General features: G+C 39.7%; 3 protein-coding genes across 7 annotated transcripts; all 3 read left to right on the plus strand.

Annotated features, from left to right (window-relative positions):
* Positions 1-6798: 6798 nt before the first annotated feature.
* On the plus strand, positions 6799-100746 carry VDR (vitamin D receptor). Of its 5 annotated transcripts, none has more exons than XM_039347746.1 (11): positions 6799-6872; positions 15846-15921; positions 40472-40543; positions 43860-44010; positions 53765-53895; positions 82489-82673; positions 84711-84822; positions 87199-87352; positions 88481-88632; positions 91289-91405; positions 97222-100746. In XM_039347746.1, the coding sequence occupies exons 3-11, from the start codon at positions 40480-40482 to the stop codon at positions 97479-97481; spliced, it is 1326 nt and encodes a 441-aa protein (XP_039203680.1). In that variant the 5' UTR covers positions 6799-6872; positions 15846-15921; positions 40472-40479; the 3' UTR covers positions 97482-100746. The 5 variants fall into 5 exon arrangements, with proteins under 5 accessions (XP_039203680.1, XP_039203682.1, XP_039203679.1 ...); XM_039347745.1 differs by having other exon boundaries at positions 6852-6991; XM_039347748.1 differs by lacking the exon at positions 15846-15921 and having other exon boundaries at positions 6803-6872.
* A 2611-nt stretch (positions 100747-103357) lies between these two features.
* MYG1 (MYG1 exonuclease) lies at positions 103358-111941 on the plus strand. Its single transcript, XM_039347750.1, has 7 exons — positions 103358-103535; positions 106355-106467; positions 107281-107440; positions 107915-108064; positions 108777-108899; positions 109750-109931; positions 111305-111941. The coding sequence occupies exons 1-7, from the start codon at positions 103374-103376 to the stop codon at positions 111477-111479; spliced, it is 1065 nt and encodes a 354-aa protein (XP_039203684.1). The 5' UTR covers positions 103358-103373; the 3' UTR covers positions 111480-111941.
* A 2310-nt stretch (positions 111942-114251) lies between these two features.
* LOC120309958 (leucine-rich repeat-containing protein 3-like) lies at positions 114252-118492 on the plus strand. The gene is made up of 2 exons (XM_039347725.1): positions 114252-114315; positions 116555-118492. Exon 2 carries the CDS (start codon positions 116610-116612, stop codon positions 117369-117371), a length of 762 nt encoding a protein of 253 aa, XP_039203659.1. The 5' UTR covers positions 114252-114315; positions 116555-116609; the 3' UTR covers positions 117372-118492.
* Positions 118493-122481: the final 3989 nt, after the last annotated feature.

Consider the following 122481-nt stretch of genomic DNA (forward strand, 5'->3'; position numbering starts at 1 on the left):
GGAGCAAGATTTGATAGGTAACAACAGCAGAATGATAGGATTGAAACCAGCAACCCCTCACCCAAAAAAACAACACAGGACATAGCCATCAGCCCCAGCCACAGGGAAGCAGGACATGACCTTTAGGACATAATAGGATTAACCCACCACCATCAGAATACCAAAAAGACACACTCAAAAGCTCAGGTTAAAGTCCATGCCACAACAGGAACAACTCCAAACACAAACGCCCAAGAAGGTATAAAAACCCACCATTCCCAGCCCCATTTTGTCAGCCACCCCAGAAACACATGCCATGTCACTGAAGGTTCTGGCAACTCAATAAACTGGACCTTCTTTCCTAAAGCAGTCTCCATTTTGTTTATTCCCGGCTTGGACTGGACCCTGATGATTTTTCTTTCAATTTGGGATTTGTGAAGGAAATGAAATTGACATTTTTTTAAGGGTGTGCTTCCTTTTGCTAAAAATCCTAAATATCTATCACAAAAAGAGACTGAAAGGTGTTAGGAATGTAATATTTTAACAGCCATCTTGATAATTATTCAAAAATTTTGGATATATTAACTAATCTTATTCATATATTTCCACTGATGATATTCATCAATAAAACATTTAAAAAATCCCAATTGCCAAATGCATTAGGATAATGCATAATTCAGAAATGGATTAATAATACGACAAGTTAATAATTTTTTCTTTGTGGAACTGTCATGGACTGATTGCCCAATTCTTATAAATCAGGGAAGTGTGTATGTGTGCGTGTTTCTATGTGTGTTTCTGTGTGTCTATAGGTGTGAAAAGTCAAGATGGTGACCAAGAAGTGTAGAGATGTTATCTACCTGACTCAGCCTTATATAATTGCACTCTAGGTTCCTGGACTGGTGATTTTTTTTTTTATGGTTTCTCTCTCACGTAAAGGAGCCAAGAGATTCTGTTTGTTATTGACAGTACAATACAGTCTAAGGAACTTGACATGATTGTGTAATTTATTTGCGACTAGCAGGTTGCTAGTGATGATGTAAAAAGCAGGACTGGTATAAAAACAACTGATGAAACAAATGGGAGGGTTGTGTGGGAAGTCGAGTATTGATAAGTTCACATCTAAATGAATGCTTCCTTCTTAAATGGCAGGAGATGCACGGTTTATGAGAGAAGCTGAAAGTCCTGACTCTGTTTGTTCTTAAACAATTTAATTAGAAAAAATAAATAAAGGGTTTTATGGTCCCCAGACAGCTCAGAGTGGGATGGGGCAAAGCAGGAGGTTCCTTTTAGCCAACACTGCTATATGCACAGCCTGCCCACGTAGGGGCTGGCATGCCACACTGGGAATCTATGGGACCTTCCAGGTGGCGTGTTGTCAGCTGTATTGGCAGGACACAAACAGGGGTGATGTCCTGAATTGTCCCACTTTGAGCAGCCCTGACACCCTGTTGCAACCAGCCAATCGGCTAATGGTGGGTCTGTGCAGTATAGCATGCCAGTGCCAATGCGAGCGAGTCACTCATAGTGGTAATGCCAGCAGAAGGAGTGATTTCCTTGGATCAGCCCTGCACCTGATGCAGCCAGCACTGCCATTTGAGTCACCTGCTGATATAGCTGTTGGTAGCTCCTCTCCCAGATCCTCATGAGGGTCTTGGGAAAGGAGAATGTGACTTCTAAGGTTCATCCTCTTCCTGTCTCAGCAACTTCCCCACCAACCATTATCTACTACAAGTGACTAAGTAACTGAAGGGGAAAGAGAATGTTTGTACCAGACAAAGCTGGCTTATAGAAGTTGGGTGAGACTCATCCTCTGTTGCATTATCAGCCCAATCTATATATTCTGTGCTTTTTTTCTTAAAAAAAAAAAAAGGTGCCTGAACTCACACACGTCATACAACCTGCCTTGCCTACCCTACAAGGTTCCACCCAAAAAAGGTGCCGGAACTCCGTTCTGGGCATTTTATGAGAAAAAAAGCCCTGTATATACTACTAAGACTTTCATTGTTTGTCTGTTTGTACCCTTCAGTTAGCCCAAATTTTGCATCATATTGCAACAACTTTTGAATCAAGCTGCCTCAAATGTGCTAACTATAATAATAATAATAATAATAATAATAATAATAATATACACAGCTGGAATAGTGGACTGGACTCAAGCAGAATTAAAAGCAATGGATAGGAAGACCAGAAAGATAATGACAATGAATCATGCCCTTCATCCACGCAGTGACATTGACAGACTCTATCTACCAAGGCAAATAGGTGGGCATGGAATGCTGCAAGTACATCAGATGGTTGAAGAAGAAGAATTGGCTTTGGAAGAATATCTGAAGGATAATGATGAAGATGCATTGAAATTAGTATATCAGGAAGGCTTACTGACTACTGGAGAGACCAAACTGGTCTACAAGAAAGACCAAATGAAGAACAAAATAGAGGCATGGGAAGACAAAGCACTACATGGCCACTACATTAAAACAATAGCTGGGAAAGCAGATAATAACAAGACCTGGCAATGGCTAAGAGCAGGAAAATTGAAGAAAGAGACTGAGGGACTAATTCTGGCTGCACAAGACCAAGCCTTAAGGACAAATGCATAAAAAATCAAAATTGAGAAGACAGCAACAGACAGTACAGTAAGTGCTGCCTACGAAAAGAAGCTGAAGAAACAGTGGGCCACCTGGTAAGCTTCTGCAAGAAGATCGCACAGTGACTACAAGCAGCGGCATGACAAAGTAGCAACAATGGTGCATTGGAAGATCTGCAAAAAATATCATTTGCCTGTAACAAAAACTGGTGGGATCATAAAATAGAGAAAGTCATAGAAAATGATAAAATTAAACTGCTCTGGGACTTCAGAATTCAAACAGACAAGCACCTGCAACATAACATCCCAGACTTAACAATTGTCAATAAGAAAGACAAAAAAGTCTGGATAGTGGACGTGGCAGTGCCTGGAGACAGCAGAATAGACGAGAAATAACTGGAGAAGATAACAAAATACAAAGACCTACAAATAGAAATAGAAAGACTGTGGCAAAGGCAAGCAAGGGTAGCACCAATAGTCATAGGCGCCTTGGGTGCAATCCCAAAACAAGTGGAGCACCACTTGAACACCATTGGCATTGACAAATTCACCATTAGTCAATTGCAAAAGGCAGCCTTACTAGGAACTACTTCCATCCTGCGACGATATCTGTAATACCATCAAATATCTGCCGATCCCAGGTCCTTGGGAAGGACTCGATAAGTAGACAAAAATGCCAAATCCAGTCTGAACATCTGGCTGACTGTGCGATGATCAACAACAATAAGAACAACAATAACAATAATAATACAGGACTTATTACTCCCTTGGGATTGAAATTTCAATGACCTTCAACCACTTTTATTCATAAACGTGTTGCTGCTGCAGCATCCCTATAGGCATGTGATTGTGACTGTGATTTGATGCTTCCTGCCAGTTTCCCACAAGCAGATTCAGTGGGGAGGCTGGTAGGAAGGTGAAAGTCACTCTTATTCCCACTGCTTTTTTGACCGCCCATGGTCATTCTGTTTCTCTGTTTAGATATTATAAATATTGATTTATTATTGACATTTGCTTGCCACTACAATTATTTTTCTATTTATGATACCTACTTTTCTGAGATGACCATGGGATTGTTCAACATTGGGATAAAAAAAAAAAATACGGTCAGCTTAAAATGGCCACATGAAACTGTACATTTCTTGCAATGGGTGATAAATTGTCTAATCGCTGCCAAAGCACCAGGAGATGCAAATAAATATGCCATGCAATTAGCAGTGCTTGTGTTAGAAGATGGGAAACTCCACTTCAGCTTGGGTTAATCAAAACATGACAGATGGCTGCATCATATGAAGATATCCTTGAAGAATGGTAATCAGGCACCCTCAAGCTGAAAGCAGAGGGAAGTGTAGCTGTATCCTTAGTAAAACTATGATACAAATAATCCTCAAATTATGACCACCATTGAGCCCAAAAGTTCTGTTACTAAGTGAGTCAGTTAAATAACTTTTCCCCCATTTCATGATCTTTCTTTCCATAGCTGTTAAGTGATTCACTGCAGTTGTTAAGTTAGTGACATGACTGTTAAGAGAATCTGCTTCCCGATTGACTTTGCTTGTCAGATGGTGGCAAAAGGAGATCACATGACCCTGGGACACCGCAACCATCATAAATAAATGCCATTTCCAAGCGTCTAAATTTTGTTCATATCAACGTGGGAATGCTGCAACGATTGTAAGTGTGATAAACAGTTATAAGTCACTTTTTTTAGTGCAACTGTAACTTTGAATGGTTACTAAATGAATTGTTGTAAATCAAGGATTACCTGTATCTGCCTTGTTCAAGGAATTTTATAAACAGCCCAGATTACTATCTCCTCCATTAGAATTCTTCCATCTTTTCCCAACTTCTTCCATTATCTGGAAGTTGAGTCACAGCAACCAGACTTATTATTTTTTGTTGATTTGAAACATTTCACTGCTTATCCAAGTAGATTCTTCAGTCTGAGAAAGTTGGTTAGAGGGAATCTGAATAGGCATAGAGTTGTTGCTCAGACTGAAGAAGCTACTTGGATAAGCAGCGAAATGTTTCAAACCAACAAAAAATAATAAATCCAGTTGCCATGTCTCAACTTCACTCTGCAGGGGTAGGCAGCCTTTTATGACTCGTGAACTTCAACTCAGGAATTCTGGGAGTCGAAGTCCACAAGTCATAAAAGAGTCAAGGTTGCCTACCCCTGGTCTATACCTGGATGACTTGGACTCTTCCATCAACATTCTTCCATTATCATTTCCCCCCCCCCCAAATGGTATTTAATGAAATAAATAGCGGCATGTTGTTTTTTTATTGATAACACTACAGGTCTTCCGTCTGGAAGACCCTAAATGTAGAACTTCACTGCTCCAGAGTGCTTCATTGTCACGCTAGAATGGAATGATCCTGTGTTTTGCTTGGAGTTTCTCCATTTCATTGCTATTGACAAAGAATACCAATATTTTACAGTGATCATTTTCAGGTCTGTCTGATGCTGTTCATGGATGTGGCTTGTCACTACTCACTATGCCCCATACTTTTTAGCCACCCCAGAGCAGTACAGAAGTATTCCTGTTTCTGTTTTCCAAAACATGTGGGGTTGAGTAGCTGTTGTTAAAGAACACATGGTGCCATAGCGTATGTAAAGCCTCTCTCAAGTTGAGTTTGACTCTTGGTAGACACTTAGATACCTCAATGGCTTTTCTATGCAGTAATACAAAAATGGCATCCCATTACAGATTTCCCAGATTTTTTTTAATTCTTAGTCTAATTTACAATCAGTGTTTTCGTGATCATTTCCCAGCCAAGTACCAGCCAAATCTGATGAATCTTAGCTTTTCCAAGATCACCCAGGTTAACTGTTATCTGCTTTGACTTTCTAAACCTGAGAATCCCAAATCTTCCTGTAGCAAACATTAAGTAAGTTGTGATGGGCACTAACTAATTTTGCCATCTAAAACTATGTTATATAATTTTATAATTTGGCAAAGATTTCTTTCCTCTTTTCCAGGAAGCAAATGCCACTGTTGCTGGAGAAAAAGAAGTAATACAGGTAATCCTCAACTTATGACCACAATAGAGCCCAAAATTTCTGTTGCTCAGTGAAACGTTTGTTAAATATGTTTTGCTCCATTTGACAACCTTTCTGCCACAATTGTTAAGCAAATCACTTCAGTTGTTAATTTAGTAACACAGTTGTTAAATGAATCTGGCTTCTCCATTGATTTTGCTTGTTAATATGTCACAAAAGGCGATCACATGACCCTGGGACAACCGTCATAAATATGAATCAGTTGCCAAACATCTGAATTTTGATCACATGACTACAGGGATGCTGTAATGTTGTAAGTGTGAAAAATGGTCATAAATCCTTTTTTAAGTACCATTGTAGCTTCAAACGGTCACTAAATGAACTATTGTAGGTCGAAGATTACCTATCCAGCATTTGGAATTTCTTTTGGTTCTGTAATCGTATCCATTTCTTCCAACTTTTGGGAACTGACTCGCCAATGTCTATAATAATTGTGAGACACTGGAAGTCTAACCCATCTGGAGACATATGGTTGGAAATGCTTATGCACGGTAATCTGCTATTATTCTCAAGAAAAATAGCCTTCACCAGCTACGAGTTACAGTGGTTATCCCGCATACCAGGAGCTGTGCCGGGCTAAATGCATTATGTATATCACATACATGTACTCATAATGCCGTTAACCATGCAAATTGAATTAAAACCTGCAAATTAATTAGCCGTGTAAATCTTCCAGTGGGATTTATTTTGAAGGACGCAGCTACAGGCAGTTACCGGAGCAGAGGTACAGTACTTCGTTTAGGGCAGCTAAGAGGGTTATTATTAAGAGATTATTATCACTATTGTTATTATTATTACTATTGTTGTTATTATTATTACTATTAATTATCGCTCCTTTTAGCAGGAGAGACTGAGGGGAAGTTTAGCAGAAACCAGTTGGAAAATCCGGCTTAATTTCCCTTTCCCCGCCCTTCACGCGTCACCTTGCACTCTGACGTGCAGGCTGGGAGCAGGCGGAGCTCGACGAGAGGTCACTGAGAGAGAGAGAGAGAGAGAGAGAGAGAGAGAGAGAGAGAGAGAGAGAGAGTCATGAAGAGGCGGGGTTAGAACTAGGTACCGCGACAGCGATTGGTGAGGCAGAGAGGAGCGCCGGCCCCTTATTGGGCGTGTTTAGGGAAATTTGGAGAGAAGGCGGCGGGGCGGAGTCGAGTAGACGGTGGTTTCCAGTTAATAGGCGGGTTACGGGATGGGGTGGCGGGAGGCGACGGCTAGTTCCGAGAACCGGGACGGGGAACTGAGGTACTGGGCTAAGTGGGCTCCTCCATTCTCGCGGGGCAGAGCGCTCGGCGTGAGGAGGAGTGGCGGGTTGTGTGCGAGGGGAGAGCCCGCGAGCTTCGTGGTCTTGTGAACGTGTGACGGTATGGGCATTACCTTATAGGGAGGCTGGCTTTTCATGGGACTGGGCATTAAAATGCGATGCCCTGTAGCGATAAAAAGTAGAACGTAAAAAAAAAAAAGGGTCGTGCATGTTGTTGAGAAGGGAAAACGTGAATCTTCCTATTGCACCGTCCCTTACAGGGTGTCCAAAATGGACTTGGGAGAAAGGAGAAGGAAGAACTGAGATATGAAAGATGTGAGGGTGTTTCAGGCTTTTAAAAAATGTTTTCTAGGTCCTGCTCATTCTCATTGCCATATGTTTCCCACAGCTCACTAAACAATTTTACTGAATTACTGTATCACAGTTAGTTGGCATGAACGTATTTTTCATTAAGTTGATGCTTTCATTTTCTAAGGAAATGGTAAACAGAGGGGAAAAAGGATTGCAGGAGGGGATTTTTATATTCTCCCATCTAAGAAGACTTAGTTTCTTCTGGTCCCTGAAGGGTTTTTTCTTCCCTCATTCTTGTCTACCTTAACTGCCGAAAAAAGAAAAGTTGCAGCTTCTTCAGAGGACAAGGGGGAATATAATTTTACATCAGGAAGTTAATATTCCCTAACTAGAACTAAATGGTAGTGACAGGTTTTTCTGAAGATTCATCATGTTTCTATGTGACTTACACAAAAAGGGCAAATGGATATGAGGAGTTACTCTTTACACGAAGGCCATTGGGGCTTACATCCATAAGCTTTAATTTTTTATGAAAGTATGTGAAATTTTTAGAGTCCAGGATTTAGTTTTCACCATTTACTGTCTTATGTCAGCCTTACATGTGTATAGTTGGATGTTTCATGGACAGTAATGTTGCTTTGGCCTGTTACAGTTGGTGGGATCACAGTATCAACATGTTTAAATATCTTCCTTTCTTTCTCAAAAGTTATGATATTATATATGGAGCAGAAATAATGCTGTTTCTCACTAATCATTTATATGCCTTCTCCCTGTTGCTGAGATGGATTCTCTGCCCATCCTAGAGTTGGCAGAACACTATTTTTATTTCTTTGTTTATTATTTTTACAAATAACTCAAGGTGGCAAACATATCCAACACACCTTCCTCCTCATGTTTTCCCCACAACAACCCTGTGAAGTTGGGCTGAGAGTGAGTGACTGGCCCATAGTCATTCAGCTGTTTTTCATGGCTATAGTGGTATATTTATTACCAATGTCTGTCCTACCTCTGTTATTTATCTTCCCAGCCGCTATAATCACCTGATTTCCTTCTAAGGTAATGGGTGACAAAACCTAAATAAATTTTACACACCTTATGACTGACTTTGAATAGTGCTGAATATGGGGAAACATTTTTAGACCCTTATACAGTTAAGAATAATGTAAGCTTATATCTGAACAGAGATAAGATGATGGTAATGTTACAGTCAGAGAGCTAGTATGGTGTGGAGGTCAAGGCACCAGGCTAGAAACGTGGAGATTGTGAATTCTAATTCTGCTTTAGACCTGGAAGCCAGCTGGGTGACCTTGGACCAGTCACTGCTCTCAGCCCTAGGAAGCAGGCAAGGGCGTTTTGAAAAATGTTGCCAAGAAAACAGCAGGGATTTGTCTTAAGCAGTTGCCAGAAGTCAAAAAACAACTCAAAGATACACCTGCCCCTATGATGGCATGGAAGAAAAAAATATTATCTGTGCTGTGCATATGTGGAAGAAGGGAAAAGCTTATGGCACAATGCATAAGAATGAGGACAGGCTTTATAGCAACTCAGATAGCCCAGTGATTCCAGAACATGCTATAAAGGACTCACAAGGAAATGGCTTGAGAATAACGTGACATTTTGTATGATTGCCACCACCTTGCTAGAGTTAATAGCTGGTGCATGTCCTGATCCCTCCCCCAAATATCCTGGGATAATTTCTAAATATCCCCAGTGTCACATGGATTCAAAGCACTGTGCAGAATTTAAATGGTTCCTAATCTCAGGCATAGTTGATTGTTGCCACCAGCAAATAACTCTGATGAGTCAAAAAGAAGAAAGATCCCTTTTGACATATGATTATAGACCATGAATCTGGCTTTTATTATGTGTACTGATCCTATCCTGCTGCACTCCCTAGCCTAGTGAATGTAAGGTGTAAACAAGAAATCTAGACTGAACTCCCCCCCTCTCCCCAGAACCAGAATTGAATTAAAGTAGAGATAATTATTAATTATCCTCCCTTTGTTGTTTTCTTCAGCCTTTTGAAAATGGCTGGCTGGCTGCCTCTTTCTAAAGCAGCAACAACTAGTAAGATGTCATTTGCTGATTTTTAAAAAAAACAATTGCAAAGAAAAATAACTTGAAATATTTATTTAGTGCAAGATACATTTTAAGTGTATAAGATATGGAATGGTGCATACGCTGGTTCTGTTACTACATCTCTGATGCAGCCTGCCTTGCAATCTTGTGAATGTGGATGTGGTGGTGGTCTTATTACTGGAAATATTCAACTACTAGCTAGAAGCAGGGAGGCCAGTAATTTGGATTTCTATCCCCAGCAGAAGGTTAGACTTGATAGTCTGCATGTCTGCCTTCCAACTCTGTGGTCCTAGAACAGTGTTTCTCAACCTTGACAATTTTAAGGCATGTGGACTTCAACTCCCAAAATTCCACAGCCAGCATTGCTGTCCTAGAATCTTATAAAAAAAAATTACGAGATTTGAACGATACATAATTTTTAAAAGCAGTGTAAATGATTTAAAATGAGATAAAAAGGACCTCGATTTGTGCAGCTTTCTATAGTTGTCCTTTTTCCTTCCCTTTCCTGCTCTTTTAAATAAGTTCAGAATACCATATATACCGTGGAATTACATCCTTAGCCTAGACTGGGAGCAATTTGTTGACTCAGGATCATTTAGCTGAGTAAACTTTAAGGCTGAAGGTAAAATTCAAGTCTAGATTTTTCCAACTTAGATTCATCATAAGACGGGCTAGTTATCTTATATTGCATCATGTATTCCAAAACTGAGCCTCCACTAATCTTGTTTCAGATTAAACAATGGGTTTGAGGTGCTAGTATAATTGACATCACACACAATGCGAACAGTATTTCATTAATACTTCTTAACTGGCTTTTCTTTTCCCTTAGTCATTCCTTATTTTATTCGGTTCTCTTCTGGCTTACTCTCCTGGCTTATTATCATGAATTGTCACTCTTCATAATAATTAGGCTTGATTCTGTGGTTGTATATCACCTTGATGTACATGGTATGGGAGAACTACACTAAAAGTATCTCTCTTGCTTCAACAAGTGGAGTTTCTAGATGCATGTTTGTAAAAGAATGTGAAGTTTTTCTTTCAACCGTCCTCATTCCAGTCCAATTTTTTTTCTCCCCTGACATCTGTTTGCCAGCTAACAGTACTGCAAAGGCTGCAGACATCTAAAAAATGAGAGGCACTATAAAGCTTTCCTAAATGCTGTCTTTCCTCATAGTTGTTGTTCTCTTCAGATATTTTTGCTTGAAGCAAACCTGGTTTGTACGCTGAACCTGGTTAATGGAACAGGGGAGGATTTAGCTATTTCCTTTCCCCTCAGTGATTAATTTCTCAGATACCTCAGTTGTAGAGGTCTTGGTGCTCTCTGAGCTTGGCTGTTTGCTTGCAGACAGTTTGTTTCTTATCTACCTAACGTCAACAATGCCCATTCTGATATTAGAGCTATACAACAAACAAGGTGTTACAAATTCAGAGTTAGCTGCCTTGTGAGTTCTACCCGGGACTACTTTTCTAGGTTTCTTTTTTTTTTTCTTGTAAAATACTTCATATTTTTTCCAGATGCATACATGCAAAACATGTTGTCATCATTTGTTTATACTTTGTTGTGGCTGTCTAATAAAAGTTCTGAAAACTAGTTAAATCTAGCGAAAGTCAAATTATCACTCTTCCTATTAATTTCTCGGTTGGCCTTAGATCTTTCCAGTTCTGCTCATATTTAAAACTTCCCCACAGAGTGTTCATATGGATAAGCAAACTTAAGTATTTTACATATTACTTTTTGTACGTCATTTGCTGTGTTTAGAAATGATAATTAAGCCTTTAAAAATTGGAACAGGCAGTATTAGTTTATTGGCCAAATTTTAATAGACTTTTTAATGCACACGCCAAGAGGTGCCCACACACGACATGTCTGTTTTTCCAAGAAGTGCCTCTCCCTTGCATATTATTATCATTTACTTTTGTAACTCTTCTCTCTTTCGTTGCACTTCCAAGGAAATGTTGGCAGATGAAAATCCACCCATATTTTAGTCAAATGCTTTGGACCAAGATCCTTTTTAAAAACTATTTTGCTCCACTTATTAAAAGGCTCAACAGGAAGGCCAAAGCCCAGCCCTAATTTCTGTTCAAGAATAGCACTGAAAACGATCTTAGTTTTCAGCAAGACTTCTTTGGTGAGCTAATATTGCAGTTTGGTTGAATGAGGGTAAGAAAAGACCAATTAATGACAAGTAGCAAGCAGTCTTGGCTAGATAACATTAGTTCTTAAATATGCACAATTCATTTTTACTTTTGTTCTGGTAGGTTAGGTAAATACCACATAAGTTCTTTAAAGGGACTTGAGGTCTATTTGTTTTTGGCTTTGGGCCCATTTGGTGTTTGTGTCTGTCTATATCTCTATCTCTATGTATAAATAGGGATCCAAAGATTGACACCAAAGGCTAACGCTTATTCAGATAAGAACAACTGCTTGGCCACAAATGGAAAAAATGGAATCTATGGAAAATTTCATGAATGGATTGAAGATTGAAAGCTGCTTAGGGATAAAATAGTAGACCAAGGAATGCTACCTTGTTTCTTACCCTTTCAGTAACTTGACCCATTTTCACACTTATAATCATTGCAACATCCCCACATGATCAAAATTCGGGCACTGGGCAACTGACATGTACTTACGGCAGTTGCACTGTCCCAAGGGTCATGTGATCACCATTTGTAACCTTTCCACTCGGCTTCCGACAAGCAAAGTCAATGGGGAAGCCAGATTTGCTTAATGACCTCATGATTCACTTAACAACTGTAACAAAAAAGGTCACGAAAGGGGGCAAAACTCATTTAACTGCCTCACCAACAATGTTGGGCTGAGTTGGGGATCATAAGTCAAGGACTCCCTGTATTTTGTCAAAAATCTGATTATTTAAGCTTTGTAGAAATTATCTTTTAGACAGAGTTGTTTTAAGACTGTTCTGTGTCATACTGTCCTCCCACACTGAATATTGGGTAGTGACTCATCTTCCTTTAAAGGATAGGTTGTTGTAGCATTAATTAGTTTTATTTCTGAAATAAATTTTTGGAGACTTTTCAAACTTCTGGGAAGTTACTGCCCACAGAGCACATGGGATCATCACTAAATTTTATGTATGTACTTAGCCTCTGGATTTGAACTTCAGGGAAACAAAAATCAACAGTCCCTCTGCTAGACTTTTAAAAAAATTTATTGGCACCTTGTAATTTTCTACTTTTTCCAAATCTGTATAGATTTAACTTTTTGTCAATCTAGATTTTTTTTTGTTTGCTAGTTTTGCCTATCTCTGATTCTTCATCCATTTTTACTCAATACAATCTATAATTTGTTCTGGTTCTGAATCATATTTCACCAGCAAGTTAGAGAGCATTCCAAATTTTGTTTTTGAAAGTTTTTAAGGTTTTAAAAATTCAGCCAAAAGTTTCGAGACTTTGCCCTTATTTTGGTAATTCCTTTGAAACAATAGTGCTTATTTGAACTTCTTAGAACCAATCCAATTGTTCTATTGCAAAAAGAGAGTTTTAAAGAATTTTAAAATTGTCTTATTGACAGTTAAATCTTGTTGTCTTTGTAATTTATTATATTTGTAGTCAGTCTCCTTACTGTTGGGGGTCTGGGTCTTTGTTGCTTGACAACTTATAACATGATTAAATGAGTAAGGAAGTTCCAGTTCTGTTAGTGTGCACACAATTGTGTCAGTGCTACGTACCCTCCTTTTATCCTTTTTATGCGTTTGCTACACTCATTTTGTATATAAATATAATGTGAAATGAGCAAGGCCAACGTCTAGTAATCTTTTCAAGCACTGTAAGCTATATAAAAAAGAAAAAAGCCGGCGTGGTCAGGATTAGTCATATTCAACTGCAAGAGCACTGAAAAAAGTGAGTTTACAGGTGATATTCGCACTTATAACCAGTGCTTTTTTTGTAAAAAAAAAAAAAAAGGTGCCGGAACTCACACACATCATACAACCCGCCTTGCCTACCCTACAAGGTTCCATCCAAAAAAGGTGCCGGAACTCCGTTCTGGGCATTCTATGAGAGAGAAAAAAGCCCTGCTTATAACTGTCACACCATCCCCATGATCACATGATCAAAATTTATTGAGCTGGCAGTTGGGTTTATTTATGATGACTGCAGCCTCCTTGGATTGCATGATTGCCCTTTGTGATTTTCCTAGCCGACTTCCAACAAGCAAAGTCAGTGGGAGAAGTAGATTACTTAACAACCGTACTATTATCTTAACAACTGCAACTGGTTTGCTTAACAACCATGCCAAAAAAGAGCCATAAAATTGGGTTTGACTCAACAATTTAACAACTGCCTTGCTCAATTCTAGTCTCAATTGTGGTTGTAATTTTAGGACTACCGTATTCAGGTGTGAAATACATGCATATAATTTAGGCACCCACTTATTTGCTTTATGGAGAAAAACAATGATTATCATTTTTTCTACTTTATGAGCATTCTTGTAGTGAACAGGCTGTTCATTAGGTCAGGAACTTTATGCACTTTTAGGAATGGAAAAAGGAATAGTTTGTTTGGATTCTAAGGAATATAAATGGCAAGATAAGCAGGAACAAAAGTCCAGCCTGATAAGACAGGGCAAAGGCTGGTAAAGATGTTAAATTTACTTTGATACATGGCTTTCTGAAATGGCTTTTTGACATGCACGGTGATTTGAAATATAAATTTGGCTTGTAAATTAATCATCTTGGAAAATTCTGGGATCAGTTTTGGAGAATACTCTACAATGCATAGTATTCTGCAATGCCAAGTACAATCACATAGGGAACCTAATAGTTGGGGAGGCAAATGGCAAGAAGTGATTTAAGTTGTGTCATATTAGCTGTAAGCAAAACAACCCACCCACCCCACCCCCGCCATAATTATGACAATTATGTCTTATCCTAAGTTACTTAATTGAGTCTGGTGACTTGGGGAATTGATAGTTAGAAAAAAAATCAATCTGTAAATAATGGAATACATTTTCTGTTCTAATTATATTGTTTCTTTAAAAACGAGTCTATCCCATTTTTAATCTCTATAAACTGAGATTTTTGTTTAAATCAGACTATCAGCCACTTTCTAGCAGTCTTACCAACTTCTAATTTTAGTTAAAAAAATAATATTGTAGAAATAAAGGAATTTGGGGGAAAAATCAGGAAGAAGGAGCCTTCTATAGTGTAAAACTTATAAAGTTACATTTATTTTATTTATTAAATGTATAGTCCACTTTGTTGGGTCAATGGGCATGTCTATGTTGCTTGTAAATGTACATGTGCCTACATAACAGTGTGCTTGAGAATATATACTTCTAGACTGCATGGTTTTGACTGAAGAATAATGTTTAGATGGTATAAAAACTGGATGAGTTTGTCATCTTTTCCCTTAAAATAATGCCTTAATGTTACCAAGGCATTCCAAAATGGTAATTAATTTGGAATTGAAATTTTAAATGTCAGGTACAGGCAGTCCTCTACTTACTTTGTTTAGTGACCGTTTAAAGTTACAACAGCACTGAAAAAAGTATTTATGACCATTTTTCAGTTACAACATTTGCAGCATCCCCATGGCCACGTGATCAACATTCAGATGCTTGGCAACTGGTTCTCATTTATGACGGTTGCTGTGTCCCAGGGTCATGTGACCATCTTTTGTAACCTTCTGACAAATAATGGGGAACCAGATTCATTTAACAACCGGATTAGTAAACAATTGCAGTGATTCACTTAACAACTATGGCGAGGAATGTCTTAAAATGCAGCAAAACACACTTAACAAATGTTTCACTCAACAACATAAATTTTGGGCTCCATTGTGGTCGAGGACTACCTGTTTTTAATATGTGTGCCTTTAAAAATCCAAGGACACTAAGCTTTCTGTGTGCTTTCATACAGATTCAATTTAAAATTTAGGGAGTTTAATGCACTACTTTTTTCGACTGCAGAGTTCCTATATATTTGGCACTTTTTATTTTCATGCAAGTAGTCCTCAACTTATGACCAATTGTGTAATGACCATTTGAAGTTACGACGGGCTTTTAAAAAGCTACTTATGATCTGTCCCCAAAGTTACACTCCTGTACCACCACACCCTCTGTGACCACATGATTGTATTTTGGGCATTTGTCAATTGGCTCACATTGACAATTGGTTGCATCATCCCAAGGTCACATGACCACAATAGGTAACTTTGAAAATGCTACTAGAAAATGGCAAAAATCACTGATTGGATATGCTAGATTAGAATCGGTTAACAACCACATAGTTCAATTAACAACCACATGATTTGCTTAATGACCGCTGTGACTTGCTTTACAACCATTGTAAAAACAGAAAATAAGTCCAGTCATGTGATAGCTTGACTTACAAACACAGTGATTTACAACCAAAATTCTGGGCTCCATTGTGATCGAGAACTACCTGTAGAATATATAAGTAAAACATGTAAGGGATGCATTTTAAATTGGACAGCTCCTATCCCTGTTTTTATTTTATTTTTTAATTAAGTACTGCTTACTCAGCTGAACTTTCTGTTCCAGCTTAACATTGTGTGAAAAACTCTGGTGAAATGCATGTCTGATTTATATTTTATGGTTTCAGAATTTGCCTCCTTGGATAACACTAGATTAGCTTGGCACGTGGCTTACTACATCTCCAAAGCTTCAAAATAACATTGGTAAGAATGCATTTAATTATGATTTATATTGTTATTCTGGTTAACTTTTAAATGATCTTTGTTTTTATTTTTTTGGCACACCTGTAAAAAAAATAGGGCAACTTATTTACTTGTGTTCTACTTTGGTATTTTCTATATAGTTCTCTAAACAAACTCTAACAGGATACATGAAGGAACGTGAGGGCGTGCTTGTGTAATTTGGCTCTGACCTTTGGGTACAGATGGATTTGAGTGAGATAAAGAATCTGTGTTCTTTGGCAAATATATGTTTTATTTAGAGGTGTATTGTATTTGTTGGACAGCTGATTTGCCGTTTTATTTTATTCTGTACTTTTATTTCTTTAAAATATTTATACTCTTTCAGGAGTGAGCTTTGGAGAAGCTTACATTTAAAATTAAACAATAAAAATTCAAATGCCATCAGCATATTTTTTAACAAAATTATGGAAGTGCTTGCAGATTTCTTCTAACTGTGATCATTATTTTTAGGTTTAATTAATTCTGGTACTGATGCATTGATGAATTCTCATCACTTCCTAGCAGCCATCTGTAAAGACAGAGATTTATTAGAATTGATCAGATTTTATCCTGTTTCTTTCATTCAAAGAACCTCGAAGATATGTGATTAGTTTACTATTATATTAAGCTCAGAGACTGAAACTCAACAGTACATGTATTAACATTTGAACTAAGAATGAGGTCCAAAACAATAACAGATGGTTGCAGAATTTGAGGGCACAAGAGCAAAGTATTCTTTTAAACACATCAACCCTCTCACAGATATGTCAATTATTCAAATAGATCAGTGGTTCTCAACCTGTGGGTCGGGACCCCATTTGGGGTCGAACGACCATTTCATGGGGGTCGCCAAACAAGGCTGTCCGCCATTTTTTCCCCTTTTCTTTGGCCATGCCCTGGCACCCGATGATGTATAAGTGGTTGGGGGTCACCACAACATGGGGAACTGTATTATGGGGTCACGGCATTAGAAAGATTGAGAACCACTGAAATAGATGAACTAGTCAGATATTTGTTTAGTGGCATAGTTGGCTTTGATGTTCCTCCCTAACATAAGATTACTCATGTGTTGGTTCAAGCTAGAAGCATCTCGTGTCCAGCATTTTGTTTCTCACACTGGCCAACCAAGTCTCTCTATGGTGTTTGCACCAATAAGTGGAGATATATTCCTGTCCTTACAGGGTTCTACTGCAGCTGATAATTTGGACACTGCATATTGTTCTTAACCCTTAAATAACGTAAATCTCAAGAATAATAACATGTGGTATACATATCATCTTTATCCATTCCCTTTTTAGAATCCTCCAAGTTAGTAGCCATCATCACCTCTTGGGGGTAATAAATCCCATAATTATGCTTTCTTTTGTTTGTTCTCAGTCTCCTTCCAGCTGGCTTGATTGGGTGACCCCCAAACTGAGTATTTTGAGAGAGGAAGCAACCCTATTCTTCTGCCTCCAAGTTGTAAATAATTTTATACATGATAGGCAGGGATTCATCATGTTTCCCCTCATTTTCCTTTTTTTCAAAGGTAGAGTTCCCAATTTTCTGGTTTTCTCATATAAAAGGTTTCTGAGCCATTTCATTACTTGTATCCCCTGCTGTCTTCTCTTTTTCCAGTTCTTTTATTCTTTTTCAAATGTGACCAGAAAAGTATATAGTATTTCATATACAGATATATCATAGATTTGCATAATGGGATGAACATATAGGCAGTTGTATTTTTAACCTTTTTTCTAATAAGGCCCAGCATGGACTTTGGCTTTTTCACATCTACCATATATTGAGTCAATATCTTTAAAGTGAACTATTCACTATGACTAATAACTCATTATATTCACGTTTTTAATAAATCACATTTTCAAGATTGCCTTATTCCTCATGGCTCTAGCTCAGGGGTGTCAATCTCTCCACGTCACATGACATGTTGCGACGTATCACAGCTTTTTTCTCCTTGCCAGAGCTGGGGTGGGCGCGGCTTCCGCGTGACGCATGTGGCCCTTGGCCAGCAGTTTGGCACCCCTGCTCTAGCTGGTAAACTATAATAAAAATAGAGTATAGAAAACAATTAAAGATGTAACAGTGCTTCACTTAGAGGGAACAATGTGTAATTTATCTAGCACACATACCTATCCCAAGGAACCTTCCACTGAATAAAGGGTTCACTTTGTTTATATTGCCTTATAGTAGTTCAAAAAGTGATATTAAGACAAAAATAATAAGAAACTACTTCAGCATCAACTACATAAATAGTTTGTAGCTTGTAAAGACAAAACAGCTTAATATTTTTAAAAGCATTAGGATATAAAGAAAGTGCTTTGCCTATTGACAGAACTTTTTTCCCGGGAAGAAAATCTAATAATACAGCTCTATTGCTAAATCAGTCATCTCTCTGCCTAATATTTGCCTCACATCACTTGGAAAAGAATCTTAGCTGCTGATTTACTGATTAAGATAATTAAAATAGTCTCTGTGATACTGAGATTTTTTTCGCCAGATGTTTATATCCTGTCTTATCAAGGAGGGCTTTGATAGAGAACCTACCTATCGTATTAAACCTATCTGCTTAATCCTTTCTATGTGGTGCCTTAACCATGAATAGGATTCTCATCTGTTCTAATTAACATTATCCAGAATTTGAAGCCGACAGGTAAACTATAATATTGAATTCCAGGTTAACCTAAAGTAGCAGCTGCTTCTCATCCACATGATGCACCTAACTGTAGAAGCAATCACTACCAAGATTAAGGAGCTATAAAGGTTTGGATTAAAAAGGTGGCATTTGTGTGTTCAGTTCTACCAGCCAGGTTTAATGTGTCATGCAAAGCTGTCAGCTTAGCTTGGGAAGTTATCAGAATTCAGCAGTTTTTAACATCTGAAAGTTCTTTGAAGATTTGTGAGAGATACTCCCAATAGTCAGTGTTGATTAAGCACTGACATTTATGCTCAAACACACACATAAGCATAGTATGTGTCATTAGAATAACTGTAGTCAGTTACCTCTTTCTAGGATGAATGACAGTAACTGGGACGTCAATCTTAATTATTGTTTGTGCCTCTGTTGCAGTATAGGAACTTCTAGTAATAAAGGAAAACACCCACAAGGTCAGAAGTAGATCTTTTCTGGGAGTGCTCTCCCATCCTAAATAGGGAGTTATCTGAGATGAATATGTATTCCTTGGAAGTTGATAAACACTGTAGTGTAGCGTTATAGTGGGTATAGAATGCTTAGAATCTAAAGATTTTGTTTGCATATTTCTTCATTGTGATTCTTTATCCATAGAATAGAATTGCTGCTTTTCTTGACTTTGGACTATATGGTAAAGAATTTGTGTATAACTGTTAAGTGGTAAAAATAAGAACAGTGGATTGGACTGTAATTATTCCAGTCTTCAATTGTTTCTTATGGGAAAAGATTTAACATTATAAACTGATGATGGGTGCTTCTAGATGAAGTTAATATTGCATAATAGTTCTACTTTATTCGAAAATTTTGTAAAGGGCCTGGATTATATCATCTTCCATTTGTTTCTAGTAACTCTTGTCAACTCACAAAAAAGCAACTCAGTGCTTTTAATATTTCTGTTTTTTCCAAACAATTATATATTGGCAACATATACAGGCAAATTCCTCGGTACGGTAGGCTCTGGTTTGAGATAGTCATGACTTTCCATTCTGTTGGTGGAAGATTTCCAAAAATTACATGAAAATAAAATTAGTTATTTAGTGATCCCACTACAACCATACACAAAAAGGATCAGTAAATGGGTTTTGTATTTAAAAATGGAAATAAAGATCAGAGGGGAAAGGAGTGCAAGGCAAAGAGAAAAGGAAAGGAGAAAAAAGTGACTTCCAACTTTTTTCAATTCAATGAAATACAAAGTACAGTTACAGCCTCACCTTTTTGCTTTACATTTCTTAGTAGATGCATGCCATTTCCATAACGGCAAAATTAATCAGGTAATCAAAACCTAAGATCAAAGTTTCATTTTTTTTTCTGTTTTGAGCATGAAGTCCAGAAGCTGTTTCTAAGAGGAAATTAATTTCATATTTACATAAAGATGTAGAACGTATTACTTAGGCCATCTGACTGATTTTATTTTCATCGATTCAAAGATAAATTGGGGTTATGCTAATTACTTCCCCAATTTTTAATTCCCCCCTTTTTAAAATCAATCTGAATGTATGCTAGGTTTGGAATGCTAGTCCGTTGATCAAATAAGTATTCATTAATCAAAATATTTTCAAATTTTTATTTTCACGCATCATGAAAATAAAATGATGCTTCCGTTGCATCATGAATAGGCTTACATGCCAATATGCATTTTAACTTGCTCAGGAGTCAGCATTGCACATTCCCTCACATCCAGTTCCAAAGAGCTTGGAACCCCCTTGGAGGAGGTTCCTGAATCTTTCTCTTTGTGAAGAGAAAATAATATTTGGGTAAACTTTCATACTCATTAGTGCTGTGAACATCATTGTTTTTAATGCTGGCTTTGAATTTAAAAGAAGAAATACAATGGCATAGAGACGCTTTTAAAAGAAAAGGAAAAATGCATTTTTGTAACAAAAGATACCTTGAGGCAAGCATGTGTCACCATGGTAAATGCAATGATCAATAGTGTCTGTAGCATAAACTGATTAAACTGAATGTATTGGTGTTCCTGTATAAAGCAATTTGAAGCCGTCTGTGTTTGCTTTCCCAGTTTGCGTGCTGTGAGCATTGTTGTGTGTTTCCATGTGCAAGTTTAGGATTCTCAGAAGACACCATAAGCCAGTCAGTTAGTGTTTATCATCTGTCCCTCCAGCTTACCAACAGGAGCATACAAAGAATCTTCCAGCAGCTCCCTTTTGACTACTTCTGGAGTAATAAAAAAAAAAAAGCAAACTAAAACCATTAGTGCTGCCTCCCTTTCTACCTTATCCATGTTTTTTTCTGGATTTATCTCAATGTGCATTTACCTGTTGTTGTTGTTTTTTAAAGGAATCTGAAAGGTTGCTTTAGACTAGAGGAAGTTGTGTAGAAAAAAGACATTTTAAATGACCCCCCTTCCCTTCCCACATTCTTCGTGCTCATCTAGAACATAGTTAACTGTTGTTTTAAGAAGCCTCTGCCGTTGGTAGTATGTCAGCAGCATTACAATCGGGAGCTTTTTCAGGCACTGCGACAAAGAGGCTGGATCCAGCGATACGCTCTGAGCAATCCGTACTGGAAGAGAGAAATCCCAAGAAACAAGGTGCGGACCAAGGGAGCAGGGAGAGAGGCGTTATTTCATTGCGGCTGCTGAAATGGTTAACTTGAGCCCAGAAGCCAGGAGGTGGGATAGGACAAGAAATCTTTCCAATGAGAAAAGTAGCCTGCTCTTCTTGGAAACTTTGTCATTCTAAGGAAAAATGTTCTCGAAACTGGCTTTGTTGTTGTTTCCAATGAACCGAAGGTCAGAAATTAATTGATTCAGTTCCCTAAAAAAGAACAAAAACCTAACAACATTTAAATTATTGGAAAAAATCAGGGTTCTGTTTTCTCTAACCCAGGAAGGAGCACTTTCTACAGAGGTGAATAGCTCACAGTGTTCCATACCTGCTTTATGTAATTTGGAGTAGTAATCAGTCCTAGAGCAGCTAAAGAGATTTTAAAAAAACCCCAAAACTGTGAGATTTTCTGTGAGATGGACAGAATCCCTGTCCTTAATTAAGGGACTAGGAAGAATATTGCTTTGAAACAAACTGTCACTGCTGAAATGGAAGGCGGAATTTCGCTGCGTGTGTCTGCATTTAGCATTTATATACAATGTTTAGCCATGGCTAGAGAGGCAGAAAGAATGTGCAGAGAATTCTGATTTTATTATTATAGTATCTATCATTAATCTTTTTTTTCTCTCGTAAACAAATGATATCAAGTTCAAACTTTGGGATCTGTTAGATTTGCAGCACACACCAGGAATTTGATATGGAATATAATTGTTGCTCTTAAAGAAGCTGGTATATGAAAAAGTGTATGTATATTGATAAGAGCCTTGCATTGCAAGATATACTTGTTGAAACGGGTTATAATATGGCTTGCAATTTTAATGAATGACTAATGCGTTTAGCATTCTTGTAAAATGTTGCAAAATGCTAACAGATGTGATCTATTGAAGTGTTTATGGCAGAACTTTGCCCCCCCCCTTATTTGATGAGAAATTCCTGGCACTGAACAGAGACAAAACTTCAGAAGTAATTTGATTTATTTGGAAGTTTCACAGAATCTAATAGCAATTGCTCTGAAATTTCTTTGCCATCTTCAAAGACAATGCTAGCCAAAAGGCATGGCAACTTTTAATCGTGGATAAAAGACATTTTTTTTCGTATGATCACTGGTGCTGATAACATTCATTTGGGAATTCTGTATATGTGCTTTTTCAGAAGTAAGCCCATTTAAATCGGGAGAAACCTAGAAAAATTACAGTAAAGAATGCACACGTGTATTTGTGAAACTCTCCTCCACCCCCCAAACGAGCATCTGTATTTTGTACACTAATGATGTTTATGGAGTGGATGAAGAAAAGCCCAGGGATTCTTATCTCAAATGCAACCTGAACATAAAAGAACAAGATTAATAGTCTCAAAAGCAACTCTAGAATGGAAATTAGCTATTGGAAGCTGGTGCTTTTCGCCATGCCTCCGAGTCACGTGACAGTCACTCTAACAGAACATAAATTGCCTGTTCAGTGGGATCAAGCAGTCACTCACTGACTGTGCAGTTCAAAGGAGGTGTGGCTAAGTCCCATGCGGGTAAGTTTTTAATCTTGTTTCTACCTTAAAAGAAAGCAGCTTCCAATATAAATCTTTAGCATTTTAATTTATGCACAAAGCTCTGTTTGGCATTGTGTGATCAGGTATTTAAATCCTGGCACAAGCAATACAATCCACATGCAACCCTTCAGAAAGGAGGTACATTTAAATGTTTCTCAGATGATTGTAGCATAATAGTTGTGGCAATTAATTTTCTCACTGAATGTTAATTAACATCTGAAAATAGAGATAAACATAATTTTTACCATACTTTTTCTTCTTAAGAGTTTGCTTCTTCTGGTCTAGTAGGGCACGCTGTTTCTGTGTACCTTCATGTCAGTTTTTAATTCCTGGAGACTACAATGGACAAGTCCCCGCAGTTTTTTTAGGAAGGCTTTTCCAACATGGTTTGCCCTTGCCTCCTTCCCAGGGCTGAGAGACAGTGACTGGCCCAAAGTCACCCAACTGGCTTCATGCCAGGGCAGGATTAGAACTCATGTTTTTTGTGTTTCTAGTCTGATGCCTTAAACGCTACACCGTACTGTCTAATAGGACAAACTAGTATCAAGAAAATAAACATTCTTGGCAAAAAGTGAAGAATGCCTACAGCTGTGACCGAGTGCACAGAGTTCAACATTATTGTTAACTTGCTGTTTTGTTCTGTTTCTGAGAGAAAAAGGCAGTACTTTAAATGTTTAAATTAAGAAGGCAGTGTCCATTACCTGTGTTCCTGAGCGATGTAGGAAGAACAATCTTAGATATGAGGTAATCTTTTTAAGAAATTCTGAGCAGATATGGGGTCTTTGTCTTTATATGCAGGTCAGGAATCTGTTGGAGAGGACTGACATGGCAAGTTCTTAGTTCAAAATGCACAAATTTTGCATGTTTTCCTCCAAATAGGTTACATTGGGAATTGACGCACGCATGAAAATTTAATTTTAATATTCCTTCAAAAAGGATTTTTTAAGCAAAATAACTTACTAGAATTTGTAATGCAACAGTGAAATAAATTTTAAATAAGAATATTGCAACATCATTAAATTGATGCATGCTCCAAAGGTAAAATTTGAACCATGATTGTACATTATTCCAAAAGTGAATATAATAAACATAGTGTAAATGCAAAAGTTTCAGAGGATAACTTGCGATTAGTAAAAGTGTCTACGTTTTAAATGTAACAAAGCTTCTTGAAAAGACTTTCCATTAAATAGTAGCCTATGTGATACATGTGGCAGCTGGAAATATTTGTAGTGACACTGGTTTGAAGAAAGGCTTCTGGATTGAAATATTTTGTAACAAAAAGAGTTCACTTATATAGTAAGATCTAAATGTGGACGGCATGTGTAACTATAGAAGAGTGTTCTGGGGCATAGGAACTGAAGTCCAAGTTTGATTTAGTCCTTTTCCATACTGCTAAAGTAAAGCGCTGAATTACATGTAAATAGAGATCCAGCTGAAAATGAGCACCTGATATTGATTGATTCAGCAGAGCATTTTGATTCTATCTAAGGCACACTTTTGGAAAAAAAAATAGTTTTATAAACCTTAGGTTCTTCTGTTCTTCCCATTTCATTTCTTTGTCATATTACACTAGAAGCCTGCTGGGCCTGTTTTATGTTTGAAAAGATACTTTCTGTCTCAGACCTTTGGCTCAGCTGAATGTTTTTGCTTCAGATTGTTATTTTTTTCTGTTGTTGTAATGTTCTTTTTTTCTTCTTTTAACTTCGTGATTTCTGGATGCATTATAGAGCATTATATAAATGTGATAAATTGCACAGATAAAATAATACACATAATAAAATAATAAATAATGTACTGTATTCATTGCATAATACATTTTTATATATGAGCCTCCTCTGGTTTTCAGTCCAAAGAGCATTAGTTGCATGTGGTTGTTCAACACAGATACCTCCGTAAGATATGAAAATATATAAGGTTATAGATATTCTTTGTTTAGCAACTGCCTCATTTAGCAACCATTTGCAGGTACAAAGGTTTTGAAAAAGTAATTTTACAAGAAATATTTGTATTTACAATCTTCGCAGTTAGTAAGGCAGAGAAAAGCTATAGTAAAATAAGCACCGTTGTAGTTTCGCTTAAGAACAGGTTCATTTAATGACCAAGTTGGCAGTCCCAGTTATGGTCACTAAACCATGACTACTTGTAGTGCATTTTTGTTTTGCTTTATGACAGGCATGTCAAACTGCTGGCCCATGGGCCGGATGCGTCATGCCAAAACCACGCCCACCCCATTGCCGACAATGAGGAAAAAGTCATGATATGCCGTGCGACGTCACGTGACGTCGCGAGTTTGACATGCCTGCTCTGTGACAACATTTTGTTTTACCTATTTGAGGATCTTCTGGACAAATTGACAGCAAAGAACTTGGAAAATGAGATTTATCACACACACAAAAAGGGAAAATGACCATTAAATAGGATTTTGGAAGAAAATGCTGGCATAGTAAGAACAATCATATAAAGATGAAAATTAAAGTGAGGAGCTCAGAAGGCTGCAGGCAGGCAGGCAGGGAGATAATCATATGATAAACTTCTGTATTTTGACTGAGAAAGAGAGGAACAAAAATTACACTGCATTCTATTTCCCCTTGAGAAGTGCACAAGGTGTATTTCCTATAAACGGGATGTCTATATTGGTTGGAACAAGTAGATAGGAGTGTCACTGCATATTCCAAGCAAAATGTTGATGTTGTAGGCTTTGAAAGCTTAAAATCAATTGCCTTATTAACTCTTTCCAAGATTAGTTTTAATTATGCTTCTTAGTGTTCTAATTATATATGTATTTTTTTCATTTTAATAGCTGACTTCACATATCATGCCAAGCCAAAACTTGATTTATTTGATTTAAAGCAATATATTAATTACTATTGTAATTGATAAACATTGAAGTTTAAAGTTTATCATAACTGGCTCATTACTGCACACTTCGTTTGGGAAAGCCAGCGATGTAAGCACTTTATATTTTTAATGTTTTGTCTGAAAATAAGATGTAATAATTTGAAACTAATACTATATTTTCCCCCAGAACTTCTGTGTGTGCCTTCTATTATGCAAGTTCCTTTTCTACTTTCTAAATGTACTTGTGTGTGTAAACAGGGCTACATTTTTAATTTGGGTTCATTAGTCTTCTTAGTTTTTGTATTCCAGTACACATTAGAATTGCAGCTACATGTAAAATATTCATTGTTATGGGATGGGGTGGGGGGAGAGTCCTTGATTGCATGATGCTTTACTAGGTGACATTGTGCAAAAACATACATAACATTTAGTTATACTCTCACTGCACTCTTGGGAACAACATAGTAAAGATTAAATCCTAGCCCTGAGTATTAAACTAGGCAGAATTACTGCCTACTGTGAGGACATCTGGGAATTAAAGACTTAAAAATGCGAGCAAGGACCATTCAGTTTTATATTGAAAAAATGAGTGATATTGTACTTCAAGAAGAGCTGAGAGCAATTTTGTTGTATTGAGTCATCGGTGGAAGAAATAATAGTAATAATAATAACAAGAATAACAATAATTATTATTATTACTAGAACTGCTTCCATCCTGCGACGATATCTGTAATACCATCAAACATCCACATCTGCCTATCCCAGGTCCTTGGGAAGGACTTGATAGGGAAACAAAAATGCCAAATCCAGTCTGAACATCTGGCTGACTGTGTGATTATTATTAATAATAATAATAATAATAATAATAATAATAATAATAATAATAATAATAAAGTTGGAAGGGACGTTGGGGGTCATCTAGTCCAACCTCCTGCTCAGGCAGAAAAACCTATACCATTTCAGACAAATGGCTGTCCAGTCTCTTCTTAAAAACTTCCAGTGTTGGAGCATTCACCGCTTCTGGAGGCAGGCTGTTCCACTGATTAATTGTTCTCACTGTCAGGAAGTTTCTCCTTAGTTCTAGTTTGCTTCTCTCCTTGATTAGTTTCCATCCATTGCTTCTTGTCCTGCCTTCAGGTGCTTTGGAGAATAGCTTGACTCCCTCTTCTTTGTGGTTTTCTTTAAATGACCTCCTCATCCTAAAAGTCTTACCTCTTTTGGATTTAAGGAGTTTAAATATTTGAGGAGCACTGCAGTGCTCTTTAACAGCAACTGAGTTAGTTTCATTAATTTTCAGAGCAATTGGATCTGGTAAAACAATCTTGAAAGACTGGGAGGTAACTTGGAAATGATTTAGGTAAATTGGAAATTTGGGAGCACTGTTGCTGTACAGAAGAGTGCATTAAACATATTATACCATTTTATACCTTCTACCTTGTTCAGAAGCATATGCAAGTAAAAAAACCCCAGACACATCTCTCCTATATTTTTTTATTCAATAAATGAAGGCAGTGAACATATTTAATTCTTCTTTCTCCTCCTACTTTCCCTTCAACACAACCCTTCATATGGGTTGGGCTGAGAGAGTGTGACTGGGCCAGCCGGCTTTCATGCCTAAGGCAGGACTAGAACTCACAGTCTGATGGTCTCTAACCTGGTGCCTTAACCACTACAAGAAATTAGTCAGTTTCATTTTTTTAATCCCCAAATCTCCATTTCTATGACTTCTATCCAGATTGGCATGAATAGGAGCAGAATTTCTTACGCATTTGGATATTCTTACAAGCAAGATTTCTGATTCTATGGAGAATTCCACTGGGAGGTCTTTGGTGTTCTCTGAGCTTGGATGTTTTCTTGCAGACGTTTCATTACCCAAATTAGGTAACATCAATGCTAATTCATTATCTCTAACTCTGATGATGTTACCTAGTTGGGTAATGAAATGTCTGCAAGAAAATATCCAAGCTCAGAGAGCACCTTTGTTAATTCTACTGGGCAATAAAAACGCCCCATTCCCTGGTTCATACTTTGAATTTAATTCATCAAGAGTAGGGACAAGGAGGCTGGGCTACAGTTGCTGTAGGAGCATCGGGGCTGTTGAGGATAGTGTCACGCTCCTAACATACACTGGATTCTCAGTTCAGACATGGTATCAGTTCTTGAAATTATTTTCAATATAAGGAAAAGTATTTTGATCAGTCAGGATATTAATGCAGCTTACTGATAGCGCACACAGTAAGTACACAGGCGTCATATATCACTTCTAGCTACAAAAGTGCCAGTAATGGATCATACAGATGATTAATTGGTCAAATTATGGGATACAGTTACAAAGAAGTCTGTCAATAGCTATGTGGTTACAGAAGGCTGCTGCACAGGTCTTGCAGCTCAAATTTAGCTAATTTCTGGGGGAAAAAAGTCTTTCTTGGGCTACTGATCTGTGGACAGCCATCTGAATGCTGAATGCTTTAAAAAAAAAAAAAATAGAGAGAGTGGAAACAAACTTTTTTCCAGGGGTCAAAAACTTTAATTTTTGCCCCTGAAGTTTACAAGTGTCCTGTGATATCAGTGGGAGGCTCACCTTTATCTTATTTTTTTTTGTGTTTGTGTGATGAATGCATTAAATTTACTTGCTTGAAGGGCTTATTTAAAACAAAGAGCAAGAGTACCACCGAGAAGGTTGATTTGCACCAAATTCAATGGTATAGTCTTAGTGGCTTCGGAAAATTCACAGAAACGAGTTTGAGGGAATCACACAGATTGCTCATTCCAGCAGGAGAAGCAACCAAAAGGAGAGGAACATTTTGTTAATTTAAAATTTTGATAACTTTCCTAATAGTTTCTTTGCTGGATATTTCTTGCTTAGATCATCTCACTGTATCTCTTTTCTATTTTACTATTTCTATAGCACTTGTTAAGTATTTGGTATAACTGGAAAAAAGAAAAACCAGTATCAGCATTAGATTAAAAGTCCTTTGTGTATTTCTGCCTTATCATGTCTCATCAGCTATTAACCAGCATGCCACTTTATATCCCTCCTGTTTTTACATTAATTTGTAGATATATGTGAAATAATGAATCATAGTTCTCCCGCTTCTGTTGAATCTGAAAAATCTCCGAAGGATTCTTTGGACAAATGTATAGACCTCAAGTTATATTGATCTGCAGTAGTGGATCCTAATGAGTCAGGAGATGTGCTTTCTAATACAGTACATAGACTGAAACTTGGGGCATGTATGCCCATTCAGCTGAGACTTTGAAGAGATATAAAACCTTTCATTGAATTTAACTGTCCTGTGTTTACTTTCAGCTTTATTAACTGAAGGCTAATATAGCATAGCTACTCATCAAAGTTATAAGAGGGCAGTGACTCAGTATGGAAATTATATTGGCTGAGGGAAAAAGCACTGCTTTTCCAGAGAGGGCCAAAAAGCAGCCGGCAAAAATAATGCATTCAGTGATTAGAAATCAATTTTTTTATTTTTTGGGTTGCTGTTGAAATTACTTCTTTTTCTTTGCCTATTTGTCCTAGAATTCTAAAACATTTACATATATTTTAATGCCTGGAACTATTAAAGGTCAAAGAAGGCAGGATGATCTATGTTACATTTCAGTCTGAAAACAAATTTGCCTATTTTAATATTCTCCTGAAAATCCGTATCTTCATGCAGCAATTTGTTCTTTTGGATTTCAAGGGAGAACACAGTATTCGCGCTGTCTGTAGTCTCAAGGAGACTATTCATACCTCTGCCCTATATTGAGGGTAAATAGAGGGATTTGCCAGATTGTTCCTCCGAGTTTGTTTATTTGCTGTCAGCTTTGATTCTTTAAACTTTGGCTGCTGGTAGCTGTTTTGAAGAGAGCATCCAATTGAGAGCAACTGTAGCTCATAATATGCTGCCACATTGGCTGCATAAATCCGGGGGAGGGGGAGCTTTTATTTGCCTTTCAGATAAAATCCATATGTAATAAAATCATAGGAGGTATTTGGGGCCCTCGTTAATTATAACTGTAGTTTTGTGCAACAGTTCCAAGCCAAGTTCTTTATTTGTGGATGCAACTAAATGTGTGTTGGGTGGATGCAACCTAAGGCGTATTTAGTGCATGGTGAAGGGGATGCAACCTTGACAAGAAAAAGAAAAGAGGAAGGAACCATGTGCAACAAGGATTGGAAAAGCAACTGAAGTGAGAAAAATGGGAATAAAAATAACATGCAAATTCAAATTAGTGCCTGAGTTGGGGAATAAACAGCCAAGGGAAAGAAGGCATGAAGATTAGATCATCTCTGTTGTCAAACATTCTTTCTTTGCCCTAAAAATGTCCTTTATCGAAGGAAGAATAGTCACGTGGGATCTGCGATACATCTAGTATAGAAATCTTGCTGCACTGTGTATGACAGGGTCAAGCTTGAGATTTGTAAGATATTAATTATGCATGCAATGATTAATATCTAATTAATATTAACTTCTAATTAGCATTGATATTTATTACATCTGCTTTGTTGTATAAAGAGCGGAAATCTTTCATTTTATAGCTGTTTATCTCCCTATATTTTCAGTGTGTGAAAATATGTGTAATCAACACTGTACCTTTCCCAATCACAGTCCTTGAACTGGCAACTTCTGTCTGTCAGTGGGTATATGTTTACAGCGTCATCTAGGTAGCAGGTTAAAAATAGGAAATTACTTTGCACTACACATATTTTGTAACTAAGGCTAGAACGGAAGGCACTACATGCCTCTATGGCTGGATCTGTCTGTTTAACAGAACATACTATTCCCAAGATCTGTTCTGTCTTCTTCACTCGACACCCTAACCATGTTCTTTATAAAAGATACAGTTACTGCTGCATGCTCCTTTCGTTGGGCATCTGTCTTCATTGCCCTCCATTTGTAGCTGTTTTTTTAGCATGGATTTGCAGGCCAACAAATGAGAGGGCAGTTAATCATTCATGCAAAGAGCTGTAACATGAAGCGCCTGTTCCCATCTCTGTTTTGGTGTCACTCCTTGCGATAGTACCATAGTAATCATACTATGTTTTCAGCTCTTTTAGCCTCAATATTAATGGTACTGAAGACCCTGCTTTTTATTGTTGTTGTTAATTAATGTTGCTGTCATCTACCTGATCTATGCTATCCCCATCCTCCATTTGTTGGATATTGGCTTAGTTCCAGGAATTAATTTCTCTATTTGAGACTCCTGGTAAACCAGAAATTGCCAAATGGATTTGGGCATCAAGTATTTCGCCCAATTTAGCATCTTTTTCTCCAAAATGCTTTCCATCTCATATCTTCCTTATCAGTATTGGCTCAGAATTGAGCATGAAAGAGACTTGGCCATATTTTCAAACCTTTATGTATAATCAGCATTCTGGTTCTTGATTTTCCCCTTCTATCAGAAAATCTTTTTATTTCAGGTACATCGTGATAATGATGCTGCAAAAGGAATTTCTTTCTTGTGAATGGTGAAGCAGTCATGAATAGTACCTTTCACTGTTCTTGTACATCACCGTTAACTGTAGCCTGATTCCCAGGATGTCTGAGCTAATGGAGTCACTTATGTAGACAAAGGCAACGCATATACTGTAGGTAACATCCACCGCAGGGAGACTTCAGTACTAGAAATATATGTTTGTTGGTTTTCCTTTAAATATTCTTTAATAATTCCACTGTCACTCAGGTATCTCAGAGAAAGTTCACCTTTTACATTCATTAAAGGTGAAAGGGAAAAAAATTGGATATCACAGGCTATGCGTTTTTACCTTTTGGTCAGATACCTGTTCCACATTGCTATTTACTAAACATACATCGCTAAACATCTGTCTGTGCCTGATCTGTGCTGATTCTCCTTACCTGATCCTGCACCTCAGAGCTCAGTTTTTTTTTATTGTTCAAATCATAGTAAAGCTGCAATGTGGAACGTGCAATTCCATGAAAGTTATGCATTCATATAGTCTGATGAAGGATTGTATCAGAGATATGACATGCCTTTATGAAGTCTTCTATATGTGTCCAGATCCACAGATATGTTCAAGCCAATCTTAGCAAAGACATTTCTTCATTATGACTCTTCAGATTTCTGCCCTGTCTTGTGTAAATTTGTTTCTCTCTCACACGTTAGATTACAGGTAAACTACATAGAACAAGTTGCTTATTATAGGCCTTGGTAATGATTATTTTATACAGACACAGAATTTACCCCCTTCCACTGTGCAGAGCTAGCGTTATCCATATACACATGTGCATGTGCTCTCTCTTTAATTGCAATTAGGGCTTTGAATGGGAAGTCAGGAGGTGGACCTCCTTGAGCCTGTTAACTAAGAATTGCATGCCTGTAAAAAGCTATTTTTGCTGAGGTTCAATATGGCTACAGAGTTGAATCACAAATAAGCCATCTTTCCTCTGGTTAGTTTTGATTTCTTAGCCATGAATTCCTCTGTGAAGGATTTTCTCCTTTAAAAGGAATCCATCTTGGGATATTATCTTTACAAAATAAATCTGAAAGATTGAATTTGCTTTCTTAATGTTTGCCAGCGTCTCCGGAGTAAATATTTCTGTCACAAACCCCACTATAGATTTTGTGTGTGTGTGTGTGTGTGTGTGTGTGTGTGTGTGTGTGTATATATTCGTAGATTTTCATGGGTATAGGTATGCAGGTTTTGGTGTATTCGGGTCTTTTCCCGTGTAAGATTGAGAGTATCTTGGCGACGTTTCGACGAGGTCCCACTCGTCATCTTCAGGCTGGGGTCTTCGGCTTCGTGCTTGTGCGAATTTTATATATATATATAATTAGATATAAATTAGATACAGAGATGGACATTTCTTCTCTTAGGCTAGCCTTTACAGTAGCATTCTTTACATAAGTACAAGTACATGTATCTTGTTTCAAAATCTCAGAGATAACAGCAAAATACAGCACAATTTTTATCTAGATAGGTAGTCACTTCTTATATCAACCAAGAAACCACTGTAACTAATTTGGTAGGAGTAAGGTCAGAGGGATTTAGTAGTGATTTAAAATAGGACAGGTCCATTCAATATTTTCTGTACATATTGGGGGCAGCCTGTTTGCTCTTTTGCCATGACATCATCTACCTTCATGGGCAACATATGCAAAACAAGTCTAATTTGAGAACTATGAAGACCTCTACAGTGGTCTGGCTTGTGGGGATCAAACTCTCCCATTTTTCTTCACTGTCTGCAAAATTATTTGGGCAAAGTCTTATTCCCTTTCACTAAGTGCTCAATGAAAATAAGCTTCTGTGTCTTAAGTAATTTATTAAAATATTTGAGTTTTGTTTTTGGCTTACATCCATGTATCACACACAAAGGCAATTAAAAAGGTATTTTCCAGCTATTTTCGACAAATAATAGATAAAATCCTCCTATTAAATAATATCAAGAAAAATGCATGGATTTTCTCCCCCTTTTACATGTAGAGACAGCATTGTGGACACTGATATATATATATGTATGTATATATGTGTGTGTATGTATGTATGCGTGTGTGTGTATATCTTTTTGTATTCCAGTATTATTTCAAATTGCAAAATAATAAGTATTGGGAATTGTGCAACATAATTAAATAAGAATTTCCCAAATTATCTCCTGATTATCAGAAAAAGAAAGTATGACTTCATATTAGCAAAGCAAAATCACACTTTAATCAAAGAAAATGCATAGTGGAAAAATTGATTTCTGGGGTATATTCAGTGGTGGGATTCAGCCAGTTGCCCAGGCCCAGAATGGACTTCCGGAAGCGGCATCCACACAGAGAACCGGTTGTTCACATATTTGAATCCCACCACTGGGTATATTCCTTCAGCAGGTAGAGGTAAATTTGTTGGAGATCTACCAAAAGGCACTAATTATATTTCTGAATTTTGACATAACGCAAGTTGTATCATGTATAATCATTCCTTCATCAAAGGAATCCACATTCAGTTTGACAATTATGCAGATGAAACTCAAAATTCTACCATGCTCTGTAGCTCATCCTCAGCAGTAAACCAAAAACCACAATATCCAGGTTTAGCTGAGAAGAGTCCAGTATTATGGAAGAATTTAGTAAATGTAGCTTTGTCTCTTATCTAAGAATTATGCAGGTTACAGATAATAACAGCAGGATTGCATCATAGCTTGGTATAGACTGTAATTTGGGAAATTCCCCGTTCTCAAACCTTCCTTCAGTTGTGAATTTGCTGGTGCAGCCTTCATCAAATTAGTATCTCTTGCAGACATAGTGTGCAGCCTGTAATGCAGGTAGATTAATTCTAGCCTTATTATAGTTTTGCTGTAGGAGTTACCAAGAAAATTATGTGATACATTGTGAATGCTAAGAAACAATATTAAGGACCTATTTACCCAATGTTTTATCCTACTCAATGAATAACAGGCGAGTGAGACCACTTGACCTGTCGTTCCTCCAGGATTCAGCTATTGTATATTGTGAGGATGTTGAGCCTTTTCAAAAGCCATAGTGAATATGGTGGAGGTCTTCTAAACCTTTTAAAGAAATCTTGTGATATAAGTCAGCCAGAATAATGAAGCAACTTTAACAAGTTTCATTTTATTTAGCAATTTATATAGTCGCCCCTTTTAAGAAATCTAAGCTAATACAGTAATTCTAGATAAAACATTAAAAAAAACACCACAAAACAGACCAGTTTAAGAATAAGTGAACTATATACACTGCTGCATTCTGGATGGGCTGCAAGTCCTGAATGCTTGTCAAGGGCAGCCTTATCTAAAGTACATTGTAGTAGTCCAACTGAGTAATGACTCATGAGTGATTGGAAGCAAAAGCAGAGCCTTTCAAAACAAGACTAGAGGTACCTGGTGCAAAAGGCCTTTTGACTGTGGCTTCCTTGAGCAGGAGATACGAGTCCAAAAAGATCTTGAAGTTGCACACTAAATTTATCAAGAGAAGTGCTACCTGATTCAGAGTTAATGATGGAAAATCTTTGGATTAGTGTTGGGGGCTAAAAGTACAGCTACTTGATTTTATTAGGGTTGAGATGAAGTCTTCCCCTCCTGATCAAGGTCCTCACAGCCTTCAACTCAATAAAAGAACCTTGATGGCATCACATGAAAGGTTTGGAGCAAAGTTGTATAGTTCTGGACAACTTTTGCCTGGTCTCCAACCTTCTTTTCCTGGTGAAGGTTGTTGAGAAGACTTGCAGCTTTAAAGAATGAAATGGATTATCTACATCAGAGGTCCCCAACTTTTTGGGCACCAGGGACTGGTTCCGCGGAGAAAGGTTTTTCCATGGACCAGAGAGAATGGTTTTGTGTGCTGCCTGCATCCCACGGATGGGGCTTTGCTTGTTTGTGTGGACTGGTTGCTGGCATGCCATGGACCGGTACTGGACCACGGACCGGGGGTTGGGGACTCCTGATCTAAATTCTTTCCAATTGTTTCTTGGCTTATGAAAATGATGCCTGCCTGTCTGCCTGCCCTGATCTAGCTTAAATATCTTTCTCAATTTATGTAGTAGATTAAGTTTTTTGCACTCTTCCAGGATTTGAATTTTCTGAATCCTGGCTTTAGATTGCCAATTTTTGCATTACCATCAGCGTGAAGCTACTGTGAAGCAAAGGATGTCACACATTATGTGAAATGAGTAATAATGACAATATCTGAAAAAGTATGTCTGAAATCAGTTCTTCACAGCCATTGTTGTTGTTAATAATAATAATAATAATAATAATAATAATAATAATATTAATAATAAAGTTGGTAGTGATCTTGGTGGTCATCTAGTCCAGCCCCTGCTCAGGCAGGAAACCCTATACCATTTCAGACAAATGGCTGTCCAGTCTCTTTTTAAAAACTTCCAGTGTTGGAGCATTCACCGCTTCTGGAGGCAAGTTGTTCCACTGGTTAATTGTGCTTTAGGGTACATCCACCAAAGATAATAGTACATGCCTGGTTTTGCCTACATTTCCAACAATTGTTAGACATATTTTTAAACATTTTTGCTAGTCTGGCCGGTGATAGGTGCCATCTATAATATTTTCTTTATATGCAGTTGCCATTGTTATTTTATAGTTTCTTTCCCAAATATTTTGCCAATTTTCTAACTCTATATTGTGCCCAAAGTTTTTAGCCCATGTTATCATTGTTTCTTTTACCTGTTCATCTTCCATCTTTAAGCTTAACAAAAATGTATACAATTACTTAATCAAATTTTTGAAAAGCTAGATCAAAGTGCACAGATAGCAAAAAGAGATTATGTCTGGAAACTGATTAAGAATATCAAACACAGAGAAATATAAAATTATCCAGCTAATTTGATGTTAATGAACTTAAAACTCCCAAAGACTTCTAATTTTCATAATTACCATGTGATTGAAAATTAACCTTAGCTGCAAAGGCCTTGTCTCTACATGTCGAAGAACTATATGTACCCTTACCAGATCATCTTGCTCATTTTCCAACTCACTTTTAGACATCAGCAACTTCTGCTATTCTAAGCGTTGCAACTGAACTACAACTCCCAGCATTATTCCCCACTGGCAGTGCTTTCTGAAATGCTTGGAGTCACAGATCAGCAGTAACAGAAAGACTATACTGCTGTTTATCCCTGTCAAATTCTCTGGCCAGTTAGGTGTTCAGAAGGACACGTTGATTCTGTGAAATGCTTGGTTAAATTATAGTAGTTCTAGTTCCCCCAAACAATCAATTTGTGTTCTAAATTTACATTGCATGAAACGGTTCTGTTTTTAATTGCATCTATCTGCAAATGAAGTGTTGAACTTTCTTTGAATTCCGTACAGTTTGTAAACCATTTGCGTACCTATGACATCTTTGTTCCAAACTTGGGACATGCATAAATTTTTTGTCAAGGCAGAAAACAAAGAAGAAAAAGAGAATTCTGGTTGCATTTACTGAAAACCTTCCAGGTTCAGCCATAGTTTCATTCCATACAGCATTAACTTTGTGAACTCTCAAGCTTCCTCCTTCCGTTATATATTCAAGATGGACAGTATTTAATATTTATTTGCTATGTATATGTAAGTGTATGGGTCTATACATATGTTGTACATAGTATGTTTTAGGTGTGTGTTGTGTATGTGTTTCACTTTGAGAGTGGGCAACTAAATTTCATTTTTGATGTGTGCAATTGTGCCGTTGTGCCACAGTAAAAAGATGACAGTAAAGGTTATCTTATCTTAAAGTGCTTGAACATTTTTCCAGAAAATCTAAGTTGCAGATGGTGTTTGGAACATCTTTATGAATATCAGAAGATAACCTTGACAGTAAAATACTGCATGTTTTCTCTGGCTGTATTCTTTTTAAAATTTATAGTAACATTGCAGTTATTACATTAGTCTGTCATTTCACTTTACATTGAATAGTCTCTTAAATATACCCATGAGATAAATATAGGATGTATTTTGGCAGACTTATTCCGTTTACTTGTGAATGTTTTTTATTCTACGACCCCAATATGCTATCTTCAGTTCAGGGATCAATTCAAAATTAATGATTACATCTGAACCATAAAACGATCATTTCTCTTATTATAATTGAAAAATAAGTTTTAAAACCTGCAGGATCAGTATTAGGTGCCTCATAATATCAGGAAATAATGCATATTCTAAAATGTGTATTGGGTAATTTGTGTCAGTATTTAAATAGAGAGCTTCTATTATTATTTTTAAATCTATTTGTATTTTTATTAATAAAAATTAAGTGCCAGATTTAAATCTTGTGAAAAACTATAGGGAAGATGAAAAATATTGTGATAATCAGAAAATGGGTATTTTCCTGTTTAGGAAGATTTATATAGCCCTATTTATACATTTCATAAATATATCAATCTATACATGCAATAAATAGCTGTTTAGTCTTTCACTAGAAAATTACCCAACAAACGTTTTGGAGTCTGTTATTTCCTATGCAATAGGCTGGGGTGACCATGAGTGGCTGGCTTCAAGTCCCACAGTGAGCTTTCATTACTTAGTGTGGACTAGAACTCTGCTCTCTTCCTGATCCTAGCCCAAAATCTTAACCTCTTACACTATACTGGCTAGCTTATTTATTTGTAGCTATTTAAACCACAGTTTCGTTGTTAAAAACCAAATGCCAGACAGGGGAATTCCACAGACTTGTTACATGTTATTTCTTCAGTTAGCCAAAGAGCAATAAACTGTGAATACTGTAATGAAACTCGCAGGCCCTTTGCCATAGGGACAATTAGGAAGTAGCTGCTGAAGATTTGAGAATTTCATCTGAGATATGTGTTAGTCATTGTTTAATGATACATTCGTAATTGTGTTTAGAGAAAATTTTTCTGCCTCTTTAATATTTCACATGTGGATATGTAGCACAAGTACAAGTAGTCCTCGACTTACAACAGTTTGCTTAGTGACTGTTCGAAGTTACAATGGCACTGAAAAAAGTGCCCCCCAAGCCACAGCCGAGCAAGACACCTGCCTGCCCACCCGGTAGCCCTCCTGTCCGAGGTTTTCATTGTTGTGAGCATTTCTGTTGGGGATTGGCAGCGGGGGTGGGGTGGAGTGTGTGTGGTTTTTATTCCCCCATCTGCTGGGTGGTTGCAGCAGGTTTTGGTCATGACCCTGGGACACTGTGACCGTCATAAATATGAATCAGTTGCCAAGCATCTTAATGTTAATCACAAGACCCTGGAGATGTTGCAACATTCCAGCTGATCGGTGCTTCTTCAGGGCTCAGCAGAAGCACCAGGATCAGCACCGAGCTCCAGCTGGAGCCTGGCACTTGCACGGAGCCCTGACAGTCCCAAAGAAGTGCCGGTCAGCTGGAAAGCAGCACTGATCCTGGCGCTTCCGCTGAGCCCTGACAGCCCTGCAACTCCAGCCATCTCTCACTCAGACTTGTGTGGTGCTGCCACAGGTTCAGCTCATTTCCCTCCCCCGCTACCACTTTTCTAGAATGGTCGCGTACCACCTGCCAGGTGCCAATATACCACAGGTGGTACCCATACCACTGGTTGAAAAGGCCTGGGCTAGAAGATTTCTATTTTATTCCTCTCTGACTCTCATTCATGGATGGAAGTGGCTTGTAATCATCTTTACTAATTTAATTTCCTGCTAGCGTAAAGATCTGGAATTTGCAAAACCCAACCTTAAATTTGGTTATCTTATACCCAGTGAGTCGGTGTAATTCAACGTTTCAAAATGCTAATCTACTCAAGGGCCAGCCTCAGCACTGAATTTCGATATATCTGGTGGTATCTAAGAAGTCACTGTTCTAGTGAAATCTGAGGACTATGTTCATATTTTATAATTAGTCAGTAATTTGAAATTACCCAGTAACCAAAAGGATTAACTCCAAAAGTAGGAGACTGTAGCTTTGTGAATTTGGAGAAGTGCTGTGAGTGGGACCTGATGCTGCAAAATATTTTTTTAAAGAAGCAGTAATATAACCTTTCACAAAATATGCAGAAAGGTGGGATTTTTATTTTTCTGTGTATGATATGCTTACAAAGGATCAGTCTAATTCTTGAGAAGAATGATGAGTCATACTGAAATATATGTATGGCATAATACCATAAATTAGCTGTAGTCATCTTCTTTGCTTACCAAATCTGCCTTCCATGGACTGTATGGATCTTGTCTGTATAATAAATGATAGCCACCTCAGAATGGATTGTAGTGTGCTTAACTAATCTTCTGTACAATAGTCGGTTATTGTATTATACTGAATGATAGAACTAAATTCTAAAAACTACATTGAAAATTAAGAAGAGTTAGTTTATGCATTTTTCAAACAAATACCCACAACTTCAATAAATATAATTTAGAAAAAAAGTATTTGTTCAATTTTTTAAAGTGGCATTTAGAGGTCTGTGTTGTGCAGATTGTACTAGTGTACTATTCTATCTGTGGTGGACTAACAAAGTTTAACGATCAACAGTGCAAATTCATGAACCTGAACAATTCTTCAAATTCCTAAGTGCCAGTTTAAGTATTGTGGATAAATAAGCCTGTTGACAATGAGTTGGCTATGATAAATGAAATCTACCTCTGTTTCAGTCTAGAAAACAACTACATTTTACAGTCTTGTTTAGAAATATGTGTCAGATAAACCATGAAGATTTTTTTTCTTTTTACATTTTCATTTTCCTTCTGTTTAATTGTGTATTTTTTCTAGGAAAGAATAAACCCTCTGTGCTGAAGACCCCTCATGTAGCTAGTTTTTAATATCTTTGACACTTCTCAAATGTTCCTTTGTGTTGTTCAAAAAAAATATCTGATAGCACTTTTTCCATCTAACAAGTTTTATTAAAAGGCACACGCTTTTTGTAAACCGCAGTTCACTTCATCAGATGACAGACATGTGTCTTTTAATACAAATTTTCAGCTAGAAAAGGTGCTGTCTGATTCCTCCTTATCTTTGACTACCGTAGACTCACACAGTTCTCCTAGAGCAGTGGTTCTCAACCTGTGGGTCGGGACCCCATTTGGGGTCGAATGACCATTTCACAGGGGTCGCCAAACCACGCTGTCCGCCATTTTTTCCCCTTTTCCCTAGCTGTCCTACTCCCTCTTATTGGTGGCCACACCCACTTGGGGGTCACCACAACATGGGGAACTGTATTATGGGGTCACGGCATTAGAAAGGTTGAGAACCACTGTCCTAGAGTGACTGGAACTAGCATTATCTCTCACATTGCTAAGATGATGTTACAAGAAGGCGTACTAAAGTGACACCTTATTTTTTTGTGACTGGTGTTTAGGTGTGGTGAATTATGTGCCAAGTGCCACACCTCACTCTTTAAAGTAAGTTGCTTACGTCAGTAAGGTTTGAATTAAAAGGTAGAATAAATTCCCAAACTCAAAGCAGGAGGTAAGATTTGAATACTCTCTTGATAAGTCTTGAAGGTTAACTTTTTTATACTAATTTTGGATTGCAGGTGGATCCATGTCAGAGTTTCAGAGCTCTTGGGAATTATATCAACAGAGTATCCCAGATGACCTGGATGTCGGTAAAGTACCTCCTTTTTTTGCAAAAATGTTCCTGTGAAGTAAAATAAGATACTGTTTTTGCCAGAGAGGAAAAATATTATGTATTTGAAATTATGTTGTTTCAGCCATTCTGAAAAGCCTGCTCAATGATCCTTTTTGAACAGCCTAGTTTCTTGCATGTATTTTCTTGGTATTGGAATCTGCAGTTGATGTAGGGCTGGCTTTGAATGAAATGTGATTATCTTTCAACTGTGGCCAACTTTTTTTTAAAGTACAACTTTATTTTGGCAACTTTTCAATTACTTAAGTCAGGGGTGTCAAACTGCCAGCCTGTGGGCCGGATGCATCATGGCGAAGCCGCACCCACCCCATTGCCAGCAATGGAAAAAAAGTCACGCCATGTCACATGATGTTGCGAGTTTGACACCCCTGACAAGGGTGTGTGTGAGTCAAAGATAGAGTTCTGAATTAGGATAATAATTTCTGATCTCACCTCTGCTATAAGCTCACCAAGCTTATGGACCTCTCTTTTTTATGGTCAGTCTTTCACTTGCAAAATGAAGATAGTAGATGGTTTTCTGCTTCTTTGATCTGTTGTCTTATAATAGCAAAAATGCTTTTAAAACTCACTTATTTCTATTATAAAATACTAAGAAAGCATTATTGCTACATATGTCCACATACTGGATTGTTGTTGTTAATTGCGAAGTCGTGTCCGACCCATCGCGACCCCATGGACAACGTTCCTCCAGGTCTTCCCGTCCTCTACCATCTTCTGGAGTCCATTTAAGTTCACACCTACTGCTTCAGTGACTCCATCCAGCCATCTCATTCTCTGTCGTCCCATTCTTCTATTGCCCTCAATCTTTCCCAGCATTAGGCCCTTCTCCAGTGAATCCTTCCTTCTCATTAGGTGGCCAAAGTATTTGAGTTTCAACTTCAGAATCTGGCTTTCTAAAGAGCAGTCAGGGTTGATCTCTTCTAGGACTGACCGGTTTGAACGCCTTGCAGTCCAAGGGACTCGCAGGAGTCTTCTCCAGCACCATAGTTCAAAAGCCTCAATTCTTTTGCGCTCCACCTTTCTTATGGTCCAACTTTCACAGCCATACTGGATATTGTTAGCTATATTTTTCCTCTTGTACTTCATGACATTTGTGGTGGAACACAGTTTGGAATGTTAGAGTGTATGTGTGCTGATGCAATGCAACCATGGAAATGGGGGAAATTGAGAGGTTGATGGAGACAAGGGTTGTGAATCCTAGCTTCATCAACAGAAAATGCTTATTGATCATTTCTCTTTATCTCAGTGATGTGGTAAAGAAGATAGTCTTTCACCCAGAGCAAGATAATGAACCATAATTATGATTCTTTTTCCTCCACAGAAAGGATTGTTTTCAGCAGAGGATTCCTTAGTCTACTCATAATGTAGAATCATGAATTTTCAAGAGTCCTAACTTGCACCAAAGACTTTCCATGAAAAAAGAAGGCTGTCTTTTGCAGAGTCACTCTGCATATGGAGAGCAGTGGTAGAGAGGGCGGAGCTAACATCTCCTTTTGAATAAGAGCCTGTATATTTCTGAAGGTTTCAGCTAAAATGCAATGGCTACAGTGAATGTAGTAAAGTGGTTGCTTTCAGCTCTCCTTCATTTGGAATTCTTTAGTCCCAACAGATTTGTGGTATGCCAGGCTAACTAAGATAATCTGAGCCCTTGGGCTAGAATAAGCTGTAAAACATGGGTGTCCAGCCTTTTGGCTTGTTGTGGGCCGCATTGAGTGAAGAGGAATTGCCTTGGGCTGCATATAAAATATATAAAATAGTTGATATAAATCATATAATCATGTTAAAAGTTTACGATATTGCGGGGTCAAATTAGTAGCTGTCTAGGGCTGCATGCTATAAACCTTGCTATACAGAACAGCATTGAGTAGTGATTCTAGCATAGCCTAATGCATAGTGTATTGAAACCATGAACATTGGCTGGCTGATATCAGCTGAAATGATTAATTGTATTAAAGTAATAATTTTTCCCAAAGTTGTAGAGAATCAGTTATTCTTAATTTGCCTAATAGTCATCCATGGCTGTATTCAAGTTCTTTACAAACACGTTGAACCAAGGGAATGCCACTCATTCTTTATATATATTCTTTTCATAGATGTTATTCATTGCTCTCTAGACATAGTGCCTGTATAGTGTTAAGTGTTAAGAAAAATCCAGTCAAGACTGAGTTACTAAAAATATTAAATATTAACAGCACCTTACAATACTTCTGGGAAAGGTAGTTGAGAGGATAATTGCACAGCAGCTTCAGAGGACCTTGAATGAACCTGGGTTTGGTGAGAAACAGCATTGGTCCTGTTTTCAGATGATCTCTGTGAGAGTGGGATGCGGGTTGTGTACCCATCCTTGCCTGACTTGATCTCTCTACAGCTTTCAATACCATCAGTTATAGTATCTTTCCAGATGAGTTCAGGGATTGGGGGTGGGCACCACTGTTTTGTGCTAGTTCACTTCCTTTCTCCAAGGTTCATTCCAGTCAGTAGTGATTGAGGGGGAGAGATTCTGCCCCTGGCCCCTACTACGTGGGATGCCACAGTTTTCAATGCTCTCTCTGCTCCTATTCAACATCTATATGAGGCAATTGGGTGAGGTATTATCAATAGGCTGATGATACCCAATTATATATCTCTGCCCCAGGCAAATTATGCATCTTATCTTGGTGTCTGAAAGCTGTGAGGGTCTGGATGGGAAACCGCAGCTGAACCCTAGCAAAGGTCTCGTCTCACAGGAAGCTACGCTTTAGAGCTCAAGAAAGTGGCCTTCTCTGCCATAGTGCCCACCTTTCCTTGCAATTCTGTTTCCTTGCAATTCTGTTTATGTGAATGCTCACAGTATGAAAAAGAAATTATTTTCACTCTTTCTTTGTTTGAAACACCCTTTTCTCCCAAATTTGATAGGAATAGTGGAACTATAGCATGAGATCGTCTCTTGAAAAGGTATCTAGAAATGCCTTAGTTCTGCAACATTTTACTTCCTGTAATTCAGCCATTTATATGAAGATGAGCAGACAAAATAGAACTTGTTGAAGGATCTGTTTTTAGCACTCTGAAAGTCGAGAATGTGTTTGTCAAGACTTGTACATTTTGAATGAAACGTGTTACTATGCTTGGGGAAATATTCATAACCAGAGTGATAATGGGATGAGGGAACTTGTTGCTGGGTTTTATATATTCTATATGTACTCTTACTATATTACTCAGAGTGTATTTACTTTAAGTATTTTACCTCAGAAATTACTATGATGAAGTTAGTAACCTTTACATATTCTCTGTCATAGAAATGGAGCCGATGGTGCCGTGTCCAACCTTTACTGATACAGCCACCGACTTTGACAGGAACATTCCCCGGATCTGCGGTGTTTGTGGAGACAAAGCTACCGGCTTTCATTTTAACGCTATGACCTGTGAAGGCTGCAAAGGATTTTTTAGGTATGAGGTTCTTCACTTAAACTACTACACTTTGTCCGTGGTTTAGGTTTTATTGGACCAGCAGTTTCTTCTTGCCATCAAAAACTGGTCAAAAAAAATTATTTATCTTATTCTTTAAAAAAAAAAAGCATCTTTAAAGGAACCCAACTTATATATTTAGATGTAAGGAAGGAAAAGAGCATATTAATCGTTTTGCCTCCAATAGGGTGGCTAGATTTTAGGTAGTAAACTATTTGATTGGAACCTCAAACTGAGCTTACTGTATAATGTTTCATGGATATAAAATTTGCTATCACTGGACTAAGTTGGCACAGTGGGAATGTTTGAATCATGTTTTGAATTGAACAGAATGGAGAATATAAATTTCATTAGGCATCTGTAGAAATATGGAGGAGCAAAACAGGAAGTAGGAATTGGAATCTGTTTGGTTTAGGATAAACAGAATTGGAGAAACTTCCTGACAGAACAATTAACCAGTGGAACAACCTGCCTCCAGAGGCGGTGAATGCTCCAACACTGGAAGTTTTTAAGAAGAGATTGGACAGCCATTTGTCTGAAATGGTATAGGATTTCCTGCCTGAGCAGGGGGTTGGACTAGATGACCTCCAAGGTCCCTTCCAACTTTATTATTATTATTATTATTGGGATTGTTGCAAAAAGTGAAATTGTTCAGAGTTAAATAATTTAAACCAGAGGTCCCCAAACTTTTGGGCACTGAGGATCTGTTCTGTGAAGAGAGATTTTTCCACGGACTGGAAGGGGCGTGGTTTTGTGTGCTGCTTGCATCCCGCGGATGGGGCATTGTTTGTTTGTGCAGACCGGTTGCTGGCATGCCATGGCCCGGTACTGGTACACAGACCAGGGGGTTGGGGTCCCCTGATTTAAACCACTGTTTCTTCCTTTTGCAGAGTGTGGAAGTACAGTCTGTTTTTTTATTGAAATAGATAACTGGCCTCAACATGACTAACTGTTATTGGGGATGTTTTCATTTAGTTCATATAGGAACTAATATTTTTCTTGTTCCCAGGATTGTTTCCATCTCTATACAATAGTTTTCTTACTTGCTTGCAAATGCACTTTGTCAATAAATATATGTGCAGTCCTGGAAAGAGGAAATAAGAAAACAGTTAACTTTCACCATCTAATTTAACTCTGGTTAAGAGGAAAGTAGCATTGCATAAGCACTAGCCAAGAGTGTTCCAAAACATTCATCAGCTTAGCATATTTCATGCATGAAAAGCTTAGCTCACATAGAGTACCATACTTTTTCTATAATGACGACATTTGAGGTGGTACTGGGAAGCATTGGTTTAAGGTGGATGAGTAATAGCTATACATCAAAAGCCAAAACATGACTAATGAAGGGCAATCTGTATGTATTTTGACTACAACTGGAAGTTAGGAATGCTATCGATAAGGGATTTACATAAACATTAGGCTGGAATTCTAAAGGGCATTTTTTTTCTTAATGTGTGTGTGTTTCCCCCCCCCGCCCCGACATTTTTGTAGGAAACATATTAACTTTGCAAAATAGAGGATTAGATAAAATGTTCTGCGTACCATAGACATCATAGCCAGATTTCCAGTCAGGCTACAGTATACTTGGCTAACCAGAACTGCAACATATTCTTCAATTGCAGTTGCTTAAGAGAGTAATTTGTTTGTCAGAGTTGCATTTCTCAGATGGTGCCCTGGGCTAATCAATCATGCACTGTCTGTCCTAGACATAAAATATATTAGGTTAAGTTTTTCCTCCTGTTAATGACACATTAGCTGAGAGAACTGGTAGACATTTGGGAAGGCAATGAGTACTTCATTCCCTCTAGCCCAGTGGTTCTCAACTTTTTAATGTCACGACCCCCAACCGGTCGTAAGTCGAGGACTACTCAACTGGTGCAGCACCGTTTGCAGAATGGGACTTTTGGCGGGCTCAGCAGGGCAGAGACAGCCTGGACAATTCCTATTGGCTTTTGAAAGCCGATAGAATTAGACTCTATTCAAGAGAGTCTATTCTATTGGCTTTCAAAAGCCAATAGAATAAAAAGGAGTAGCACAGCTAAGGAAAAGGGGGGAAAAAATGGCGGACTGCGTTGTTTGGCGACCCCCGTGAAATGGTCGTTCGACCCCAAATGGGGTCCCGACCCACAGGTTGAGAACCACTGCTCTAGCATGTCAGAATGTAACTGAAACAATTCTTTAAGAGGTATTCTAGAAATCATAACTAATTATTTGATTAAGGAATACCTTTAAGTTTGTAACTCATTGTTTTCCCAAAGTGTGGCAGCTAAGAAACAGTGCCTTTCTAAAATAAAAACTGAAGATGTATCACTGGCAGTGTCTGGACCCCAAAAGAGGTAAACAAGATCCAAGCTGTTATATGCTGAATCCTTGGAGTGCTGAACAATGGACAGTTTTCTCTCCACTGCTCAGGAGTACTGTACCTTTGCCCAGCTTTGTCACCATACGTGTAATTGTTATCTCTCATAACTTTAAAGTTTTAAAAGCTTGTCATGGCAGTTTTACTTGTTTTCTTTACCTTACCATTATTCTACTTTGATCTAACGCAGTGGTTCTCAACCTGTGGGTCGGGACCCCATTTGGGGTCGAACGACCATTTCACGGGGGTCGCCAAACAACGCAGTCCGCCATTTTTTCCCCCTTTTCCTTAGCTGTGCTACTCCCTTTTATTCTATTGTCTTTTGAAAGCCAATAGAATAGACTCTCTTGAATAGAGTCTAATTCTATTGGCTTTCAAAAGCCAATAGGAATTGTCCAGGCTGTCTCTGCCCTGCTGAGCCTGCCAAAAGTCCCATTCTGCAAACAGTGCTGCACCAGTTGAGTAGTCCTCAACTTACGACTGGTTGAGTAGTCCTCGACTTACGACTGGTTGGGGGTCGCGGCATTAAAAAGGTTGAGAACCACTGATCTAACAGGCAAGGCACCAGGCTAGAAAGTGGGAGACCGCGAGTTCAAGTCCCTCCTTAGGACAAAGAATGTTGGATAGGTTTGCCATCTTGAGTTATTTGTTAAAATAATAAAGGTGGAATGCAAACAAACAACTAAACAATTCCTTTGGATTAATTATCTCTGATTTCCGCTATTACTATTATTCTGCATCAACTACTGTTTCTTATTGGTAATCCTGCACATATAAGGAATTCCTATAATGTTTTTTGCGGATTTTCTGAATTGTGATCCAGGCACTATAAGCATGGATGCCCCTGGCAAGCCAAGTAGCTAGTCTGTCTCCATTTCCCCAACTTGGGAGCTGGCCACGTGAAATATTGGTTTAGGCCGACGTTCCTGAAATGGATGATAGGAAATAAATGTATCTGATACTCACCACCTATAATGGGATGAATATTGTCCTCATACTATTAGGTGCCTAAGGTAAGCATGGCATGATATGAAAGAGGACGAAAGATTTTGAAAATAGATTATAAAAAAACTGAAGACAATGAGCAGAGCAGGTGAAAACAGCAATCAAAATAATGAATGAATGGAATATATAAAATGAAGTGAGAGAAAGCCTTAAATGTCTGAATAGCTGCGCTTGCAGATTTTGCTATATTTTAAAACGTTTAATCAGATATTAGGCGTGTTTTGAATTAGATAAATAATCTTAATTCCCAAGTTAGGAATAAAGATGGTGCTGCTAGACCTTATGTAGTCTACCTTCTTTTTTACCTGAGGGCTAGATAAAGTATATCTCCATTGAAACAAAATTATTGCTGAACATAGTGTTCTTTTAAAGAATTTTCTCTCTTCCCATTTAATAAATAGCATAATTCAAGCTACAATGTGATATTATTGGGACTAACATTTCTGTTAGCTGATGATTTGGGGAAGGGAGACTTCCAAATAATGCAATATTACAATTTTACAACTATTTGTTTAGTGACCATTCAAAGTTGCAATGGCACTGAAAAAAAGTTTTTCACACTTACAACCGTTGCAGCATCTCCCCGGTCATGTGACCAAAATTCAGACACTTGGCACCTGGCATGTATTTAGGATGATCGCCATATCTCAGGGTCATGTGACATCCCATCCCTTTGTGACTTTCTGACAGTGGAGAAGCCAGATTCACTTAACATCTGTGTTACTAACTTAACAACTGCAGTGATCCACTTAACAACTGTGGCTGGAAAGGTCATAAAATGAGGCAAAACTCACTGTCTTGCTTGGCAACAGAAATTTTGGGCTCAACTGTGGTCGCAAGCTGAGGATTACCTGAATAGTGGGGGGGTATCAGGAAGAGAGGAGAAGTAGTCATATAAGTGCTACACTATCTTGAAACTTTTAGTTCTGGCTCATAAACACGGCAAAGCAATGACAGCCATATTTCCAAAATTTATGCACTAAAGGAATGTACAAATTGCTGTGGCTGAGATAGTAATAGCTGCAGGAACATCAGCGGTACAAGTGATGGAAGCCTGAATATATCAGAAACAATAAGTGACCTTGAGGTAAAAGACTATTATCTTGATGGAAACTTGCAAGGCATATTTTGATGGAAACTTTCAATAGGCTGTTTCAAAGCAACAGTAATAATACCCTGATACTCAAAGAGGATGTTAAAAACAAGATGCCTGCCAAGGGCCTGCCTACCCTCTGGACATTTTCCTCTCCTCAGCACGGGTTTAAAAATGATAGCCAATTACCTTGCCCTTCATCCTATTTGTGAAGGACTATAAGAAATGCACATCTTAGCAAAGAAGACTAATGGCTGCTCAGGAATGTGAATTCTAAACTAGAACTTTGCTCCATAAACATCAGGCTCTTCCTAATAAATCTTTTAGATATCCTGTAAAACTGATGTTTAGGCAATTGTTTCTGTTCTATGGGAAAATAGTTAAAATCCTTTTAATCTTTGGGCAGGTTATATTAGATTCCCTCCTTCATTCTGATAACCCTTGACATCTCTTGTGATTGGCGATAGGGTCAGGGTACTGGGCGAACTTGTTTTTTTACATCAGATTGGTCTCATATAAAATCAACCACATTTTTTAAAAAAAATGGCAATGTGGGTGTAGCATTTCTGAGTTTAGAATTAAGTAGAAAATCTCCCTCTCGTTGCACTAATTTTGCTACGCTAGTGAAATGTTTTGCTGTGTTCTAAGTGTCTGGGGCAAATCTAGACAACATACTAAAAGGCAGAGACATCACCCTGCCAACAAAAGTACGTATAGTCAAGGCCATGGTTTTCCCAGTTGCAATGTATGGCTGTGAAAGTTGGACCATAAGAAAGGCTGAGCGCCAAAGAACTGAGGCCTTTGAACTATGGTGCTGGAGAAGAGTCCTGCAAGTCCCCGGGATTGCAAGGCGATCAAGCCGGTCAGTCCTAGAGGAGATCAACCCTGACTGCTCTTTAGAAGGCCAGATCCTGAAGCTGAAACTCAAGTACTTTGGCCACCTAATGAGAAGGAAGGACTCACTGGAGAAGAGCCTAATGCTGGGAAAGATTGAGGGCAATAGAAGAATGAGATGACAGAGAATGAAGTGGCTGGATAGAGTCACTGAAGCAGTAAGCGTGAGCTTAAATGGACTCCAGAAGATGGTAGAGGACAGGAAGGCCTGGAGGAACGTTGTCCATGGGGTCGCGATGGGTCGGACACGACTTTGCAACTAACAACAACAAAGTGTCTGGGTAGCTTGTCATTCTCAGGAAGAGAATTGTCTCTTTAGCTTCTCCTTTCCTAATCCAATGTTCAGCATTCTCTCTTTTGGTTCAGCATTCTCTCTTTTGTCAGAGGAAACGTATAAATGATCTAAGTTTTAAACAGTAGAGCCTAATGAAATACAGCTGAACGTTAAACAAAGCAAGACTTTCATTAAAGCAGAGAATATATAAAGGTGAAGTGAGGGTGATGTAAACTTATCTAAGGTCAAGGTGACATTAGACAAGGTGTTTTAAGGTAAGGCAGTAGTAGGAACTATGTGGCTGACTATGTGGTGACTCAGCTATCAGGAAAAGGAGGTGATTCGATAGGTGATAAAGAAAATTCTATTTATGATTCTGTAACTCTTAACAAAACATTGGATGCTAGATGAAGTTATTGATGTAAACCTTAAAGGGTGGGTAGTTTTAAATTTCTGGGCAGGACCTCTCATGGACTATGAAGGTTAACATGCTTGTGAAGAAGGCACAGAAGAGGCTGTACTTCCCGAGAATGCTCAGGAGGATAAATCTATCTCAGCATCTACTTCTGTCCTACTATCACAGCACCATTGAGAGTGTCCTGACATACGGCATTCTTGCATGGTATGGGAGCAGCTCTGTAGCGGACAAAAAAGCTCTACAGAGAATTATTAAAACTGCCCAGAATATTAATCGGACTTCAGCTACCAGCTCCTGGACAACATCTTCGAATCTCGCTGTTTGAGGAAGTTGCATAACATTCTCAGAGATTCTTCCCGTCCTGCTTACAATCTCTTTGGACTGTTGCCCTCTGGCAGAAGATATAGAACATTTAAAACTCGGACCACACGTTTTCTGAATAGTTTTTATCCCAGAGCTATAATTGCACTTAATAATGAACTAAAGGGCCATCATCAGTGAACTGTTGGACAGTATTACTTGGTCTGTTGGGTGGATGTTTGGGCGGTTTTAGGGGTGGGGAATTGTGGTGGGTGGGAGTGTGTTTGGGGATTATGTGTGTGGGACCTGGTCTTTGGGTGTCACGTAAATTTCGTTGTATGTATATACTGTGTATACACATACAATCACAATAAAGTTTATAAAGTATAAATATCTTAGCTATGTACTGCAATAAGAAGGCAGTAGTCATTGGAGAAGATCCTGATGTTTGGAAAATTGAAGTCAGTTGGAAAAGAAGCCAACATGAAACAAGATTGCAGAATACCATCACTAGTGACACAGGTATAAGTGTAGAGAAATTTGGAAAAAGTTATTGATAGAACCACCTTGTGAAATAATGTTTCTTGGTTCACAAAGCAGCCAGAAGCAGCAGAAGTATAGTAAATAGACAACAAGAGAAATAAGCTTTTAATTCCAGCACTCTGGTCATTGCCAAGTCATAAAGCTACAGAAAGTGGTGTAATACTTATAGAAATATGGGAAACCGGAGAGGAAGAATCGGCAAAGGTTCTAATTAAATTATGCTAACGAAGGTAGAGAACGACTTAGCAGGTACGTCAGTCCACATGGCATTACCAAAGAATGGAGATTTTAAATATGCAAAATAATAGGAATATTTTTAATGTCGTGTGCTGGCAAAATAATGGTTAAGATTACTGAATGCAGATTAAAGCAAAAGGTTTTAGAAAAGACCGAGAAGCAAGAAACTGGCTCTTGGTGAACAAAAGTGAGAAAGAAGGCTGTATACTCTCTCCCTATTTGCTCATTCTTCAATATGTATTGAGAGAGGCTGGAGTGGAAGACGATGGTGCGGTTTTAAAATTGGAGGAAGAAATATTAATACAGTAGTCTTCAAACAGTGACCATTTGCAGTTACAATAATGATGATGATGAAAAAATAACCTTGCAAACAGTCTTTGCATTTACGACCTTTGCAAACGTAAAGCAAAGGAAAGCTGAAATAAGTTTGTAAGCCCAGCTGCAATTTCACTTAGCAATTGCTTTGCTGAATAACTGAGTTGCTGGTCCTGATCATGGTTGCTAAACAAGGAGTACCTGTAACCTGTACTATGCTGATGACACTACTCTGACAACTGAAAGTGTGCCACAGACAAAAAATTTGCAGAAATTGCTCTCTCTCTCTCTCTCTCTCTCTCTCTCTCTCTCTCTCTCTCTCTCTCTCTCTCTCTCTCTCTCTCATTAGTTTCTTTAAAATACAAGATGTGGGGTTTTGAGAGAGGGAGGGAGGGAGGGAGACAGAGATAAAAATATATTTGTGGTGAATATGCCAGACAATTTATGTGCTCTTCTTGCGTAACAGTGGTGAGAATGTCTTCTTTGCCTGTACGAAACATGTAATTTTGTTGTCATTTTGTACCATGGGCTATAACATTTTTTTTGAAGATAGTCTCATAGGACACATTTAGGTTTCATTTCTGCTATGTACTGAAAAGCATTAAAACTGAATCAGCTTCATATGCCTATTGCTATTCACAAGTTGAATGGGCTGGCACACAGTTCCATCCTAGCACATTTTACATTGCCATTTGTCCATCACTGAACATACTCTTGCAAAGATGAAAAGAAACTTGTTCCAAAAGCAGGGAATGGTTTTGAGTGCCAACCCATTCAACTATGCTCTGGAGCCAAAGAGGCAAAAGGAAATTCAATAACAGTTGAGGTATGATGATTTCTTAAAACGGTGAAGGAGAATTTCAGGCTTCCAAGGTTGCATGGTGATTCACCATTGGGACTTAGGAAAAGTTTCTGATTCCTGTCAGGTGCTAGTCTGGTTGGTTTTCTGAATTTCTTTAGCCAGCAGATCTATGAGATCATTTCCAAATGATTTGGTTCAACAGAGTCTACCTGTCCTAGTCATTTAAATAAGATTAAACACTAGGCAGCTTCATTCCAACTGCAAACAACATTTACTTAGTTGTCCAGCTCTTTATAGAACACATTTTCTATGTACTTATTAATTTATTTTAGGAAAGAGACATGTTTGTATCATTCCCTTCCACACTAAATGCTATTAATATTGTCACCAACATTTAGGAGTGTAATATTGCCCTCTCTTCATACACTATATATTCATATACTCTATATTTGCCTGACAGATGTTGATAGGTTTTTTTTTTTAATCTTCTGACATGCCCATTCAGTTTGTTCAAATTTTCTACATGAGGCATAGACAACAGTGATTTTCAACAAAAGATAGTACTTATTTAATTATCTAAACCTTTAGATTAAAGCGTCATATTCTATATTGCCATTGCATCAAACATTTGCAGATGGTACATGAATGACAGCCTTTTAAGCACTGAGCTTAGTGAGTATATATTATTCACAGGATGTCTGATGGAGCAGGCAGCTTACTGTTAAACTCTGAATGAGTATATTGCCATGACAAGCTTTCAAAAATACAAATCAGGCATGATTCATGTTACCATTAACCTACTTCATTCTGCATTAATTGATGACAAGTTTAAAATCTAAGTGTTGTGATTGATATTTTCCAAACTATTGTATTTCTGTTTTGGTTTTGTGAACTGATAAACTCTCCAATGTACTTAAAGTTTCATTCTGAATCCATTTCATGGGTCTGAGAAAGCAAATTAAATGACTGAAAGCTTATAAGAAAAAAATATAGCATCACAAGTCATCATTGTGATTTGAGGTGGTTGATTTGAGGTGGAAGCCTTCTTTTATTGAGTTTCTAATCTAGTTAGTTTTCTATATTTAAACATGACTGTTTTAGCCATGTGAACTATGATTAATGTTTTCCTGATTATTGTACAGGCTGTTCCTCTTTGTCAGAAAACTGCTTTTCTGTATATAGTCTACAAAATATTAAATTGTTGGGGGGGGGGAACCATGAAAACATGCAAATTGTTAGTGTCTTCCAAGTATAATAACAGAGCAGATTTTAAAAATACCCATATTTCTTAGAAACAGAACTATAGTTATGTTTGAGATATGTCTCCTGTGTTTGGTGGTAAGCTATGCGTATTGCCTTTTAAGGGACAGCTCATTTTATATGCCAATCTTCCACACTATTTTCAGAACAGCATCTGCAGAAATATAAATTTACATCTTACCTTATCAAGGAGTAAACCAATTTGATGCATTTTCCGTTTATTTTATTTTTTTCAGGAGGAGCATGAAAAGAAAAGCAATGTTCACATGTCCATTCAATGGTGACTGTAAAATTACCAAAGATAACCGGAGGCACTGCCAAGCTTGCCGGCTGAAGCGTTGCGTTGACATAGGCATGATGAAGGAATGTGAGTAAATGTAGTCCCTTCACTTCTTTGCACAAGAGATTTGGGAAGAGTTAGGAGCTTGGGCTTCTTTATTTAAAAAATATAATGAAAATTCCAGATTCAGGTTTCCAGGCACTTGTTCACTCAATCTGTCTGGCTGTGTCTCTTTCTCTCATTTAATAGGATGCCTCACACTCTCCTTCTAATGTAGGTAAAATATCCTCACGTATTTTCTTTATAGAACCTATTATGCAGTTTATCAAAATTTTTGATAAACTGCGTAACAGGTTCTATAAGCCAAGAGTCAACAATATGGCACATGTGGGAACCATCACATGCTTGGCACCATTGGCATACCAAAATTATGGCTACTACCTGAAATCTTATATCAGTGGTGGCGAACCTATGGTACGCGTGCCAGAGGCGGCACTCAGAGCCCTATCTGTGGGCACGCGCGCCATGTCCCAGAGATGGCAACCGTCCCTCTTCAACCAGCCGCCTGCTAACTCGCCGAGGTCCCACACGGCCAGATGCAACCCAGCACCCATGCATTCACTGGCCTCTGTGTGCAGCGGCTGATGGTGTCAGGCAGCAGCAGCCCCTGCCTCACCTTGCCCTGTGACAATGGCACCCTCGCCTTGCCTCGCGTCACCCAGCAGGACGAGCTTCCTGCCCACCGCCCCACTTGCCAGAGATCCCCTGGATCTCCCCCAACCCTGCCTGGCCCCCACAGGCATCCCTCCCCACGAGCAACATCGAGGTGCTCACGCCCACCTTGGCCACACCCACCCAATCTGCCATGAACACCACAGCCACGCTTACCCAGTGGGCCACGCCCACCTGGCACCCGACGATAAATAAGCGGGTTTGGGGTTGCAGTTTGGGCACTCGGTCTCTAAAAGGTTTGCCATCACTGATTTGAGGTAATAAATACCCAACACCCTAAGATTTTAGGTGAGAACATCACAATCTTGCAAACTTGGGGCAAATTCATTTTTTTTTTTAATTTTTTTTTTTTGCTAATACTGGCATCCACATCAGAAACGTCTTGCAGTATTTGCTGAGACTGCCAGCAGCCGCTGAAACACAGGTTGCATATTCTAGTCCTACAGGAAAATGTGTTTTTGTAGCAATACTGATTTCAAACCTACATATGCATTCTTAACTTTTTAGCTTCATGATTAAGAAAGTTTTAGCTGAGGAGGAAAAAAATCAGTTTTATTCAGATGGAAGGGCTGTAATGAATCAATAGGCAGTTTAGAGTTTTGAAACGCTTCATTTGTAGTACTTTCAGTTACTTTGAGTGCGATGACATAGAGCAGGGGTAGGCAACCTTGGCTCTTTTATGACTCGTGGACTTCAACTCCCATGCTGGCTCAGGAATTTTGGGGGTTGAAGTCCACGAGTCATAAAAGAGCCAAGATTGCCTACCCCTAACATAGAGACAAGACAATATATTGTTGATCCCATTAGACAGCAGCAGAGAAATGCAATCTGGAGAAAGGAGGGCTGAGTCCAAAGCAGACTTCTTATTCATAAAGGCTATGTAGACTTCCTGGTTATGACTATGGTAAATATAGTTAGTAATGATTTTTTAAAAAATGCTTTAATTATGATTTCTAAAACACAAATATATATTGTTCCACTCAATGAAAGTAACATTCTATAAATTATTTCTAAATTACATTCGTATTTATTTCCTAAAATCTGCGCCATTTACTTACTGTGATTATTACCAATATTATTCTGGACAGTCTTGAGAATATACATTTTCATTGCTTTTCCCATCCTATATTCTTTTACCACTTGAAATCAGTTCCTCTACCTTGTTCTGTCTCAACTATAGATTTTTGGAGGAGAGATGATTCTTGGGCTCAAAATCAGAGCCTTGCTTCCTGAAGTTTGAGCATTGTTTTTCCAAAAGCTAGGGCTACCAGGTCTGCTCAGCAAATACTTGGACGGTATCCTATTTCTTTGGCAACACAGAAAAAAGGGCAAATATTGCTATGATACACTAGTTCCCTGTATTCCTATAGCCCAAGTCTGGTAGCTCTAAGGGAGCAGTAACTAACTTTCCTAAATTTGGAAATAAGAAAAATCAGAAGGAAAATCAGTGGTCTTGAGAAATAATAGTAGTAGTAGTAGTAGTAGTAAAGTTGGAAGGGACCTTGGAGGTCATCTAGTTCAACCCCCTGCTCAGGCAGGAAACCCTATACCATTTCAGACAAATGGCTGTCCAGTCTCTTCTTAAAAACTTCCAGTGTTGGAGCATTCATAGCTTCGGGAGGCAGGCTGTTCCACTGGTTAATTGTTCTCACTGTCAGGAAGTTTCTCCTTAGTTCTTGGTTGCTTCTCTCCTTGATTAGTTTTCATCCATTGCTTCTTGTCCTGCCTTCAGGCGCTTTGGAAAATAGCTTAACTCCCTTTTCTTTGTGGCAGCCCCTGAGATATTGGAACATAACTAGACATTCCCAATTCCAGCAACTGTTCCTTATATGTTTTAGCCTCCAGCCCTCTGATCATCTTTGTTGACCAGTAAAGGGTGTGTTACAAAAAGTTGGCAACAAATTGTTAATTTTAATAGGTTTAATGTAGAATATTAAGCAAGAGGAAGCGCTTTCATTTCACAGAATTTGGGTCATATGGCTCTGGAGACTGCACAGAAGTTTTAGTGGGGGTAAATACAGGTCCTATGACCTCCTATGCTGTAAGTTAGATCCATGAAGACTCCATATTTTTGAGGCCAAAGTTACATTAGACCGAGAACTTTTAATGGGCATGGGGAATGTTATGAGAATACCTCCTGAAAGACATAAACAAACTGCTGCTGATGTATTAGAAGTGTTCCACTCTGTAGGAAATTCATTTGTGAGTATAGTCTTCATCTAGCACAGTGGTTCTCAACCTTTTTAATGCCGCGACTACTCAACCGGTCGTAAGTCGAGGACTACTCAACCCGTGCAGCACCGTTTGCAGAATGGGACTTTTGGCGGGCTCAGCAGGGCAGAGACAGCCTGGACAATTCCTATTGGCTTTTGAAAGCCAATAGAATTAGACTCTATTCAAGAGAGTCTATTCTATTGGCTTTCAAAAGCCAATAGAATAAAAGGGAGTAGCACAGCTAAGGAAAAGGGGGGGAAAAATGGCGGACTGCGTTGTTTGGCGACCCCCGTGAAATGGTCGTTTGACCCCAAATGGGGTCCCGACCCACAGGTTGAGAACCACTGATCTAGCAGTTAAGGCACCAGGCTAGAAACCAGGAGATTGTGAGTTCTATTCCTGCCTTCGGCGTGAAAGCTGGCTGGGTTACTTTTGGCCAGTCATGCTCTCTTAGTCCATGACATCAGGTCGGTCAATTCTTGTGGCAACCAATGGATCTGAAAAAGGAGGACTCTGCACTTGCAGGAAAATGCTAGGAAGAAAAAGAAAATGAGCTCAAAACTGCCATGTAATATTTTAGCTCTTAAAACACTCGAAGGAGATGTGAGATATTAACGTACGGTTTGCTATGGTTCTATAATATTTAAAGGCAGTGTATGGTGTAAGGCCAGCGTGGAAGCAAAAATGATTTGCCAAGATAGAAAGGATACTGCGCGCTAGTTAGCAAAGCTTTTGCTTTGCGCATTGTCTGAAGCTCCCAGGCATTCTTGAGAAGCAGCCTGACATAGAGCACATTGCTCTGTCACAGGTAGACATAAAGGCAGGTAGACTCTTGGCAGGTTTGAGCAAGTGTATTTCCATTTATTTGTTCTTTACCAGGAACCTGGAAATCAAAGGACAATACTGGGCTATGGAGCAAGTGTAGACTGCAAACCTATTACAGTATTTTAGGGGAAGAATAAAATGCTTTTCAGAATAGATTGTAACTTACACACACACACACACACACACACACACACACACACACACACCAGTAGAAAAATTGAAGAAAATAATCTTCATCTTGTCCATATTATTTGATGCAGCCCTTCATTCAGAGGTATCTATTGGTTCTTTGCAATTGGGCGATACAAAAGAAGAAGACATCATTGAGCATCATTCCTTTACTTATGGCACTTTACTCCAAAACTCTAGATCAGGGCTTCCTAAATGGTTTGCCATCATGCTTCCCTTTAGTGCAGTGGTTCTCAGCCTTTTTAATGCCGCGACCCCCAACCGGTCGTAAGTTGAGGACTACTCAACCGGTCATAAGTCGAGGACTAAACCGGTCATAAGTTGAGGACTACCCAACTGGTCGTAAGTTGAGGACTTTCCCTGCCCGGGAGCACCGCGCATGTGCGGTGCCGCCCTCTGCGCCGGCCGAGGCGTAGCTGACAAGCAGCAGAGAAGGAGCAGGCCGACCACCGGCTGGGCCACCAGCTGGCCCAGCCCAAGGGAGGTAAGCCACCCGCCAGGCCCCATGCGTGCCAGCAACCCTCCCTGCGCCCGCCGACCTCCCACCCCTGGCCCTCTTTTACTTACATTTTTAGTAGTTGCTCAGCAGGGAGGGGTGGAAACTTCCAGACAGCTCGCCTTCGCTGCAGACAACTTGCAGCACTGTTTGCAGAATGGGACCTTTGGCGGGCTCAGCAGGGCAGAGACAGCCTGGACAATTCCTATTGGCTTTTGAAAGCCAATAGAATTAGACTCTATTCAAGAGAGTCTATTCTATTGGCTTTCACAAGCCAATAAAATAAAAGGGAGTAGCACAGCTAAGGAAAAGGGGAAAAAATGGCGGACTGCGTTGTTTGGCGACCCCCGTGAAATGGTCGTTCAACCCCAAATGGGGTCCCGACCCACAGGTTGAGAACCACTGCTTTAGTGTAATTTCAATGTATACACTTCTCCTAAAAATACAAACACCAAAATTAATACCAACGAACAATGAAAACAATACAATGAAATTTTGAGAAAGGTGAATGTATTGTGCCAATGTATAAGTAAAAGGTTCTTCACACCTCCCCTGGACTCTCTCTGCACCCACCCTGAGGGATGTATACCTCAGAGTTTGGGAAACCTACTCTAAATAGTATCTGCTACCATTTTATGCGCATATTAAACAACGAAAGGGAAACAGTACTCTGGGACATTCTTGTATAATGCAACAATAAGTACTTTCCTAATATAACAATGGTATAAGGAGGAATAAAATTATTGCAATATGCTACGGCAAGTAACCTGCCCAACCAGATAGTTCTGAAGAATGCCATAAATCAACAGAAGTTGCTAAAATATCCAAGAGAATTAATATGGATTTGCTCTATCCATCCATATCCAACTTTTGGTCATTTACCAAGAATGCTAAAGCAATTGAAGTCCCACATCCCACTGAACTTTTGACCGAAATATGTCCAGACAAAAGTATCCTCTGGTTTTTAGAGTTTTTAGAAATTTCTGGAATTTGTAACAGAAGGTGGTACTTCCTTCCCCAGTCCTTCTATGATTTTTTTGGTTTACGGTTTGCCACAATGTTCCTTCCTCTCTTGCTTTTTAACAACTTTACGAAACATTGGAGGCAGAATTATCTGAAGAATTGATCTGACGTATTGCCAAGATGTGGATGTTAGTTGACTCTGCTTTTCACAGACATTATGCATCTGCTTATTTTATTTATTAGATTTTTATGCTGCCTTTGTTACTTTGTAAGTAACTCAAGGCAGAGAACGTGTGTAAGACTTCTTCCTCCTCCTATTTTCCTCACAACAACAACTCTGTGAGGTGAGTTAGGCTGATAAGAGAGTGGCTGGCCCAAAGTCACTAGCCAGTTTTTGGGCCTAAGGCAGGACTAAACTCAGTCTTCTGGTTTCTAAGCCAACACCTTATCCACTACACCAAACTAGCTTATTGGGAATAGTATGATGAGCATGGCAGCAGAACCTTTCCTACAGTGATTCTTCTGTTACCTCTTACTGGTCTAATAAGGCTTCTTCCCTGTATGTATTGCCCATTTTCTCAGTTGCTTTGTCCTATATTGGTTGATTGGACAACTGAATGAAAATTATTTTAGCCATAACTGGTCTTGGATTTTACTACTATCCATTTTTTTGGGGTGTCTAATTTTTTTAAAATATCTATATTATTTTTTTAAAATATCTATATTAATGTGTTTTGGATTATTTAAATTTTTGCCTCTGAAATATTTTTTTTTTAAATGTATAGTTACCTAACCATTGCCTGCTTCACATCATAGCATTGATCAAACTCTCTGCCTTTCGTATAGGAATAGGAAAAGCTCATAGGACAATTTCTTGAATAAGCTGATTTTTATCCAGATGTGTTAAAGGTGGACCAAAGCAGGACATTGGTGTCACAGGACTGACTACTCTGCAAACGAGGCAGGGTTTTTTTAAGCCTCATTTGTAGAAAGTAGAGAAACCCTAGTTGAAATTTAGATTTCCTTTTTCAAAGCATGCCCTTTTGGAAACTGTGCATACTGTATGTACAGGGTCTGTCCTCTTTTCTTTGTACGCCTTGTTGCAAGTTAGATGATAAATATTGCCAGGAAAGGAAGAGGACGAGAGTCCTAGCAATGCACCATTTAATTGGAGGGTATTTTAGGTTTTTGTTTTTAAGAAGGAGGAAAAGCATAAATGACCTTATTCTACTTACCTCTAGAATTCCAGTTGTAATTCTGTTTTCAACCCCTTTCTCTTAAGAATTGTATGAAGTGGGATATCAATACATTAGAGGCAAGAATGGTTTGCAAGGATATAAATGTATGGAATGATACAGTGAACGGAGTTGGTTTAAACTAACATGATGGCTATGTATGAACGTATACATTCTCATCATTTATTTCTCATCCATGATGTCCTTCCTTCCCTGACATGTAGGCGAAACTTTCAGCTTAATCTTTCTCTTTGCTTTCATTGAATCTTTTCTTCCCTTTGAAGAAATGACTAAAGCACTTTTCTCAAAGTTTTTTAATACTTGATTGTATATGTCATAACATGGTTCAAAAAAACGTATTTGTGCATGGTCTTCGTTAACAAAACACCTTCTTGGGTTTATATTGACAGAATATTCAGGGGTTTTTCCTCCTCTGAGTAATGCAAAAGAACCTGTTTCCAAGAAATAAATTCATAGCATGAAGTAATGTGCTGACTTTGTGGATGAGATGTAAATGAAAAGAGACCTTGTGGTTTTGGTTTGAAAGGTATAGCAACAACCCCAAAACTGCATTTATTGGTGGCTTGATTACAATGTCGTAGAAAAAAAATATCAGGCAATAATAACCGATTCCTCGAGGGAGTAGAGTACTACTTTTGATCCAAAAATTAAACCTGTGTCATGCTTCAAAAAGATACAAAATAAATTAAAATAGTTAAGTGCCACCTGTGGTGATTTGCAAACAGATCAGGAGCAACAGTTTTCATTTATCTGTTTAAAATAATCCATGCTATAGGTAGTTCTTGACTTAACAGCCGTTCATTTAGTGACCTTTTGAAGTTACAACTTTGAAAAAGTGACTTATGATCATTTTTCATACTTAACGACCATTGCAGCATCCCTGGGGTCACATGATCAGAATTCGGATGTCTGTCAACTGGCTCATATTTATGACGGCTGCAGAGTCCCGGGGTCACGTGATCCCCTTTTGTGATCTTATGACAAGCAAAGTCAATGGGAAAGCCAGATTCTCTTAACAACCATGTTACTAACTTAACAACTACAGTGAACTGTAGCAAAAAAGGTTGTAAAATGGGGCAAAACTCACTTAACCCCTATCTCATTTAACAACAACAATGTTGGGCTCAATTGTGGTCATAAATCAAGGACTACCTGCACCTCTCTTATTTTGCTCCTCCTGTGCTGCTTTGGTCTGAATGACGAGCCTAGCAAAATGGAGCACATAAAGTAGGGAGAGCCATTTACTAGGCAGATTCCTTAGAATCATATTTGGGGGGTGGGAATGACAACCTGTTGAGAAGAAAAGGAAAAAGGCAGCCTACAGCAATGAAGTTTCTGCCTAAAACTCTATATGCCCACTGGGCAAAACCTACGCTCCTTCTAGTAGACGCGGCTCCACTAACATCAGTGAATTTTTCCGTCTTCTGCGTGTTTGCATCTGTACTAAAAGTGAGTTAAAGGTCAAGTTACTTTGGCCTTTCATATCTGCTTTAAGGCTATCAGGGCTTAAAAGAGCTTTGCATTTAAAGGCTATAGGAAATCAATGTAGCTACAATGGGAAGCACGCCTGAAGACTAAATTCTGTTCAACTGCTCCCCGAATCCAGTATTTTCACTGGGCTAACATTAAATCAGTTTTCATTGGAGAAACAATTGCCGGTTTGAGAAAGAAAGTTGGTTCAGATGACTTCCAAATCTACAAATCAGATGGTGATTTTCCTTTAACAGTGTTTCCCCCCACTCTTAATTATCTTGTGATCATTATACAGGCAGCATTTAAATGGAGTTGATGTTTTCCTGTTATAGAGATACTTTTGCATAACAAATTGAAGCCCCAGGAGTTTTGAGGACTTTGATTTTTCTGTAACCCTTAATTTGAGCAAAGGGCACTTTTCAGGGAAAGCTCATCCACTATGAATTAGGGAGGCCCAGTACCAGCATGGAGGCGGATGTTTCCTACAGTATGGGGGTCATGTACAGCGTAGCAGTCAACTTGTAAGTGATCCTTTTAGTGAAATAGTTACTTGATAAAGGAAACCTTAACAGATTGTAGCTAAAAATAGCTCTCCCATGCTGACCTCTGGTTAAATGAATGAGAACAGAATGTGCTTTGAAGACCTGTAGGCCAAATTACTAAAAGGGTTATGATCTCCGAACAGGACTTTTACAGCACTAGCTGTTTTTCTTTTTCCTGGAAACAAGTGTTGTGGTTCATAAAAAAATAAAAGATAGAATGGCATCGCCACCTTTCCATGAGTTGGATTGTCCAGTAGCTTTTGAGATGCTATTGCCAGCTGTTGTGTATGTAGTATAGGTAGTCCTCTACCTGAGACAATAATGAAGCCTGACCATTACAGTAGCATGTTCTAATGGCGGTTAAGCCTTGCTTAACAATATCCATCCACTGCTCTCCCTGACGTGGTCATTAAGCAGAGCAGGGATGCCTCAGATGGGAAAGAACATGGGAGGCGTAGTGAAGTCCCAGGCCTGCCTGTCCCAGGCCTCCTAAAGCCTCACCCCTCCCCAGAGACACACCATGCTCCATTTTTCAGATCTCAGAGTCCTTACAACCCTTGGGCCTTCTCCCCCCCCCCAAAAAAAAAATCAGGTCCCCTGAGCTTCCTCCACATCCCCTTTATTACACAGTGATCTTTTGAAGATCTGCAGAGTTCTGGACCTCACATTGGCGAAGGAGGGCAAGCCGCATCATCCCTCACTGTTCCTGGGCTATGGAACCACACTGCAGAACCAGGCCCTATTTCAGCATGGCCACAAGGAATTGGGGACGCTTGGAAAATGGCATCTGTTTCTGAGATTGCGCTATGTGGCCCAGCAACAAAGTGGCTTGCTAAGCTTCCCTAACCCAAGCTTCAGAGATCTTCGAAAAGTAAGTGACCGCAGGATGCTGCAACCCATTTTAAATGCAAGCCAGTTGCCAAGTGCCTGACTGGGTGGGAGACATTAGACCTCCTTCCCATTGCTATCCTCAGACGTTATTCCTGAAAACTGGAGGCTCTTATAATAATAATAATAAAGTTGGAAGGGACCTTGGAGGTCATCTAATCTCCTGCTCAGGCAGGAAACCTTATATCATTTCAGACAAATGGCTGTCCAGTCTCTTCTTAAACACTTTCCAGTGTTAGAGCATTCACAGCTTCTGGAGGCAGGTTGTTCCACTGTTAATTGTTCTAACTGTCAGGAAGTTTCTCCTTAGTTCTAGGTTGCTTCTCTCCTTGATTAGTTTCCATCCGTTGCTTCTTGTCCTGCCTTCAGGCGTTTTGGAGAATAGCTTGACTTCCTCTTCTTTGTGGCAGCCCCTGAGATATTGGAACACTGCTGTCATGTCCCCCCTCGTCCTTCTCTTCATTAAACTAGATACACCCAATTCCAGCAGCCATTCCTTATATGTTTTAGCTTCCAGTCCCCTGATCAACTTTGTTGCTCTTCTCTGTACTCTTTCTAGAGTCTCAACATCTTTTTTACATTGTGGTGACCAAAACTGGATGCAGTATTCCAAGTGTGGCCTTACCAAGGTGTTATAAAGTGGTATTAACACTTCACGTGATCTTGATTCTATCCCTCTGTTAATGCAGCCTAGCATTGTGTTTGCTTTTTTGGTAGCTGCAGTACACTGCTGGCTCATATTGAATTGATTGTCCACTAGGACTCCGAGATCCCTCTCACAGTTACTACTATTGAACAAGGTACCCCCTATACTGTACCTGGTCCATTTGGTTTTTCTTACCTAAATGTAAAACCTTACTTTTTTCACTATTGAATTTCATTTTGTTCTTCTGAAGAAGAACCGGTCATATAACATAATGCAAGCAAAATGGAAAGATGACAAAATAGCAACACATGGACATTCTACAGAGTACCTGAGACCTTGTTTTTATTTTTGTTGCAATAATTCTTGCGATAACTCTTTATCTTCTTTATCATACATACAGTACCTGCATGGCTTTGTGTGAACGGAAACTCAATTTTTCTGAAGGTAGCCTGTGTAAATTAGTGTAGAATATTCAGTATGGTGATAACGATATGAGTGGTGACAAATCACATTCCCATGGCTATTACTGATGACTGGGCTTCTCTGATTTAAATCCAGACTACTGTATCTTTACAAAAAAGATGTAGCTCTTGATGGTTTTTGAGAAAGCATAGTAAGTATCTGAACAGCTAGCAACTGAGCATAAAATAGGTAATTTGTTAGATCTGTATTTTCATTTAGAGCTCAGTGTGGCACATGTAGCACTCTCTTCCCCACAACAACTATCCCATGGAGAGAGCTGGGCTGCAAGAGAGTGACTGGCCCAAAGTCACCCGGGCAGTTTCTGTAGCAGACGGTGGATTAGAAATTGGGTCTCCCCATTACTAGTCCAACACTTAAACTACTACAACCCGCCAGTTCTTGCTTAATTCCATACTTCTACTGGCTTTCAAGCTTATTTTATTTAACCTTTCTCAAACTATACACCAAGAAGAGAAACAGTTATGATTTTTAAGGATTCTGATATCTGTCTTGGAGCTGGTTTAGTGTAGTGGTGCAAACAAGGAGACTATGAATTCTATGATAAAGCCGGATGGGTGACTTTGAGCCAGTCTCTCGCTCTTAGCCCTAGGAAGAAGTCAAGGGCAAACCACTTCTGAAAATCTTGCTAAAAAAAAAAAAAAAAAACCTACAGGGACTAGTTCAGGTAGTCACCAAGAATCAAAGACTGACTTGAAGGCTAAAAAAACAACTGTCGTTGCAACATATTTCTTCAAATGTAACCAAGGGCAGTTTCCATTAATGCTTCTGTACGTGATAATTAAGAATAAGGGTCTAAGTGCATTGTTTTACTCTTTGCTTGTTTCATGATTGGAAGAGCCATTCCACTTTTTCATATACCAGAAGGTCCCACTGAAAGCAGCGGGTTTAAGAAGCAGGGGATTTAACTCTGTGGTGAAGTTTAAGAAGTGAGGCCTCTGCCATTCTGTCCACGCTTAAGCTAAAGAAGCGAGCAACAGCTACTTCATTCACCAAGCAGAGTCTTATATAGTGTAAGAATGGAATCACATTCAAGTGATTTCTTGAAAGTGATTCCATTCTCATACTATAGAAGACTCTGCTTGGTGAATGAAGTGATTCAAGTGGTTTCTTGAATGTGGGGGGAATTGACCAGAGCTGCTGCTGCTGCTCTCTTCAGCACATTACAAAAGGAGCCCCTGGAACAGAGGATGTAGGAAACCCATGCCCTGCGTCCCCTGCCCTGCTCATTGAGCAAGCCATTCTTACCCGGGGGGGAGGAAGGGGGCAAGCTGGCCATCTTGTTAGCCAAGCTATCCAAGTGCCATTTCTTCCAGCCAAGCTACCCAAGTGCCATTCCATTGGATCACTCAATGTTGCTTTGTCTAGAAAGGGAAACATTGCCGATTCTGTACTTTGCTGGCACTGTATGGAGGCTACAACCTCAACAGCTGTATGCTATATCCCTGGGAATATTGTTTGTGGGACTCTGCACACAAATTCAGCTGCCTTCTTGAGCCGAATCACTTCCCAGCACTTAGCATTCAGATCTGGAGAAAGGGATGCCATGTCAAAAATATTATCCATCGCTCTAGTGGTTGGTGGGTGTTTTCCCCACAGTTGGCGATGTCCGGATGTTGGGTGGCAGCACAGCAAGTGTGTTGAACCAATTGTTTTGTTTAACATGCTCTGGAGGTGTCTAATCAGGACAGTATCATTCAGCAGTGAGTCGGAAGAGAGACTGTGGGATTCGTAAGTACATTCACGCCACTTGGTGTTTCTGCTGACTCAAGGATGGGTGGAGAGCCAGCAGTGGGGAAAGTCCCTTAGACAGGATATTACACTAAGAGAGGAAGCATCTAAAAAACCCGATAGTTTCATTGGAGTAGATTAAAATAAGTACTCTACAGTAATGTCTCCTTTGATTTCAACTCCTCGATCAGGACAAACCATAAAGTTGCAACTTGGTTGAATTGAAATGCTTCACTATAAGAATATATAAGTAGTCCTTGACTTACAACCACAATTAAGCCCAAAATTTCTGTTGCTAAACAAGGCAGTTGTTAAGCAGGTTTTGCCCTATTTTACGACCTTTCTTGCCACAGTTGTTAAATGAATCTGGTTTCCCCACTGACTTTGCTTTTTAGAAGGTCGCCAAAGGGGATCACATGACCCTGGGATAGTGCAACCGTCATAAGTACACGCCAGCTTCCAAGCGTCCCAATTTTGATCATGAGACCGTGGGGGTGCTACAATGGTCATAGGCGTGAAAAACGGTCATAAGTCACTTTTTCAAAGTTATAACTTCAAATGGTCACTAAACAAATGGTTGTAACTTGAGGACTACTTAATACATATGTTCAATGTTTAGGGATAGAAACAAAGTATTTTCTCAAAATCGAAGGCACTTAGGTATATGAAAGTATCCCTTATATGAAAATAGATAAACATAGCAAAAATGAACAATATAATCAGAATGATTTTTTTCCCCAAACTATTCTGTGCCTATTTTTGTTGTACAAATGCAGAGACGTTTATGTTGCAAAGTTCTGATATCTCCCAATCTACTCCAAGCTGTTCAGTTTCTTATCTTTTATGCTCTTTTAAACACATGATAAGTGGACAGAAACTGCAGGCAGACAGCAAATTATGGTGGTAGGCAGGAAAATCAGGCTATTTAAAAGAAGCGTTATTTTTTTTGCAGTGTCATCCGAAATATTGGTAAGGTTTCCAATTACGCTCAGCAAGATTTATTACCTCTGTAACTTCTACTTATTGCAGTATGATCTAATGAAGGCCAGAATGTCATGTGTGGGAATCCTTATGCATTTAGAGTGTGATAAATCCAGAAGGGGCAGGAAATTATTGTAGAGATTTAAGAAAGAACATCGTACAAGGAGCACCAGGAGAATCATTTTCGCCACCGGATGCAAGGTTTGAGAGGATAGAGAAAGAATGGGCCACCTATAACACTGAGCCCCTTTCTATAATCTTAGAAATCGCGCTGTTCAAAATCAGTGGTAAGCCACTGAGAAATAGGTGCAGTTTGACATAAACACTTGGTTTGATCATTTGCTTCTTTTTAGCAAACCATATTGGTACTATGGATTTCTGCTCTTGAGAAAAGAATTTCTTTGTGGCTGATGAATGGGAACAAAAAATTCTTTCAGGGTTTTGATAATGGCCCAGTCACAGATACATTTTTAGACATGGGGAATTGTTGGAAATTGCCCATGAGTCCAAATACATGTTGCCTTACAAGGCAAGAGAAGACAGTGCCCTCAATGCATTGGAAAAGCCACACGGAGTTTCTGAATTCTGGATGCTCTTCTTTTTCCCCCCAGGTTCCTTATCTCTTGATGCAAATTCCCTAAAAATGCTAATGGTTCCAGTAAAACACTTTAATGCAAGGGTCCCCAATCCCCGGTCCATGGACCAACACCGGGCCACAGCATGCCAGAAACCGGGCTGTGCAAACAAGTGAAGTCTCATCAGCGGGGTGCAGGCAGCACACAAAACCACGCCCCCTCAAAGTGGGGTGGGAGGGGGGAGGGGGTGGGTGGGTGTTCTGGGGGAGAGGGGGTTGGGGGTGGGTGGGTAAGTAGGTTAGACAATAGGATTAAAGTAAGATAATAGATGGGACAACTTATGAGAGAGATGTTGCTTGGGCATTTCCCTGGCACTGTATCCGAAGAGGGATGAGAGTGGAGGAGAAAGGTTAGGGAGGAAGTAGGATGGTGAGAGGAGAGGGGGAGGGGAGAGAGAGGTGAGGGGAGGTGAGAAAGAGGAGGGAAGTAAGGGAGAGTGTTAGAGAGGGCGGATGCAGTTTGGGGGGTGGGCAAGCAACACCTATGTGTATTTATTTTATTTTGTCAAATGTGAAATTTTTTCTTTTTTGTTTATGTAATTGATAAATGAAAAATAAAAACTTTTTTTTAAAAAAAGATTAATAATAATAAAAAAAACCACGCCCCCTCCAGTCCACGGAAAAAACCTCTCTCCACAGAACCGGTCCCTGGTGCCCAAAAAGTTGGGGACCACTAGTTTAGTGGGACTCTTATTTTGGCAGGAAATAGGAAAAATATATCACTTTGTACTATTTTTCTTTGAAGGAGCCCACTGTTTTCTGCCTTGTAACTTTGCAATCTACATAAGGTTTACATCAAGCTGCTGGCCATGTTCTGAACTGGGAACCCATCAGATTCTGCTTAAAAGATGGTGAAATCATTCTCGAATGAATTCTTGTAAGAACCTCCCCGCAAAAATTGCAACATCAAGCAGCACTTTCTTGGTAATTATTAATTTGCATTTGTGAAGGCTGCCTGGCCAAAACAAACTTGGAACATACACATTTTAAAATATGAAGAGGATTTGTTTATATTAATAGTATCTGGGAAGGGGAGAGCATTAATCATTTATCAGAATCCCAGATACAGATGGAGAATTTAATCCTTTCCTCTTTCTATTCAAGAAAATCTGTCACCAGAAGGTAATACAGTATTCATATCAAGAAGTCCTCACTGAGCACAGGGCTAAATTTCTCTTCCATCTCTGCTGTAAATAAAACCCCAATCAGTTGCTTCATATTATCAAATATCAGTGTTATGGTCATATATAGTTTGGACCATAACATTGCTCTCCAAATGATGTTAATGCATTGGGTTTAAATTTATGAAATTGGATCCTTAGATCAGGTTAGTATTAGATCTAAGGAAGCATTTTCATTCCCATTTCCATGGTGAATGTAGGAGAAGAACACCAGAGGACACTCACTCCTACGGCCATAAGGGCCTTATCATCCCAATGGAGAGATGAATCATTTCTTGTATAACTTTGCCTAGTTGAGTATGTTTCTATGCAGTTACTGCAGGTTCTTTCTTTCCAATACATTAGAGAATAATTCTGACTGACTTCATTATTTACTAAATTCAGAACACAGGCCTCATTGCCAAGATGTTAGCTTGGGAAAATGAAAGCCACATATATCTTACAACTTTTCCTTTTTCATGCAAAAATTTACTAGTATCTCCACCTTTTTATTTCACTTCATTCATTAGTTCTATAGACAGTGCTCAGAGTGTTTCTTCCTATGGTGTAAAGCATTCCTCTATCCCAGGGGTAGGCAACCTTGGCTCTTTTATGACTCGTGGACTTCAACTCCCAGAATTCCTGAGCCAGCCATGCTGAGGGAAAAGGGAGAGGTTTCCAAGCTGAGCCATGCTGGCTCAGGAATTCTGGGAGTTGAAGTCCACAAGTCATAAAAGGGCCAAGGTTGCCTACCCCTGCTCTATCCGTTATAGACAGACAGACACAAGGATACATACAATTCTTTGAGAGGACAATATATTTAAATATACATAGAATAGTCTTTGAGCTTCCTTCCTTGAATGAAAAATAACCACAAGTATTAAAAAAACTACCACTGTGTTATAACAATATAACTACTAATTAAATTTTAAAATACCACAGTATTTAGGGCCTATATAGGGTCACAGTCCTGCTCTGTGAATCTCTTCCATTGGTATAATTCAAAGATGTTTCCTAATGCTGCCAACTATTTTTTGGTAAACTAAAAGTAGAAATGCCCATTAACAATCCAGATTGCATGGATTGGCCTTGCTCTGTTATATATTTCTCATTGTGTCCCACCTGCACAGTGTTTGTGACACAGTGGGAGATGAGATATTTACAGTAAGCAAGTACAGTCTTCTTTCATTTCTTGACTTCTAATGATTACACCTTTTCCATCCTCTAACCAGGGGTGTCAAACTGCCGGCCCATGGGCCAGTTGCGTCATGTGGAGGCCGCGCCCACCCCAGCTCCGGCAATGTGTGATGCAGCGAGTTTGACACTTGTGCTCTAGACATTTGAAAGCAGATGGTTTTTGTTACTATGAAAATAACGTCTTTAGATGGGTAGAGTTCTCCAGAAATGCAGACCCAAGTATGTTCTATCTCATAATCTAAGCATGAATATTCTAAGCATACGGCAGTTTAATTTATGTGAGTTCAGTGAATGATTGTTATAGCTAATGTTGCCTGCAATAAATTAAAGCTCAAATCAAGCTCTGGTCCTGATGACTAAATGGAGGCAACCCCGTATTTATTCTTGGCAATAATAGGAAAGTGTTTTTTTGTTATCTTTGTTTGAAATAATTTTTGACTTCTTAGTTTAGGTTTCATCCCTGAAATTCTGTCATGGCCTGATCCTTCTTAGCTTCCGAGTCTAGACAAATTCCGACACTTGCTGAAACTTTCCTGTATAAATTAGTGTGAACATGCTTTCCTAATTTGTTGCTTTTGTTAAATATAGTATAGTACCGTATATTAACTGTATAGTATATTAAGGTAGTCATCAGTGGTTTATATCTTCTGAATATTTTGTTAAATTTTAGCAACTCTTTTACTGTCATAAAATTCTAGACAAGGAGAGTATGGAGGAATAGTGCCCATAATAAGTATTCATAAAACTACCGTAAAGAGAATGTGATATGTTAATAGGGGACAAATACTGTACAGTTCATGGGGAAATATTTCCGCTGCCTTTGCCTGTAAATATATTCTCTAGAAAGTTCTTAGAATTTTTATCTGATACATTAATTATTTCAAAATAATTATAGAAGAATTGTATGATGTAGCTTCCTTTCTGGAAAACCAAGCAATGATTGCATGAGAATACACTAAGAAAAATTGCACTCCTAGCGTGCCATATTCCGTGTTCTATTGGAAGAGATAGTGAGGAAACGCAAAGCACTTGTGGACCTGACGAAGCATCACTAGATTGCTCTAGCTACTTAGGCAATGTTTTCTGGCAGACAGCCACGAATAGTACTAGTCATGTCTGAAGAGAGCAGCAACTGCCTAACAAGCTACAGGTATCATAAAAGCCAGCCTCAGAGTTAGAAGATGGGAGTCTTCTAATCCAGGTGCCTAACTGTAATTGGTATTAGTGTCTGCATTAATCTGAAAGTATTTCCATGTCATTCTTTCTCAACACAGCACTGTATGGGAAGTGGCAGTGATTCATTTCCTACACTTGGTATTAGCACACAAGCTGTGGCAATTTTCTAGTGTTGTCCACAATATTTATCTATTTGCACACGTTTTAAAATGTGACTTTTTCTGAGGAAATAACATCACCCTCCCTATAAGTAAAGAGATGTGTGTGTGTGTGATGTACAGAAAAAAATGGAATTTTCGTCAATGGTACAGAAAAGTAAAAAAAAAAAAAAAAAAGGTCCTGTCACTCTGCTTAAATGTGCTCCACTGGCCAACTATGACTGGGAAGGGAAGCTTTCGAATTATTTCAAATAGACTTAAAAGTGTTAGTTTATTTCTATAAGTGTTGAGAGAATGCTGAAGTGTTCATTATAGTTACTGGAGCCTTGAGACCAGCTTAGAAGAAGTTAGCTTTATTTAAGCTTCAGGTATATTGACCAAAGGCATAAGATAGGCCTTACAGATACATCAATAAATGCTAGCTGATGAACAATTTAATTTTGATCTTTCATGGATCAATTCATTTGATTTTGCAGAATGCTTAATATAAGTTCTTCTGCAATGATCCTCATAAGGTTACATGTTGCTTCATACTTTGGTAAGGGCAGGGTGGACTGAATTCCCGAAGAAGAATAAAGATGGAACTATAAATTGGTCTATGTCACTCCTCCAGCTGAATCAAAATATCAAAACTCTTTTTTTATTTAGTTTGATGCAAGTAGGAATATTGAAACAAGGACAAATGTTTGCTAATTTGTTTTATTTCTTAGCTTTAATCAATCAATCAATCATAATATATATTTGAGCAGACCTACTATCCAACCTTAAAAAAATTCCAATATTTATCAGTGTTGTGCATGGCAGATTCAGTCTCTCAGGTTTAAAATATTTAAAATAAGTATAGGGTACGTATGTCACATACTCCATCATTTGATTTAATATTTTTTCTGCCTGTCTCTGCAATATTCTTTTATTTCTCCTGACACAAGTTCCCATGCTTCTTTTCTGACTACGGTAGCTTAGTAACTGGGTTTGTGCAGCCATGCACATGTGTAGCTTATATTTAGTGCATCTACATATTTAAAATAAAATGGAATTTTCCATTTCATATTTTATGCCTTTTTTAAAGATTAGAGATCTATGGAAACTCCCAAGGTCAAGAAGACTGTTTCAGCTGCCCCAGGGTTTTACATCTCATTATGTCCTGATGTTATTTGTTTATCTTTGATGAAGTATAGTAGATTGGCTGGGTTCACACAACAGATTAAATCTGTAATTTAACTATGATTTGTGATTACAGTTTATACAGCAAACTGAACAAAAAAATAGTGTGAAGATTGAATCCATCTCAAAGTAGCATAGCTTTAGCAGAGAAACAAAACAAACTATTTCGTCCAATCTAGAACTCCAGTTAAAGCAGGAGAATCTGCAATACAGATATTCTTCCAAAATTCATGTCCCAAAAGTATTAATTCCAATGTTCTTTTTTTTTAACTTTGCATTCTGATTCTAGCTTCACATTTGAGTTAGCCATAAACAATGAAATTTTTACACATCTGGATTTCCTAGTTTCCAGTCAACAAAACTGATTCTTAGGAAGTTCAGTTTTTGAGTAACATTCTAAATATAAATATGTCTACTGGAACTGCTGTTACTTTTCAATAGTTAAGAGAGTCCTTTTTTCCCCTTTCATAAACATTAAAAGCAATTCTGGTACTTATTATCCCCATGCGGCTTAGTTGGTTGATTTTGAAGGTAAGTCTTTTTTTAAAAAAAAAGCTTATATAGTAATATTATTCCATCCCCGAAAAAAATGTTGGCATTCAGGCCACCTCATAATCTGGAAAGACACAGTTAGATACTACCCTAATCTGTAGATCACTTTCAAGAATGTACAGAGTTGTGCAACTTTTGTATTGGAAAAACACTAGCAGCTAACTAACACTCGGCTGAAGTAGCTGCAGGCTGCAGAATGCTTGCATCACCCAGTTATGCCACAGCGACAAATGACCTGGCTTCTATTTCTTTCATACCAGGCCTCTCATTCCAAACTCCACCTTAACCATAAAATGTTCTTTCTGTCCAGTGTCTGGAAAAAAAAAAAAAACCAACAGCCCTTGGTCATTAGACGAATGTTTCCCTTGTGATTTGCTAATGTTTGGGTGTTTTTTTAAAGGTTACCAATGTTTTCACAAACAAAGCTTTATCAGCTAGGATTTCTTTTTCCAGGGTGTTAGTAATTTGTAACTGTGTTTTTTTTTAAAAAAATAAAAACAATAAAAAATAAAAGGTTTCCAAAATAACTTTTTTACAAGGGCTGGTAATGCAAAATCTATGGGGGGGGGGGGAAATCCTGTAGTGCGTATTTGATATACAGGTAGTCCTCAACCTACGACCACAGTTGAGCCCAAATTTTATGTTTCAGTGCACTTGTAACTTTGAACAATCACTAAATGAAGTGTGGTTAAGTCAAGGACTACCTGTACAAAGGTGCTTGTACTTTATTGTTTGCAGTACTGAACAGTTGCGAAAGTAACCATATAAACATTACAGTAGTAACCCTAAACAGACTCAAGTAGAGAGCAAAATTCACTGAACATAATATTTTGGAGTAAATATACATAGGATTCCCTTGTATACATGTTGAATATTCAGCAAACACCATTAATCTTCAGTACAACTCAAATTTCCTGTGTTAAATATTGAAGGGGACATTTGGCCATGGATTCTTCTTCTTCTTCTTCTTCTTCTTCTTCTTCTTCTTCTTCTTCTTCTTCTTCTTCTTCTTCTTCTTCTTCTTCTTCTTCTTCTTCTTCTTCTTCTTCTTCTTCTTCTTTCTTCTTCTTCTTCTTCTTCTTCTTCTTCTTCTTCTTCTTCTTCTTCTTCTTCTTCTTCTTCTCCTCCTCCTACTCCTCCTCCTCCTCCTCCTCCTCCTCCTCCTCCTCCTCCTCCTCCTCCTCCTCCTCCTCCTCCTCCTCCTTCTTCTTCTTCTTCTTCTTCTTCTTCTTCCCTTAATGAATTGGCATGTGGTAAGGAAATGCCATTATGAGGGAGGTCAATGCATTTAACAATCAAAGTTTTCTGTGAATGGAATATTTGAAGAATGCAAAGGGCTTCCTTCCACACCAGATTTTTAAAATTACAATTTTCAGGTGTGACTACAGACATTAAATTCTTAGGTACCCTATCCAGGGATGTCATCAGCAAGTCTCTTATTTTTCCATAGGCTGTGCTGAGCTCTAACCTAAAACCTTTCCATTTTACATTTAACCATGGCACACATTTACTCCGGCCCTGTCATTTTTCTGCCACATTGCCATGACATTATCCATTAACTATTGATGGGTTTTTTTCCTCTTTATTCTGACACCATCCATTGGAAGTCTCAAGGTAACTAAAAATCTATTAGACTTTTTTTGCCCGTTACCTTGGAGGGAAGTCAAGTGAGTTGCGTTTTTGGCGGACAGAAGAAATATGACAGGATAGAGCTGGACAACCGAGATGCCAAATTCTATGCCACTGTAGTTCTCAGCCAACTCAAGTACCTACTCCATGCTTCTGCTCAACGATGGGAAAAGGCCCTAAGATTCCAGATACAGGCTTTCAAAGAAATGTTATTTCCATAAGCAAAATGGGCAGACAAATGGATTGGAAATAATATTTACCAGTAAGTAGCATGCAATATATACTCTATAACTCTTGGTCATCATCTGACAGTGTGGTTTTGGTAGACCATGTAGCAATACCAATAGCACTTAGACTTATATATCGCTTCATAGTGCTTTACAGCCCTCTCTAAGCAGTTTATAATGGTAGCATGTTGCCCCCCAACAATCTGGGTCCTCATTTTACCGACCTCAGAAGGATGGAAGGCTGAATCAACCTTGAGCTGGTCAGGATCGAACTCTTGGAGTGTGTTAGCTGCAGTACTGCATTCTAAGCCCTGCTCGTTCAATCGTAACACATCAATCTGTTATTGAACTTTTATTAGAGGGTTCCCCTCCCCCGCTCCTTAAATTAGATGTGAATCTAAATCAGAAAAACTATTAATAGACAATGCATATGATCATTAAAAATAAAATAAAATAGGATGAGACCAGTGAAGCCAAGTGATTTTTGGCATGGTGAATATCCTTGTAAATGTAATCCCTCATTATCTGTCTAAACCTGGTTTGGTTTGGGAAATGGCAGGCCAGATTTCAGGATATATAAATATTCATGAGACAACTGGCTTTAGCTCATATTTAAAATGACAGCATCAGTTGGCTCCAAGATAAACTACTATTTCAGTCATTATAATAAACTTGCATTCTCTTCCAGTGTCGAAGATCGTATAAAATAAGCCTGAATTCTGCATACTCTCCCCATTTGTTACGGTTCCAAGCGTACTCCTTTCATGATGGGGGCTAAAAATAGTTTTCTTCTTTGCTGCCAAACTTACTCAACTCTTTGAGGGTTTCAGTCATAAGGAGCACTTTCAGGTAGTAATTTCTTAATCATCCCTCCTATCAGTCCAGAAATATTGGGTGTGAGCAAGCACTGATCAAAGTGAAACATTTTTTAAAATTACAATTAAAGCCACCACTAGGGAGCTGACCTGTGTTGGGGAGCATCTATCTGTTTTTCCCAGGGTGGGGATTGTGGGTGCGCCATTTCCCTACTCCATGACACCAAAACATCTGCAGAAGAAATGTTGTGCTCTTGCTACTCCTCCAGTTTTTGCTGGGATGCTGTATAGTTCATAAGGCTTGCTAGAACATTGCTTTCCCAGGATTTGCTGCTTAGCACAGAATTGCTGCTAAGAGGAAGAGAAAGCTGTGGAGGCTACCTGATAACATTTATTCATAGTATCCCAAACCAGCCTCCCCTTGCAACTAACCCCACAGCAGTCCCTACATGCCAACAAAATTTGTGTAGAGAGTGGGGAGGGTGCAGGTGTCCAGAATAATATTTTCTCATTGACTAGAAGGCAAATCGATGTTTTTTTGACAATATCCTCTGCAAAGGGCACATAGAAATGCAATAAAAAGATAAGTAAATAGATCAGCATGAATCAGAAAAAGTAAACATTTGCTGTCTTTCCACCCCCCTTATATAGCACTTCCACATGATCTGATTGTATTTGTTTAAACTCAAACTTCAAGCTGCGCTTGTTCTACAATTTACCTTATAGAGGGAATGCTAAGAAGGGCTTTATACAAAGTGGATAGATTTTTTTTTTCTTTTTTAAGTTTTCAATTCCATTTACAAAAAAAAAAGACCAAAATGATTTGACTATCTGACAGATCTTAGGAGGTGTGCAGAAAAACACTTGAGTTTAATGGGAAGAAATTGTGACGGTAGGGAATAGCCATCCGGATGTGGTATTGATTTCTCAGGCACCTAACGCTTCACATTCACTTCCTTTAGAAATGTTGGATGCACACGACAGTATTGTGCAAGTTTCCTGTAAATAATATTGTCTGTTTCAGAGAAAATGTCTCTTAAGGAGCTTCTTGGTAAACAGCCTGCTGACAAGAGAGTGGGTTGATCTTTTGCTCCTTGTGATCTGAAATAAATTCCAAATCAAGGAGCCAGACTAATGCCCTTTCACCCAGTGCTCTTTCTCTTATATACACATTACCACCCTAAGAGTAGAAGAAGTATGGATCTCTGGTCCAGAACTTATTGGACTTGTTTTGATGGTGCCATAAACTGGAAAAGAGAAGATAAGATGTGATAAGGATGGCATTGAATAGGTTTTTACACAAGAGTGCCAACGCAACAATTTCTCTATCCTGCGTTTTATGGGCCTGAGCTGACTCTGGAGGACAGCAGGGAAGGAGAGAAGACCAGACAGGATAAACAGTAGCCTGGTGACCCCTGCAGACTGAATCTTAAGGGCCTCCTTCAACTAGCCACCTCTGTTTCCACATTTCAAACATCCAGTTACAGAGGTTCTAAGAAAAAAGCTCAGGATAGTTTAAACCAGTGCTTTTTTTGTAAAAAAAAAAAAAAAAAAAAAGATTCCAGAACTCACATATGTCATATAACCCGCCTTGCCTATCCTACAAGGTTCCAATCTGAAGCAATAGTGGTAGGTTCTGAAATAAGAATGTCACATGGGCTCAGTTAAATCAAACTAAAGGTTCTTTTCCCACAGGGGCCAACCAAAAAAGAACCCAAGAGTAATTGCCCTCTCTAATTCACATCCCATCAAACTGCCCCGATGGTGGACAGTATAACCGTGAAAGCTCAAGATGTTGGAATGTATTTATTGTTTGCTTGGGCTTTTATGCCATAGAGAAATTTGGGATTGGGGCTCCATAAAAGGTTAATTAAGCAAGTAAACAAATAATACTTGGTCATTTGCGACACTGCACCATTCTTTATAGCAGTGGTTCAAAGTTTCCCCCAGAATTTTTCCAGAGAGTCTACAAAATTAAATAAGTGAATATTTTAAAACCTCTTGGTTTTTATGTCTAATACAGTACATATTCATAGATATAACCCACATAAATTAAAAGATGCTTGCTCCTGGGGAGGAAAGCTGTGGCAAATCTAGACAGCATACTAAAAAGCAGAGACATCACCCTGCCAACAAAAGTGCGTATAGTCCAGGCCATGGTTTTCCCAGTTGCAGTGTATGGCTGTGAAAATTGGACCATAAGAAAGGCTGAGCGCCAAAGAATTGAGGCCTTTGAACTATGGTGCTGGAGAAGACTCCTGCGAGTCCCTTGGACTGCAAGGCGTTCAAACCCGTCAGTTCTAGAAGAGATCAACCCCGACTGCTCTTTAGAAAGCCAGATCCTGAAGTTGAAACTCAAATACTTTGGCCACCTAATGAGAAGGAAGGGCTCACTGGAGAAGGGCCTAATGCTGGGAAAGATTGAGGGCAATAGAAGAAGGGGACGACAGAGAATGAGATGGCTGGATGGAGTCACTGAAGCAGTAGGTGTGAACTTAAATGGACTCCAGAAGATGGTAGAGGACGGGAAGACCTGGAGGAATGTTGTCCATGGGGTCGCGATGGGTCGGCCACTACTTCGCAATTAACAACAACAACAATTTGTGGTTATCAATCATCTTTAAGAATCTAAAGGATCCTGAGACCAAAATATATGAGAACTACTCTTTATAGTATGCCTTATGCTTAAACGAAGCAAACTAGAGTTGCAAGAATTCTCCCAGGATTAGGATCGTCATAGGAAGAGTAAAGTTGCAGTCAGACTCCTGTTCCTCAAAATAGTAGAGATCTTTCTCAACACCTCATTCTAAATGCCAAAATAAGTCTTGTAGGTATTGCATAAAAAGGGACTGATTTGTATTACAGCCTTGTGCTTGCTCAGCTCTGCCTATACATCCTAAATTGCAGGGTGACCTTTATACTGCTTTTAGCATTCAGGATGCTTTGTTATCTTTCTCATTATGTGTCATGGGTCTTTTTTTAAAAAAAATAAAAATATCCAGGTATTGAAACTGCTCAAAGCTATCAATAGGTAAATTGAAACAGAACGCACCCACCCCCAATTTCCAACGTTCGAAAACTAAGCTTTCCCATATGAAGCTACCATGTTGTATTTTTCCCTAACCATCTTTGAAAACTAGCTCATCTCTATCATTTAGTATACAAGATACAGTAATGTCCATGTGCTATTCTGATGATGGATGGATGGATGGATGGATGGATGAAAAAATAAATTATCCTGAAGTCTGATGCATGAAAGTCTAACCTTGCTAGATTTCTCTAAGAGCTATTTTACTGCAGTCCCAACTGACTGTTGGTGCCCATCTTGGATTTATTTTGGATTTTATCCTTGCTTTTTTTGTTTTGTTTTTTCTGTTGTCTTTTGTTTTTTATGACTATTTGGGATGATAACGGTGATGATTTTGCTTTGTTTGATGTATGCTGCCCAGAGTCTTTGGAACTGGGGAGGGTTATGAGTACTGATAAATGAATAAATCAGTGTTGGGGATGTAATTGTTTGTAAAAAAAAAAAAAGGAATGTAAAAGTGTTGGATGCTATTGGAGTACACGTGTAAGAGAAAAGTAGACAGAGCCTGGAGATATACTTAAGAGAGGACTCAGCCTAGAATCCTTAGGTGTCCACAAATGCTCCAAGACCCTTGAATTCCATTAACTAGCACCAATTTAGGGCTGACACCCTTAGTCGACCAGATTCTTGTGTATAGGCATGAGCACTTATTCAGCTTAACTGGAATTTAATGTGTGGTTCTGATCCTACACACCTGGTAACATGTTTCTCTACCTATGTTAATTGTATTTAGGGGAATCTGGTTTCTGTCTTTCATTTCCTGAAGTTGGCTTTTGTCTCTGTTTGCCAAACATACAGGCCTGGAAGCTTGTCAGTGCAATGCATCAGTGACCTTATATAAAAGCGATAATGTTTCTGCCAGCAACGTGTCTACTAACTATCCTATAGCATTGCCAGAATGAGCTGAAAACCTGTCAAAATATTCAGTTGCTTGCAGACTGTAATTTCTGGATTTTCAGCAATGAAGGCTTTTATCCACTGCTAAATTTTCTGCTCATCACAGTTCTTTCAGTTGACAGAAAACTGCACACCAGGATATTTATTGCCCTCATTGCCAGTCTCTATTGCAGGGGTAGTCAACCTTGGCTCTTTTATGACTCGTGGACTTCAACTCCCAGAATTCCTGAGCCAGCTAAGCTGGCTCAGGAATTCTGGGAGTTGAAGTCCACGAGTCATAAAAGAGCCAAGGTTGACTACCCCTGCTCTATTGTCTCTATTCCCAATAACAGCTCCTCACCTAAGTTCCCCCCAAGGTCTAAGAGACTCTACATACCTTGAGGCTTCCCTTATCTGGCAAAATAAGAAAGAAAACATATCTTTAACATTGGTCAATGTAAGCTTATTTCTGGGGACTAAGAGTAGGGAATGTCATGTGAGCATATTACTAGAGGCTGTTTGTGCCTTGATTAATTGTAAATAGGGAAAGTCCACAAAAGCAACCTGTATTGACATGTTGCACAGATAGCGTGGGGAGGATTGATGTCACAAAATGCATATAGGCAGCATTCCAAATAGCCTGCAAGTTGTTTTTGATCATGATTGAGTTGTACTGTTCCTCCAGTCCCCAAAATGACTGTGGGGCACAACCATGAAAAGAAAAGGCGTTGGCTGTGTATTTTTTAATAGCAGTAAGAATTATTAATGTGCATGAGGTCTTCTAAACCAGTGGTTCTTAACCTTTTTGAAAGAATCGCCCCCTTGAGCCAATGAGGAAGTTGTCATCGCCCCCCTCCCCCAACATAACCTCCCAATCACAACATAGGAAATAATTCTTCAACTTATGCAAACACTTTTTTTATTTTCTTTAAAATTGTCATCAGGACATATCGATGCAAATAATTTATTTCCAGTCTTTTTCCCATATCTCAACTGTTTGAAAAATTTTGGTGCCACCCCTCACTTTATTCCCAAACTTCGTGATACATGTATTTCATTATTATCTTATTTATTCAAGACACTTAAATGTAATGACCACTGAAAACAAAATTCAATTGCAAGAAAGTGAAATGCCCGAAAAGAAAAACAGTAACATTTAATGATTGAATTACAAGTGAAATTTAAGGTGCAAAAAGAAATATAAAAAGGGTAGAGGCTGCTGCGCAACGCGCATGAAGATAAGTGATGCGTATTCACATATGTACGGCGTTCTGTACTGAAGCTAGCTGGAGGAACATTTGAAAACACAGTTCAATCCACTAAGAGCGGGCGATCTGATGTTTTTGTATGACAGATATGCAGCTGTTCACTGTACGAAAAAGTCTCAAAAGCGTCCCCAAAACTTCTCTCTCCATCACCCCCATATCGCCCCCTTTTCGTTCCTTCGCCCCCATGTCGCCCCTTTTCATTCCATCGCCTCCTTGAAAAATGAAATCACTCCCTGGGGGGCAGTATCGCCCAGGTTAAGAACCACTGTTCTAAACAGTACCTCTGGCTTCATGTTCTTCTTGATTGAAGAAAGTCACTGTGAAGCCAAAAGAGTTCTTTAAAGGCAACTTCAAAATTAAAGTTTTTGAAGATCAGCAGCTGGACTGCAATCCAGCTGGAATGCCTTCGCCATGTCAAGTGTTCCTCTTTCTTCAAACATTTGTTGGCTGTTAAATCACTCTCGCCCCAATAAACAATAACCCTTAGGAAACGCGTGCTGTCATCTTCTCTCATTCTTCAGTTAAGCCTACCAGTTTACTCTTACCTATACTCTAATGCAGGGCTTTTCAACCCGTCGTACGGGTACCACCTGTGGTACATTGGCACCTGGCAGGTGGTACGCAGCCATCCTAGAACAGTGGTAGCGGGGGAGGGGAGTGACGGTGGCAGCATCGCACAAGCCTGAGCAAGAGATGGCTGGAGCTGCAGGGCTGTCAGGGCTCAGTGGAAATGCCAGGATCAGCGCCAGGCTCCACCTGGAGCTCGGTGCTGATCCTGGTGCTTCTGCTGAGCCCAGAAAAAGCACCAATCAGCTGGAATGTTGCAGCATCTCCAGGGTCTTGTGATTAACATTCAGATGCTTGGCAACTGATTCATATTTATGACGGTCACAGTGTCCCAGGGTCATGTGAAGTGACCAAAACCTGCTGCAACCACCCAGCAGATGGGGGGAATAAAAACCAAACACCCCCACCCCACCCCCGCTGTCAATCTTCAACAGAAATGCTCACAACAATGAAAACCTCGGACAGGAGGAAGAGCGCCACCGGGCAGGCAGGCAGGTGTCTTGCTCGGCTGTGGCTTGGGGGGCACTTTTTTCAATGCCATTGTAACTTCTAAGAGTCACTAAGCGAACTGTGGTAAGTCGAGGACTACCTGTGCTTTATCACTTTTTTCCTTTTTTGGGGGGGGTCATCACGTTTTTGACACCTTGCTAGGCGACTGGTGGTTCTCGGATGTTGCCCTATCCTAAAAGTGGTACAATGGGTGAAAAGGTTGAAAAGCCCTGCTCTAATGTGCTTACTATTCTGCCTTTACAGTTATACTGACCGATGAAGAGGTTCAGAGGAAAAGAGAGATGATAATGAAGAGGAAGGAGGAGGAAGCTCTTAAGGAAAGCCTAAAGCCCAAATTGCTGGAGGAACAACAACGAGTTATTGAAACTCTTCTTGAAGCCCATCGCAAAACTTATGATCCTACTTATTCAGATTTCACTCAATTCCGGGTAAGTTCTGCTTGCTTTTTTTTTTTCTTTTTCTTTTTTTTTTTTTTTTTTGCCGTACTTTACTATTGTTGTGAGTAGTAGGACATCTGCTGGTGAACAAACGGATATTTTTCAACTATGTCACTTCTGAATTAGCAATTCAAACTCTTGCCCCACTTTCCACTTAACAAAAGTAACATTGCTTGCAGATTCAAATCATTAAACAGTTGATTATCTATATAAATAAAAATGTAAATGTCCGTTTGTTGAAAATCTTAAATCTCCGAAAGTTCTTCACCGATTGCTTTGAAATTTTGACACAACGTTGCATTCGAATATGTGTGTGTTTTTATATACCTATATTATATGGATGTCACACTTGTGACAGGTAAAAACATGCTTTTTTTCAAAAACAGCGCCATCTGTTGGACGTAAAAGCAACACATGCTACATGCGCTTTCTCTTTTCTTTCTTTTCCATTTAACCAGACTGAGCCAAAGCAACGCGTGGCCAGGTACAGCTAGTAAATAAATAAAAAACGAACAAACAAAAACTGAAAGGGCAGCCTTGATGGACCACTAGGTCTTTTTCTGCCATCGGTTTTCTGTGTTTTTATTATGAAAGAACCATTCAGTGTGTTTTATAATTTGGATCTGTGTCCCAGATTGAATCTCTCTAGCCAAGTCACCAGATTTAGAACTACTCCAGTTGAAAATTATTTTCCCACTACGTTAGCATGAAATACATCTGTAAATAGGCCACAGTTGGATTTACAACTGCACTGCTTGGAGAAATTACTAAGTGTATTTTTGACTAGACTTCAGTTGGCGATAGCTGTGCATTATGTGCGCTGCCCCATATGGCTTCATCACAATCTGTCATTAAAAATGTACTTGACAGAACAAAAGAAGAGAATGTCCCCTTAAGCAGAGTTGAATAACCAAGTGGTTATGGACCCCATTGTTCTATCTGTCCAACCTGCCTTTCTCAGCCACACACAAATCTTTGAACAATGAGGTTTATTAATTCTGGGGGGGGGGGGGAGGAAGAAGAAAGTACTTGTGGCTGTAGTGTTTCCTGCCCCGTCACAAGAGCAAAATAGCTTTGAGGTTGAGTGATGCACATGAGGCATTAGGAGAACAGCTGAGATAGATGGAAGAAGTAGAAGAAAGAGAACTGGCTGTGGATAACTCATAGTTACTCATAGTTTTGAAAACTTGGGGTTAGTTACTCTTGTTTTTGTGATATTTCCCAACAGACTTCCTCTTACTTCTCTCTTATTAGTTTATATTTTCTGAGCAAAACCAGTATTTCCAATATAGGAAGATTAGCCTCTAATACAGTGGTTCTCAACCTGTGGGTCGGGACCCCATTTGGGGTCGAATGACCATTTCACGGGGGTCACCAAACGATGCTGTCCGCCATTTTTTTCCCTTTTCCCTAGCTGTCCTACTCCCTCTTATTGGTGGCCACACCCACTTGGGGGTCACCACAACATGGGGAACTGTATTATGGGGTCACGGCATTAGAAAGGTTGAGAATCACTGCTCTAATACCTTCTGCTTTCTCCACCTGAAGATTGAATAGATGCAACCAAATGCATTTTACCTTCAGCCAAGAGACTGAACATACATTTTTTTCCCAAGGTTATTATGCAAATGACATAGCAGTTGCAGGGACTATTTGCTTCAGAATATCCTGCTTTCTTAAGTAATCAAAAATGTTAGGGCAGCATAGGAGAAGGAAGGAGCATTAGGCATGTTGTCTGCCTTGAGTTATTTATAAAAATAGAGATTAAAACATTTAAAATCATGGGATATCAGAGCAGACGAGTCTTCTCTTCGGTGGTGGTTCTAAGAAATGGGTCCCTGGCATTGGAAAACACTTAGTAGACTGGGATAAACGGAGGTAGAGCGGGTAAAAGCCTCAGGGCACCCTTCTCCTTATAGCAAATGATCTCCATTAATGAACTAACTTTCTAGTAACTAGAATCGGGATGAAGGTATGAAGAAAGCAGTAGGCTCCTATCAAATGCTACCCTTTCTATTTCTATTTCAGCCTCCTGTAAGACAAAATTCAAACCAAGAACACAGAAGTCGATCTTCTTCTAACATGACCCCAGGTTTTTCCTTCTCAGATGATTCTTCAGATACTTCCAGCTTCTCTTCAGGTAACATGCAGAGTGCTAATCATCTTTATATTCATGGCAAATGGCAAAAATCCTAACAGCTACGTTTGTTTTAAATGGCAAATTCTATGGTTGCCTTTTTTTGTACTGATGGAAGTTTTTTTGTGAAACGTTTACAACAAATCTTAACTTGCAGCTAAGTAGCCTGTGTCTTGTTTCGCAGCACTTAAGGCAGTGGTGGCGAACCTATGGCACGCGTGCCAGAGGTGGCAGTCGGAGTCCTCTCTGTGGGCACGCGCGCCATGCCCCGGAGATGGTAACCGTCCTCTTCAACCAGCTGCCTGCTAACTTGCCCGGCCCCCAGAGGCGTCCCTCCCCAGGAGCAACATCGAGCTGGCCATGCCCACCCTGGCCACGCCCACCCATCTGCCATGACCACTGTAGCCACGCCCACCCGGCGGGCGACACCCACCCGACACCCGGCAATGCATAAGTGGGTTTTGGGTTGAAATTTGAGCACTTGGTCTCTAAAAGGTTCACCATCACTGGCTTAAGGGCAATTTATTAATCTCTCCCCCTCAGAAGACCTAACGTAATCCTATGAAATTTAGGGTATTCCTATTCAGAGAGTTCTTAATGCCAAACTGCCTTGTGTAACCACTCCGATTTTTTACTGATGTGATGGAAAAATAAAAGAAAGTGTAGGGAAAGTCAGAATGTGTTCTATAACAAGGGGGGCCACGATAAATGCTGCCTCTGGCTTCATACCAAAATGCCTTGTGAGGACACTTGAACGTGGCCAGCGTTCCATCTGCATAACCTTCAGAGCTGTTCCTGCAGAGCCTGTAATTGGACCAGTCACAGCTTTTGCATGAATGGGGATCTAGCCTGTCCTTCTCCTACCTGAACAATAAACAAGTGTGGCAACTGAGAGTCAGTCAGGAGCATTTTCCTTGTTGTGCTGCTTTTACTTACAGTGCAGGAGGGAAAAAGAAAGCAGCACCACAGTCTTGTGTGAAGGCTATGGCACATGAAATGCCTGAATGAGAGAATGAGGCATTGGGAGCTGGGAGGCGAAGATTGGTGGGGATTTCTGCCAGTAGAAAAAAACAAGACTCATCCATCGCAATCCTATGAAGTTGACAGTGCTAAAATCTTAGCGTGAATATTGTCTTTGAATGTACATTTATTTATTTATTTATTTATTTGTAAAATTTATTTGCCGCCCAATCCCTAGGGACTCAGGGCGGCATACAAAATTAAAACAACAAGTATAACAATTAAAAATGAATACATTCACACAGCGTGTCCCAATCGAATCCCGCCCCCCCCCGGGGACATCAACCCCAGGCCTGCCGGAACAGGAAAGTTTTAATAGCTTTCTTGAAGGCTGGCAAGGTGGGAGTAGTTCGAATCTCAGGGGGAAGTTGATTCCGCCACATCGGAGCCACCACAGAAAAGGCCCTTCCCCGAGGACCCGCCAGCCGACATTGTCTGGCCAACGGGACCTGAAGGAGGCCCAATCTGTGGGACTTCACCGGTCTCTGGGAACTATGCGGCAATATGCGGTCCTGTAAGTAACCTGGTCCTATGCCATGAAGGGCTTTAAAGATGCCCTTCCTAGGCACTTGGTGTGTCTTTGTTGTATTGGGGAGTTTGGCACAGAATGTTTTATCTCAATGTTACCCAGCCAAAATCCATCAGGATTGACATGTGATGTAAACACTGGAGATAAATAGATAATGTTGAATATTTAGGAAGATGATGCAGAAAAAAAGTCAGCTTGGCTTGAACACTGGGGACAATAGCATGAGCACCACTGCAGGAACAGCACCGGAACTCAATGTGGACATTCCTTGATTCTGTGTTCAGGCTTTGAGCTTTTTTTTTTTTTTTTTTGCGCCAAGGATTGCACTTTTAGTAATGCATTTATGTAATTTGCTATGCTACACTGCAGTGAGTATTGTCTAAAATAACCATTGTTAGGAATGGTTAGGAAAGAACAGAGCAGTAGATTAAAGTGAAAAACTGGAGCATGTTTTTAATCATGTCAATAGGATCCAAGATTTGGACTCTGAGGAGATCTACAGCCTTAACATTTTGATCTCACTCAACGAAATTACTCCTTTTGGATTCTTTGGTTTTGCTTGTGCCTGTTGGAGTACTATTAGCAGTGGCCTCCAATCAGCCTAGGGACAGCAGAGTCCTAGCCACTGCAATGGCTCCTCAATATCACCTTCACAACATGACTCTTTCAATGCAAATCAACACACAATGGAAAATAATAAATAGTAATTGTAAATAGCCCAATTAATGCTGTCTAAATTCTAAAACATTTAACCTGTCATGCTGTGGTGCCTTGCCTGCTGGTCTGACATATAAGGGTCTAATCTGTGTCTTCCTCTCCGTGTCCACCAGAGCCCATGCTGCTTTCCAACCTGGAGTTGAACGACGACAGCGCATCCATGTCCATCGACTTCTCCCACCTCACCATGTTGCCTCACCTTGCTGATCTTGTCAGCTACAGCATCCAGAAAGTTATTGGATTTGCTAAAATGATTCCAGGGTTCAGGTAGGGGAATTTAAAAGTAGCTTCAAAACCCTTGTCTGCTTTTTTTCCTTAGAGGTGTGTATCTGTGTCTGATTTTGTCATGCTTAAATAAATATATACCTCAACGCACAACACCACAGATCTCTCAAGAAGATTTCAGAAATCTGCAAAGGCACATCAAAAGGAACAGCAAGATAAAACGGGTCACCTTAAAAACCAAATAAAATCTTGACACAAGCCATATAGATACATACTATCATTCCTCAGTCGAACTGAAGTCCTACTACCTTCAGAACAGCTCTGTCTTTTTTAAGCTTTGCAATCCATTAACAGCTGTTTCCTTGGGAGGTGACAGGAGGGTTCTCTCTCAACCTGTTGCTGTAGAGGCCAGGGCTAGCATGCCACCTTAGTGCTGGTAGAGACCTCAAACAAGGCATCTCTTATTTAAGCCATCTTCAGTAAGAGCAAAGAGACGGGGAAGAGTGTCGTATGTGTATATGCACATACATGCTTGCAGAGTACCACTCTGTGGCCAGAGGTTTGGTTTCCTGCTTTTGTGAATGAGTAAAACAGTTGGTGAGAAAGTTAAATCTGCTTTGCAGAGCTCTACCTGCTGCAAAAGTTCTGCCTAGAACCTTGTGGGTTTATTTTAGAGGTTTTTGTGATTCATTTTGTTTTGCGGCCTCACAAGGTTTGTATCAGGATTCCAGGAAACACTCATCACTCTGGCATGCCCCAAAGAAACTTTCTTTAATCAAATACACACCATCGCACAGCCCAGTTGTGACCGGCTTTTAATTCAGTGTGTGAACTGCGTTGCTAAAACATTAAGTTAAGTGACACATTAAAGTTCTGTCAGAAACGTCTGACCTGTGGGCCCCTGATTCATACAGATATGCTATCACTTGAGGCTACAGGGAGCTGTAAGCAAAAATGTCTGCAATCCGCTTAGAATTTGTCATTGGTTAACTGAGCTTATGATTGGGGATGGCCTTCCAAGCTGTTCTGTAAAATCAGTTCACACTAAGAGAAATAATAACATGGCGGGCAATAAAGGATAATCATTTCTAATTCTGATCTTAGAGAATGTTATGATGATGGATCGCTTGAAATCTTGAGTTGCATATTCTTCCCTTTTTTTAAATACAGAAGTCTAACAGCGGAGGACCAGATTGCTCTCCTGAAATCCAGTGCCATTGAGGTGATAATGCTCCGTTCCAATCAGTCATTTTCCCTGGAGGATATGTCCTGGACTTGCGGCAGCAATGACTTCAAATACCAAATCAATGATGTCACTCAAGGTATGGTTTGTATGGTAAATAATAATAATAATAATAATAATAATAATAATAATAATAATAATATAAAAATAAAAATAATAAAGTTGGAAGGGACCTTGGAGGCCATCTAGTCCAACCCCCTGCCCAGGCAGGAAGCCCTATACCAGTGGTGGCGAACCTATGGCACGGGTGCCAGAGGTGGCACTCGGAGCCCTCTCTGAGGGCACACGTGCCGTTGCCCCAGCCTTGCCTCTGCCCACGACCCCCTCACCAGCAGCCTCCCTGGAAGAAAGTCGCCCCTGAACGTGGCCCACGCAGAGCAGCGCAGCCAAGGACATGGCAGCCAGGCAGCGTAGACAAGACTTTGCCCTCACACCCCAACGCGCACAGTTGATGCAGCGGGGCGTGGGCAGAGGGTGTGGCCGCCGTGGCGCTGCTGGGCTATCTGCGGCGGGCCCTGGAGGCGGTGAGAGGCCCTGTGGGCAGGCAGGGTGGGGCGGAGCGGGGGCAGGGGCGGAGCAGGGGTGGAGCAGGGGCAGGGCCAGTTTTTGGGCACTCGGTCTCTAAAAGGTTCGCCATCACTGCCCTATCCCCTTTCGAACAAATGGCTGTCCAGTCTCTTCTTAAAAACTTCTAGAAGATAGCCCTGGAGCAGTCACCTCATGGAGCTCTGTTTTCCTTTAATACTTGTAAATACCTCTTAAGATGTATAGAAAATGTATCCCAAACTTACACAAGGTTGAACCAAATTACAGTGGCATACAGTATTTTATGAATTACTTTACAGCTGGTAATATTAGAATGAATTAATGACAGTGGTGTATCCGAGAATGAGAATTGTATTTACCATTTGTTTAACAATTTACAGCCTATTTATAGCATAATGAATAATGAAAAATATACTGACTTACTCCTTGGCAGTTAATCCTGATTTGCCGTCTGCTTTGTGTGGCATAGGGTTTTGTGCAGTACCATGTGATTGCAGCAGGTACGACTGACACGCCCTTCTTACACCATCACCATTGTTACATTGCGTGCCCTTAGAAATAACTCCCAAATTTCCTTGGAAGTGTTTCAGGAGGCCCCAAAACACCGATCACAAGAGCTCCCTGTAGCTTAGACATGTCAAACACAAGGCCCGGGGGCCAGATGCTGCACGCGAAGTGGTTTCATGAGGCCCACAAAGCCATCCTGGAAACAATGAGGGAACAGCCCCCGCTACCTTGGCCCTGGCCCAGGTCGGCTGGGAGCCAATGTACAATTTTGTGGCGGCCATCTATGCTGAAACGCATTCAGTCTTAGCTCCACAAGGCCGTCTAGAAACAGCTGTGTCAGCCCTGCCCTCTGGGTGCATGGTGGAGAAGTGTCACCCTTTGTGAGGAATGAAGAAATGAACCATGCCTTGGCACTTGCCCCAGTCCCACCCACTGCTGCCAGAGACCCTCAGATCTGTCCCACTCCTGTCCTGGCCCCCACAGTCACCCTTGACGCGAACGATGTAGAGCTGGCCACACCCACCCAGTAGGCCACACCTACTCCATCCATGCCCACCCAGTAGGCCGCACCCACCCGGCCCCCCTGAGGGCAACCACTATGCTGATGCAGCCCTCAGTGAAATAGGGTTTGACACTCCCTGCTGTAGCTTGCCAACGGGGTGTGTGCAAAATGCATCTTCCCAGGGAATTTGTCCTGGTCTCCACACAGCTGCCGCAAAGGAAGCTTGTAGTGTTTTCCTCAACAAAAGGAAGAGGGGAGGGGAAAGCTGAGGAGCCGCAGGGCAAGGCAAGAGTTCCCAGCTGTGCCACTGCTGGTGACCCTCCTCGGCTTCACCCAAACAGGAAAGTACCTGTCTGGAATACCTGAAAAGAGGCCCAGGTGAGGTGGCTGAAACCTGGTGTATTGGATTTGAAGTTCAGAGAGGAAAAGGGATTTCTTATTTGCCCGTACCCAAAAATCGGGAAGAAAGACATTTGATGGCATGAGCTATAGCTCACAAAAGTTGATGCCTTTTAATAACATGTGTCAGTTAAAAGAGATGCTTCCAGACTCTTTTTTTTTTTTTTTGCTGCACCGCAGAGACTCGGGTGGTACCCAGTAGGGGGGAAAAAAGGAAGGCTAGCAAACTTAGAGGAAGGAAGGGCTGTGGGCCAGATAAAATAAAGTTCACTCTGCTACACATGGAAATGTTTCTCCATGTTCTTCCAGTGGAAACGTCGTTCTATCACCATGAAAAATAAATAGGGATGAGGAGGCGGATTGTCCGATGGGCCCAGATTGCTGGGCTGGCAGATGTTTCCCCGAAGTGTGTGAACTTAAGAATTCAGTTTCCATGGCAACCATCTGACTAAGATGGGAAGGAACGGGAAGTTGAAAAAGTAATCACATACGCTGCGCGATTGCACCACCTCAAGGGCGAATCCAGTCCGAGTTAAGTTTGCCAAAGGGCCAGTTTTAATGAAACATGGATGTCATTATTCCGGTGGCCTGGTTCCTTTGGGCATTCCGCTCAGTTTAGGGATGATGACTCAGATGGATGACGCACATAGGATTGGGCGCATTGGAAGGAAAATCCAGGGCCAGGATTTATGCTAACATTGGTTTCGTCCCCTGTTTTAAGCTAGCTGGTAATTAGTAATCTAGTGCCTGCCTTTGAAAAGTTGCTTTGTTTCTGTTTCAGCTGGCCACAGCCTAGACTTACTGGAGCCCCTCGTTAAATTTCAGATTGGTCTGAAGAAACTGAACCTGCATGAAGAAGAACACGTGCTCCTCATGGCCATCTGCATCCTTTCTCCTGGTGAGGAAAAACTTCAGTATCACAGGCTGCATTTCAGCTGTCTTAAAATATTATCAATAAACTATGTTATCATATTTACATGTTCCTGTATTAAAGTCTCGGTATGAAATAACACACACAGTGTGTACACCACCATATATTAAAAAAGCAAAAAATATAAGCATTTTTTTGACCAAATGAATGTGCTGGATGTCCCTCTGTTGTAAGAAATAAGCTACTGAACAAATGACCATCTATAGAATATTACTCTTTGCTATCCCTTCCACAGTGCAAAGTGAAGAGATTATTTTCAAGGAATTTGATCTACCTTGGAGTAATTCTAGATGACCAATGCTTTCCCAGTCCTTTTGAATCTGCTTTATAATAGGCCTTGGCTAGATTAGACTGTTCTGATTGTTTTCAGATACATTCAAACATCAGGATATTCTGAGTTTATAGTGATATCAATACTTGCTGTTTCCAAGCAGAAGTGTTCATCTCCAACCTAACTACTGCATGAACATGTACCAATAACATTTTTATGTGCCATACCTTCATGATATTTCCTTTGTCTCATCCAGCCCACAATTGAAACAATTTAGAGTTACCTTTAGCTATTCTGGTCTTAAACTAGTGTTTTCTCTTTTCTCCCCACATGTTTTGCTGTGGACACTATCTAGCACACTTCATTGGTGATGTACCTGACATGGTTAGGGTAGGATTTTGCCCAGCTGCTGTTGGTCCAGCTGTTCCAGATGTGTCCCCTCTATTCTGGGGCCACTTGATTTACAGGAAAAACTAGAAATCTGGCTTTCACTGAACATCTGCCTAGATAATGTTTATGACCATTTTCCAAAATACTTCTTAGGTCTAATGTAGCCTCCTATGTTGTCAGGTTTAGAGTTCTTCTGAAACAATACTAGGCCTATTTTTAAGCACATTTACCAATATTTTGGAGGAATGCTAGGCCTGTGTTTAAAAACAGGACTAACCCTTTCTCCACTAGATCAGTGGTGAACAGAAATTTAATTTTAATGAAAAAAGAGAGCAGCCTGTACAATCTGTACGTTGCTAGTTCTGTCATCAAAGCGCAGTACAGATTTCTGCTGCTTTTGTTGAAGTCTTAGGTGACTATACTTTTTATTTTATTATTTGTAGGGGGTGGTTTTACCTACACCCTTTTGCCTACTCCATAGATTACTAGAGAGTGTTGCTAGCCACAGCCATTCACACCCACCCCTTTGTGACACTTGTTACTGATGGAATTCATGATTATTGATAGCTGCTTCCCGCCTCACCTTGTGCCCCTTTTCTACCTGTGAAGCAGGCTATGTTTGGAGTGAGCCACTTTCAACCTATTTCACAACAGCGAAAAGCACTGCCTCTTCATCGGTTTGGAGGAAATGGTTCTAAACTGGGAATCGTTTATTTGCTGACATTATTGTATCACTATGCCTTCTTGTCAATACATCTTGTTTTAAAAAAACCTGAGCAACTCTTTCTTGGAAGAATTACTTTTGTTTGAGGTTCCAAATAGCCTGACATATAAGTCAGAGGATGAAAGAGAGAGAGAGAGAGAGAGGTGTGTGTGTGTGTGTGTGTATTCATTCTGAGGTTTTTGCGGGTATTTGTATGTAGGTCTTTGGTTATTCGGGTTTTCTCCCGCATAAAATTGGAAGTGTCTTGGCGACGTTTTGACGAAGTCTCATTCGTCATCTTCAGGCTGGTGTTTTTGGCTTCATGCTTCCAGGAGCAATGTGTGATCGCAGCTGTTTCCTCCCTTTAACTGCCAGTGGGGGTATGAACCGATTGGATGAGAGGTTGGCTGTGTTCTGATTGGATGGAGGTGTGTTCTGATTGGTTAGGAGCTTGGCTGTGCTCTGATTGGCTGTATATATATATGTGTGTGTGTGTGTGTGTGTGTGTGTTCAATGATGCAATCTTCGATCTTCGGGAAGAGTATACTCCAGTTATTTATTGTTAAAACAACATTTAAAAACAATAAAAACAGTTATATACAAGGTTTTAACCTTGTATATAACTGTTAATGTTTTTAAAAGTTGTTTTAACAATAAATAACTCGAGTATATTCTTCCCGGAGATCGAAGATTGCTTCATTGAACAAATATGCCCGGCATTTGTATTTTTACAACTATTAAGGATGTGTGTGTCTGTGTGTGTGTGTGTGTGTGTATAGATGTGTGTGTGTGTGTGTGTGTGTGTGTGTGTGTGTTTGGTTATTCGGGTTTTCTCCCATGTAAAATTGGAAGTGTCTTGGCGATGTTTCGATGAAGTCTCATTCGTCATCTTCAGGCTGGTGCTTTCGGCTTCGTGCTTCTAGGAGCACGAAGAAGCACGAAGCCGAAAGCACCAGCCTGAAGATGACGAATGAGACTTCGTCGAAATGTCGCCAAGACACTTCCAATTTTACGTGGGAGAAAACTCAAATAATCAAAGACCTACATACAAACACCCGCGAAAACCTCAGAAAACATACTGTATATGCCGGCGTATTAGGCGACCCGGCGTATAAGACGACCCCCGTCTTTATAGCCGGGCCGCATTCCTAGAACGTCGTCTTATACGCCGGAAACTACCAGTATTTCCGGCGTATAAGACGACTCGGCGTATAAGACGACCCCCGTCTTTGGCGCCGATTTCAGCGCTCGCGGAAGTCGTCTTATACGCCGGCATTTACGGTACATACATACATACATACATACATACATACATGCATACATACATATATAAAATATCTCCAGGATTAATGTAGCTCTTTTGCATGGCATTAAAGCAGCTGTGGAATTAAAAAACCTATGACCTTCTGGCATTGTGCCAGTGGGAGACTTTCCCCAGATTAAATAGGTAAGGAGCTCTGACATCAGAATACTCTCTAAATACCAGCCAAGCATGGACTTCTCTCCCTCCCTCTCTCTCTCTCTCTCTCTCTCTCCCTAAGGCAGAGATGACTAAACAAAGTGAGCTGACAAGGACTGTGAGTATCAGGAAATCTCTTGCCTAGGCAGTGACTTCTGACAGCACGTGCTATAGTAGACATAGATGAGCAATTGCTTAAAGCCTACATGAAGTAAAGTGAAAAAGTGTGTGGTTAATGCTTTTCTAAAGTGAGTCAATGCAACCCTCAAGTGCACAACCACCGCAAAAAGTACCAGGTCACTTTTTATGACAACAGTTGGGTGATTTCAGAGATCAGGTGAAAAGGGCCCAGGTAACTCTTAAGGTTCCAAATAACTTGAATCTGCATGCTTATGAAAGTAAATCAGATTATAATTGAACATTGTTTTTCATCACGTGAATAGATTGAGAGGTTAAACCTAAGGTGTCGAGATGGAATTGATTGAATCTAAATAGAACGATATGGCTGCCAAATAAGAAAGGGAGGAGTGCATTTCCCCCCTGACAGATTACATCCTTGCCGGATAGACTTCAACTAAATTGAATATATAGTCTGGGGATTCAGCCGATGTCTCTGAATAGAATCTGATTAACTCTTCTAGCAACCTGCCACAGGACGAGTAAAAAGATATTAAATTGGAGTGACTTAAAGAAAAAGCTGCTGTGACCTATTTGTGACAAGAGGGCGGAATAAGAGTGAAAGGATGAAGTAGGCTTAAGGATGGCAAATCACAAAGAGTATAGGGATTTTTGCTGTATTATCTCTGAAGACCTGTTAAAATACCACTCCCCAAGCAGCATATAAAAAGAAGTTAGATGCACAGCCTCTTTTGGAGACCAAGCCTGAGAGTCAGCAGTATTGCTTAATACATTGAGCAGGAATTCATTGACAAAGATCTGGCACTTTTCGAAACTCTGGTAATTCAATTCATTCCTTACACAATGCAGATTGTTAGGAATATTTGCCATTCAATTTGTGTCAAGCGTCTTTCCGACCAATGAAATCTAGAGTGAGGAGATCCAAGGTGCCTCTTTCCAGAAGTGTGTTGGTTCACAATTTAATGGCCAAATGGTTCTGAAATTACGATTCAGGGATATAGAATGCTGATTCATCCCCAAAAAAAAAAAAGGACAAAATATTTGCTGAAAACTTGATTTGTGAGCTTATTTGTTACAAAACGCACTACTAGTGGAGAATTTTGAGCAGAGGAAACTAATTGGCTTGCTAAATAGAGAAAGGTGGCTTGAGAATTTTTGTTAAATATATTTGCTGTGTGTCAGTGTGGGAATTAAACAGTAAACTCATGATTATGATGCTGAAGGAAGCTACTTATTTGTCAGAAACTATATTTGTTGGATGATGTTACAACAGACATTTTATGGCAAGCGGGCCACATCTGTCCCTTTGACCGTCTCTCCCCTGCCTGGGATAGTGGAGGGGTAGTGGTGTGTGTGTGTGTGTGTATGTGTGTGTGTGTGTGTGTGTGTTTACAAGATGCTATAATTTATTAGTGAGGAAATATGCTATTTAACAAAGTTTTGTCCTGTTCGTTGTGCTATGGTCCCTCTTGCATCTGTTTGCATTTGCTGGTTACAATTGAAGAGATGGGAAAAACTGACCTGGAGGATTTGCGATGTGTTAGGACAGTGTTTCCCAAACTTGACAATTTTAAGGCATGTGGACTTCAACTCCCAGAATTCCACAGCCAGCGTTGCTGGCTGTGGAATTCTAGGAGTTGAAGTCCTCATGCCTTAAAATTGTCAAGTTTGGGAAACACTGTGTTAGGAGAATAGTAGGCACAGGCCTGTCTTGAAATTACAGGTCACCAACAGAGAGAGAATTCCCCCTTGTATGAATGCCAGGGTTGTGCTGTCATCTGGAACACCCTTGGCAATACTTTTAGAAATGATAGCACGTGCCACTCTTCTCTATGGGCATCAGTCCTCTTTAATGGATTGAAGGCGTAAGAAAAAAGGCCAGAATAATGGGGGGAAAGTTACAAATTAACTACCTGTAGAATACCAATTGCAATTGCAAAAGAATTCCTTTGTTTGAAAACATCCTTACCTGCACTGCATTCTGAGTTTGCTTGTTTTTATGATTAATATCTGATCAGCATGCATACCTGTTACAAGAGTTAACTATTTCTGATGGAAGCATATTTCTGCTTGACCCAAAATGCTAAGGAAATTAAAGCAACGGCTTAACCATTAAGTGGATGTTTTCTTTTCAAGCAGACACAAGAAAACAGTCATGAACTTCTTCAGGTATCTCAACAGCATCCCCTTTGAGATCTTTTGGTAGAAAATTCCAGAGATTGAGCAAAATCACAACAGTAGTACATTCTTCTACCCCCCAAAAGTTGTGTCTTTCTTTCTGAGCATAACAACATGTTGCAGAGAGTTAGAGATAACAAGATGACAACAGGTTGTGATTGCATAAGCCACGTGAGTTTTATAGATCTGGTCTGTGATTTATGCCAAACTTCAGTTTTATTTTTAATGCAAAAACATCTTTAAAAGGTTCGAGCTGTCTCACAGTTGAAATATTGAAAGAAAAATTCTGCCTCTCTTCCAACAAATTGCTATTTCCATTGCCACTTTATTCTCTTTTTTCAAAACATTGTGTTTTACCTCTGCCACACTGATACCTCGCCTTAAGGTTTTCCAATAACTCTGAATCTTTTTTTTTATGCTTCCTTTTCTGATTTTGACACATGACATGGAATGGATATGTGGATACAAGGGGGAACCCGGAATTATTTTTAAGTGATTGTGAAGGAGTTCAACTTGTGACCCTAGAGTCGGAGGAGAGGAATTAAGGGAATGTACAAAAATACCATTAGGAGAGGGTTGAAATGTCATTGGTGCTATTGCCTACCTCGATCACATAAAAATGTGTGACGTGTTTTGTTTCCTAGACCGCCCTGGCGTTCAGGACACAGCTCTGGTGGAGTCCATCCAGGACCGTCTTTCACAAATCCTGCAGACCTACATTCTTTGCCGACACCCTCCTCCAGGCAACCGCTTGCTCTATCCCAAGATGATCCAAAAGCTCACAGACTTGAGGAGCCTGAATGAGGAGCATTCCAAGCAATATCGCTGCCTCTCCTTCCAGCCCGAACATAGCATGCAGCTCACTCCGCTGGTCCTTGAAGTCTTTGGCAATGAAATCTCCTGAGTCACCACTGAGGGAAAAAAGCACATGGAAATCAAGAGTCCCGGGGGGGGGGGTATCAGCCCAGCTTTCCACGTGCTACAGACTGAAAGTTTTTACCCCACGTGAGGTTGTGTATATTCTGTCAGTGAGAAATTGATTTCTTCTCTCCCCTTCCCCCCCACGCTACCTGCAGAGCCACACTTGTGATATACGTCTCCAGTCTCTTGCTGAGGAGCAACTGATTCATCTTATTCCACCTGCCCTTCAAAACTGGATGGTTTCTCTGTTGCTGCTTTGCAGTAATGAAAGGAAATGTTGCTTTTCAAGCCAGCAGTTGAAACCTCTGTAGCGTGGCCTTAGAAAGACACCAATTGTGCAAGAGCACCCACAGAGAATGAGTGGAATGAAAAATGGAACCTGGGTATATTCTCTTTTCTATAGGATAGTAAAAGCTTTCAGTCTGGTACAATTGTAATACACAGAGATATCAAAGTGCTCGTATTTATTGAATATAATGCACTTCTTATCATTTCCTGCCAAATATCAACAGGTCACTTCAACAGCAAGATGGGCAGCACATCAGTTTAATGAATAAATTTAGTTAATAAATAAGATGCTTCAACAGCAGTAAAAAAAATCTATTTATTAGCCAAATGAAGAAAGATTTGTTAGAATAAATAACCATCTTGGGTTTGGTGTTTTTTTTTTAATGCAATTTGTCAAATGCATAGAAATAGGCTAGCACTTTTTTAGCCCTTAATAATCTATAATAGGAACTGAAAGACTTTGGTTCTAATCATGTGCTCCTCAGTGGGGAATACAGACACGTTCTTAAAAACCAGGTTCCTGCCAGAATCTCTGCACTATTAAAATGATGGTCATCTTTGCCGCTTCCAGCCTTAAACAGTGTCTGACACTACTAATTACTAAGAGTTGATGAGGAATAATCCAGAAGTATAATACTGACTTTTAGTCTACCCAAGAATGCTTGGTTTGTTCAGAAAAATGGTATGGTATCACTTTTTAATGGATTGTAGAAAGGATTCCTATGATCAGATTAAATTGCATACAAAGCAGCTTAATTATCTGATGGAGAATAAGCAATTTTCAATTGTTTCCATTTTGGGGCTATAATGTTTGAGTCAGTTCTTAGCCATTCTCAGGAGACTGAAACTAATTTATTTTTTATACTGGTAAAATGTTTACTCTAAGTTTGACAACCTCTGGGCTACTTGATTTCTAGAAAAATTAAGTACATATGAGCCATTTGTTGACAAGGAAAAGATCTTGTCATCAGTCATGACTTTGCCAAGAGCATGTGTGGTTTAGGTAGCTTTTTGTTGCATTGGTCCCAAATAATATGAAATAAGATGTGGACCAATGTCTCTTTGACGAAGGAGTCTACAAACATTTGGGTGAGAGATTTATTAAGACTGCACCATTAAAAGATGGAGTTAACTGTCAGTTTGAAAGAGAAAACATGATTATAGGTAAATGTTCTCCTGCTGAAACTTAGGTAGTAGATTATATTGCCTACTTTAAAGACATATTGAACATTCATCATTGTGTAGTTCTGTTTGGTTTTAATTCTTGGTGATAACAGCAGTTTGCACTCTATACATCGCTACATATTTTAATATATCAGGTAAAATAACTATTCTGCACAGATAGGAACAGATTAGATAAGCGTTTTTTTTTTTTAAAAAAAAAAGATTGTGCTGGTTAGATTTTACAGACGATATAAGAAGATAAGAGCTAGAGATTTCCCATTTGGATTGAAATCTGCCCTTTGCTCACTAGGTGTCAGTAGGGTAATAGACTAGACTGTAATTCTTGTGAAAGCGCCTTGAGTTTGCTGCAAAGCAATTTTATCTTTTTCTAGAATGATTAGATTGTTTTACTCTGAAATTAGCCTAAATTACTAGGATTGGAAGATTCCATCAAAGCCTTAACTTCCTTCTGTACGTCTCTGAGAGTTGGCACAAAGGCAGCCCACCCACATGCAACAAGTCCCTGTGGTTGGATGTGTGTGAGCATATGCCTGTAGTTGCCCCTCCTGCAGCTAGCTCCTTTTGCAGGGACACACATTAAAGCTAGAACCAGAAAGCTTGAACCTTTGCAACCCAGAAATACATTGGACTTTCACATTATCCAAGCTAACCATTTTAGATACAGCATCTCCATTTTAAAACCTTGCTCCTTCGAACTGCAGAAATGCATCATCACTTCAATGAACCCTCCTTAGCTTTGATCATTTGAATGAGCTTTTTAATTAATATTTGTACTCCATCTCAGCATCTAAACTGATAAACAGTTTTAAAGATAGGATTGAGTTCATGTTTCCACCATATGCTTGAGTCAAGAACACTTTTAAAAGTCAAACTCACCTCAGCAAATACATAGTAGAGTCACAGAAGGGAGTTGGGGCAAATTTAAGCTCATTGGTGGTATCAAGTATCGAAAGAGACTTTTAGAAGAAAATTCAGGTACCCAATATGGAATGCACAGTATACACATTGTTAATTTGTCTGCCATTTAAAATGCTGCTAGAACATAAGCACGCTAATTTGCTATAGGGGGTGTTTGTTTCTGTATCTTAGACATTTCTGTCATTTTTTTCATGGTTAGATCAATAACAAGATCCTACATGTGTTGCAGTCATGGATATAAGATTTGGGATCCATCCCATATCAGGAAATAATCTCCATGCCAAAGAGGGGAGGAGGAGGAAGAGAAGAATAGTTAAAGCTTTTCTGCCTAGGAGAGGAGTGGAACTAATCAGCCTCTCAAATTCTGTGCGCTCAACTGAATACAGCAGTCAAGTTACTATGGTGAGGCAGGCTATTTAGTGTAGGCTGAAAATATTTCATGTGAATTCGTTTTGGAGGCTTTAATATCAGTGACATTTGAATCAAAGCTGCTCTGTTCTGAAAGACATTAGGGCTCTTTTTCCACCTCTGCATGTAAAAGCCAAACCTGTACAGTTAAGAGTAGAGAAGGGTAGCTTACTAGATGAGAAACACAAATCACCTCCATTTTGTTGCCTTATGTTATAAATTGTCATGCACTTTATCAAAATCAATATAATGATTTAAAGAGATAAATATATATTTTAATTACAGTGATGAAGGTGGTGGTGGTGATGATGATGAATGATGCAAACCTAGAGATGAATGCTATCTTTTTATTCCTCTGTACATCTTTTGGCTTTTTTTCTAACAAAGATCTAATATTTAAATATACTATTCCAGACCTTTAATAATAAAGAATGATTGAATACTGTTTTGCAGTTTTAAATGTGATGCTTGGTCTTATTAATAAAAAATGGAGAAAATCTTTTGAGTGATTGATATGTTTCCTCAGGAACATATCATTAAGTGCCCTAGGATTTATTCCCGTTTAACACTGATATCAACCTTTCTCTCAAAGGGGAAAAATATAAGGATCGGAGAACTGAAAATTATATCCAGTGCTTTTTTCCTTAAAAAAAAAAAAAGGTGCCAGAACTGACATACATCATACAACCCGCCTTGCCTACCCTACAAGGTTCCATCCAAAAAAGGTGCCGGAACTCCGTTCTGGGCGTTCTATGAGAAAAAAAGCCCTGATTGTATCAGTTGGGACCATAAAAACTTCCTAAAATACATATGTGCATAACTACTGATGCAGTTGCTTTAAAATTTTAGTGGTGCAACATAAACTGATTCTAAATATTAACTAATATGAGGAATAAGATGGCACCTTGAAGTTAATGGGCCCAGCTCTCCAGGACTAGATGTCAAGATTCCATGCCTCTCGCTGCCACTTCACTCCCTTTATGAAACACTGCAGGAAGTAATTTGGAGATCTGTGTGAAGCATCGGCTTTATCCTCACATCCTGCTGCCCATAGCGTGAAGATGCTCCACTAATCATTTTTAAAGAATATTTCCACATACATTTACTTCATCTTTTGCCAGAGGCAGCTTAAATTCATCTTTCAGCTGTTCCAGTTTTTCAAGGAGTCCTTGTAGTCTTGCCGCCTACAGAATTTACAATGCCTCACGGGTAGTGAATTGATGACAGTCAAAGGCTTGAATATGCCCAACTCCTTCAGACATCTCCTCCTCCTCCTCGAATGCTGGCCAATGCTCTCTGTGACCCTTTTAGCTCGATGTGGGTAAACTTGTGCAGGTTAGCTATAAATCCCAATATGCATGTATTTTCCTATAAGCAACATTAGAAATTCTGCCCAAAGCAGTCCAGCAAGTGGAATTCATGACCTTGTGATAGTGGCAAATATCTGTAGCTCAGGTGTAGGATGAGGGTGAAGGTTCGTTCTCCAAGCTCGTGGGTTGGTTTCCGAACCTTTTGTTACCAGGCTAGGTAACATCTTCAGAGGAGTTTAGGGATCCCCTAAAAACTGCTGAAGATGTTACCTAGTATAGGAAGTCAGCCCCCCCCCCCAGAGAAGGAAATATTAAAAGGCAGAAAAATATATTTCCTCAAAGGATCTTAAAGAGGCAGAAAAGCATGTCCAGTTTTCTTAATAGCCCCAGGTTTCCCTTCCCCAAGCAGAAACCAGCTCTGTAGAAATGCAGATGTAAATAATACAGGAACGTTGGAGGCCCCCAGCTAGAAGATTAAGAAGACAAAGACACCTAAAATCTACATACCCCACCCAAACTCTAAGACCAGACATAATAGGATTAACCCACAGATGCCAAAGGGACACAGGTCAGAATATATGACACAGGAAATACAAAGCCTCAAACAGGAACTGGAAACAACTCCAAACAAAAGCCCCAGATGGTATAAAAACCCATTCCCTGCATGTGCTTGCTTTCTTTTCTTCCAGAGCCATCTTTCTGTCTGGCTCTCCTCTTCAATAAATTGCAACCTTCTTTCTAAAGCAGTTGCCATGTTGTTTATTCCCAGCTTGGACTGAACCACAATGAAGACTTTTCCTTCAACACTAGCCGGGTAACAAATGAAAGCATTTAGCACAGAAACGCCAGCTAGCCAGTTCACAACAAGCACTTGAGAAGCATTATTAGCATTAAGCACTGGGAACCAAAGTTCTTTGGATGATGGTTTTGTAAAAAAAAAACAATTTGGTTATACAATTCTATGTCCCCTTTTGTTTAGATTATTACTGTGTTGGGGAACATCACTCGTAAGGAAAACATTCAGAGGAAGTACGATCTAATTTAAATACCATTATTAAATATATTAATATGCATCAATATTAACCCTACTTATAGGCTTAACTTTATCAATCACACCTTGACTGCAATGGTTCTGCTCCTTGAAAGCTAATGGTCTCGGGTGTAAGGGTCCTCCCAAAAGGGGCATCAAATGAGGGGTGTGGGGGTATTAAAGACTCATACACTTTTTAAATATTTTCACTGGCTTCGATGACTTTTTAAAAACATTTTTTTTATTTTTTATTCACTTGCTCAGGGCAACCAGGAGAGTACTTCCTCAAAACATCCCTATGAAATAAATTGGGCTGTCTATCGCCAATAATACTTTATACAGACTTTTCTCTTGAAAAGTAGCTTTTTTTTTTTTAAGGAACAACTTATATATTGTGTACTTTTATTCCGCAGTTTTTCACCCAAGAAACGACTTTTGCCGCCCTGCTCCCTCCTATCGTAGGTCCGTACCCAACCCGGCTTACGCGCAAAAACGCAAATTGGGTCCTAAATAGTCTCATTTTCGTTTACAAGAAATTAAAAGAGGTTGCCGGAGGCGTGTAGGGATTGCACAACGTCAGCAGGATTTCTTCTTCCCATTGAAAGGATATTGTCTCACGAGAAAAGTGTTTGGTGGAGAAGAAAAATCACGCGCCCCAACACACAGGAATACGGTAGAAGAGCCGCAGTCACTCTGGCGGCGGAAATCAGCCTCCGGGGTCCGGACAACCATTGTTATGCGCATGCTCCGTCTCTTCGCTTGGGCTCCTCGTGTGACTCGGAACCTTATGCCGGGCCCAAAGCGCTCGCGCCCGCCCCGCATCGGCACCCATGGGGGCACCTTTCACTGCGACGAGGCGCTCGCATGCTTCCTCTTGAGGCTGCTTCCCTCATACCAGGTAGGTAGTCCCGCTGCATAGGTACAAAGCAGCCCCAGCAAGCCGGTGCAATCGGATTACCTCTCCAGAACAGCCTCTTTCTGTGTCTTCCCCGATGTGTTGGGTGCCCCGTCGGCATTTATTTTGCATGCATTTTTGGACTACGATGGGGGAATCAGCCGGCGTGGCCAATAAGCATTGTGGGAATTGTAGTCCAAACATGGAGGGCACGCGCCGTCTTCTTCTACATTATGTGAGATTAAATTAAGAAATCTTTTCTTTTCCTTTGGGGTGTGCAGAGATTGTGCTTTTTCAGATCCCATCAGGCAAGCACAACTTGCTAGCTTTCTTGTCTTTTGGAGAGGCTTCACGTACCATAGCATCTTTCCGGTTATTTTCAGTAATTGCATGGCTGTAGGTGTAAAAGTAGTTAGATCTTCTGGACTTCAACTTCAGCATGGCTGGCTGGGAGTTAAAGTCCACACAAGTTGCCAAGATTGGACAACCATGGGTTAAAGTTACTCTTCCTCCTCCTTGATCCTGGTATGAGTGGAATCCCTGTCTCTTGGGAGTTACAAACAGAAAACAATTACTTTTCAGAAGCTGCAAATTCAGCTGCAAATGTTTGCAGACTTGCTACATTATAAATCATTGGCATTTTTACTCCACTCTTAGTTCTGCATCTGTAGTTACAACTATGACCCAGTTGCCCTAGATTTCTGAGATTTCATTAAATATCCACGTTTTCAACACTGCTTTTATAGTTATAAGAAACAGAAGCTGGTATGATTTTTAAAAAGGCAAGTTTTTACTGTTGCTGATTTCTTTCTCTAATATAAATTTGTATGTTAGAATATGAGAGGGTGTAACACGTGCCTCATCATGTACATAATATTTCAGTATCTTTCATACCCACAATAAAAGATAATCTGAGGAAAAGTATTACTGGGACTTTTGGGCGATCTCATCTAATAATGGGTTTTGCATATTCCAGTAACCTTTATGTCTCATCAGTTTAACAAGGATCATAATCTAACAAAACACTTTAATCCCAGCCAGCTCCTTCTGGAATTTCTGAAACATAAAACAGGAAAAATAGATTTTAATTTATAATCATTTTTTTTTTAAATTAAAAGTTTTATAAATTTTACAAAAAAGAAAAAAGAATACAAAACAAGAGACAACATATACAAAAAAATAAAACTAAACAATACATATATAAAAAAAAAAAAACCCACCCCTCCCAAAAAACCCCCCCTCCCTTCCCCCCCCCTGAGCTTCCCAGAGCAGAATATAGGCTTAAAAAGTAAAAATAAAAATTAAATTAAGAACTTTATATTTATATATATAAAAAAATTATCTATAATATATATAAAAATAAAACTTATGAAAAAACTATATAATATTTTTGTATACCCAATCTAAATTGTATAAATTTTATCCATTTATCCCAAACAGCAAAAAACTTCTCTTGCGTTTGTTGCTTTAAGAAAGCCGAGATCTTTGCCATTTCCGCCAGATAAGCTACTTTAAGAAACCATTCCTGCAATGTAGGCAAGGATTCCTTCTTCCAATATTGTCCTACTAACAGCCTAGCGGCTGTAATCAAATTTAACATCAATACAACCTCCTTTGTATCACAATCTGTAACAATACCTAACAAAAATAATTGCGGAGTAAATTTTACCCTCCTTCTAAAAATTCTCTGGATATTCCACCATACTTTGATCCAAAATGCTTTTATCTCTCTGCATGACCACCAAATATGATAATAGGAAGCCTCCTTATAACCACATCTCCAACATTTGGGTTGCACGTCAGGGTACATATAAGACATTTTTTGTGGATCAAGGTGCCATCTATAAAACATTTTATAAAAATTCTCCCTTAAGTTCTGTGCTTGTGTAAATTTGACATTTCTCACCCAAATATTTTCCCAGGTGTCCAATGAGACTGGCTCACCAAAATTCTGCGCCCATCTTATCATACAATCTTTAATTAGTTCCGTTTCTGAATCCAATTCAACTAAAACCGCATAAATTCTCTTAATGTGGGTTTGTCTTGAATCCTTCACTTGCTTAATAAGATTTTCATCTTCTCTAAGAAAACCCACCTTACAATCCATCTTCCATCTGTCTAGTAATTGCCTATATTGGAACCAAGAATAAATAAAGTTTTCTTGTGCTAACTCTTCCCGTGATTTTAATTGCCAGTTTTGTCCATCCCATTTAAGTAACTGTCTGTAAGACACCATATCCATTTTAACCCCTCTTTTTATTGCTTCTATCGCATGCCAAGGTATAGCCCATAATGGTACTTTGAAATCACTTTTATAATATTTTCTCCAAATCCTAAGTAAAGAGATTCTTAAGATATGAGATTTAAAAGCCCAATCCATTTTTTTATTGAATATTAAATAGGCATGCCACCCATAAAGTAAGTCCCATCCCTCTAGATAAAGTATCTCAGAGTTTGTCAAATTTACCCAATCACTGATTAGTGTTAAAACCACCGCATCATAATATAACTTCAAATTTGGTACCTTAAGTCCACCCCTCTCACGGAAGTCTTGCATAATTTTAAACTTAACCCAATTTATAATCATTTTTTGTCAGGACTCGAACCTGCAACCTCTCAGAATTGCAGAGAATTCTTCATCATGTAGATATCTACTACCTGGTGAAGGAAAAACTTTTTAACCAAAAGGAACCTGAAGTTAAATAAAAACTATCCTCTTAACTTGTTGCAGAAGCTAGAATGGAATATTGTCAAACCTACAGATTGGTAATAATGCATTTATTTCACCGCTTGTGTTGTTGTCACCACTGCTGTGGCTTTAGGATGCAGAGATTATCCGGACTCGGGATCCCCAGCTGCTGTCCTCATGTGATGTTGTGGTGGATGTTGGGGGTGAATATGATCCTCAGAAGCATCGCTATGATCATCACCAGAGGTACCAAGGAATCCCTTAAACTTTTCCTCTCTATGCTGCCATCTTCACCTAGTCATTACGTCTCACCATCCAGTAGGTGCGGAAGTCAAGAGGAGTTTGAAAGATAATCATCCCAGATTTAACAGCTTCCAGATATCTTGGATTAGTTTCCACCATTGCTAGCCAGCTGTGGCCATTAAGGAGTGTCCTTAGGAGAAATTTTTTTTTTTTTTGAACAAGTGAAAAATTACGTGTAACCTGTTTTTTTCTTTCATCATTTATCCTACTTACTGAGGTAAAGAACTTGTTCCAGGTGCCCTTCCATTATTCATCTTTATTTTTAGTATTTTAAACAACAATTTAAAGTGCTTTTTAAAGCGTCTTTTGACTCAGGAATAATACTGTTCATGTAGTCCAAGGGTAGTCAACCTTGGCTCTTTTATGACTCGTGGACTTCAACTCCCAGAATTCCTGAGCCAGCCATGCTGAGGGGAAAGGGAGAGGTTTCCAAGCTGAGCCATGCTGGCTCAGGAATTCTGGGAGTTGAAGTCCACGAGTCATAAAAGAGCCAAGGTTGCCTACTCCTGATGTAGTCCTTGCTTTTGGCCTTACAATCTAAACAATGACAGAAGGGAAAGCATTAAGAAAGTGGAATGCACATTCTGGGCAAGGTTTCCTTGTTGTAAGTAGAGCTTTGAAATATATTTTTAAATGTCAGTTCTACCAGTCTACGAAGAAGAGAAATTTGGAAAGCCGAGCTCTTTTTCAAGGGTGTGTGATTTTGTCTGTGTCGCTGCCTTCCCACTCTCTTCTGACACTGCCTTGTTCCCACAGGTCATTTAAGGAGTCAATGCACAGCCTGAAACCTGATAAACCCTGGCAGACCAAGCTGAGCAGTGCAGGGCTGGTGTACGTCCACTTTGGCTCCCAGATTTTAGCCAACAAGTTGGGCCTAAAAGAGGAAGATCCTGTTGTGTGTCTGCTTTATGACAAGGTATCCAGATCCATCTTTGGGATGGGGATATGTGAAGGAAAATGTCTGCATGAGTAAGAGAAATAATTGAGACCTTTTCAGCAGCCGAAGCAGCTTTCTCCAACTTAGTAACTTCTAGATGTGACAGACTACGGTTCCTATAATGCCCAAGGCAGCTTGTCCAGTGGGGAAGTATTGTGGGAATTGTAATTCAGGAGTATCTGAAGGCCCTGTAAAGCCATCAAGTTTTACTTACTTTACTTAAAGCAGGGGTCTTCAAACATGGCCCTTTTATGACTTGTGGCTTCAACTCCCAGAATTCCTCAGCCAGGCACACTTAAAGCAGCTTTTGTTAGTGGATTCGATATGTAATTTACAGGGAGAATGTAAAGAATGCTGATGATGGTCTTTTTTACCTGCGTGCTCCAAAAATTATTTCTCGGGCTCTTTTCACTGAACTGCCCCTATTCTCATTCCCATCCTCCTCCCTTTTAGTTGTATGAGAACTTTGTAGAGGAGATCGATGCAATTGACAATGGCATCTCCCAGTGGGATGAGGAGCCCCGCTATGCCATGACCACCAATGTGAGCTCCAGGGTGGGGTACCTGAATCCTCGCTGGAACGACAAAGACCAGGACACCGAGGTAGGATTCAGAAGGCAGAGATCAGTTACAAAGGAAAGTTGTTGTGGATCTAAAAAAATAAAATCAAAGCAGCACAAAGCAACATCAGGAGGAGCATGATAGCACTTTTTCAGACTAACAAATTTATATTGAAAAACATAAACTCTCATGAATGATGGTTGATTTCACAAAGCATATGCCTTTTAATAAAAACTTGTCAGGCTGAAAAAGTGCTACCGGGCTCCTGCTGGTCTTTGGCTAGTGTAGACTAACTCAGCTCTCTTCCTGTGGTGAAAGCATATTTAAAAAAAGAAGAGAGAGCGCCTGGTGCTTATATTGCTATCTCCCCCCCCCCCAAGCTGGTCTTAATCTTTTTTCATTTCTTTGTGGGACAGTGATCTACCCATGGAGGATCACAGTAAAGAAGATCCTTGTGCCAGTTCTGGAGCTTCCAGGACTGGGACTTGCATGGAAGTTTTTCCCAACCTATAACCAACTCAGGGCAATGATCTTTTTTCTAGAGAGCCCAGTTATTTGGGAAATCCTGACTTGGTACCTCTTTGTGTAAACAGCTCACAGATGTCTCAGCTGCTAAGAGGAAAAAGGCAGCCTTGTCTGCGGAATGCAAAGAAAGTGTGGCTAGCAGTGTCCCTTCCTATAACCATGCATGGCTCCAAATTAAAAATGCCCTTGGATTGAGAATGTAATTGCCAAATCCGCTCTTCTTTTCCAGGCTGGATTCCAGAAAGCCATGGTGCTCGTGGGCCATGAATTCTTAGACCGGCTTGACTACTACCACCACAGTTGGCTCCCTGCACGCAGCCTTGTGAAGGATGCCATTCAACAGCGCTTTGAGGTACCGCTGATATTCACAAATTCCTAAGAGGGAGACAACTTTACAAACACATCTGTCAAATACCTTTTTTTTTTTTTTTTTTTTTGGCTAAGCATTCATTTTTCCAAAGCTGGAAAAGGAGCTTTCTGGTGATGCACAAGTGTTACGGTATCTTCACAGTTGGAAGGATAGAGGTGATACATTCAGAGCTGCATGACAGCTACTTTCTGCTTCTTCCCATTCCAGTTCTAGAACCATTAGAACACAATGTGCATCTCCATGATTCCCTGTATGTCACTATGAGGACTAGAATCTCAGGGGAAATGAACTGTTAGTCTGATTATGCTAAATTCACTTTTGGACTAGAATCTACAATAAGACACCTTATGACTTGCACTAATGTAGCAATAAATGCCTCTAGTGCAGTGGTTCTCAACCTGTGGGTCGGGACCCCATTTGGGGTCGAACGACCATTTCACGGGGATCGCCAAACAACGCAGTCCGCCATTTTTTTCCCCTTTTCCTTAGCTGTGCTACTCCCTTTTATTCTATTGGCTTTTGAAAGCCAATAGAATAGACTCTCTTGAATAGAGTCTAATTCTATTGGCTTTCAAAAGCCAATAGAAATTGTCCAGGCTGTCTCTGCCCTCCTGAGCCCGCCAAAAGTCCCATTCTGCAAATGGTGCTGCACCAGTTGAGTAGTCCTCATCTTACAACTGGTTGAGTAGTCCTCAACTTATGACCAGTTGGGGTCGCGGCATTAAAAAGGTTGAGAACCACTGCTCTAGTGTATTAATAGCACTTTGTACTCTCAGTCATTGGGCTGGTAAAACTAGTACTTCTGAATGGTGTGCCTCTCTTTCTATGGCAGGTGGATCCTAGTGGTGAAATTCTGGTCCTGGCACAAGGAGGCTGTCCATGGAAAGAGCATCTTTTACAGCTGGAACAAACGATGGATGTGAAGAAGCCACTGAAATTCGTCTTATATACAGATCTGAGTGGCCAGTGGCGGGTACAATGTGTTCCTGTAGGGTTGCGAACCTTTCAGAACCGGTGAGCGTGGCTCCTCAACATCTTTTGACCTACCTTGAAAGAAAGATTAATATTTTTTTCCCCAATACCATAGAAAAGTTGCCTCAGGTTCATTGAGTATGTAGCAGACGGTACACATCCATTTTTATCTGTTCTTCCCATTAACAAACCATGAGTATCCTCTTAAGTTCCGCATCTTCCTTTTAGAGAAATATAGTCCAGTAACAGCAAGTATAATTCCACACTCTCGGAGAGCTTCAGATCTTAGGTTATTGCCTTCCTCTGCTTAAACTAAATTAAATCCAATTATTCAGAATTAAGAGTAAAATCTCTTAAAAGCAAGTAGAAGGTATGGGGGGGGGAGGAATACCGTATTTTCTGGTGTATAAGACGACCCCCGACTTCGGCGCTGAGTTGCATGCCTAGAAAGTCATCTTATACGCCGGAAAATACGGTAATGATTTGTTCTGGATATTGGATAAAATAAATGTATGTTAGGTGTTTCTAAGATAAAGATTTCTTGACACCCCATTGTATCTTCGCAGAGGCCTCATCCCATATTCTCTGTAGCCTTTTCCTCAAGATCTTTAGGTACCTACCAGTCCCTTGCTTTCAGTTAGGCAGGCTGGTTCTCTGGAAAGTGAACTCCAGAAAATTTGAAGGGATCCATTGAGGACCATCCCTCAGAGTTTGTCAGCTTCCCAGGTAAACCAGCTAGGAAACATGAGTAGAGTTACACCTGCTTTATCATAAGGCAACATTAACAGAACCTTTCAGATCTAAAGAGCACAGATTTCCCATTCACCAGGTCCTTCCTAAGTATCTTTCTTTGACTGCCAAAACAGTTGCGGGCTCCTGTCTCGTTCCTGATGGTTTTCTAGGCAGCATATCGCCTCTTCCCTTTCCTCAAGGTTATCCGTGCATTCCATGACAGGGTTGTATCTCCCTGTGTCATGGTTCCAACAGATGAAACTCTTCAAAGAACTTTGAGGCATTGTTTTCCTTAAAGAATCTTTATTCAAGTAGCATAATATCGGCAAGTACACAGGCCAAGCCAAAATCTGAATTTCCCTCCTCTGAGCACATAGTATCAAAGCACAATTCCCTCCTCTAATTAACCGTCATAAATCACATTCTCCAATTAGTTTGAAATGCCGTCTTATCATCTCTTATTTCAGAAACCTTGGTTCTCACCCTTATATGTATTGTTATGTCTAACTAAACTCCTATGCACTCCCCCCCCCCAGCATCGTTTAATTCTAACTCTAAGAGTAAAACATAAAGTAAGGGGAAATGGCTGCATCTCCATATGTTGTCAAAACAAGAAGATCCCGATGTTAGCAGCGTTGACACCCTGCTTACCTTCTGATTTTGCTTTCCCCCCTCCCCCGCAGATTGTCGTTGTCAGAGGAATGGAGGGGTTTACGTGAAGAAGAACTCTGCAAGGTCAGTGGGATCCCGGACTGTATCTTTGTACATTCCAGCGGCTTCATTGGCGGAAACAGGACTAAGGAAGGTGCACTGGAGATGGCTCGAAAGACGTTGGCTCAACACGTTGAAGCCAACTGAGAGATCAGATGCCACCGATTTGTATTCCCGGGAAGTTGCTTATTTTGTAGGGTTGCCGTAAGCTTTTGCTTTTGAAACGAAATCAAATCGGCCAGTCAAAACCACTCATTTTGAGAGATTTGATTTAGCAATTGTTGGAGAGAAAATCTTGCATTAGAGGGAAATCTTCAAGGGGCTCCATTGAAATCATCTTTAGGAGTGGTCAAGATAAGAGTTGATCTGTTGTCCTGGGATTTCCTTGTGGGGGGGGGGGAAACTTTGGATCTGGATGTGTGGAGGTCTTGAGTTTGAAGGAAAATGCACCCAAAGAAAAAACTGACACAATTTGGGGGGGGGGTGAAGAGAGGTTGGGCATGTGGCTTATTCAGATTAAATTGGAAAAGCTATATGAAGAATGTGGACGATGTGGCTTCATGTGTATGTTTTATGAATAAAATAAGATTCTGAAATACATTGGAAAAATTATGTTGCATTTTTTTCATTTTGTGCTTTCCACAGTCATTTCTTTCTGTAGATTTTAGTAGGGGTGATTTGTATCAAGAATCAGCCGCTTTTTCTAGGCTTGAAGATTACAGCCACCAACAAGAAACAATGCTGAAAATATGAGAACAATACCAATAACAAAATTCCTTAACATTTCCATCAGGATTTTCCATCTTCCCTTTGTAGAAATGGAGGCAAATTAGCTTAATCACATTTATATGGGCCAGCTTTTTCTATGACAAGCGCATTTTGAGTTTGTTTGGAAGAGGGTGTTCGCCATCCATTAACTGGAGAGCTGGACTGACTTTACAAGCATACTTAGGGTCATGTCCCCAAAGTGAGCAAGGTGGAATACAAAGTCATAATTTGGGGGAGCCGTGGGGCTTTTAAGAGCTGAAATGGATGCCTTTTAGGCCTTTAAGGCCTACCTTTTGTCATTTGAAATCCTTCCCTCAAAACAAAAGCAAAAAATTAGGCCATGCCCAAGTAGGCATTTCCGGAGGCCACAGAAGGAGTGATAGTGGACCATGATTTTGGTACCCTCTGCTCTAGAGCAATGTCACTAGGAATTATGGGGGGTGTAGTTTTCCATACATCTACCAAGTGCCAGACTGGAGAAGACAGCCGCTGTGGACCTTTGGCTTCAATCATTTACTTTGGATTCATTGGCACCAAGTTTCCTTTTAGATTTCATCCTACCTTATTTCTGGGCTATCGGGAATTTTCATAAGCAGGCGGATTTTAAATGGGATTTGCTTTCAAATATTTTGGAACAGAAAAATAATGTTTTACAGAGAGCTCGTTTGATGAGATAGTTAAGCTGTACCAAAGCTGGTTTGAAAAGGTGCATTTGTTACATCAGAATTCTCTTAAATCATTTTAAATCGAGGTAGTTACTGGAGTGGGAGAAGGGATCCCATTTACCATTCTTTGCCAGGTGATCTCTAATTCTTGGGCACTTATTTTATAAAACTCTAAACTTGAAATAGATTTCAGGTAACAGAAAAGAATTCAAATGACCAACATAAGCAGTCATCTTTTATTTTTGTTTGTTTCAAAAAAACAAATTTAAAAAGTACTGTAATTAAAAATGTTCATGCTATGAGCAGTGAGTGCTAAATTGTTTGTGGAAGATGTATAGATTGAATACCATTAAAATATCTCCTCTTTCCTGATGGAAATGGCATTTCTACTGATAGTCCTTCTAAAGGCCTCATCCATCACACCAACCTATTGGTTGGCGTGTTCTATCTTAACAAAGTGGGATGTGGACAAAATATTTTTTATAATATTTTATTAATTTTCTATTATTACAATTCATTAATGCTTAATGAACATGTTTTATATGTATTGATTTGTTTTGCTTAGTCATACAAGTTAAGTTCTTACTCTCTGTTTTTCCAGCCATTGATAAAATAAGTTCCATGTTTGAAAATATTCTGTGTCCTCTTTTTCTTTGATCCTCAATGTAAGTCTATCCATTTCAGCACAGCCCAGTGTTTTTTTAATTATCTCTTCGTCCAGTGGTGTTTCTTCATTTTTCCAGTGCTGAGCAAATAACAATCCTCACTGCTGTTAATACATGTAATATTAAATATACACTTTGTTTATCATTTTTTTTCTGGAATGATACCTAATAAAAAAAGTTCAGGTTTAAAGTCTACGTGTTTCCCTAACATTTTTTTCTAACCAAGTATGCATTTTTGTCCAAAAAATTTTTCCTTTAACTTTTTTTGCTTTAACTTTGCTTTAACAAAAAGAATAGTTTCTAAACACCAAAACAGGTTTTATTTATTTTGGTGCCTCTGACTCAGTGTGGACTGGCATCTGCCTGGACAAGACCCTGCAGTTTTCTAGGGAAGGTTTTTGAGAAATGGTTTTCTATAGCTAGCACAGGACCAGCCTTGTGCCTTAACCACTATATCAAACTGGCTCTCTGTAAAACAGGTTGAACCTAATTTATTCAGCAAAGGAAGCCTACCAAAAGGAATCTACCTTAAAAAAAAAACAGCAGAAAATGCTGGCTCTTCTTACAAAACGTGAAGTGGACTGCCAATAATCATTAAAAAAAAAAAGCCCTAAAAGTTATGATGTCCAATTCTGGGGAGAGATGGGAGGAGGCCACTGCTTTTGTGTTCATGTATAACAAACACAAATGGACAGTTCTCCCTGCCACACCTCCTGCGGTCTAATAGGGGCACTCTCTCTCCTCTCACCAAGTCATGTGTCTCAAGCTCTTTAGCTGATGGACAGCAGGCAGGGAACCACAGTAGATAAGAGAGAGGACATTCTGGGAGAAGATCTGTGGGGTTCCTGCATCCCTCAAAGGGGGGAAGCCAAGCAGAAGCTGCAGGTAAGTCTGGGAGACTCTTTTGTCTTCAGGCTCCATTAGTTGGGGGACAGAAAGGCTGAGCCAAGCAGCTTGTTCATGCAAGTTAGTGCAGCATGGTGGTTTAGGTGTTGGAAGTATCGACTAATCATTTGGGCTATTTCACCCAAGAGCCTTTAATCTAGGCTTGAGGCAGACAAGCAGCAGATGGATCTCTTCTGCATCATCTCAAGAACTGGATTAGCCAATGCTGCTTTTTCTTCACAATTCATCAGAATTAAAATTTATAGGAGGTGAAAGTTGGGAGGAATGTTACAGTGGACAGAATAAAGCAATAAAAGCCCCACCCTAATGTTTACACACCCTAGTTAGAAACACGGAGGCCAGATGGATTTCAGACAATTGTAATATTGTATAGTCCTGGATTAGGTGTTTTGAGTTTAACCAGCATCTTCCGGTTGCTGGTCATATAAATGGCCACAATTGTGCATGCACATACTATATTCCTAAACTTCTTGTCCGTTACTAGTTGTGCACATCTAACAGTGTCAAAATTGGTTGAACTTAAAGGACACAAGCAGAGCTTAAAAGCACAACACATACTGTAGGTTTGGAAGGTGTGTGTGTGTGGGGGGGAGTGAACCTCTCTCTTCAAGGTTTCTCACCAACTCATTGGACATCGGAGTTAGCCAGAGATGATATACCTGACACATAGACGATGTCTCTTAAGAAAAGTTTTGTTTGGTTCTGCCTCATTCAAGGGATGTTATGGAAATCTAAAAAAAAAAAAAATCTCTTCAATTGACTGTCCTCCAAGGTTTTCCAACTACTGTGCTGCTTCAACCTTCATTTATTTCAGTAAAATAGTTGACAGGCAAAAATTGCTGAGCAATAGCTGTGGCGTCGGTCTGATCAATTTTGGCTAACCAAATCATACTATCGCATTTCTCTGTTGAGTGTAGATTGATCATATAATCACTCACAGATAGACATGCATCAGTGATATCTGTTCCAAGCAAAGGCAAAACAAAGCATTGGTATTCATTTAATATGTATTGTAATTTTCTAAATAAGCAAAGGGAAAGAGCAAGAGAGAAGGGACTTATCAAATGTGGGTGTGCAAAAGTGTTTCGAGTATTAGAAGTGAAGCATTTCCTGTCAGGGAGAAAGTAATGTGTCGCCCATACTGCTATTAAAGGCACAGGGGCAGCTACTGGAATCTGGCAAGCATATAAGCATGGCTAGGAAAGAAACATCAAAAGGTACCAGTAGATGTTCCACTGTAAATTTATGGGCTTCTTTTTGTAATCTGAAAGAAAATAATCAACCTCAGAAGCAAATTGACCAGGACAAATAACCAGTTCCTTAATTAGAGTCTAAGATTTCCATGTTTAATCTTTCTTACCTGCATTCATTACTAATCTGATATTTCAGCTGCCATCGTTATTAATTTTTTATAAGTCCTGTCTTTTATGCTCTCATCTGACTTCCTCTCCTCTAATCACTGAGTTATAAATCTCACTGGCAATTCAGGTTTAAATTATGATTATATACAAAACCAATATAGCCAATGCCAAATATGCACCTTTCTTTTTACACTGCTGAATTTGAGGAAAAAAAAAATAGCTGGAGATCTCTAAAGCAAGTACCTCAACCAATATACCCAAGTTATAAAAAAAAAGAAAAGAGAATTTTGAAAAATATTTCTTTTGATTGATAATCTCATTCACTTACCTGGAAATGAACACCTTGGAACAAATGAGGCTTACTTTTGGGTAGATATTAATAGGAATCACCAAGATTCCACTAAAATCAGACCTACATTTTGTCTACCTCTTTGCTGAAAAATGTATGAAAAATTTCCACCCTGCTTGTATTCATACAGGATAAACCAAAAGATTAATTAATTAGTATATATCTAATGTCACCATTTTATAACCCTCACATCAAGTTTGGGGGTTTCTTATTTTCCATCTCCAAAACATTGATTATTTTTGATTTAAGAAAAATAAATTGGTAAGCTATAACAATTTGCTTACAAAACAGGAGCTACTCCTAATGGAGAGGAAATGCTAGGTTAAATAGCATTGGTTAAATATAACTCATAACAGACAAAAAATAGTATGTGCCCATTTATTAATGAAGCTTTATGGCTTAAGGTCATATGATCCCAGCCACTATCAAAATAAACCGATTAAATATACTGAAAGACACTTTATCACTCTCATTTACTTTCTGTCCCATCCCTTTGCTTCTCAATCAGAGTTCTGGGCCTGCAAACCAGGATCTCATTGTTATTTGTGAAGAACTCAGCAGAGATGTCAGTGTTGTCTATCTTCTTGTTCCTGATCCATGGCTTGCATGGGCATCAGTCATGTCCTCGAAGGTGTGACTGCCCACCAGGAAATGGTGTGGTATGGTGCAGCTGGAGAAATCTGAGGGTTATCCCTTTTGACAGTCCTCATGACACTCGAGTATTGTACCTAGACTCTAACTGGATTGTCCACATATCCACTGGGGCCTTCCGTGGCCTAAAACTCCTCCATGAACTTCACCTTGCAGACAATCTAATCGAGAGCATTTCTCCAGGAGCCTTCCATGGCTTAGGGAACGTGCTGAGGCTCCTGGACCTTTCAGGAAACAAGCTACGGAAAATAGACGCTGCTCCCTTCATCATGCTGACCTGGGTAAAGCTGGAACTCTACAACAATCCCTGGCATTGTGATTGCTCCCTGCAGGAGCTGATGAAGGCTCTTTCCTTAGGACCGGGGTGGGCAGAGGACATTGTGTGCACCACCGCAACCTGGAAGGAGTATGTTGGGAAGACTTTGCCCCATCTGGTCAGTACTGGCGTCAATTTCTGTGTCACTCAGCAGAGGAACACTGATTTTGCAATGCTGCTGACGATGTTTGTCTGGTTTGCTGTTGTTATTGCTTATGTCATCTATTATATCCACCGCAACCAAGCCGAATCCCGGCGTCACTTGGAATACCTCAAATCCCTGCCGGTTCCCAGCAGCTCATTCCAACACGAGGAGAAAGAGGTGGATGAAGGCAATACACTCAGCACGATCCTTTGACTGAGTAGACTCGCACACGTGCTGGGGGCGACACAATACAGAACTGCTGTGGAAGCAGATTTAATCTGATAAAGAGTTTGTCCCTCTAAAGAAACCTAGCTTTAAATCTAGGGAACCAACAAAAAAAGAATTGCTGCCTAAGACAAAGAACCAATGTCGCCATCCAACTGTAATGGTATACGGGGAAGATCTTGGGAGTCTGGCCTCTGAGATGCTGCCTAGGGACCAGTCACATTAAAAGTCAGCGTAGCCCGCAGATGGATAAATGGGTGGTGCAAGAGGCTCTGAAGGGATCACCCCTAATTTCTCAGGACATAAAGGAGACAGTGGAGAATTGTATTTTCAGATTCACAAGATTGATGTCAGCCTTACCAGGGAGACCAGACAAGAAACTTCAACCAGGTGAACTAATTCTACTTTATTTGCAAGTCTTTTTTTTTCCCCCTTCCGTTCAATTTTGTCTGATTCTCACAGGCTGCCTGGACAATTTTCCTGGCAAAGTTTTTCAGAACAGGCTTACCATTGTCCACTTTCTCGGACTTAAGAGAGAGTGGCTGGCCCAAGGTCACCCAGCTGGCTTTGTACCTCAGATAGGACTAGAATTCACAGTCTCCAGGTTTCTAGCATGATGCCTTAACCACTACAGCAAGCTGGTTTCATTGTAAGGCTACATCGACATAATCTAGTCAATCAATTTCTCCCATATGACAATTTTAGCTACAAGAATTACTCCAGTATGATTTTACTTGATTTAGGACCTTCTCTCCTGATAGGCTGGAATGTTATCTGGGTTAAACATTGGGCTAAACTGGGTTTGGCTAAAGTTGCAACCCATCAGATATTTTGGGTGTTTATTTGGTAGTTTGCTCATGTGTTACTTGCTATTTTTTTTTTCTGAATAAACTAGGAATCTTTGCTCTAAAGATAGGAAACTCACATCTTAACCCACTAGCTTCCACTTTTCAATGTGCACCAATCTCACTGACAAGATTCTTTTTCTCCTGGCTTCTCCAACAAATATCTGATTGGTTAAATCTGCTGATTGGTTAAATTAGCAGCAGCCTGAGAGGCAAGGATTCCCTTCCCCAACTGTGGATGCTCTTAAGATCGCTGGATCAAAGACTGGCTTTAAAATCATCCTCCAAAAAAATTACATTTCCAACTTTCACTAACTAGGTCAGGGGTAGGCAACCTTGGCTCTTTTATGACTCATGGACTTCAACTCCCAGAATTCCTGAGCCAGCAGGCTCAGCTTGGAAAGCTCTCCCTTTCCCCTCAGCATGGCTGGCTCAGGAATTCTGGGAGTTGAAGTCCACGAGTCATAAAAGAGCCAAGGTTATTACCTACCCCTGAACAAGGTGGATAGTTCACAGCCCTCTTAGAAAAGTAGGAACACGTCTGCTTAAACTACAAGCCTCATCGTCTCCCTTGGGCTGCTGAAATCCCACTTTCAGTAGGCAGTTTGTACCGGGGGGGGGGGGTGTCTTCGTTTCTGCTTTCCCTCCCACCCGTCATGTTTGCAGATTTTCTTTCCTCCCAGTGGCCCCTTTCTGTAAACATTTTGAAGCATAAGTAATATGGATAATGGTTGGCATCTCCATCTTTCCTGGCAAACATCCCCCTGTGCCTTTAACAGTAGAACAAATGGCAACAATACAACCAAATCTCAGATGTAATTATCCTTGTAATCCTTGTTGGAATTATGCCCCTGAAAACTGCACTTGCAGCATTATTTCTGCTTTTTGTCTCCCCCACAGGCCACCGTGTGATATAATCCAAAACAGTTGTTTAAAAGCTAGATCCCCTTTCTATTGTGTACACTGTTTCTTATAATTACACTAGATAAAGTACCTGTCAGTCAAGCTGGATCCCTCTTTCTAGATATATCATAGTTTAATACTAGGGAGCAAAGCATGAAGTCAATAACAAATCCCTGCTTCTTAATCCCTGATGTTTTACAGAGATGTTTCCCTCTAATCGGCTCAGCTATTGCCATTCCTCCCCCTCCCAAACTGCTTTGACTATCCTCTTAAAAACTCTCAGCGTATTACATCAGAAGTGGACAGCTGACATCTTCAATCTAATTTCCAAAGAAGCACTAATTCAATTCAAGAAGACTCTTGGTAACAGGTAGCTCTCCTTTTTTTGGTAGCATCTCCACAAATAAAGCAATTTTTAAAAGGAATGAGATTGATGAAAAACAGAAACAAGGGCGATGGTGAAAGAAATAGGATGATTTTTGGCTCTAGCTACAACTGACCTTCACTTCACCCATTGCTCCAAGGAAATGCTATTTTGGGGAGAAAAACAGAACAGAACAGAATAGAATCTGAAAGGGACCTTGGAGGTCTTCTAGTCCAGCCCCTGCTTAAGCAGGACAACCTATACCGTCTCAGACAGGCGAATGTCTAGTCTCCTCTTGAAAATCTCCAGTGATGGAGGGCCCACAATCTCTGGGGGTAAACTGTTCCACTGGTTGATTGTCCTCACCGTCAGGAAGTTTCTCCTTAAGTCCAGGTTGCTTCCCATCATTGACATGAAATGCATATTTGTAATCAAAAGTACTGTGTGTCTGACTCTGCTTCTTTGGTGGCTGTGCCTGCATAAATAAAAATACATCTACTTCCATACTCACATTTCTCTGGTCCTTATTTTATGTTTTAGACTAACGAGCGATAAGGTACCTAAATTTTTCTTTGTTGCTATTAGATTACAATTCAAGGCCAAGAAAAAAGGTTTAAAATTGCATTACAAGCAGGAGACACTCTTTTGATCTTTCCAAATCCACATATCAAAACACTTAAATATGTTTTATCATATATGAGTAGGTTGGTCTATTTTAATCATTAGGATTATTAGACGATAATGAAATTAAGATGGGAACACTTTTGCCTTGTAGCCTTAGACACGTTTTTAAGAGGATGGTCTATTCAATTATTTCATCAGCTATTCATGCTTGATGAAATAGTCTAATTCATGAAAGGTAATGCCAATTGTTATCTCCTTTCAAAGTACAATCCACCATGAATGAAGTTTGATTCCTGGTGACTAGATGGGTACCTGGGATGCCCCCTAAAAGGCACCCCTCCCCCGACTCTTGTATAAATATTCTTTGGTCTGCTTATTTTCCATCAATTATTACTGCTGCGGAAAGCACGATCTTATTAATCAACCCATTCTAGGTAGCCCTCAACTTACAGCAATTCATTTAGTGACAGAAGTTGCAACGGCACTGAAAAAAGTGGCCTATGACCATTTTTCACACTTACGACTATTGCAGCATCCCCCATGATGACTAGTGTTCAAAATTCGGATACTTGGCAATTGACTCACATTTATGACGGCTGCAGTGTGAAAAATGTGATCATTTTTTTGCGACCTTCTGACAAAGTCAATGGTGGAAGCCAAATTCACTTAACAACTGTGTCACTAACTTAACCACTGCAGTGATTCACTTAACAGCTGTGGCAAGAAAAATCATAAAAAATGGAGCAAAATTCAGTTAACAAACGTCTCACTTAGCAACTGATAGTTTGGGCTCAATTGTGGCCATAAGCCGAGGGCTACCTGTAATTATCAATCTTAAACGTGTTTGCCTTGCCCCATCCCTCTCCTTCCAGACCTATGGCTCTATTAGCTACATCATGGGCTGCAACCCAGGCAGCCAAGCCCAAAGGAGAACAAACCCTCACAGCAATTCAAGAATCAATAAAAGCTGGGTGAGTTTTTTATTATTGGCTATTTCACTCAGCGTTCTCTGTTACAAAAGCTTTTATTACAGTGATGGCAAACTTTTACAGACCAAGTGCCCAAAACCCAGCACCCTGCCCACCCCCGCTCCGGCTGCTCCGCCTCAGCCTGCCCCTGCCCCGCCTGTCCACAGAGCCTCCCACTGCCTCCACGGCCCGCTGCAGATTGTCCAGGTGGCCCAGTAGCGCCGTGGTGGCCACCCCCTCTGCCCGTGCCCTGCAGCATCAACTGTGCGATGGCACAAGGGCAGAGTCTTGTCCCCACTGCCTGGCTGCCATGTGCTTGGCTGTGTTTTCCGCGCGGGGGTGACTCTCCTCGGGGGGGGGCTGCTGGTGGGGAGGGGGTCGCAGGGGGAGGCAGGGCTGGGGTGACGGCACACATGCCCACGGAGAGGGCTCCGAGTGCCGCCTCTGGCACGTGTCCCATAGGTTCGCCATCACTGTTTTATAAGAATGTGCTCTTTAAAAATCTTTGTGGAGAGAAGGCAAGCAGAAGTCGATTGCATCGTTTTTTGGTGTAGACACAGGCATTCTCATTCCAGCTGCTTTACTTGACCCAGTCATCTGACCTAGAGGTCCCCAACCTTTTGGGCACCAGGGACCAGTTCCGCGAAGAAGTTTTTCCATGGACCGGATTGTGTGTGGGTTTATGGGCTGCCTGCATCCCACGGATGGGGCTTTGCTTGTTTGTGCGTACTGGTTGCTGGCATGCCACAGCCCGATACCGATCCACAGCCCGGGGGTTGGGGACCCCTGATCTAACAGGCTCTTCTGTATCATTAACAAGTAGGCCTTGATGGTTTTTCTCTGCCTTGCAAATCTCTTGATCAGGCAATTTTTATAGTTAAATTGTCTCCTGATTCAAAAGGTGGTGTTCATATGAGAGTACCAACCTACTGGATTGGAGCTGCAAAAATTAATTCCTGTTGAAAGAAAGAGTTCCTTATGAATTCTTGATAAGTATTTGGTGTATTTCTGCTGGCCCTCATACAATATCACAGAAATACAAATCTCAAGATTACTTCTAAATGTATCACAAACATGGGGACAACCAGACAGGTCAGTGGGGAAGCGACAGAGCTCTTACACAGCCCAACTCTTAGGTGATTGTTTTTTTTTGACAATGGGCTTAGCAATCTAAAAGAATTGCAGAGTTCTTTGTGACTTTCCTCTTCTTCTTCTTCCAATGATCTGCCAGCAATTCAGAGTAAAAGCTGTTCAGCTCACAGGCACACCAAGGTGTGTACAATATGGTGGGCTGGAGACTTGTCCTACACTGTGCAACAGGGAAACACAATCTGTGATTCTCCCTCCACAGCAGCATACAACCTCCCTTTGGGAAACAACCAGATGCTCAGTCC

Source organism: Crotalus tigris, unplaced genomic scaffold, assembly GCF_016545835.1.
Source record: "Crotalus tigris isolate CLP2741 ecotype Arizona unplaced genomic scaffold, ASM1654583v1 scf7180000018101.4720394464:4744507, whole genome shotgun sequence".
Taxonomy (NCBI): Eukaryota; Metazoa; Chordata; class Lepidosauria; order Squamata; family Viperidae; genus Crotalus; species Crotalus tigris.

Excerpts from the sequence above, each read along its gene's own strand:
- VDR (XM_039347746.1), top strand. The coding sequence starts at position 40,480 with ATGTCAGAGTTTCAGAGCTCTTGGGAATTATATCAACAGAGTATCCCA. Across the intron at positions 40,544-43,859 it reads CCCAGATGACCTGGATGTCG|AAATGGAGCCGATGGTGCCG; the intron begins GTAAAGTACCTC and ends TCTCTGTCATAG. Across the intron at positions 44,011-53,764 it reads GGCTGCAAAGGATTTTTTAG|GAGGAGCATGAAAAGAAAAG; the intron begins GTATGAGGTTCT and ends TATTTTTTTCAG.
- MYG1 (XM_039347750.1), top strand. The coding sequence starts at position 103,374 with ATGCGCATGCTCCGTCTCTTCGCTTGGGCTCCTCGTGTGACTCGGAAC. Across the intron at positions 103,536-106,354 it reads GGCTGCTTCCCTCATACCAG|GATGCAGAGATTATCCGGAC; the intron begins GTAGGTAGTCCC and ends CTGTGGCTTTAG. Across the intron at positions 109,932-111,304 it reads TTGCGAACCTTTCAGAACCG|ATTGTCGTTGTCAGAGGAAT; the intron begins GTGAGCGTGGCT and ends CCTCCCCCGCAG.
- LOC120309958 (XM_039347725.1), top strand. The coding sequence starts at position 116,610 with ATGTCAGTGTTGTCTATCTTCTTGTTCCTGATCCATGGCTTGCATGGG.